Source organism: Atractosteus spatula, chromosome 8 (assembly GCF_055471065.1).
Source record: "Atractosteus spatula isolate fAtrSpa1 chromosome 8, fAtrSpa1.hap1, whole genome shotgun sequence".
Classification (NCBI taxonomy): domain Eukaryota; kingdom Metazoa; phylum Chordata; class Actinopteri; order Semionotiformes; family Lepisosteidae; genus Atractosteus; species Atractosteus spatula.
This window is the reverse complement of record NC_142713.1, coordinates 16,017,023-16,138,918: the sequence shown is the minus strand read 5'-3', so window position 1 is coordinate 16,138,918 and position 121,896 is coordinate 16,017,023. Positions and strand designations below refer to the sequence as shown.

The 121,896-nt window shown below is 36.5% G+C and overlaps 1 protein-coding gene across 2 annotated transcripts; it reads left to right on the top strand.

Annotated features, from left to right (window-relative positions):
* The first annotated feature begins 638 nt into the window (after positions 1 to 638).
* Positions 639 to 111,570, top strand: hipk2 (homeodomain interacting protein kinase 2). 2 transcript variants are annotated; one of them, XM_088922979.1, is made up of 15 exons: positions 639 to 982; positions 24,915 to 25,995; positions 75,601 to 75,724; positions 78,049 to 78,168; positions 78,315 to 78,401; positions 82,964 to 83,148; positions 85,054 to 85,216; positions 87,955 to 88,084; positions 91,094 to 91,215; positions 96,366 to 96,508; positions 97,762 to 97,941; positions 99,154 to 99,441; positions 99,788 to 100,035; positions 101,096 to 101,256; positions 104,524 to 111,570. In XM_088922979.1, the coding sequence occupies exons 1-15, from the start codon at positions 964 to 966 to the stop codon at positions 104,983 to 104,985; spliced, it is 3,513 nt and encodes a 1,170-aa protein (XP_088779105.1). In that variant the 5' UTR covers positions 639 to 963; the 3' UTR covers positions 104,986 to 111,570. The 2 variants fall into 2 exon arrangements, with proteins under 2 accessions (XP_088779105.1, XP_088779104.1); XM_088922978.1 differs by having other exon boundaries at positions 87,874 to 88,084.
* Positions 111,571 to 121,896: the final 10,326 nt, after the last annotated feature.

Below are 121,896 nucleotides of genomic sequence, written 5' to 3'. Positions count from 1 at the left end.
TGAGACGTGTTGCTGGTATGTGTAATACTATTACTAATATAGGCACTGTACTATACATGTTTCTTACCTCACGTTTACGATAGGGATTTCTTCATTATACCACATTACGTGCCATATGAAAATATTTTACTGTGTTTAATAGTTAAATGTATTGAAGATCTTGCACTTCGACAGAAAATGTCAATAATTTCAGACATTAAAAACGTAGAACATTTTTACAATTATCATTAATCCAAGATAAAGATTTTGCGTGTTAAGAAAATAATAACCTGAAAACAATTTCTAGTTGTGATCTTTTGCTATATACTTTACATATAAGTTGTCATGAGAACGAAGCCACCCTGCTATTCCCTAGTACTACTACTGTTGATAAGTAATTTGCGTCACATACAGTATTAGACGTCGCTCAGAGCTCTTCACCATTTGTTGCGGAGAAACAAATTATTCTTTTCTAAGGATGGTTTTGTCGTTCATGCATAGAATTTACGATATTACGAATAGTAAATAATTGAATTAAAACTTACATATGCACAAGTTAGATGGTAAAATAATTAAATAAATGACCATGTTTTTTTATTCGTTAGCGGCAATCTATTCGATAGGTATTCGATTATATCCAAACTCCCTCGGCTTTCTCCATTGCAACTTTTGCAGGGACCCCACAGACATGTTGGCCATTAGCTGAAGTAGACCTGCAATTTGGCTCAACTTTTGAGCCAAAAACAAAACTCACGATCCGTGGGGTTTAGTTGCAGAAATCCTACCCTTCTATTTCTACAGAGGACTGGTCCCTAAACCAGAATCTTGGATGAGCATTTCTAATATTTTTCCTTCTGATGAACTGGGCTAGTAATGCAGGAGACAGCGACTCTGACAGTGGCTCAAGATGGCAGATTTTTATTGAGTTCTAAGCTGAAATCTCGCTTCATTTTTTTGCCATGAATAACAGAAGTCCTTGCACCGATGGCCCCTATGTACGAAGGTAAGAAGCTTGAATGCCGCAGCTTTCCTGTCCATTAATGTAACTTTGTGATAATAGATAGAATGCAATTTTTATTAGACCTTTACGAATCTCCTTTGTATACCAGCAGCCAGCTGTATGGTTTCGAAATGTAATTTTAGTGTAAATTGCAAATTGCATTTTTAATGTCAAATGTTTTTCCATATACTTTTTATTTTTTCTGCTTTCAAAAATTATCTGGAAATGATCAGAATAGCAATTAAAGGATAGGTGCTAGATATCATTTACTTTGTGTCAACCTGTCAATCGTGAGTTTTGTGTCATCTATTCAAGAAAATGTACTGATAGTTCTTAAAATTCTTGCATAATTTCACTTCATAACCTATTCCAAGTCACATCATGAGGATTTTGGCTACAGAGAATTGAACATTGCAACTGTAATCTTACACAATTAATCTTTACCGACTATAGATATATCCTAAATTCATGCGGTTCACACAGGAACGCACTATTTTTGTCTATTTGTAAAGCAAAACATAAAGGCTCGAGGAATAAAAATGGTTTTGTATTGCATTATCATTGTTGTAACGAATCTAGTTGTGATAGACTCATCTTAAATCATGAATATGTATTTAAGATGGTTAATATTACTGTTAATAGTGCACCAGTGGACCATGGCCAAAGGAATGACATGTTTTAGAAATAATACCGTATCGAAATTAGTGTTGCGTCAATCACATAAAAATGTAATAGAGATTTTTAATATTTTTCGATAGTTATTTTGTTTTTGTGTACCATGTATACTCACGAAGCAGGATCATGAGAGATTTTATTTTAGATGCAATACTATGGTTTATTGGTATGTGCATAACAAAGAAATTCGTTGGATTAACCCAGATAAATTATTTAAATTTTTCATCTACTGGCGTAGTTTCCACAACATTAAGCATACCTGTAAGATGAACCAAAACAGCAGAATACATTTGATATGAGTAATAGTGAGAAAAATGTGAAGTCCCATTATATGACTGAATGGGCCAAAAATCCATTGCTAGAATTGTCTGGATTGTATGGTGATACAATGCTACTCTACTTGTTACCGTTTGCTCCCTCTGCTGGACAGTTTAAATTCCACATATCAATTCTAGTTTATGATTATTAGTCTTAAATGTTTAATATTGGTAGGTTGAAATATACAGCTTAAGTATTCAATAAATGTTCAGCTATATATATATATATTCAGCTATAACATATATTTTTCATATGCACTCTTCATATTTTAAAATATTTTTCACTTAATTCGTTGACCTGAATGTTCAATTATGTTGATTTTGAGGAGAACTGGAGTTTTCTGGACAAATGACCAGACTGGTAAGGTTACAAAAAGTGCTGAAATGTAATTGTACATTTTAAATTTAAGTGTATAGTCTAATCTTTTCTAATACAGTGTAAGATGTAAAAGCACCCTGTACCAAAACATTTTTGTAAGTTTAAACAATATTTTTTAAAATGTGCTAGTTTTTAGCAATAACCCTTTTAGGTTTTTAAGCACTTACTCAGTTGGTAGTTGTGACATTCTAGAGATATGCATACTATGTATGAATGCATGGTCTGAAACATACTGTAAGTATTGGTACTTCCTGCCTCAACTCTGTTGCTTCACCTGAAAATGTACCAATCTTTAGGATAATTTGGTGTTCAGAAAACCAAAAAATACTGTTGTTTACTATTTTTTATACAATTGAAATGAATTAATTTTTGAATATTTTCATGAACAAAGGGTTTACCATTGTATGTTGAACATATAGGCCTAGTTTGTTATAGTAACTGGTGAATTTATTAAATGTTTCTGTTTTTTGCTTATTGCTTAATTCCTAATGGTTTAAACCCTCACAGGCCCGTGACTCATAATTGCCTAAAGTGATAGTTCCTTAGAAACTGAGAATTTGTACATCTTAACTCTTTTTGTCTCGTGCTGACAAATTAATTCTTGACTTGCTGAGTTTCCTAAACCTTTTAATTGTGAGTTTCCCAATGTCTAAATCAAAAAACCAAAGGCATTTTGGTTATTTTAATTGCTTCCCTGTAGGCCAAGTCCTGAGATGAGCGTTTAGAGTTTGTATTCCTCAGTGATTGGGCATTCTTTTTAAGCATAATAGCATTTTCTTTTGAGCAGTTTCTGTGGTTCTCTGAAAATCAAGTTAACAAAAATGGGAAACTTAGGAGAACATCACTGAACATCTATAGTCTGATGATGATACATTTCTTCTCTTCATCTTATAATGTGCTCAAGCAGATCTTACAGAAGTTTGAGCCACAGTTTGTTTTAATAGGAGCATTTCATTCTTGTGTTAGAGACTCCTACTGGCATTGTAGATGGTTACATTTTTTATTAGAGTAGTTGGGGATACATTCTTTGTGAAACAATGCAAGAAATAGTACTATATCTTTCATCTTCTAAGATATTATTTTTAATATATCCACACTATATGTCTTAAATTTCCCAGAGGATATATGTATGTTTTTCAAATGCATATGGTGTTAAAATAATTATCCCAAATATAATACTTTTGGAAGTTAATTTTAATTTGCAAGGTCTAGCTAAACCACAAAAGCCTGTGCATCAGGTGCATGCACAGTGCAGAGCAGGAAGATATGCTCAACTAAGAGCCTGCTATGTTAAACGTAAATCTTCTTTTGCACCATAGTAAAACCTAGAACCTGGTATTAATGTGGCTTATTCTCTGATTTGAAAATGTGTTTGCTTGTAGAATTAGTTGATACATTTGTTTTGTATTTTTAGAGAAAATAATATACCTGTATGTGTTTATTTAAGAAAATATTAGTGCTGTGATAGCATATCTTAAACATTTTTTAAATGCTGTGTTGGTACATTTAGATAGAAAGTTGTTGGCCATATTCAAACCACAGAGAATGTATTCTCTTTATTTCTGTGTGTATAGGAGAACAAAAATGTGCCAGTATGGGATGAGAGTTACATTGGATTTTAGTATACAGCAAAATAATTGACTGATTGCGAATTAGGATTTTAAGCACCACAGGGGTTGGTTGACTTTGGACACTCTGGGTCTCAGTGCAAATAAGAAGTGTGTTGCTTTGACAGTGTGAGTTTCAGGGGAAAGCATACATGAGTCCTAATTTTCCCATGTTGGTACAAGCTTTATTTTGGTGTATCCCAGTAATTGGTGATCCCAAATGGGATTGGGGTGGTAATTTGAAGTCTTTTCTAAGGACACCTCACTGAAAAGTAGTGAGAATTGTATTTAGCAACATTCTGTTTCTAGTGCTCGGTAATCGTTATTGGAATTAATTACTTGTCATTACCATTAGCTGTAATTGCATTGTAAGTAAGTATATTTCTGCTGTACACACAGTGCCGCAAGCTGTATTAATTTCTGGTCGGCATGGAACAAGGCCTTTGTGATGTCAAAAATGACAAATTGATCAGTATTTTTGACTGAAATCATATTATGAAGACAGATGGTTTAATACAGAACTCATTTATTACCCAGATGGGATTTTTTTCTCAGACCTTATACTTTAACCCAAAGTTTATTAACATATATGCTACTAAAGCACAGGTGGTACTGCTACTGTGACATTGGGATTCTGAGCTAGTTTTCATAGCATTGTTCTGTAATAGTCTACCAATCTTAGCTGTGTTGGGTTAGGATTTTGGCTTTGCTAGCATTTTGAGACTTGCCAGTTAGAAACCTTTCTGGACATACACCCTCCAATTAATGGCTCAGCATTTACAGTACAAGCACAGGTTTCTTATAATTTAACAGGCTGTTTAAACGTGTAGTAGGCTTCAAATTGTGTAACAACCTTAAGTACTGCATTTCAATAAGAAAATGAAGATGCGTATATTTTTTGCTGTGTGTATTTGTATGTACGTGTTTGTGTGGGGTAGGTGAGGAATAAGGAGTAGGAAGGGAGTAGGTTCTTTTTATAGTGTATGGAAGGAGTTTCATTACGCATTCCAAGAGAGTTCAGCTCTGCAGCCACAGCCCTCGGGTACTCCCCCCCCCCTTTATATTTTACTCACAAGTTTGCATGTTTGCATAATGAACATTTTTTTGCTCACGTGCCTCAAGGCGTATAAAGCCAATGATGTTGTAAGGCCAGATATTTTTAAGGTGTCAAGCTGGTCTGAGTTGCAGTAATGACAGTAATTTGCTTTATGCTGGTATAAGACTCATTTTCCTAAATAATAACACATTATGAGACCTTTTACCTATATTTTGGGAAAGGAAGGAAGTATTTTTGAAGTTTCCTTTGTATTATTTTCCTTGTTCTACTATTGTTCTTAATGCCTCCTTGACTTACCCAGTGAGAAGATAATAGTATCTGGAAATGAGATGGATATTTTAAGTTAGCTTAAAAAGTTTGTATTCTATTTTCTGTGATAGCAGTTTGTGAAAGTGTCCTGCAATAACATTAGAAAGAAATATTTTTAAATAGCTTATTTATTTTTGGTAGGCATTATGTACAGTCATTTTATATTTTTTTCAAGATATAGAATCTGCCTTAATATAACATACAGAGTGAATAAATGCTTTTTTGCCTTCTGGGGTTTATAGGTCTTAAAGTCCCATTCCAGGCTCTCACCTCCTGCATGCATTTCTGTATTAAAACATTATGTAACTTTGTCATTATTCTTTAGTTTTGTTTACTCACATACAGTGCAGTCTGTAAGTGTTTGGAAAATGACATAATTTGTGATGTTTTGGCTCTGTACTCCAGCACATTGGATTTGAAATGCAACAATGACTATGAGGTTAAAGTGCAGAATGTCAGCTTTGATTTATGTCTATATTGGGTGAACCGTATAGGAATCAGCCCTTTTTATATATAGTCCCCCCATTTCAGGGGACCAAAAAGTAATTGGACACATAAACATAATCTTAAATAAAATTGTCATGTTTAGTACTTGGTTGCAAATCCTTTGCAATCGATAACAGCCTGAAGTCTGCGACCCATAGACATCACCAGATGCTGGGTATCTTCCCTGTTAAAGCAGCCATTTTCAGTTCCTGCTTGTTTTAAGGGCTTTTTGCCTTCAGTCTTGTCTTCAGTAAGTGAAATTCATGCTCAATGGGATTCAGGTCGGGTGATTGACTTGGCCGATCAAAAACATTCCACTTTTTGGCCCTGAAAAACTCCACAGTTGCTTTAGCAGTATGTTTGGGGTTGTTGTCCTGCTGCAAGGTGAAGCGCAGTCCAGTGAGTTTTTTGAGACATTTGGTTGGATCTGAGCAGATAAGATGCTTCTGTACACTTCAGAATTCATCCTGCTGCTGCCATCTGTAGTCACATCATCAATAAAGACAAGTGAGCCAGTTCAACTGGCAGCCATACATGCCCAAGCCATGATACTACCTTCACCATGTTTTACAGATGAGTGATATTCTTTGGATCGTGAGCAGTTCCTTTTTTTCTCCACACTTTCCTCTTTCCATCACTCTGGGGGCAGGTGAATCTTCATTTCATCTGTCCATAAGGCTTTGTCCCAGAACTCTAGGGGCTTTTTAATGTACTTTTTAGCAAACTGTAACCAGGCCTTTTTGTGGCCTTTCTTATCAGTGGTTTGCATCTTGTGGTGAACCCACTGAGATTATGCTGGTGTATTCCTCTCTTTATAGTAGTCTATGACACATCTATGCCTACATCCTGGAAAGTGTTCCTGATCTGTTCAACAGTTGAAAAGGGGTTTTTCTTCAAGATTGAAAGTATTCTTCGGTCATCCACTACTGTGGTCTCCTGTGGTCTACCAGGTCATTTGCTATTGCTAAGCTCACCAGTGCATTCGTGCTTCTTAACAATGTACTAGACAGTTGATTTTGATACACCTTATGTTTTGGCCATGTCTCTGATTGATTTATTCTGATTTTTCAGCCTCATGGTGGCCCGCTTTACTGGCTTTGACACTTCTTTGATCCTCATGTTGAGAGACAACAGCAACAGACTCCAGATGCAAATGCCACACATCTAGAAATGTTAGCTCTCTTGTGCATGAACTAACAATGCAATGACACACAGCTGGCCAAGAAACAACTGAGCGGGTGACCTAGATGTTCCTAGAATTAAAAAAGTCACAGCTGGCAACAAAGCATTTTCTTATAGATCTCCCCAATTATGGAATAGCCTCCCCAAAGATGTGCAGGATTCAGACACACTCTCAGTCTTCAAATCTAGGCTAAAAACATATTTGTTCAGTCAAGCTTTCAGATAAATACTTAGGAATAGCAATTGAAGGAAACCAACTGAACATTCCGGGTACTGTTGGGCATTACCATACATGATTGTACTTTTCCCACCATGTAATAGAATAGCTCTCATATGTGTTAATTCTAATTTAACACGGTGCCAGCCAGAGGAGGATAGGCTCTCCCGTTCAAGCCTTGGTTCCTCTATAGGTTTCTTCCTGCCTTAGTCTATGGAGTTCTTCCTTGGCACTGTCGGCTTTGGCTTGCTCACTCGGGGTTTAGGCCCAGAAATCTGTAAAGCTGCTTTGTGACAATGTCCATTGTAAAAAGCGCTATACAAATAAAACTGAACTGAGCAGCCAATTGTCCAATTACATATGGTCCCCCTTAAATGGGGGGACTATGCATAAAAAGGTTCTGTGATTCCTATATGGGTCACCCAATATAGACCTAAATACTGTCAAATTAAAGGGGACATTCTGCACTTTAGCCTCAAAGTCATTGTTTCATTTCAAATCCAATGTGCTGGAGTACAGAGCCAAAACAACAAAAATGTTGTCACTGTCCAAATACTTATGGACTGCACTGTAGATGCATATTTTTATAACAGGAGGATTTGCAGGAGACTCATACAGGATAACCCTCAAGCAGGTGTATCTGATTGCAATATATGATATTTATTGGTGTCACATACTTATAGACGTCTAGCAATTTCATTTTGTCTTTGCCTCTTCTGCTTGTTAGTTAGTCTTTGCTTTGTAACATTAATTGTTATTGAATTCAGGTGGATGAGCACGGCCTTCTTTGTGTGATATGCATTACAGCCAGCTTATAGAAATCCTGGGGTCTGTTGGATTTGATTAATGAGTAGGAGACCATGATGCCACCATCAAAAACAACACTCTTTCTGCAATGCTACTGTAGTTACAGTAGTACAGTGTGTTGTCAGTGTCTGGCTTTATCGATCTGTCCAAATAAAAGCTTAGCCACGCAAATTGTCCAATGGCAATAGCATCTCATAACCTTAACTGAAAGGTTGATGTTTCCGTGAGGGCAGTCCAAGTCCATTTAACCCTAGCTGAGGACAACCTACAAAGTGTAATCCTGCTTTGGAAAATAGGTGGAGAGAGGATGGAGCTTAATATGTTGTTTGTATCACTGAAAATGAAGTAACCCCCCTCCCCTGAAGTTGACAGGGATCCTGTCAATCAGATAATTTTTGTTTTGTTTTGACGATGTTTCAGGATTCACAACCTTGTATATTATATGTATTGTAACAATTGAAAGATAATGAAACACATCAAAACTGCATTACTGTTTCCTGACCTTATGTAATTAGCATAACTATTAGAAAAAAATAAACCAAAATATAAAAAAACCCATAAAAATCATACAGGAGTCACAGGAGTCATGTGAACCTTGATTTCTGCATCTTTTATGGCCATGGTTGTTTTTCTGTCTTTTTCTTACTAGATGTAATAGATATTTAGAATTGCCCTTATCTGCTTTGACAATTTTACAGTTCCACGTTTGCTAAAAAGCAGGGGTTTCTATCCCTACTCCTGGAGAGACCAAGTCCTGCAGGTCTTATAGGTAACCATTAAATAAAAAGCTGACTTGTTACAATTAGAGATAGTTTGGAAATCTGAATATCCTTCCTCTCTGAAGGACCAGAGTTTCACTATCTACTTAATCAATATGTTAGTGTTCTCAGTTTTTAAACAGACGTGACTTAGGATGACCTACAGAACCACTGCCACTGCCATATAGAATTATTTTAAATTCTTTACTGAAAAAACATGAATACAGCAACATTTTGAGAACCTGTGCCAGGACTTTGGTGAGACCCTGTTAATTGTGGGGGATATATTGTATATGGTACGTGTTCTCAATATGGAAGGTACAGTAAATCCAGTAACATTATGCATGGATCAGTGCTTCTGACAAATATTGAATAAAGGATATCATTAATTACAGATTGTTTGAATTGGGGAAAAGAACAGCTTAAGCTGTATTTACTCATGTTGTGGAATTTCATTTGAAGTCTGGTTTTACTATATTATTTCCAACTGTTAAAATGATTTTTCTTTATAATAAAGGGATATTGATTATACTGTATTTCTGGGGCATAGTGCACTTTTAAGTGGCTTCTTCTTCTGAATGTGTTTTTTTAATGGTAGTGCAGACTCTTGAATGGGGATTTTAAACACAATGCTCATCCATTAGTAATGCTCACGAGGAGTTCACTTAGTACTGTTACCTTTTCTTGTTTCAAATGTGTCATAGAAACCTTCAAACCCGCTCTTGCCTCCTATGTATTTAATGGTGGATTGCAAAAACGCCCCTCTAAATTCATATTTTGGTTTATTGCTCTCAGACTAAACTAAAACATATTTTAAGACTAAAATACATTCACACTCATTTGAACAGATTGTGGATGTATTATTTTCATATTTATTCTTAACTGATCTGTTGAAAAGCTCATTTCCAAAACTTTATTATATCTCTTTTGTTTAGATTTTCTTTTCACTTTGTGTTTATTCTTTCACAACACATATTCATCCGCTACAGTACATGAAACACTTGAGTTTAATTAGCTTTTTTTGCAAGTTGGTACTGTATGTTGCATACAAATAATGATCCTAACCTGATCATGTAAATGATATCAATTTATATTGTTTGACCACTTTATATATACAAATCAAATATATAATTGTTTCTGTGAAATGCTTTTAAGCAAGTGTAGTGTTTAACTTGGTGCAACTGAAAAATAGTTACTTTAGGTACCATCTGTATCAAATCACCTGATGCATTATTGTTGCAAATCAGCCAATGAATTATCTTCAATGCCAATAAGGATATTTCACTATAATCCACAAAACCACATAGCCTGTATTACTTTTATTTTTATGATATTGTCATTATCAGTGCATCAATTTAGTTTAAAATTAGGCATTTCCTCAGCCTGCAAATTTATAGATTTATAGATTAAGAACAATTGTTATATTTATTAAACGTATTATATTATATTTATTTATTAAACATAATATTAAACCATTATGTACTTTGAGTTATTTATTTCAAACTGCGTGCAGTGGCAACATTTCGTTTGTCTTGTACAGCAGGAATTGAAAGTAGAACAACAGCATGGTAAGCTTGATCAGAGAAATGTATACCATCTGGAGTTGTCTTTGAAGATAAGAAGGCATTTTTGTGTTCAGATCTGTTTGCAAGAATTGTTATTGAAAGAAATAGTTCACAGGTGTGTTCTTACAGGGCAGGAAACAGATGGGAGTGTTTCAAGGCTCTGTAAGCTGAAATGACTCTTTCCTTAAAAACAAGATGTTTTACCTGTTCCAGAGTGTATTGTGTGTATGTTTTTTCAATGTTCAAGAAAAACATTATCCAGTGTACACAAATACACAGTGAGACCATGAAAATCAATCAAGGGTGTCCAGCATGTTCTTTTTAAAAACTGGTTGTGCAAGACAAATTTAGAAAGGCATTTGAGAGAGTAAAGGAATTTCGTATAAATAAAGAGTTGCCTTGAGGATTTGACTCATATATGGAAATGGGTACACTTTGGTGAATTTCAAACAGGATAGTTTGTTAGTCTTTGACATGAGCTCTGTTTTAGGAGCATCCTCTCAGACCAGCTATCAGTGCCTGTTTTGGTTTGGCAGGCACACTCTGATATGAGAAGACAAGTTTCAGTCCTAGCTCTGCTGCTTTGCAGTTTTCTGCAGTAGTGGGGGTGACATAGTGCTACTAAATTAAACCTTATGAAAACCATGCCACACTGCTGTACAAAAAAGTGCTGAGAAGACTATAAAATGCTAATGTCTTCTCTGTACCTCTGACGCTTTTTGTAATGGTTCTTTATTGTTGTTGGCATTTCAGAGCCAAAGCACAAATGTGGTTAATCTCTTCTCTGTTTCTGTCCATTCTCAGTTCACCACATGTTACAGAAGGTTTAATTACACACCTTTTACAGTAAAGGCATTTTAATTTTTTAAATTTACACAAGAAATGCAATGCACGGGTAGGGATCTAATCTAGTTAATGTTTTTTCAAGACTTCTGAACAGCCACCGAGCTGAGCAACAGCGCCTTTAGGTCTGTAGGTTGGTCTGTTCAATACATATCAAATTCCTTATGTTGACTGGAGGCATGCTTGTAAAGGAATTATAGTGAGAAGATAAGTGGCAGAGCAGCTTTCCAGTTTGCTTGCATTGCTGATAATAATATCTCATTCCTTTGTAAGACTATTGCTAATATAAGACTAGTTAGCCTTGGCTCTCATTTTTATTGGAGGTTATAAGAAATGGTGTTATTGTCATTTATTTGTATTGTACTAGAACACACAGGCAGCTGCATGTGGTCTACTGCTGGCTAATTTTATTCAGGCCAATGGCTTAGCCATTGCTTTACAAGAATAATAAAAACATAATTACTCTAAAGGAAAATATTTTTCAAAATAATATATAAAGTTCGGTTCTTTCTTCTTCCTTTTGGAAATCTTTAAAATTGATTTTTATACTGATAAACTATTATAGTCCTTAAAACTATAATAGTTTGAACAAACAGAATTGTTGTGTACTTAAAACTATTTTAAACAATGACACCATTATGGATGTCAGTAAAGGACATTGGAGTCACAGATAAAAAAACATTCAGATAAAACAAAATGCCATTATAATCTTTAGTATTAACATAAAAATGTCCAAAAGGTTTAGAAATTGTATTTTCAACGGATACTTATTTAAGGAAAATAAATTAAGGCACACATACAAAATAAAAATTGTTATATACAGTTGCTATTATGTACAGTACTTTGCTAATTACTAGTGTGAAACTGTTAGTCTAACTGGCAGTATACAATGTACAAAACCTAACAAAGGAAAGAACAGTAGGAGCTAACTTTGATGTTTATATGTATATGCAGTGTATAGTGTGTGGGCTTCTGTTCATTCATATGCATGCTATCGATGGTTGTATTACTCTTGCTCAGTGCCAGATCTTTGCTTTCTTAGTCCATTAACTAGGAAACAGAGCAGTTAGCACTGTACCATAGTACTGTTTGAATAAGATCAAATAAAGGAATTTAATGCAGCTTATTTTATTGATAATTATGTTGATTTTTTCCTTTGAAGGACTGGCATCCAAGAAACCTACATTATAAGAGAGTTACTATTATTTAACAAAGTTTGGTTGGTATGTGAGATTATCTCTTTGTGCTGGGAGAGTTGCATTGTAGTTATATTGTGATGTAGTGCTCCCCCTTGTTTAGGATTAAAGGGTCTGTTCATCCCTCTTGCTTATTCTGTTCAGGAGCCCAGCTTATCAGCATTCGCCAGTGGTGCCATACTGCACACCGGCTTTTCTGAGACGAGTTGTGATTGCCAAAGCTGATTTGGTTGCATAAAGCTAAAAAATATGTTAGCACTTCAGCCTTTAAATTTGATTAAACTGACAGTTGTGTGTTAAAAAGGTGAGCTTGCAATTTGTTAAAAAATAGATGAAGAGCATACAAATGGTTGCTCTTGTAGCTTGTTTGGGTTCTGGTAGCTAATTGATTTGAGGATTTTTTCAACCATTTTTGAAAGAAGAGGAGGTGCCATTTTAAACTACGTGGGTGGTAGCTTGTTCCAGACTCATGCAATCCTTTGTGTAAAAATACATGCCTCTTGTCCTAAGTTTTAAATTCACTTCCCTGTAGTTTCAGCTTACCCTGTACTTCATGTTTTAGTGTGGGTTTTGAAAAGGTTCATTGGGTTGATTTTCTCCATCCTTTGAGGATTTTCAATACTTGCTCTGCTCAAATTTTTTTTTCTTTGGTCATTAAGGCATTCCTTTAAGCCTAAGAATGTGTTTCGTCGCTCTTTTCTGGACTCAGCTGCAATATCTTTATTGTTATGTTACTTTATAATGTGGTTTTCATTGCTTCCTTACATTGTCTAGATCTAACAGATGTGAATGATTTTGTAAATGATTTGTCAACATAAATGGTATTTAATATACAGTCTGATTTTAGGGAAATTAATGAAACACCCTGAGTATTGTGTTTTAATCAGTCTCTCATTTTGATTGTGAAGTTTAAACCAGCCTATGCTGAATGCGTTTTGAAGTGTTTTTTATTGTAATTTTCTTACTCTAATTGTTGTTGTTGGTTAGTCCTGGCTCCCATGATAAAACACTGTGTGATGTTTGTGAAAAATAGGAACAGTAAATTTTGTTAGACTACAGTTGCTCGTCTGTCCCATTCTCGGGAAAATGTAGACCTCCTGTTCCTGACCTTTCACGGATGGCAGGTACAGAGACATGGCTGGCTGAAAATAAAAGGGCTTCAGAGTCCAGAGGCACTACGGCATAATTTAGTTATAACGCACTGGGGGGAAGAAGAAGATGGAATAGATTGAATAGCTTTGATGGTCAAATCTTTCTGTAAAGATATTGGTTATTTGGAGTGTGTCATCACATTAATCAGTGGCCTGGACTACCTTCAGCTGAACCATCAGCGTTTTTGCCTGCTAGCTGAGAGGTCAAGGGGTTCTGCCTTTCTCACATTTTAGAATGGATCATTAACATAACTGCTGGTCACGGCTTGCTGACTGTTCCTAAAACAGAGCTGAAGCACTTTGCAAGCCGTACTAATTCAAAACATGGAGTGTTCTGATAAAATGGACACAAACGCGTGGATGTATGATTACAGAGCTGTTTTCTTCTGAGTTTCTGTGTGTTCTGTACGTGGAACCGATGTCTTGCAGTGAAATTCTCGTCGATTGCTTAACGAGTCTGTGAATTACATTACTTTCATCAAGCGTAAAGAATGTTTTTTTTGGCCAAGTTGTTTATCTTTGGTCAGAAAATAAGGAAGACCGTGACCTGGCAAGTGTCCATTCATTTGATATGTGATAGTTTTATTGCTTTTTTTATTGGGTCAAAAACAAAGCAGATGCATAATGGCTAGGTGCAAAAATAAGAAAACAGGGCTTCTATGAATTCAAAAGCATACAAAACAAATTCTGCCTTTTAAATGTATCTTTGAATACAGTACTAGTCTGTAAATACTTTGACTGGAAGTTGTTTTTTGTTGTTGTTATTGCGTTAGCAGTGGATTAATTTATTTCTGAAGTAATGGATGCACCTTTTCTCTGTCCTGTCTTGCTTGTATGGTGATGATTGATGTGTGGAAACCACAGATAGCAGTCTTAGATCAGACCAGCCCCTGGCATCTTTCTTTCATACTCCTTCGTTACAAAGCCCATACAGATTGTCAGGGCAGCTACCCCTGACTTTTCTTTGAACATGTCCACTTCAGTTCAGGTTTGGATCGTGCTCTCTCTAGGGGTTCATCTTTAGTTCATGGTCATAATGTATAAGTTATTTTCTGTTATAAGCTGCAAACATTTGGGGAATTGTGTGCAAAGAAAAAAATATCTGGGCAAAGGGTTTCTGTGTGCTGAGATTCAGGATTAATTACATATGGGCTCACTAGTCCTTGGTGATTGCATCTTGGCTGCTTTGTGTTCTGAGAAAGACAACACAGTTGATGTTTCTCAGTGCTTCAGAAGGGCTGAGAAAAGGACAGCGTCTGGCCTTTGATTTATATGAAAGGATATATGTGTCCTTTGATAGTACAGGGTCGTTATTTTTAGTTGACTTAATTTGGACTGTGAGGGAGCTGCATGAGGAAATGATCACAGAAAGATAGTTAAGCTTCAAGAACTGTATTTCGGGTCTGAATATCTACCTTTCAGCCACCACTCCTTAATATATCCTTGATATGTGGGCAATTTTGTACTGCAGATGTCTGGTTTATAAATTTCTATTAATATACATACATTGTGCTATGTAGGTAAATCGCCACAGTAGCTCTGAGCATGAAATAGTATATACGGATGGCTCTGCTCTCACTTTTGGGCCTTGTATATGTATGTAGCAAGAGAGATAGCATGTTGACAATATTTTGTTTGTTTCTATTGTGCTCGGGGGTCACTAATTCTGTCTCAATTAGAGGGGCTGTGGTCATCCATGTACAGGTTTTCCCTGAGAACTGACACATTTTGGGATGACCTGTACAGAATGGGAGCCCTGAAATATGACCCAGATCCAAGACGACAATGTTAAGGACACCCACATCTTTACTAGCTAAGAGTTTGTACTGATTGTGGTATAATGGGACTAAGCCACTTCCTAATTCTCATTTAAAAAGTAAATCCTAAATAATAATCTTTGAATAAATCCAGGATTTACTATCATCAGACATGTACAGTGGCTTTCAACAAAATCAGACCCTTCTTGATATCTCTGGTATTATTTTTTGTTAAAATACAAAATGATGCATACAATTTTTTCAATTTAATATTTTATTCAAAGCTCAAACTGAATATTTCTAAGGGCAACATACATTATATTAAATTATAGCAAAAGCTAAAGAGAAAAAAGTAAAGTCTTGCAAGTCTTGTTGGGTAAGTACCAACTTTGCACGGTGACTTGGTGCAGTTGTTGTCCATGCTTTTTGGCAGAACAGCCAAGCTCTCTCCAGGTTAATATAACTACAAAATATACCTTTTTTTAGTCAAAATAAAATGTAGAAGGCTGTTTTATGTCTGCCTTATCTAAAAGGTTTGCCACATCTTGAATATGTTACTAATTCAGGAGTATGTACCATTCAGGAGATGTGTGGTTAATTTATTTGTGTTATTGTATATAGCATCTTTTTTTCTTTTTTGAACACAAATACAGCACATTTTCCAATGCTAGTTGTCTCAAGTTTTACTTTGCTCTCTGGCTGTACTATGTTAGGAGAGAAGGCTTTAGTCCAATAACTGGCCTTCAAAATAGCAGGTAGACATTAAGTAATGGTTTAACTGCATGAAAAAAGTAACCTCTCTTAACAACTGTGGGAAACCCTGAGTATACAGTATTATATGGCACTTGAAATTTACTTGTGCTCTGGTCCTTCAACAATCCGCAGACATACTTGTTGGTTAATTGACTTCTGGGAAAACTGGCCCTGTTGCGAGTGTGTACAGTATGTGTCTGTGTGCGCCCTGCGACTGCTGTCTCATCCAGGGTGTTCTCTGCCTTGCACCTATTGCTTGGGGGGAAAGGCTCTGAGACCCCGCAGCCCTAAATTGGTTAAAGTTATTAGAAAATGGATGGATATCTGTTTAGGTGGTTTTTTTTTACAACAACAGTCACTTCATCTTCTAAATATTCATACCTAACAGGCTAAGCACTGTAGCTCAATTAAAAGTTCAAGGGCGGCTGTTCTAACTTTTTCCACTCTGCGTCAGCTTACACACTAGCCTGATTGAAATGCTTTATATGGTGAGCAGTTTTGGTCAGGAATATGTAAGTGCTCTATATTACAGTAACTGCATTAATGACATTTACCTGCTGCAGCCTGCAAACAGGCACATTTTCTTTGCTAATTGGCTTATGGCAAGCTTATCAAAGTCATTTTCATTGCAGAATGAAACTTCCCCCATTTAGTATTGTGCACTAGGCACAGTCACAGTACTGCTGAGTACTACCTGGATCAGTAGAATTTAACATTTACATTTAACTTCTGTTCATGTTTTGATAAATTTAAATGCAAATCTAGTCATAGGAAGCAGTAATATCTTGTGGTTGTCTGTGCGTTGCGTTTCAGTACTGTGGTACCAATGATCAGTTTGTGCATTATTGTTCTGTCTTTAAACACCTGTTTTGTTTTCTTTTTTGATGGAGGCAATAAAGTGCTTCCTTTTTGAGGCAGTGCACTTTAAAGGCTTTTTACCGACTTTATCATGTTCAGTGTCATTGTGTCATTCATACGGTTTTAGCGTCTGAACATGATAAATACATACATCGCTAAAACGTCTTTTGAAGTGTAAAGCAGGTGAAACAAAATGTTTTGAAGAAAAGGAGAGACTTTGCTTTTCACATTACAAATGTGTACAAGCACACTGAAAGCTTTTTGGGTCTTTATTAATATGTGATGGTCACCAACATTTTTAAATTATGCAATAGCGTAATTTACAACATTTGGTAATGCACTTTGTCTGAACGTGATCTAAAACCTTGACCATTTTTCTAATGTTGGGTTAATGTTCAATGGGAGATAAATGTTTAAAATATTTGTCATGCATACAGTGAATATGTCAGTTCCAGTAATATGCATTTTCCCATTACATTTCAAGTGTTTACCTCACTATGTAGAAATCCCAGGTTTTTCTTTTGTCATTTGCTTTCTAATTCATTTGCAGTTGCAGTTTGTTGTCAATGTAGATTATCCGGGGCATTATACAACAATAACTAAAACAGGTTTCTGTCCTCTTTTAATACGTTGTTACACATTATGAGAGGAAGAAAGGATATTAGTCAACTTTGTCAAATATTACTTATATTGGTAACTAAATTTCTTAAGAGTGTTTAAAATTGCAAAAAATACAGTTAGAACAAAGACATCCTGGCTCTAAAGTTACATGCCTGGTTAATAGTACAAAGTTAACTAATTAATAGAAGGTGTAAAATGTATTCACATTGTATTCTTGAGAGGAAATTACAGATTTCACAAGCTAATAGAGTACTCCTTCTTTCTTTTTCATAACAGCATGCATTTCTTTGTTCCATTTTAACCCCGAGTTCAATCTAAATGTGAGATATAGCACTTATTTCCTTAGGCCAGTTTTTCATTTGAAGACGTATTCCAGGTAGCATAATCTTCCTTATCTCTTTCAATATAGTTTTTTGCAGTATGTGTAAGGTGGTGTTTCGGCATGATGCTTGCACAGAATTTCCTTGTAGCTGCTACATACAGCTTTTATACTGTACAGATTGAATGTTATTGAACTTTTATTTTTGCTTGTAATGTCTGGCGAGGTTTGACATGCCACCAAAATCCTCAGACTGTCCCCTTCAGTAACACCTGTTGTCTGAAAGAAAGGTTTGATCTTGTTGTGATTAAGAGGCTGCTTAATTGTTGAGACATTAAGGAAATCCTGTTGCCAGTATGTTCTTAATTAATACTTTGCAACCATGCTCCCGTGTATGTTGTTTGCCTTGGAGTACACTTCTTCAGGTTTTATTGTTCACACTGTGTGCCTTTGTGGTTTTTGCATACCGTATTACTGAACTCTTTTGATGTATTGTGAACTACTGCAGTGAATGGTAAACATGCTGCTCTATTTAAACATAACATTTCAGGCACAGTTATGCTTTAAAACAGAATAGGTAGGTATTTATAATATCATTAAACAATGTATAGTCATTTTTTAAAATTTAAATTAATCTGCCTTGAAATTGTAATGTTAACATTCTGAAAGGTGGGACAGGTTCTCTTATATGGAAACTTAATTAAAATCTGATAACACCATATAAAACTCAAGAAGACTCTTTTACACTTAGAGTGAAATCATTTTGAGTTTTCAACTATTTTCAAATGTGTGAAATACGTTTGAAATTGAATGTGGGATTCAAAACTATGAATCCACTCTGTCATAAAGTTGCACATCATATCCAGTTAATAAATAGCACTATCTTAAGGAAATACATTTCTACATGAAGGAGAAACTCAAGATTCTCAAAATAATAATGTAAACTGAACCTTTTTGTTGTGGAACTGTTCATTTTATATAAAGTTTAAAAATCTGGGATACTATATCTTAAAGTTTTTGTTTGTAAAAAGGATAGCTCGAACAGACGCTGTTGTTACCAGCCTATAAAAGCATTTATGTAGTGTGTAATTAGCAATTAGCAACTAGCACTCCAAGCTCAGTAAATAAATGGCATCATAAAAAAACAATGAAAAAATAACAATTAAAAGAACAATGTTTTAGATTGTTTAAATTGAAAATACTTACAAGTTTTACAAAAAGCTACTTTTACCCTTTGGTAATTGTGCTTTGAAAAAAGTAAACCACTGCACAAAAACCATAAACTACTCTGTAGTAGACAGTGGTAGTGAACCTCATTTTCTGGAAATGTATGATTCGTCTACTAGAAATAAGATGAGGTGGAAAATGTAAAACTCAGAGGTATTCAGTAGCTGCCCCGGGGCTGCAAAGAAGAGGGACTGCTCAGCCCTGCTCATGAGGACTAGATTGCCATGTTGGTTTCATGAATTTTGTTCTGTTCATTGTGTGACTACTCCTTATAAGTTGTAACTGGGATGCAAATCAAATGCTTAGCAAAAACACAAAAATGTACAATTGGTCATTCTTGGTAAAGGAGAACAGTAACCAAAACCCGGTGTTCACACAACATTCAGTGTCTTTTCAGTACAGTTATTCAGACACCTCTGTCCAGACATAACAACTCTACACTTAAAAGCAGTTATTTCACAGCTTACTTGTTTCTTGTGAGGTTTAGATGATCAATTATCTTTTACTTTGTAAAAACTGTTACAGTTAATACATCGTCAGGTATGTATAATCATTATTCAGGCTGAACATTCAGGATTCCTAAGTGGAAATAAAATAATTTTAAACAATCAAAGGATAATAAAGAATAAGAAAAATAAAAGTATATTAGGCCATGTGTTACTTACAGTTTTCAGCATTGCATTGCAGTGTTTAACAGTTGTGTCATGTAAATAGTGACATAACCTAGACAGGTAAATAAATAACTTGAAAAAAATCTGATAGTTAAGCATTATTAATCTTTGAGCCAACCCTTGAAATTGAAACAACTGTTTTTTTATTTGTCTTTACTTCAGTGAATTTTAGGTATGGAAGTGCTGACACTGCTTGTCGGAATGCAGTGACCCATTGGCAATTTTCTCCACTTGTACGGGTGTTTTGGTAGCTGTTTCCTTGACAGTGATGTTGCTGCCATGTAACTTCAGTGTATGTTCATTGTATCTTCAGAAATGAAGTCTGGAAAGGAGCACAATTTGCCTAGACCCCGGAACATGTCTTGAGCATATTTTTTTTAGCAGTTATTAAAGTTATGCCAGAATACATGTCCTTTTTTGACAGGATAAGTGAACACCTTCTGAAATGTGATTGGTGAGTGATGCATTACCAAAATGTAGTGGAATAAATCCTCTTCTCTACACGTTGCAGATGATTCATGCTAGTGTGAAAAAGTCTTGAGATGAGAAAGACGTTTAAAGTTGCCCTTTATCTGTCTGAAACTGAAATCTTCAGATGTAATGTTTTTAATAGATTGTTTCAATGATTCTCCAATGCATCATAATTTCATAGCCCTTTTAAAATGTTGGTATTCTGCTGATTATTAATCCATCATCTTAATTTAAATGCTGCAGTAAGTGAGTAGCATTATCACTTTCCCTGCCATTACAAAGTGAGCACCTTATCTGACCAAAGGAATATTTTGAACAAGTCTGGAAAAATTAGTAGAATTAATTCCCACAGGTACAGTATGTCAGATCTTATTTTTTCATTTTGAATATTATTTAAGAAAATGTATTTTTAATTTAATATTTAAATCTAATTGGTTTGGAGGTTTGGAGGTTGCTTGCTTATAGATTACTAACACCAAGCATCTTTTTATGGTGTTAAAAATTCCACTGCACTCTGGATACAATTTAGCACCTGATGTGTGTAGCTGTCATGAAAATTAAGCCTGATTTAACAATCATCTGCATTTCCTGTTTCCTATTGCCAATTACCTTACACATCAATTCAGTACTTGGCCAGAGACAGTGGTGCCTTTCTGCAGATTTGATATGCTTTAAAAATAGCACTGATCAGATATCTCTTCAGAAAACAGATTGTTGCAGTTCCATTTTGATTTGTGCGACAAGACTGCAAAAGCCAGCAAGCAAGTGCAAGCAGCAAATCATGAACAGTTCTGACAGATTATTACTATAGTCCTGTTATTTGCATCCATTTGAAAAGAAAAGCAAAATGTTTTTACACGGTGGGATTTCAATACTGAAGATCTTTATTGCCCAGTATAACAGTCATATCAAAGAATAAACAGAGTGTGGTGTTTCTTTTCCTAAAGTAGAACAGCATAGCAACGTGGTTTCTGGAACAGTTATGCAGAACATTTAAAGAAAATAAAGTTCATCAGTGTAAACTCTGGAGTATTCAGTATTTCACTGCAAGCAGTTGTGGTTTAAATGTTATGCATATTAGAAAACTTATGCATAATACAAGGCAATTACTGAACTATATACAGTGTATATCTTAATAAATTATATTACTACTATGGCAGTTAGCATTCCTGTCTCTCAGCTTTTCAGTCCTGTTGTTCTCCAGCATGTTCACATGGGTTTTCAGCTAGGTGCTCTGGTTTTAATATGACTGAAAATATTTTTTTGCAAGAAAAATTGTATTTAATAAATACGTTGACTATAATTAATATTGGTGCTGTTTTTAATGCTGTTTTAGCTTTCACTTCTGTTCATGTATTTTCTTAAAGTGCTTAGAAATTAGACAAGTAAAAAATACAATAAAATATGCCAATATATAAACCTCCAACATAAACATATGCCATTTTAGACAGGTTTATTGAAACTACAAAAATTGACTAAACCTCCACTGAGAAATAGATCCCTATTATGTGAAAAATGCATCCATTTGGAACAGTTATGCAACAGTTGGTAAATTTTGGGCCCTTGGAGACAATGTTGTGCACTCTTATAGAATATATAGAATTATAAAAAACATGTATGTGTCCCAAAATGACAAGGTATCTGGAACACAGAATCCTGTGTTAGTTCAAGCTCTGTTGGTGAGGCTTGCCTCAGAGCAATGCTGGGGGATTGGTTTCATTGTCAATGAAAGGACTATTATCCATTCTAGTCCAAAGACGAGTGATATGTATGTAATAAGAGATGGCATGTTGACCCTTTTACTGAATTAAGAAAACATTTATTTTGTGTTTTGGAAATTTGTTTGAAAAAAAATTGTTAAAAGTCACTGTCCCTTGAGTGTCTTGTGACATGTATTGTGCAGCCATGTTCTGATGGTTCATGTGTTGCTTGCTTAAAGGAAATTGTTGACTTTGTTCCTTAGGAAGAGTGAGTGCTTTCAGTTTTATGGTCAATAATCCATCGGTGTTCAAACTGCATTTGTTTTTCTAGATATCCTTGCTAATGACTTTCCTAGAATGTTATAAACATCTTAAGTTTAAATTATTTTTAGCATATTGTCCCAGCAAAGGAAAATAATAATCCACAGTGACATCAGGCTCTGGTAGCTTAAGTGATTATCACAGCGACTCGCTCCTAGTAGCCCTGTGGCTATTCTTTATGAGGTGCTGAATTATGGCTATGGAAGACAGGTTGTAACTTATTTGAAAAATAGCACAAACACAGCTTGGCTCATAACAGTATGATATGTGGGTACAAGAGAGGGGTGCATAACAGGAGTCCCTCCACTGCCCTCTGTGGTCTTAATCAGCTTGCTTAGCCCTAAAACGGTACAGCAAAATCCAGGAGCATTAAGGTTAAGTCCAGATGAAAGAAAATATAGTGGCATGCATCCATGCTCTACCTTCTGTCCACTGTAGGGCAGTCAGCCAGATAAAGCAATTTAGGAGGAGGCTGGATTTATATTTACTCTAATAACTCTGAAGTACAGTTAATGACGAAGGAATCTGACTGTGCCTCTACTTTTTCCCCATGCCACTGCTCAGCATGTTGTCCATCTTATTCCTTCCATCACCCCATCTCATTAATTAGCTTGGTGTGTCTGAACTGATAAGTATGAATCTTAACCCCTGCCTTTCTGGCATGTGCCAGAGAAAACAGCATTTTCTTTGTGTGTGGCTGAGTAATACTTGATTTATTTTCAGTGTTAAACCAAAAACAAATATTAATTGGGGTAAAATTAATCAGATTCTGCTAAAAGAACAAAAAAGTTGTAGGAAGTGAAAAATTAAACACTTGCAGTAGGTAACAAATCTTACCCAGGAACATATTAATGCAGAGCATTTGTCTGTTCCAAACTCTCTTTCCCATGTGCTCTTTTTTCTTCAGCTTTTTCATGTAATCCTGACCATTAAATGTGTGTTTTTGCAGACTTGAACTTGTTGATTTTTATTATTGTTGTAGCAGTTGTGCTATATGCTGATGATGCACTTGAACAAATCACAGTGTTACTAATGTTTTGTATCTACAGTACAGGTGATGTAAATGGATATTCACACTCTTAGTTTGAATGCTTACAGATAAAATTCCTTTTTCAAAACCTTGTTTTTTTTTCGTTACGCAGTTAATTAATCAATGTAGGCTATCAGATATAAACTTTCAAGATCAAGCCTATGTATTTCTACAAATTTCTGTCTAACTGAAACTCAGCTGCAGGTGGTTTTTGTTCATTTCTAGGAGTGTTCAAAATGGTTCCTTTTGGAAAAATCCCCCACATCTTGAGGTGCATGAAAAGGATGAGTGCTTTGTGTTTACTTTTGAGGAAGGATTCTGACTCTTCTAAAGCAGTGTTTTATTAAGAATACTGATTTAGTTATGATTTACTGAATACTGATTTAGGCTTGCAGGAGCATTTTTAAGCTGCCATATTTTACAAAGTTCAGGGGTTTATTGTTTTTTTGTTTGTGTCTGTTTTCTTTGGTTTCCAAGATAACATCTTAGAAATCCAACCTAATAGTGCTTTTTCTGTAAAGATAACAAGCAACATTCTATAGTTGGGGATGCACAAGAGACCTCTTTTGTTCATTAGGTCTTTGTAATCATTCCTGAGAGGTCACATAACTACACATAAGCCTCCTTAGTAGTACATTTGCATTCTTTTCTTACAAGGTTGTATTTTTATCTGCCAAAATGTGCTTCCTGTTCTCTCTGTATCACCTGTACAGAGAACATAAGTTGTGTTTCATGTGTGCTTAAAATTGTTGCAGTTTGCGGTCCCTAGTGGGCTTTTGGAAGTATTCACAATACAATGCAAAGGCTCCTTTTATGTTCTTATAATATAGATGTTAAACGCCACAAACACTTAACTTCCTACCTGTAGCCACCCACTCACTTTCAGTCTGCTTTTCCCATGTAGAAGTGTAGTGAGATACAAACACATCAGAGCAAGATACTTCTCAGCCCTGTCCCACCACCCTTTAAGGTGTAGTAGAATAATACTCACATTTATGTGTTCCATTTTGCATGGTCATCCTGCAGCTTTTAATTTTTAGTTTTCTTTATCAGAGAATTAAGTAGTCCTGGAGAGCTGCAGGCTAACTCACAGAAGTGCTCTATGAGTATTTGGAAATGTGTATTTATAAAATGATGCAAAAATACCTTTGGAACCCTTTAAATGCAATACAGCATTTTGTTAGTGCATGTTTCTTATTTTTATCTTCTTTTTCCATCTGTAGTTATTTATAGTTGATACAGAAATATGAAGGTTAGATGTTTTGCTAACACAGGCAGTCTTATAAGAAATGTTTACATATCAGTAAGCCTTTATTGGGAAGAAAACTGGTTTCAGTTTTCTTTCATTTTCTTCAGTTTTCTGTTTGAATTACATTCAAATTCAGAGACTGCCAGCTGCTTTCCTATGTTGTAAATTAAAATAATTGAGATTTAAATATTCTCATGGGTCTTAAAAGTAAACACTTCATATATCAGTACATGATGACTAAATGAATAATGCATCGTATTTCAGTTTGAAACGATAACCTCATAACCTCAGGCAATGCCTGGACTGTTTGCACTGTTGTAAACGTTATGTTCCAATTTAAGAAAACAAGTGAAGTGTACTGTTGTGTTTCATGTCTCACATTTCTGCTTCACTTTATGTTTCTTCTCAGGTATGGCCTCGCAAGTGCAGGTATTCTCCCCTCACACACTCCAGTCAAGTGCCTTCTTTAGTGTGAAGAAACTGAAGGTGGAGCCAAGTTCTAACTGGGATATGACAGGGTATGGCACACATAGCAAAGTCTACAGCCAGAGCAGTAAGAATATACAAGCCACTCAGGTGGCTGTCAACGCCTCCCTCCAAGTAGCCAACTCTACTCTTCCTTACGAGCAAGCGGTCATCTTCCCAGCTAGTACCGGGCACATAGTGGTCACCTCAGCCAGCAGTACTTCTGGAGCAGCGGGGCAGTTGTTAGGAGCTGGCCACAACCTGACCCGTCGCAGCACAGTGAGCTTGCTGGATACCTACCAGAAATGTGGGCTTAAGCGCAAGAGCGAGGAGATTGAGAACAACAGCAGCGTCCAGATCATTGAAGAGCATCCACCAATGATTCAGAACACAGCCAGCGGGGCCACTGTCGCTACGGCCACCACCTCCACAGCAACTTCCAAGAACAGTGGCTCCAACAGTGAGGGGGATTACCAGCTGGTACAACATGAGGTACTCTGCTCCATGACAAACACCTATGAAGTCCTGGAATTTTTGGGCCGGGGCACCTTTGGGCAGGTGGTAAAATGCTGGAAAAGAGGCACCAACGAGATTGTGGCCATCAAGATTCTGAAGAACCACCCATCCTATGCCCGGCAGGGCCAGATTGAAGTCAGCATCCTAGCCAGGCTGAGCACTGAAAGCGCCGATGATTACAACTTTGTCCGAGCTTATGAGTGTTTCCAGCACAAAAACCACACATGCCTGGTCTTTGAGATGCTGGAGCAGAACCTCTACGACTTTCTCAAGCAAAACAAGTTCAGCCCTTTGCCACTCAAGTACATTCGACCCATCTTGCAGCAGGTGGCCACCGCTCTTATGAAGCTCAAGAGTCTTGGGCTCATCCATGCAGACCTCAAGCCTGAGAATATTATGCTGGTGGACCCAGCTAGGCAGCCTTACAGAGTCAAGGTGATAGACTTCGGGTCAGCAAGCCACGTCTCGAAAGCTGTGTGTTCCACATACCTGCAGTCCAGATACTACAGGTAGGGTCTCATGGGATTTTATATTAAGCACCATTGTAGCAGATGTGTATCTGTCAACTGTTTCAACATGAGTTTGGTAGTTGTACATTTGAATTTCTACTTACTGTATATATAGCTTTCCAGTATTCATAAAATAATGGCTTTAAATTCATTAGGTGAAATAAAAATGTGCCATAAATAAGTGGCAAAGCAAAATATTTAAGGAGCATAACAAATTGTACAAGTAAGGAGATAATGTGGCCTGTTTGGCTTGGTGGGTAGTTTATTTTTCATCCAGGTATCTCATCCTGTGATTATTTCAATTACCCCCTTTGTTAATAAAGGATATGGGGATTCCTACCCTTGTAAATTATATTTATAAAGTATTTTATTATTTATATTATAAAATATTTTATGAAAAGACAGCATTGAGTGAGCTTTTCTTCTTTCACATACATCATGTTTAAATTCTATCAATGCAATTTTAGAAACTAAAGCATTTTTCTAATATTTTGCTGAAGGACAGAGGTTAGAAACATTTCAGAATATTGCCATTGGGATTCAAATGAATAAGGTACATCATGCACATACTCAGGGCTTTGGCCCTTTTAAGTGCAGGGTCAGGACCACCAATTCCAGTTCTTCAGTACCAATTCCCAAATCCATTTTCTTGTTTATAGTCAAAGTGGGAATTGAACATGCTAGACTGGAATAGACTCCAACCCTGGTAGGTGATGATTAACACTTTTTTAAAAGAATTTGCTTACATTGTTTTATATGATTAGGGTTCAATATATTGTTTTTTTAACTGTGAAGTTGGTGATCACTGTCCTCATTTGTGTGTGAAAACCAAGTGTGCTTTTCCTTCCCATGAAAGTGCTGTAAAATACAAACCTTTGCTTTGTTGAACTTGCTAAGAAATCAGCTATTTCTTGTGTTTAATATGCTGAAACAGCCATACAGTATGTGTTCTGCTTTGAAGATTAAAGAGAACGTGTTTATTATGTTTTACAATATGGAAAAGTTCTGGGAAGAAAACATCTGGGAAATATGTACTATAAAGGAATTTGTTTAGAATAATTTAAGAAAAAGTGTTTCTTGATTTTTATAAAAGACAGCTAAAAACACCTTCATTGAACATAGCCAGGGGTTAGTTCAGGCCTGTCCCTGTAACTGGTTTCAGTTTCCTAGGGGACATAAATTAAAGGTTGAGTAGACTTCTTGTGTAATGTGTGCCTGTAATCTACACTGAACATTTTAGATAAATGAATTGTTGGTATGGATTTTTTTTTATATTAAGATCAACGTGGTTATAGTGAAAGTGTCTGATTTGCTTGTTCCATATTTTTGGATGTGAGCATCTGTTTGAAAACGTATCGTAACCTAGTACTGCGTAAACATTTTTAGTTCATTTTTTAAACCTACAGTACTTGTGTTTGCTGCAGATACTGAAATGTGGTATATGTAGAAAGCATAACAAGACTATTTGTACTTGGTTGTTGTTGCTGATCAGTTGTTTTGCTTGATTTATACATACAGTAACAGAATGCATGCAGGTATTTTTGAATTAATGGTTAATTTAAAATTCCCTTCCAAGTTTCTCACAGTTCACAGTGAATACCAATGCGCCCTGGCAGGCAAACTGGTCTCTACTCTAAATAGCATGATCTTCTGTAACTGGGGAGGTGCACTAATCTCTGAATTGGGCCAGCAAAAAATAATGCACAATGTATTGGGAACATACAGTACACCTTTCAAAATTTTTTTCCTTATAATACTTCAGCTCTACTACAAAAATACTGAAATTCACTAGAAATAATTCCCTAATATCAAGGGCGTATAGGAAATCATCCTGGAATGGATTTATATTTTTGTAAATGTAAAGTTTTGCATTGTTACAAATAGGGGGTTAACAAATATAACATTTGAGTGGGGTAATAAGTAAGATAAATAATCATAACCCTCAAATTTTAAAGGATATGCCAAGAATATATCCCAGTGGTTGGTATCATTAGAGGTACCTGTGTTCTTTGCTTTGTGACACAGCTCTGGCAAAAGAGAAATGAGATGCAAATAAAATATTTATTGAAAATAGCAATAACATAAACTTAACAACACATAAAATTCAAATTACAAGCTACCCCAATTTCAAACATCTCAGAGGCCTACGTTCTGACCACTCAGATAAACCCTCACTGCTAACCCAGTAGTCAGAAATCCTATATAATGCTTAACAGGCCAACAGGTTAACGTACATCCTAAATAAAACAGATTACAACCCAAAAGCTAAATGTCCCTTTCTTTAAATTAGGATGCTCCAAAGTGAATGGGAATCTATCTTCCTATTCTCGAAATGTGTCACTAACTAGGAGAGAACATTTTCGCCTGGGGATTCCTTATAAATGAAATACGAATTTCCTGAAATAACAGCATGCTCTCTTAGAAAAGGTTTAAATGCTTAGCTAGAATCTGTATTTAAGGCTGATTTGGACAAGCTCCTTTCACTTGGCATGCCTTTTGTCCTCTCCCCTCTCTGTCTCCTTCTGTTCTGCTTCTGCCTACATACCTCTCTTTTTAGCCCAGGTTTCTGGACTGCTGATGACTTTGATTAACTAGAGTAATTCCCCAGAAGGTCTCATTTGACCTTTGACTCTCAGACCACCAAACCTAAGTTAACACATTGTCTACTATCCATTGATAGTTGGAAATGTTGACTTTTATTACCATTTTGACTTCCTTAACAGTATCTAGAACAAAAACAGGAACGTTTTTTTTTAAAAGACCCCAGTTGTTACAAGTGAAATTATTTGGAATTACTCCAAATGTCAAGAAGCCGCTGCAATAAATGGATAGTTGTCATGTACAATAACTAGGTATAGTTTTTAAAGCAGTGAGTCAAGTTTTACCACAGTCGTTTCTTGAAACTTGTCACCTTGATATCTTCACCTTTAATGGTAGGGGATTTTTAAAAAAAACTGGCTGATTTTTAATGTTAACATTTTTGTGTTGTGTATGTTTTTGTACTTCATTGAACTGATAAGAAAAACTTATTTTTTTACTAAAGTAGTATTTATATTTTAGTTAATTACATTTAGATACTCTAAAGAACATGCAATACACCATTTGGAGCAAATCAAGCACATCCTACCTGGGACTAGAATACTAATTCCTTCAATAGGGATCCCATAACAATTTCTGTTTAAAAAGGTACCCACTTCATCCAGTACTGCTGGCCGATTGAAAAACAAGCAGGTGTTTATATTGCAGAATATAGAATTTGCAATTAAATTCACTTTATCTGAGACATTATATTAAGAACACAAACTGTTCTATTTCCAGGGGACATTTTTTAAAAATAGTAATAAGATTTTTCTAGTTCTGAAACAGTGAGGATTACTACACAAAACTGCACTGTTTTTGTCCTCTATTGCACAAATCTCTTACAGCTGCAATACAGTTTGCAGATGTGTGTTAGTAAAAATATTGTATTTTTCAGACTAGAGTGACAGCATTTTCTGACTTTTAAAATTACAATAAGAACTCAAAGTAATGTTCACTGTAATGTAGTAAACGGTATCTGTTCTGTGTTGCATGTTCAAATAAAAACACCTCACAAGCATAAGAGACAAATCATCAAATTTGCCAGTACTATATAGCAATGTGTTACAATAGGACACTGTTTCTTAGAAAACAAATAGCTTTTTTATCACAGTTAAATCATGAACTGATGTATTTTCATGTGAGTAATGCACTTTCTGCTGTGATTAAAACACATTATGCACTTTGATAATTACAGGCCTTAAAAATAACCTGTGCATATAAAACCACTTGTTAACAACTGAGACAACTGTTGGCTACCTGAAATAAAATATAAAACATGTGCTATCAGAACAACACTAGCTGATCAAGGCTCTCAGATTGCATTTGCAATTTGTTTTGTTTGGTATTATTATAAAATTGTCTCACCAGTTGGCTTCCGTAACACAATATAGTGCTTGCATTACCATTTGCCTTGCCTTACCATAATGAACATAACAATCAGCGAGATTTAAAACATTACATTTTCTACTGCTTGACTGCCTTCTACATGCTCAAATCTCTTTAGAAATGAGTCACACCTGTAAAACCCGTGAGACTTTCAACTGATTTGGTAGCTTAATAGGTAAGTCATAGACGCTGGGTGTTTGAAGTTCTCAAGTTTGAACAGAAGGATATTTGTGGGGGGGGGTTGGTGGATAAATGCACATTTTCGAAATATAAATAATTCTTTAAATAAAATATATGAACTGCATATTCTGTTTCATTTTGTTGACATACATTGTAAAAGTAGTGATGGTAGCTTGTAAAGTCTACTGTTTCAAAATAAGTGCACAGCAAAAAACAATGCAGTGCCATTTTTCCATGACATTTTTAAATGGATTGTACACATTGCAGTAAGTATACTTTTTTGTACTGGTATTTTGTCTCACAGATGTTCAGGAAAATGAATTTGAAAGTCCTGTTAGTTTCAGTTTTTCAAACCAATCACACGTTTATAAAATGTGTTACAGAAGGAAAAAGTAGAAAGTACAGAATTTCCCCCCTGGTTGGTGACTTATTGCTCTTATTTTATGACAGATATTGGCATTATTCTTTCAAATTTTGAGCTATTCAATTTATCTTTGGTAGGGCCTACAAATGCAGGGAATTATCCGTTGTGGTACAGAGTGACTGCAGTTCCTTCTCATTTTAGTAACTTGGTGCCTGGACTACCAGCTCTCTTGATAGGCTTTTTTGTAAAGCGTCAGCCTTTCTGAATCTACTGTGTAACCTGAGCGCCTTTTCCATCTGAGTTAATTGCTGTAGGCTGTAATATGGGGCTGACTGTTAAGTGGAATTTGTTATGCATTTTCTTCGTGGCTTGGACTCTTAATTCCATAACATCCCATGACTTCTGATTTTACAGCAAAGGAGAGAGAGAACCAATTAGCACCCATCACCATTGGTTTAGAGTATCTTCCCCTCTTAGAGATGAGGATTTACAGTATCATCCTTTGAGCAATGCTAATTTTAGAACGATTATAAACTCCATGGTAACTTAACAAGTCTAGGAATTCCTTACTCAATGACAGGAATTTTATTTCATTAAACACTCTATCAATTTTGTTTTGCAACCATAGCATTTTGGTTTTTTTTTGTTAACTTTTGGTAGAGCCTATAGAGCCTAGCCTATGTGGTAGAGTGTAATTCTGCCAAATAGTCACATCGAGAGATTCCGAGATTCTATACTTCTGGCATGGATGCTGTGCCTGAGAGAACCATAATGATGGTATAACTTTCATGTAAAAGCGACATTGTTTGGTAAATAGTGTGCTATTGTCTGTCTGTGTCTGTCTGTAGGTGACTTTGTAGATCTCTCTCATACATTAAGAAGAATATGATGCTAATGTTGTGTGCTGCACTGCAGAGCTTTATTATTCCAACACCATTGAACTTTTGCAGTAAACTGGAAACGCAGCTTGTTGCCTGTGTGATTTTTTTCAGATAATTAATTCTAAATGACTGTTTCTTAGATCTCTGTTGATAAATGTATTCAGTATTTCAGTCTGCTGCCCGAGTTTTGCTACTATTTTAATTGAAAATTACAGCTCATTGGATTTAAAAAGAAATATGTTGAACCCTTGAGCTTTTTCATTATTGGAAAAATGACTTCTAAGAATAGTAGGGATTTTTTACTGAAGAAATAATAAAAAGTAAATGTACTATAATTGAATTACATTTTCTGAGCTACAGTTTTTATTTCAAATCAAGTGTCAGGTGTGATTTTGGACTTCTCATTCATCATTAAATCCAACATTTTTTGCACATAACATTTATTCTTAAAGTGAGAAAATGAAAACCTAAAAATCAGTATCTTAAATGGTTCAGCAAATAAATTAGAAAAAATACAAGGGAAAAGAGAGCTCTTTATAAAATGTTTAAAAAAGAGATAAGAAAATTTGATTGGCATATGGCAATGGAGGCCTATCATGTCCACCTGGGGTCCAGCACTAAGGGGTGAGCTGATGTTACTGTAATAACCGGCCACATCTCCACTCTCCTGTGAATGCCTGTTACCATGGACGCATAATCAGACAGAAAGCCCGATCACCTGTGCACCATTATCAGGCCCCTCAGCCTTAGATGGTGCAGTCTACTTAAAGCCAGGTCACACTTCACTCGGCACTCTGGAATAAGAGTTGTTTGAAAATCTGTTTCTGAGCCCTGTTCTTGAGCTCCTATGTTCCCATGTTCCTGGTTCCCTGGTTGGTACCTTAGTTCTTGAGTTCCTGAATTTCCGAGCTGATGTCTCCTGTTCCTGTGTTCCCTTGTAAATGAGCTGTCCCTTGTTTGGATTCCCGGCCTGCACTATCTAGACCTCCTCTTGATTTCCCCCTATGCCCGTGGCTTCCTTGCTGTTTTCTTGGTTTGGACCTTTCCTATTCCCATCACTAAGCTTTACGTATTTCCTCCTGGTGCTTTGGACAGTTCTCAGTTTGATTTTTCTGGCTTTGAACCCCATCTGCATGACTGCAACGCTTAGCAGCACCCTACCTGCTCACGGGCTCTTCACTCAGCGTACATAGTGTTCAGCCCAGGCCCGTGTGTGCACAGCACTGCTCCACTATTCCAGGGAGCGTGCAGCTCTGCCTACTCAGCCCCAGCTCCGCTCACGCCTTGGTCCTGGTTTGCTTAATATCCCCTGCCCGCTGTGATGTTCGCCTCCTGCTTGGGTTTCTGTCCCGACATAGGTCCGCCTCTCCCTTCCACCGGACCGGCAGACGTAACAAGGCTAAAATAAATAGTAATTACTTCCAGTACTGTAACAGCAAAAGAGCCAGCATGTGTGAAGTGAAATATATGTGGGATATAAATGGGAACCCTCTAGACAATGAAAGGGAAATGTCTGATGTTCTAAACATGTAGGCCTATTTCACCCAGGTCTTCATTAAGGAAGAAGTCAACAACATGCCTGAGGCAGCAAAAAGACCAAGTTCTGTAGTAAAGAGTGTTTGAACAGAAGAGGCAAACTGACTTGTTTCTTTCAATAAGTAATAAGAGTGATGATACACATGTAGCATAGAATATATTGTATTTGGATTTTCAGAAGGTTTTTGATAAAATTGCAGGTGGTAGACATTTAAGGAACCAGATGTGTTTGGATTGAGAATTAGTTATTCAACAGAAAACACAGGTTACAGTAAGGGGGTGAATATGTAAATAGAGGTGATGTAATTAGTGGAATACCCCTGGTCTCTGTACTATTAACACTCCTTTTTGTGTATGATTTAGATTTTGATGTAGTAAACTACTCAAATTTGCAGATGATTCCAGATTAGGAGGGTTAGTAAATGCCACTTTTGTCATGTGTTACACTTAAATTTTAATATACAGTATGCATAATGTACCCTTTATTTTTACAAAGTACTTCCAGTTTCTGTAATTAGGATGTTCTATTACTGTATGTTATATTAAATAATGGAAAATGTATTTAATGTTCAGGTTATTAATACAAAAATGTTCAAATGGTAGGTGAGGCAATAAGGTTATTAAAAGGGTATAAAAGTAAGTTGCTTTGAATAAAAGTAACAACCAAGTAAATTTATAATAATATTAGAAAGGAGCTTACACTAACAATGAAAATTGAGCATAATCAACATCCAGTTAAAACAATTCTGCATTTACTTGCCGATTTAGTAGATATATCCTTCAAGAAGAGATACAAAAGAAACATTTTTTAAAATCACTAAACCATTGCAATGTTTTTTTTTTTATTAAAGGTATTGTTTAACATTTGTAGTGAAATCACTGACTGAGGTAATGCTTATTAAATTTGGTTTGTTTTTATTGTAGGCTTTTCTGCTGTGGAAAATAAAAGCATTCCCAGCACTACTGTAAATGTGACTAAATGGAGCTGGAGCCCCACCAGGAGAGATCCATTATTTGACTTTCTCTAGTCTATACCCGCATTACCAAATATCTTTGTTTCTCATTTTACAGATTTCTATCAACAGCTATGAACTCTGACATTGAATCCGGGTATTTTCTGATGTGCTATGTATGGTAGAGTTGAAACTGATTTCTGTCTAAGACATGGAAGTAAGTAATACTTTCTTCTCAAAGGTTCCTTCTCTAAGGGTATACGAATGCAGAAACAAAATGTCATATGAACATTGTGGTGATAAGAGAATCCATTGCAAAATGGCAAGTCTTCAACCAACCAGAACTCACATGCATTAATTATGTGCTGTAGCTTTTTAGTTACTTAAAAAATGGAGATGTCTGTGCTTGGTTGAAATCTGATAAAGAATTCTTTCAGAAACGTAGGTTAGGCTTGTAAGTATTTTCTGTTGCTCTCTCTGGTCATCTATCTCCAATATTAATATGGCTTGTAAAGTTTAAATGTGGTCAGGATTATTCTTTTTGAACAGAGCTCTGTATGTCAGAAGAGATGTGTTAATTAATACAAAAATGTTCATCTAAAAGTTCATAAACTTTTTTTTATACTGTACTTGGAGACAGACAATTTTATACAGATTCTTTTTGTCTTAGTGGGTTTATTTAATCTATTTTAGGAGAATATTGAAAAGTATTCAAGACATACAGTATGAGTTCTGACATCTGTTACTTTTTAATAGATCTATAACTGCGTATCTAGCTGGGCACAAGAAAGCTTCATCTACAAAGCAGACTTTGCTCTGAGAAATAGAGGGAGTAATTTCCAGCTCTAAGTATTGCTTGTGTCTTTGTGATGCAGAAAACAGTCTGTGGTTTTAGAGGTTCTTAGCCTATCTGAAAATGTCTCGTATTTAATTAGATTTGAAATCTTTCCGCCCTTAAATTAGAAAATTAACAATTTGTTTACATCATTGGTTGTCAATATTGTTCATTTATTTTATATTATTTTAATTTTGGAAACAAACAAAACATACTGTAAGTTGACAAAGCTGAAACTTCTACTCCTGCAGCTGTGATGTAGTTTAGCAGAAATAAATGATGCAGTTCAATGAATTAGTCAAAATTTTGCTTAATGTATCATTTTGTAGATGTGGGTTGTTTAATAGATAAAAAATCAAGGTTTCCGCATGAATATTAGATTCTTGTAGCGAGTGTGTAATTTTAAAGTCATTAATTACCTGTGAAAAAACTTATTTTCTTTTATGGGAAGCTCTGAAGTTCCAGGAAATCTACGTTGAATCCTTCTGAATCATTAAAGTATTTTTAATGTATGTACTGTGGTTACCATTGGTTGTTTTTCCTCAAACACACATGGGTGTATTACCGTGGTAATGTGTTTCGTAATCTGTCCAGGGAATTTTATTACTACGTATAGAGTTTCATTTCTGGCAAGCATTTTAATGCATTCATGTGCAGGTCTTGCTAGCAAATCTTGGATTTATGATTATTTTGCTTACACTGCCGTATCAGTTTGATGAAATGGCAGTAATGAGTAAATGAAACACACTAGGTGATTGATGGGCATAGACACAATTAAGATACATTTTCAAACTTTGGTAGACACTACCAGGAAGTTAGAAAATTAGTGAGTGTGATTGTTGATTTACCAGCAAACAGTTCTTCAGCTCCTCTATTTCTCCTACTGTTTTCAAATATAATCATAAAAAGTCCAAAATCCTAAGCTGTTTTATTGCAGGTTACAATCACAATCTCTCTTTTGGCAACATAAAGGAATAAATTACAGTATAAAGGAGACTATGAAGGCTGTGAAATTTATAAAATGATGTTTGTCTATACATTAGTAATCACATTATCGTATTGTTTTATTAATATGCATGTACATACAGTTTGTGCACAGTAAAATGGAAACCCTAATATAAAGACACTTAACAGGCCATTGTGCCACCAGTCGTGGTCAGTATGGCACATACAGTATGATTCATGGCATACTGTTCAGATCTGGTGACTGAGAAAACTGTGTCATAAAGATAACACCAATGTCATGCTCATCAAGCCACTAGACAACTACACATGCTGCCATCCTGGAAGACAAAAATCCCTTCTTGGTAAAACTGGAACTGAAATTTGCTGTCAGTTGTGCTTGCCTGCTTTGCCTTGCATTTTGATCCTGGAGTATGTGCTTGCACCCATTGATGCCCTTTGCTTATTACACCCAGGTGTTTCTTACAGAGTTCCATGTTAACATCACCTTAGACAAACTTTCCAAATGTGCCCCAATATTTGAACCACTTACAACTTTACTGAGATCTTCTAGCTATGCTAGCCATAGTTATAGGCAATCAGGCCAGTTCAGCATTTCATACAGTACATGAACTATGTATCTATGTACTGTACATTATGAAAATATTTTTCTGTTTTTGTTATGCTTCAAAAAGAATACCAGTGAAATGAAAGGCTATAGTTCTTCTATTACAAAGTTTAAGCAAACGTTTAGCTTTGTAGTCTCCAATAAAATCAGCAGTTGTGAGGATAGCAGTGTTTTCTTCATTGAACATGATGAGTGTTGCGTTCTAGCTACAGTATCTTCATTGGTGTAATCAGTGTAGTATTTAACACCCACACTGCTGCCAAAATTTAAAAATTAAAAAATAAAAAAAAGATAAAAAATCAGTTCCAGAAAGGCATATTTGCTAGAACATCATGACATAATTAATTCTCTTGCATCAGTACTGGACAGTAAATGATTTTGAAGTATAGTTGATTATTAACAAACTAAATTGTGCTTTTGCATATTGTTCAAAACTATAACATCACCAAAATGTGTCCTGTGCTATAGAACATATAGTACACTGTGAATCTGTGATAATCCTCCTAAAAAGTAAACTGTAACATCACTAACAAGAATAATAAATGAAAATTTTGCACACAGTGCTATTACATAAATTTATAATCTTAGAAAAGTGTTCTGTGTTTCATTTCTATTGTCTTGTTTGGCTCTTGTGTGCGTTTGTGTGAGTGTTGACCATTGAGGTACAAGTGATTATTAATGTTAAGCCAAGCAAATCATGAAGTTTTCTTTTAGAAATTTAAATGTTATTCTTTTTTCATTAGTTAGATTTGAAACAAAGACAAAAGCCAGTTTGGTTAACAGCATGCCTTAATATGACTAATTCAAAATCAATCTGAAAAAATATTTAACACTTGCATGTCTTCAAGTGTTGTATTTTATTAATAGTTCTGCTCATATAAATTAGAAAGCCACAGTAAGTCTTCATGTGACATTTTTTGTGTCCTATGTAATTGATTCATTGTTACTGCCTGATGTGTTAGACTTAAAAATGACTACTAATAAAACCTTATGTTATGCAAACTGTACTAAAATGACAATTTGCAATTATAGTACTGTTGTTCAATCAATCAGGGAGTGTGTGTGTATTAAACAATGCTTGTATTTGTATTTTGTGCATATTATGTGCTACCCACACACTCATGGCTTGTGCATAGTGACAATATTGATTTTAGAAAGGTTAATAAATCAGTTAACAGATCAGTCCTGTGTTGTTAAAGGACATGGTTAAAGGGATGGTGTTACAGGAACTACAGTATGGACACTGTGAGTTGTAATGTTTTAACATATAAGGGAAAGTGGTACTGTACTGCATGATATGCTGTCTGGGATTCTGACAACACAATAAGTAAAAAAATAGACGTTTCTCAGTAAATCTTACATACTGTTCCAACCTTTCTAGTATGAATGTGAGGATCAGACTTTTTTTCTTGTTAATCTTAAATGTCACGCTGTTTGTTTTGTGCTGTAGCTTCAAAGCGGGATTATGTTACTCTCAGATTATGGCATACAGTTCCAAATTTGTACAGCAGCTCACACAGAAACAGTAAAGATTAAGTTATTAGACTGCATCACACTTAAGTGGTTTCCTGAAAAAAAAAATCTTCATTGAGATCTGCGAGGAAATGCAGAGAAACATACGGTATCAGAAACACTGTTGTTTGATGCTCTTGTGTATCTTTGAACCAACAGATGGGCTTCCTGTCCACAATGAAGACGGAGCACAGAATATATTTCTAGTCATTAAGAAAATGAAGCTGTTGTTATCTTAATATTATACATATTTGTATTGTAGCCTATGGTACATTTTATCCCCTACAGCTACAGAAGTCTCTGTCCTATGTACAATACTGGGATGGGGTTTACTGGTATAATGTTGAAGCAGAATGTAAACTTATTAAATTAAAGATGGTCGTTATATTATTTTCAAGTATACCAACAAACATTTTGCTGTCTGGAATGTTTCATTCTCTGCTTTGATGTCCTCAAACTATTAATAACAATATGTTACTACAAGATTGTGTTTGTCTCCTTGTTGTGAGCACATGTAACATGTCTTATCAGAATTATACAAAATTGTGAGATACAAAATATGTTATATTAATACACTGTTACTAGGTGTGGGCAAGCATGACCTAGAGAGGTTGATATAGAAAATATAACTTCAAAGCACCAGATTCAGAAGTTGAAGCTATTTTAAATATGTTTTTCTCATTTATTTTTAGCAACGTTTTGTGATCTTTAATACAGTATATTCTCTCCAAAGTTATCATTGACGTCCGTATATTTCGTAAATGTCTAGACTAGTGCAGTGAAGAGAATAAACTGACAGAAGGACAGTGGACATATTTCTAAGGGATTAATTTTTTTGCTAAACTTAATATTGAAATTGTGCAGGCTCCATATGCCCATACCATTCTGTACTGTCCGTCTACCTTATTTTCATGTTTGTTTTTTCCTTGATAGATCTGATGTTTTCTGTTTCATCTTTTGGGATGGCCATTCAGCCATTTCTGGCTCTGCACATCTTGCAGTGGTCCCTATGAAACCTTGAGCAGTGTTTCCGGTTGAATTTAGAGATCTTATTTTTATTATGGAATGTATGGATGTCATATACTGTATGTCATGTTTTTTTAATGCCATTTAAGTTTGCCTTGGACACAAAGTAATCATTAGGTAAATTTTAAAACTGCTTGCAATTCACTTAGGAGGAGAGGGATTTTGTTTTGTATACTGAAAGATTACTCTGGTGGAACTTCCACTTGGCCTGCTTGACAGTATACCAAGGGATACTCATGTGGCTGGGAATCCAAATATTTTCCAAAATGACGCAGATTTGAGACTGGAGACAAAACATTGTGGGCAGTCCTTAACTTTTACAGCACTCGGTAGTGCAACACTTTCCCGCAGTGAGGGTAATGAGAAATAACCCCTGAAAATCAGAGCTGGCCTGCATCGTTCTGTGGGGTTTCCATAGCAACATGCATGCACGCATGCTGCAGCTGACAAAGAGCTGGCTGAATAGAAGATGTGGCGTGAATGAGAAAAGAGCAGAGTCTGAGAAGAAAGAAAGGATCACTGGGCCTTTATTAGAAAGCACTATTGAAGGGCAGAACACAATTAAATAATTAAACAGCTTTAATTTAACTATTCTGTTGTTTATAATCTTCACTGATTTGATGTGTTAAGCATAAGAAGGAACTGACAGTTCATCAGCTAAACAGTTTTGGTTGACCTCTCTTCCATTGTTTCAGTAGCAGCTGAAGTTTATACTGTTTTCTCACGTTTTGTTCTTTTAACATAAAGTTTCAAGTTAGCTCAGGCTGAAATGTTGGCTTCTCTACAGGTGGGTAATGATAGCCCTTGCAATAATCCTAGTCATCGTTCTTCTTTGCCCAAAAATGAAGGCACTGTCTTAGATGAAGGAAAGCTATAAATTATGGTGTTAAATAGTGTTTAATCTGAAAGTGGAAAGAAATCCCTTTGAAACAAAATGTCCGAATTCAGCAATGTGACAGTAAGAATACTGTATGTCACAGAATGAGAGATAGAAAAGAGAAGCTTTTTGGAAATAAAAAAGAACGGTTACAGATTTTTGATGTACTAGGTAGTCAGAGTGCGTAAAGTTTACCACTGATGTTCTGGCCTGTTATGAGCTTGAAATAAGCCCTTGTTGAGAAGGCTGCTTCTGTTGTACACTGAAGTCTGGCTTACCTAAAGTGGCTGTTTAAACAGAAACACAACTTACATCAGAACCTTTTGTTTTGTTATTTTATTAACCTTGAGGTGGACAGAGGTGGAAATACTTGTCATCTGCATTTGTTTTTTTTTAGGCTTCTGCAGTCAGTAATGAGTGAGTGTACTCAGTTAATACTGTATAAATGAGCATGAGTTGCATTACCTAATACTGTTGAGGGCAGAATGCTGCAGGCTATTCATAGCCTAGTCTGTTTGTTTCTGCTTTTTGTGTTAAGAGGCACTTTGATTTATGGACTCAGCCTGTTCATCCAAGCTTATTATATACATCCTTTGTTGTGTGTAGCATGTAAAAGTGGATTCCAAGGGCAACACCTGAAGGGCTTAAGAATCCAGCAAAAACTATCAGTTTTTGTAAAATAATGTTTTTGATGAAGACAACCATAGGAAAAGTAAATCTGAAATAGTTCAAGTAGGTAGCTGCGTCAGCATGCATCGGCTGCAAAGGAACAAATAAAAGGTTTATTCCATGCTGAAAAGAGGAGATAAGAAACAATGTTTCGGCTGTGGCATCTTCTTTGAGCCCGAAGAAGGCTCCACAGCTGAAACGTTGTGTTTCTATTCTTCTCTTTTCAGCATGGAAAAAAAGTAAATCTGTTCTTAGTTTTTTTGGTTTAATTAAAAAAAGATTGGAAACAATGAAAATGCTTTCTCTTTGCTATATCAGCAGCCTGTGTACAGAGAGTTAAAAAGTTGCTGCAGTGTGGCCATTTTAGAATGTTTTGCAATAACGAATAAGATTTATTGTTGTACTGTAGCTCTTGTTGTCCTTGTTTGTGTGTTACTGGAAAATCACATTTTAGCCAGGAGCTTTTTGAACAAACACTGAGCCACATTGACGTTAATGAGAGTTAACCAAACTAAACTTGGGCCCAATAACTTCCGTTTTGTGACATGTGTAGGCTGTGCATACTTTCAGAATGAGATATGATGTGATTGGCTGTGAAGCAATGAATATGGTAGAGAAAATTAGAACGGGAACATTACAATTAGAAAATTACATCCATCAGCAGTCACAAAGTTTAAAAGGGAGAGAATTATTTTTTGTATGTCTTCAATACAGGTGCAGTACAACAATTAAAGTGGCCTAAATTGTAGCTTCTGTTTTGATCCCACACACTCCACCCACCCCTTCAGCACCTGATCTTCTAGTATTCTCAGGTACTTCAAAGGTATTCTAGTAGGTTATACAGTGTTCTGCGTTAGACAGACTTAGTAGTTCTAATTGGATGCAATCTTTGGAAAGTGGAGTTATTTAGCAGGTGGGAATGATTAAATGAGAAGTCCAAATAACTGGCAGCAAAACAAGCTTCCGAAGTGACCTGTGCAGCTTGCATGGTGTGGTATTTCTTTTCAGTCTGTTGTGATATTTTTTAAGTCTATACCAAAGTGGTGGAATCCAGTTAAACCACCACTCCAGTTAAAATGTACATGCAGTCTTGTTTGTTTTTAAAGACTTTAAGCCAATGTAGTTTTTTATATTTTGACCATGCATTGAACTTTCAAGCCAGAGAACGATGAAAGGTTTCTTGCAATCCACTTGTCCCATACAAGTGCTTTGTTCTGGAGAGTTCATTATCCTCAGAACAGATTGCACACCTGCGGTGTCCCCTGTGCAGGGAGACTGGCATGTGAAGGTTTAGCTGGAGCCAAGAACATCTATGGGAATCACAGTGCAGAGGTTCAGGGAGTAAAACATTGAGCTATAATTGAAACTGTTCCAGCATTTGTCCAGGTAGCTAGCCTGTTACAAGATATATTTGAAAATTATAATAAACAAAATAAAAGCAAACTGTTCACACACAAATCACACACAACTCAGAACATACTCATCCCCTTTTGACCATGATTTAATATTTATTTCTTATTCCAGCATTAGTGGTATGTGATGACTTCCAGCACCCAAGTCTGTGCCTGTGCGTTTAGTACTAAAACAAGTCATCAATGTTTGAATTTGAAATAGGCCAAAGAGCCATAGAGGCTATTAAAATAATGACTTTCTCCTTTTAAACTAAGATTGCTTCTTTGCTTCTCATGTTTGGCTATATACACAGACAAACAGTGCAGTACACTATGCTTTTTCACGTGTTTTCTCACTGTTGTTGAATTGTGTACAATACTTTTAGCTTACTCAAAACACAAAGTAAAGCAAATTCAAACTACACATTCCATTTTTGTATGGTTTGGCTCTCACACTATATTTTTAGAAGCTAATAAAATGGTTTTCAGAAATGAATAATGGTACATGGTCTAAAATAGTTATGACCTTTAGCTCAATAATCTTTCATCACATAAGATTTCATTGTAAGCTATTTCTGTTGAAACAGTGTAGTATAGTAGCTGTTTTTAGACGTATCTATGGTATTGTATCAAACGTCTAGAAAACCATTTGAGACCTAAAAGGCTTTTTGCTGTATGTGTTTATAAAATAAAATGTTTCAAAAGCTGGCATAGCATCTGGATTTTCTTTGTGATCCTGGTTGTAGTGTCTGTGTCCTAATGATTCCCGCCAAAAAAATGTTTGAAAAATTACCATTTTACCTTTTGTAAAACTGACCTCCTCATCAATGAGGACTGCCTGTATCCTCAGGGTATCATGCAAATATGGCTTTATTGGGAACCAGCTATTACTAAATGTGTCCTGCACTTTTCATGCATCCTAAGCAAAACCTGAGAAAAATTGCACTGTATAACAGCTGTTCTGAACTGCTTGTCCTAAATTTCCTTGTCTGAGGAGAGACTGAATCAGAGATTTACTTTAAATAAGTAAATCAGTCCCATAAGACTTCAAAATAAAAAAAAAGCTTCCCTGATATTTTAGTGGAGAGAGATGAAGTGTAATATTTAAAAGAAACCAAAAAAAAAATTCTGCTTAAGTCTTAGTTTCCTAAAAAATATACATATGGTGTCTAAAACCACAGTTAAGAATTAAATCTTCCTCTTATGGCACTGAATAGAGATGTTGTGCCTGGTTCATGGCTGGACCACCCTTCCTTCTGGTCAAGATCAAGGATAAACTGCTGCTCATGCCATATGTGGAAGTAAGATAACATTTTATACATTCAATTTCACATAACTAGAACATTTAGTAATACTTCTGTCGTGCAGTACCTGTGTAAATTATTGCATACACACTGTACATATGAGCACACTTATAACTGCAAATGTGTGTATACTCTGTATAGCACACCCAACATAAAACTTACAGCTTAAAGTCCAAAGCAATTTTCTTTTTTAAAAAGTACATGTATAGGTTAAGAAGGGATTTGGGAGCCATTTGTCTAATGAGCTTGAGCTGAGCACAGAGCCAGCTGTGGTGACTGATCAGATTTCAGGGCGGCAGCAGAACACATATACTGACAATCCATGCACAAAGAGACAGGCTGTGGAGTAGAGAGACATTCTGAGTGAGCATTTAGGTTAAACAGACTGCATACAGTGTCTGTTAATGCCTAGGAGGGGATTTAGCAGACAGCAGGGTCTGGCAGTGGAGCTCAGAAAGGTAAATTTCAGAGCGTGCCGTCTTCCCTATGGACTGTAAAAGAGTCCTTTGCCGGAGATTAGAGGGTAAAGAAAGGACGTCAGTTATTCGCAGACAGTCTCGCAGTGAAGATGAACATTGGCAACCCTGCTGTCTGGGTATACTTGTCTTCAAATAAATACAGTGTTCATGTCTGAACTCCTTAAACCCAGGCTGGGTAAAAATAAATAGAATGCTGCACCAGAAAGGAAGTTGTAGGCAGTGCAGAAGCTTTGACAGCCTTAGACAACATTGACCTTCATGCACCCACTCCACAGTTCACAGTAAATTATAATTGTAGTGATATTCAATCTTTAATCGCTGTAATCACATGGCATATTGACTGTGATGCAACAAATTTATTACTACCACTTTTTTACAGCACATGTGCATGTTGGCTCCATCATGAACTAGTATGCAGAAACTATCCATTGATTCTATGCAATGTGTGAGAGTAAAATGACGTTTCTTACATACTTCAAAAGGTCAAAAATGTTTTGACTTAAAACGTTTATGACTTTGAAAGTTGTTAAAATATAAAACCCTCTTCTGTCTTCATCGCTTTCTCTCTTCCCCTCCTCTACATTTCCAATTGCTTAACAACAAATGCTGATGCATAGTGTACCTGTCTCATGCTCTGTTTTCCAGTGCTCTCATGGTTGTATACTATTGTAAAAATAAATCACTGTTTTGATAAAATAACACATAAGAACTAACAGTAACTAATATTGCAGACAAAATAAGTTGCGATAGTGTTTTCTAGATGTCTTCCTCCTAAACCCTTAATTCTTGAACCACAGGTTATTTTAATGTGAGTTTTCTATAACAGGTTTTGTCAGGAGCACAGCAATCACATTCTAGTTAAACTCAGTGTATCTGCATTCTTGTGTGGTTTCTTTATATTGTACCATATAGAGTACAGTATTGGAAACCCCAAAGTCTGAAATTAATTGCATACACACCTTAGTCCAATCACAATGCTATGGTAAGAACTTTCCTTGTTTCCTCAAAACTGCACGTAAAGACATAATTCAATAACATTGAACATTTCCATATACAGTAACTTATTTCTGTATCCAGAAGAGCCCTGTTGTTTTCTACGGGATGGGAGACAGTATTTCTGATGTAACAATGTTGGTAGATCAGTGGAGGCACTGCTGCCTTTGGAACAAAATTTCCAAAAGCCAATGTCTTAGTTTGGTGACCGGGGGCATCGTAGGAAGTGCTGTCCTTTGGACAGGACTTTAAACTGAGATGGTCACTATGTGGTCATTAAAGATCCAGTAGGATTATTCATATTCACAAAGCTTGTCATCAGGCTCCAGGACCTGGGACTGAACACTTCCCTTTGTAACTGGATCCTGGACTTCTTGATGGAACGTCCGCAGGTGGTGAGGATGGGCACCAACACATCCTCTACCCTGACTCTAAACACTGGAGCCCCCCAAGGCTGTGTGCTTAGCCCTGTCCTCTACTCCTTATTTACCCATGATTGTGTCACCAGGCATAACTCAAACTCCATCATTTAGTCTGCGGACGTTACAACAGTCATCATCCTGATCACAGATGGTGAAGAGTCTGCGTACAGGGAGGAGGTTGAAACCCTGGCAGCATGGTGCCAGGAGAACAACCTCTCTCTGAACATCAGTAAGACTAAGGAGATGATTGTGGACTATAGGAAACACCAGGGAGGATATCACACACCTATTTATTTCAATGGGACTGCAGTGGAGAGGGTCAGCAGTTTTAAGTTCCTGGGAGTTAACATCTCAGAGGACTTAACCTGGACACACCACACAACACCATGGTCAAAACAGCACGGCAGCACCTATTCTTTCTCCACGGGCTAAAGACATTTGCCATGTCATCACATATCCAGGCCAACGTCTACAGGTGCACTATTGAGAGCATCCTGACTGGTTGCATCACCGCCTGGTATGGGAACTGTTCCATCTAGGATCGCAAGTACTGCAGAGGGTGGTGAAGTCAGTGCAGCTCATTACTGGCTGTGAGCTACCAAACATCCAGGATATCTACTCAGCTAGATGTCTTAAGAAGTCCAGGTCCATTCTCAAGGACTCCAGTCATCCCAGTCACAAACTGTTTTCCCTCCTACCGTCCAGTAAACAGTACAGAAGCATTCGGTCAAAGTCCAACAGATTATGGAACAGCTTCTACCTTCAGGCAATAAGACTGCTAAATAGCGAACCTGCAGCTCCCTTAGCAAATCACTTGTAATGGCTACATGGACATACAGTTTTCACTGCATACTGCACTACTTGGACATAATATGTTGCATACACCATGGACACATAGCAGCTCTATTCATATTGAGTATTGTCTGAGTTTATTTTATTCAATTTCTATTGTACTATTATGTATTATTATGTAACCTTCTTTTGTAACTTTTTGTGATTTTTACCCCTCCCGGTGAGCTCGTAGAAAAGACATTTCATTGCCAGCAACTACTGCTGCATGCTGTATTTTTGTGCATTTGATAAATAAACTTTGATTTGATTTGATATTCATAAGGCGTGTGAATGTTAGAAGTGTTAAAACTGGTGTCTTTGCTAAGTTCAATACCTGCTTAAATCGATATGAATTGGTCAAATAATTTCTGCCCCTAATCTGCTATGTAGTGATTAACTGTTATCATGCATCACCCAAGTGCATGGAGCACTTCAGTTGTGGATGAAGTAGGTTGCCTACTATGTGTGAAAATACTTTTTTAAAGTGTGAAAAGTGCTACAGTATATAAATCCAATCAATTATATATGCATTCCTAATTGCTTTTCTTTTTCCTAAAGCCTCAAGCTGGAATTTTGTGAGGTGTTGTTCAGTGTTCCATTTCTGGCTTTTTTGCTTCCCTCCTGCAGAACTATCTAAAGTACACTTCTAACATAGCACACCTGGCACACTGATAGTCAGGTTTATGTGTGAGCAAGACAATAGACTGTAGCCTTATGGTTGATAAGTAAGTAAGCTCCAGTAAGCCCTTTATTTGACACTAAATGTACAGGGTACAGCCCTATAACTAATTAACTGCTTGGGAATTCCCTGTAACCTTTTTCAGAAGCATTTCCTTGAAAGTCAGTTTAGAATAAGCTAGCATTACAAAGCAAAGCACAATGTGTGATTCATAACTTTACTATCGAGTTTCTGTAACAGAAATGTTATATAATGTATTGTAGTTTCACTTACGTAAAATTTGAACTTTGTGTGCTGGTCTTGTTTGGCTTCTGCTGCGCTCCTATAGACATTACTGCTTGATGTTTGTAATGTAACTTGAATTTGTTTCAGAGGTGTAGCGTAATTTTACAAATATATCCAAGAAATGACTGACTTAAATTTCCCCCTAGAACGGCTGCTTTAGTTTGCATACTGCAGTGCATGCACATTACATAGTTAATACAGAGCTGTAAACGTTTCACCTCTGCATTTCAGTCCTTGGGTGTGATGTTTTGTGACGTACTATAAGGGGGCTACAGTTTAAAATACAGTTTAGAAGCTGAACTGACGGCTAATCTTTCTCTTAGGCAAGAAATAAGAAAATAAAAATCTAAAATATAGGTTATGTAGATTTAAACAAAATGTGCACAGATGTGCAAGGTATGGATTGATTAAGTAAAAACTTGATCTATGCACAAACAATTGTAATATTGTTGTCACTATACTAGTCAGCCATTGCATCTTAGCATGTCTCTCTCAATTTAGTATTTAATCTGCTCTCTGTTTAAATATATTGAACCTGTTTCCAAGGTGATTTTATTCTGCTGAAAGGACTGTTGATTGAAGTTTTTAATTAGTGACGTAAACATTAGTGGCACAAGCCTTAGAAATACATATGGTTCCTTCATCGGCTGATGTGAAAATGACAAGTCAAGAGGCATGTTTTTCAGCACTTCTTCATGATGTTAATGAGTGCTTTTTTCCTGACTGTTTTCATTGTGCTCTAAAAAGCACATCAGATGCATTGGGGGAAATATGTTTTTGTTATCAAGGACAGCAGTCTTTGGGGCTGATCTCACAAAAAACAAAAAAGTTAGAGAATCAGACATTGTGTGTTTTAATTCACATAACTTTAATAAGGTAATGTCTTCTTTTCAGTTCCTGTTTTTAAAGCTAATTAGATCTCAATTAGTCCAGAATGAAGCAGGTGTTAATTTTTAATTTTAATACATTTTATAGTGCCTGTTAATATGCATATTTACAATTCTCTAGTGGAGACATTTGTATAAGTCATATACTGTACAATAGTCATAGAAAAGGAAATCCACATCAACACTGACACCTTCTATCTGTAATGCTGATTTGTATTATTTCTCGGAAATGGAGGTAATACAGCAGAAAAGAGTGAGTCGTATTACACATAATAGATTAATGGGATATTTTAACAGCTTTCTTTGGCAGTATTATTTTGTACTATTATTTTGCACACTTTTTCTAAAGTAGAAAATATATTTTTTTACTTTAGTTTTGTGTACACAGTATTTTTAATTTAGTTTGTCATATTTTATGTTATTTACATAATGACACTGTTTGCCCTCTATTTCTTGCATTTGTGCCCGACTTTGTATGAATTTGTGTATTATTGTACCTCAGGATTTTTTTTTAACAACTAAGAACTCTGTACGTCAAAAGGAAGAGCACATGCACATCGATCGCCTGAATACATCACCTATTTCTTTAGCCTTTCAGGTGGCTGAAAGATGTGTGAAGCTCATGTTACTTGCTACTTGCTTGAAATGATTGTACAGTAAGTATTTTGAAGATTTTGTTTTGTGTCCTCTTATCATTTCAAGCCCCGTAGCATGCAAAATGTACAGTTAATGTATGTCGTTTGGCAGTCAATCTGAATTACATAAAAGGCCCTGTGAAAGTAATACACTCGGTACAAAACTGTCAGAATACAGTCAAGGTGTTGTGTTGTCTTTGTTTCTGTTTTAAAAGGAATCTTCAGCCAGAAAAGTGTTAGTGGTTTCCTGGTTTAAAAAAACACAGAATGACTCCTGGTCTATATTTCAAAGGATATGGATAAGAATTCTGTAATGATCTTCCATCTCCCACAAGGACGAAAACATTTTTTTTCGTTAACTAACTGTAACTGTCATGGAAAGTTTTTGGGAGTTCTTTGGTCACATACCAGATATAAAAACACCACTCTCTGTTGTGATGGCATACTAAATCAACATCATAATTTTTGCTGATGTTTTGATTTTTAAAGGGTAAAGAGAGAAAGTTTTTCATCCTAATGGACGGAGTAAAGCTGCTAAAACAACAAACATTCTTATCAGACACATGGAAACTGTACTGTATGCTGCTTTGGAGGATCATAACCCCTATTTGAAAATGATTAATATTGTTGTTTCTCATGGTCTAACTGGAAGGCAGCTGTTTGCCTTATTTCTTACATCTCTTGAAATTTGTCTCTCATGGTAGCTCATTATAGAGTCAATTTACATCTTACCACTTTCAGTGAGAAGGCTTTAGGTCTGTGTGAAAACATTCTTATTCACCTTAATATAAATATGTAAAGTAGATAGTTCTTATATAAGTGGGCAGGCATAACCTTTACAAGAATAATGGATGGCTTGCCTTTCTTTTACTTATAAATATACACTATCTAGTGTTTTAGATTCTTTAAAATGTTATTAATTATTTAGAGTTCAACGTTAATCTTAAATATAACTAAAGACTCATTTTATGATCTGGTCTTATTTTTGTAAAAGTTTTACCAGACTTTTGTGTTTTGTGGAACTGTGTTATATATAACTTGTACTAATTATTTTCATTGCTGTTATTTCTGATGCATGTACTGTATTGTGCAATTTTGCAATGGTTGCTTTTGAAAACACTTTACAAATCAAAAGTGGTTTAATTATAACTGTCAATACTTGTATTGTTCCAAATGTGTTATGTGCCACAGTAGGGGAATTAAATGGAGTTCCAGGACGCACTTTCAGTTGTGTATATTAATGTGGAATGCATGTTCTACCTATAATTTTCATTTGGTTTGAGGAGAGCTCAGAAGGCTAGAGATCATGTTATTTCATTCCTGTTGTTCGGGGACATCTCACTTAACAGATAATCTAGCAGAGCTAGCATTTCTTCTGATAGCTGGGCAAATCATAGCGTACACGATAAGAATGTTAAAATACAGCAATTAAAAATGGAGCAAAAGGAGAGATGCATCAGAGTGTTTCTTGGCACAGACATACTTAGTTTAAGCCATTGATCATGGGCCTCCTAATCTGTTTTATTCTTTTGGTGAATGGGTAGTCGGATCTGTGAATGCAAACCAAACAACTGCAACACAGACGCTCATTCTGCTTAGCCTGTGGAGTTTCTTGTTGCTTAGTTTGGACTGTCACATCTGGTGATACTCTAATCAAATTTGGTCCTCTCAGCACTTTATAGTCAGGCTCTGACAATTTTAATTTTTAAAAACCGAGTTTGTTGCACTTCATTTGTTTTAATATAAAATTCATTTTTGTTCTTCACTACCAGTTATGCTGTTTTCTGCAAAGTGGAAATCATTTTTTTGAGTTTGGAAAAAACCAAGAAATTTTACTGAGGCTTTTTGGCTGTTGTCAGCTGTTTTTACAAGGACAGAGATGATTGTATCCAGTATATAATGCTCCATAGTATACTTAAATGAAAGAAAGGAGTAAAAGAATAATAATGAAATAAGCAGAGGAAGTGCTTGCTGTGTTCCCCTGCTTTGGCCAGTGCCACAACCTGCCTGGAGGGAACAGCTGGTTGAATTTTTGAGAGGGAAATAGACAGCTGTTATTCTGGAACTGTGTGGTTCAGAAGGCAGGGTCCTCTTTTGCTCATATCCTGTCCCCTCTGCAGGACTCCCACTTCCAGCCTTTGTACCCAGGCCAAGATATGCCTTGCTGGTTTATCACACTCAATTATATACTGTAACTGAAAGCCAAATGAAAGAAGCTCACCATCCACCCCCACCTCCTCTTGGTCTCATCAACTCCTGGAGTTAAACTCATCTCACTCATACTTAATTTGCAGTAAAACATAGAGAAGACAAAACATTTCCCCTCTATTAAAATGTGTTGATAAAATTTTACATTTAAACCAGAGGGTTCTGTGCCACATTACATCACACAAATATATACTCTGCTTTTCCTCCAATGAAGATATCAGAAGTCACTTCCTCCATTGCTGGCTTTCATTCACAGAGTTTAAGTCTCATTTGGTGTTGCGTAGTTGTCTTAAAACGCTCGCTTTTATTGTTGCTCATGCAATTTCCATTTTTTCCCCTGGGACATCTTATTGCTAATCAGATCAGTATTTTACCTGCACTATATTCTTGATATAAATCATTTATTGAAAGAGTACAAATCCAGGCACCTGCAAAGTACAGATCCTGTAGTCGCCTAATCTCATAATCTGTAATCAGTTTATTTTGTTTAATTAGTTAATTGTTAGGCTTAGAATCAAATAAGTTCTCCAAATAACTTGATGGTTCACTTTGCGTAGAAGGACGAAGAGAGTTTGAACAAGGGAAATCTGCAACTTCAAAGTGTTGGCACATTCACATTCACTTAAATGGAAAGGTGTCATTTGAAGTGGAGATAAACTCACTGGGCTGATGGCACATTTCCTGTACCTTTCCATGTTCACCAGTATGTTGCCTTGTATACACCCACTAGCAGGGCACCCAAGAGCAAGTGAGTCACCAGCACCTACAGGAATCCGTATCGAACTTAACATTTGCATTAACTAGTATACTAGAATATTTTTATATTGCTGAAGGTCGCTTTATGAGTGAAAATGTGGTCTGTATTGTTGTCTCATTTCTTTGGTAGCAAACAATATCCCAATATTGGAATATTCCAATATTCAGATTAAAATTATTTGTGGTTCCATGCTTTCAGTTACATTCCTTAAGTCATTTTTCTCTTCTATGCAATTTATTCATTTTCTAGTCATGTATGTATTGGAGCAACATACTAGCCTAAATATACAGCACAGTGATTAATATACAGAGTGGAAAGAGGCCTTCTCTATGTATGAATATTGAATGGTCTAGTTAACCATCTTCATACTCATCTTTTCTCACTTCTTCAAACATGTCATGTTTCATTTGTTAACTGGTCTCTATTTCCTTGCTGCTTAATTTTGTGTTTTATATGTTGATTACCTGACACCACAAAATCACACCTCTTTACTTGCTTGCTGTATCTTGGGCATAGTGTTAGTGTCACAAACAGTGCTACCTTTTTGAATTCCTTTTGTATTGTCGCTTCTGATCAGCTTGCTCTCTGCTTAGAGTTAGGATCAGCTTGCTCAAAAACAGCAGGGTTTAAACAAGGCATTGTTTAATAGAGCTAGCACTCAGCCCTATTGATGTTGTTATAATTTTATTTAACCAAAGGATTTACGTACCTTCCCTCCACAAAGGATTTAACTCTTCCTCCAAGTTTTTTTTTGTTTGTCAAACTTAAATGTGATTACTAATAATATAGTTGGGCATGAGAAGCCTGAATATTTAATTCTGAGAACTGTGATCCTAGTCTCCACTACCACCATGAAATGTTCTTAAATCTTTTCAGAACACCTCATAAAAGTGCAGTGGGCCTTATTTGTAATGCCTTTATCTCCATGGTGTACAGTATGCCTGTTTTACTTTGTAATAAGAAAATGAATATAATATAATGATTGTAATATACAGTATCATGAGATTTTTAGGGTGCTATTTTAAGAGTCTCTGGAGGTTGTTTAGCCAGTTCTGAAATATTAGGCCTTTTTGGTTTTGTTGTACAGTAGTGTCCTACTGTAGTGACAGTGTTGTCAAATGCCTTTTACTTTGAGACTGTGTTTATGGTTCTTTACAACCTGTTGATTCAACATTGCCCCATCCTTTTAAAACACTGCCTGCGGAACTGTGTAACTCCTGCTGTTTCTCTCCACAGCAAGCGTTTTGTTTCTGTTGCACTTTACTTATTGCTTTACTTATTTAATCTCTAGATGAGAAACTGTGCAAAGCACCAGGGAGGCTTGTGTGTGGTGATTCAGGTTTCTGTGCAGCCGCCCTATTGGTTTTTCTGTGATGTCAGCATAACTGCGGGTGCCCAGGTGCAGCTCAGTTCGTTACCTGTTGCCGTTGAACTCTGATCTGAATTGCAGTGGCTTCTACAGTCACAACATCAAGAGCCCATCATATTTCTTTGTCTTTCTCAAGACCTCTGCCTGTTAATAAACAGTTAATAAAGTTAGCATGTGCTGTGGTTGTTAATTTCATCATGCACAACGGAGATGGTGAACCAGTGCTAAAATGTCAAGGTTTTTTTATTATTTGTAATGGTAGAGTAACAAATATTTTCTTCAATATATATATACTCCCAAGCCTCAACCTCCCAACCCTTATTCCCTCTTTTTTGTTCTGGCCAATTATGCACTTTTAATTCCCTCATGGACCTCTGATCAGAAACCTCATCTATAACGTAATAATAATAATTGCTTACACTTATATATTTATTTTCTGGACACTCCACTCAAAGAGCTTTACTGGTAATGGGGACTCCCCTCCACCACCACCTATGTGCAGCATCAACCTGGATGATGCGACGGCAGCCATAGTGCATCAGAACGCTCACCACACACCAGCTTTTAGTGGGGAGGAGAGCAGAGTAATGAAGCCAATTTATAGATGGGGATAATTAGTAGGCCATGATTGGTAAGGGCCAATGGGAAAGTTTGCCAGGATGCCGGGGTTACACTCCTACTCTTTTTGAGAAACACCCTGGGATTTTTAATTACCACAGAGAGTCGGGACCTCGGTTTTACGTCTCATCCGAAGGACGGTGCCTGTTTACAGTATAGTGTCCCCGTCACTATACTATGCCATTAGGACCCACATGGACCGCAGAGTGAGCGCCCCCTGCTGGCCTCACTAAGACCTCTTCCAGCAGCAACCTTAGTTTTTCCCCAGGAGGTCTCCCATCCAGGTACTGACAAGGCTCACACTTGCTTTGCTTCTGTGGGTTACCAGTTGTGAGTTGCAGGGTGATATGGCTGCTGGAAGTAAAAACAGGTGTTTGCCATTCAGCTCTGGGCTAGCAAATTGTTCTGTCCTGACCAGTCAGTAGCATTGGCTGGACATGAAACAGTAGCCATTATTTGTTGAGCCATTTAGGTGCCTTCTACAGTAAAGATTCCATCTATCTCTGAATTATTCTGCACACTGTAATTAAGATCTGAAAAGGTTAGTCCTACAAACATTACACACTGACTTGGTGCAGTTTTTGCACAGTCTTCTTGGTAGATTTGCATGCTTGCTTGCGGATTGCTTGTGGACAAGTCTTTGATAAGGTACATTTTCACCCCAGCGTTAAGTTATTAGCAGACTATAACAAATGTTCCTCTAGTATTTGCCTGTGCTTTTCTCCGTCCATTTTTCCTTAAAAGGACATATTGACAGATACCAGTCAACTAATTGTGTGTCTTGTTAAGCTAAATTAATTTAGGTTTACCACAGTTTGAATACTTTTGGAATTACGACTTTTCAATTTTTTATATGGTCTAATTTTGTTTTCTTTGAATGTGGAGTAGGTTGTATACAGTATATAACTAATATCAATTACTACTTCAAAGTGTCATTGTGCTTTAAAGCAACAAAATATGAAAAATGTGTAAGGGACTGAATACTTTTGAAATATATACCTGTATATATACACACATTGAAGTGATTATATGGAATGAAGGAGTTTGTCTATACATTTTAGCAGATTCCTATTATTCCTGCTGGCCTCTCAAGTGGCAGTGATCTGGAGAAGGCAGTCTGTATTTGAATTGATTCAGTTACATTTGCATTTGGCTCAGGCTGTACCCTCAGTGTGCCTGTGGCAGCAATGGAGCCCCAGCTGGGAGGATTAGCAAATAATGAAAACCTATTTGTCTTGTCTCATTTTAAATGTTAATAATCAGGCTTTTTATATAAAGCACTAAAGCTGTCGGTCTGTGGTCATTTCAGTTACAGAACAGGTGTAACGGAAATACAGTGCCTGACAGGATTTTTTAATGCACTGTAACCTGAGGGCTAAGAAAACTTTTTTCACAGAGAATGTTTTTACCTTTTTGAGGACTTCTGTTTTTTAGCTAAGATGATTAATACTTTCGATAAGTATTTCTGTAAAATGCTTATTGTATACAGTATAATGATTGCTCAATTTAAAATTAACTTTTCCCAGAGTTATGTTTTTTGGCATATATTATCTGAATTCATAGAAGGATGTACATTAAGCTGTCTTAAATTATTTTAAAATATGTTGTTCACTAATATACTCACTTGTCTCTTGGGCCCACCCAAAGACACCTAGCTGTATATGGGATTATGGAACAGAGTTCTTCTGTCCATTTGTAGTCCCGCATTTCAGGATTACACCACTGTGAAAATATGTAGTCTTTAAATTAAAAAATATATACTGCATATATGAATATGTCCTGCTTTGGTTAAGTAGTCCTCGAAATCTCCTGAGACTTATTCCTGACTAAGAAACAGACCATGAAAGATACTGAGCTCTTTTAAGGGCTTCTATTTTAAGTCCTGTAGGTCACCATGAGGTTCTGAAGACTCAGAAAAAAATTAATTGTGACCAGTAAAGCAGGTGACATGTTACATTAAGGAATTTACAGATAATTTTGGACAAAAATCTGAATGTCCTTCAGACCTTGAGTACGGATGTTATCTTAATGGAACAAATTACTTGATTAATAGAAAAATAAATTACTTCTTTTTTTCCAAATTTAAAAAGGCAAATTTACAGGACTAGCTGGGACTAGGGTTCTTGTCTCTACTACCATCACCAGTCTTGAGTTTCTGTACTATCAAAGAACAGGAGTTTCAGTATGAGTCAGCACAAGCTTAGAATTTTTTTCCCCAAGACTATTGGATAGAGAGAAGTAGGGATATTTAATTAATAATCCAAAGAAACAAGCTTTTTAAACGAAAGACAGTTATACAGCTACACTTATATTCTGTAACATTTTTTCTTATTCAGCAAGAATGACAGCAAAAAATAGGCATGTATGTATTTGCTCAGACTGGATCTTTTTGTCCTGTTATTTTAAGTCATTGTCACTAGTATGTAACCTGTGTTGTTGATGATGAGCATTATTATCTTAAAGCTTGTAAGGGAGTAAGAGTACAGACAGGGAAAATGTTTGTCACAGGGAATTTGATTACTGACATCAGCTACAAGGCAGACACTTAATGGGCTGCCTCAGACAGAAGGTCTGTCAAGATTTATTAGCCAACATAAATGAAATTCTCTCTGTACAGTGTTTTTCAAACAAAAATAAAAAAATCAGGAAAGCCTAAGAAACATAAGAATATAATAAGGACAGGGAGCTTGCATCTGTGGTGCTGTTTGTCCCTTGGGTGAAATCTTGCTTTACAAGTACTCCACATTTAACTATCAGATGCCTTTTTACCACATCCTCCCGTATCTCCCTATGATAGGTTCTGTTTTGTTATTATGTGTTTCTTTTTTGTTTTATATCTTGAATGATTTCAGTGGTAGTTTTAGGATTGCATTATCTAGTAGGTATTTCCTCAGCAATATTCACAAATAGCTTCAGAGTCTCATGCCACATTAATTCTTAGCGTGGTGTAGAAAACTCTTGCAGTAGTCTATTTAGCATAAACCTTAACAATCATTAAATGTTATGCGTGATTTTACTCTAGTCATGAGTGATAGAAGCACTTGTGGCAGCACTTACTGGTCTTTGTTTTTTTTAGATACTGCTAGGGTTTACCTGCTTTGCACATTTGGTTGGTGATCATTGATGGACTGGTATCTTTTGGTGAGACTTGAAATTTAAATGTAGATGCACAAGTCCTGATCAGGACTTTGATCAGGTCACTCAGGATCATTAACGTTTTTCATGTCAAACCACTGCTGTGGTTTGTAACATTGTCCTGCTAAAATGTCAGTTGTTCACCCCAGTTTTAGATTCATGGATGATTCAAGTAGGGTTTTCCCTAGGGTTTTTCTGTATTTATCTCAGTCATCACTCCCCATAACATGATGCTATCACCACCCTGCTTGAAAGCTGGGATGGTACTGAGTGGGTGCTATGCTATGGTAGGCTTGAAGCACATGTAATGTTTTGCATTTACATCAGAACCCTCAATTTTTGTCTTGCCTGAGCAAAAAGCCTTCTGCTACATGTCGATAGTATCTCATACTAGATCTAAATTGAGGATTTTTGGAATCCTAATTATATTTCCCATTTTTTTAAATATACAGTGCAGTTCATACGTATTTGGACAGTGACACAATTTTTGTTGTTTTGGCTCTGTAGTCGAGCATATTGGGATTGAAATGAAACAATGTCTATGAGGTTAAAGTGCAGAATGTCAGCTTTAATTTGAGGGTATTTACATCTATATTGGGTGAACCATATAGGAATCACAGCCCTTTTTATACATAGTGCCTCCATTTCATGGGACCAAAAGTAATTGGATACATTAACATAATCTTAAATACAATTTGGCATGTTTGCAAATCCTTTGCAGTTGATGACTGCCTGAAGTCTGTGACCCATAGACATCACCAGACGCTGGGTATCTTTCCTGGTGATGCTCTGAAAGGCCTGTAATTCAGCCATTTTCAGTTCCTGCTTGTTTCGGGGGCTTTTTGCTTTCAGTCTTGTCTTCAGTTAGTGAAATGCATGCTCAATGGGATTCAGGTCGGGTGATTGACTTGGCCAGTCAAAAACAATCCACTTTTTGGTCCTAAAAAACTCCATAGTTGCTTTAGCAGTATGTTTGGGGTCATTGTCCTGCTGCAAGGGGTGAAGTGCCGTCCAATGAGTTTTTTTAGATATTTGGTTGGATCTGAGCAGATAAGATGCTTCTGTACACTTCAGAATTCATCCTGTTGCTGCCATCTGCAGTCACATCATCAATAAAGACAAGTGAGCCAGTTCCTCTGGCAGCCATACATGCCCAAGCCATGACACTACCTCCACCATGTTTCACAGATGAGGTGGTATGCTTTGGATCATGAGCAGTTCCATTCTGTCTCCATACTTTTCTCTTTCCATCACTCTGGTACAGGTTAATCTTCATCTCATGTGTCCGTAAGGCTTTGTCCAAGAACTCTACACGCTTTTTTATGTACATTTTAGCAAACTGTAACTAGGCCTTTTTGTGGCCTTTCTTATCAGTGGTTTGCATCTTGTGGTTAACCCTCTGAGATTATGCTGGTGTATTCCTCTCTTTATAGTAGTCTTTGACACATCTATGCCTACATCCTGAAGAGTGTTCCTGATCTGTTCAACAGTTGAAAAGGGGTTTTTCTACAAGATTGAAAGTATTCTTCGGTCATCCACTATTGTGATCTTCCGTGGCCTACCAGGTCGTTTGGTATTGCTAAGCTCACCAGTGTGTTCTTGCTTCTTAACTATGTACCAAACAGTTGATTTTGACACACCTAATGTTTTGGCCATGTCTCTGATTGATTTATCTGGATTTTTCAGCCTCATGATGGCCCGCTTTACTGGCATTGACACTTCTTTGATCCTCATGTTGAGAGACAACAGCAACAGACTCCAGATGCAAATGCCACATCTAGAATCAACTAGAGACCTTTTGTTAGCTCTATTGTGCATGAACTAACGATGCAACAACACACAGCTGGCCAAGAAACAACTGAGCAGCCAATTGTCCAATTACTTTTGGTCCCCTAAAATGGGAGGACTATATGTAAAAAGGGTTGTGATTCATATATGGTTCACCCAATATAGACATAAATACCCTTGAATTAAAGCTGACATTCTGCACTTTAACCTCAAAGTCATTGTTTCATTTCAAATCCAATGTGCTGGAGTACAGAGCCAAAACAACAAAAATTGTGTCACTGTCCAAATACTTACGGATCGCACTGTACTTGCCAATTGGGAAGAAAAGATGGTGCCGTGGTCATCATTGTTGCTTTGCAGGGCAAGCTTGTATGTTACAGTTATTTTATTAAGTCCACCTGATTTGGAACCACCTATTGTGCATTTTTCACATCACAGCTACAAACCAAATACAAACCTAAGAATGAAGAAGCATAAGCAGCCCTCTTACACTATGACCCACTCATCTTTGAGCCACTCATTGTTTAACACATTAATAGGGCTGTTCCTCCAAAGTTTTACTGTCCACAAAAGGCTTTCACTCATAAGCAGATATAGAATCGGCATAGTATAGCAGCAGTGCCTTTCCTTCAAAGGTGGAGCATGTACCCTGAATGTGCTATGCTGTACAGTGTCTCCCACATGATACTGCCAGGCCACTGCTTTGGCCTGTTCTTATGTGTTTCTGCACAACAGCCTCAGTGGCACAGAGAGAGCACTGCACTCCAAACTCTTGGGTTTTTTTGGGACACTGCTTGTAAATGAAATATCAAAATCCACCCTGACTGACTGATGCACTGTTTGGGGTTGCTTCATTTCAGTGATGATTATTATTGTAGTTAGGGTTATTCCTGATATTATAGTTATTACTATATCTAGGAGATTGCTGTCTGTGAAATGTAAAAAAACAGAATAGTAGTTTTGTTATATCAAATACATTTTCTTGTACTAAGCTACAGTAGACTTTTTTAACAAGTGCCCTTTGAAGCATCCAGATATGCTACAAATTTTAACATTGTCACATTTTCACTTACACATTTTCATGAGCAGAAAAGTTTTTAAATTATACTTGTAACACTAATGGTACATATTATTATTAGTTAACTTGAAATCTAAGTAATGTAAGAGCTGAAAAATATGAATTATCATATCATATATTGATAGGCAATTGTTAATAATAATTAACAATTAAATAATGCAGCATTCAGGGTAAAGGATCCTCCATTTTGGGGGGACAGAAGACATGTGTTCAATCCAAGGGCGACCCTTGATTATCAGACCCAGTGAGTTCTGCTTACTTTTGGGAAGCCAAGTCTCTGCTGTGATGGTTGCTGCCGGTCTTTCATGGAGTCTCTTCCTGTCCTTTTCATTTTTGCAAACATTAGATGTGAAAAGAGAGAGCAAGGACAAGTGCACCATCGATCTTGAATTGTCGGGCCTTTTATTTTAATGTGACTATTCAATTAGTCATGTTGTGACCCTCTGTGCTAATGTGATTCCAGTTGTGCAGGTGGAAATGAAATGTATAATTGATAAGATCAGTAGTGCACGAGAGAGAAAAAATATAATTATGGAATTGAAAAATGAGGCAAGTAAAGCTGCCCCCTCTGTTTGGTTAGTGTGGCTAATGTGCATCTTTGATAGATGGTCGTCTTTGTTTTCTGCAAAACTGTTTGTGAGCCCAGTAGAAAACACAAAGAAATTGGTCTATGTAACATAACTGAGGAACTACAGGAGGTCCGGATAGTAGGGAAGATCTTAAGAGTGCTGTCTTTGTGTGAAAATGTCTATTTTTTTGCTTTAAAACAGTATAAATCTATCATTTATAAGCTGATGTTTTGGGGTGAAATGAAAAGCTGAATGCTTTATAGAACACCCATCAGATTTGGTACATTGTATTGATAATGCTGATAATGCAAATTGTTACTGTTTTACTGTGTTTAGGCAGGTTTGTTCTGTTGCTGCCAATGCAGAAATGAAACCCATTTCAATGTTGACACTAAACATTGAAATAAGGAACAGACTTAAGTCCCTGCAGGGAGGTGTGATGAATGATTCTTTGTTATTGTTACTACTGTTCCACTGAAAGTGGATTTTTATTTAAAATATTTCTGATTGCATTTCACAAGCTTGATAGGAGCAGCATTGAGAAGTGGCTGGGGTTCAGGATTGTAATTGGAAGGAGTATGGTTTGAGGCCTCAGCTGTGGGCACTGTTGTTCTACATTTGAGCATGGTAACTCACCTCATTTGATCCTCTATATCTAGCTGTACAAATACAGATTTTACTTTACAAATATGTAATAATAACATAACTCTCACCACACATCACCTGTCATTGGGGGAGGAGAATAGAGCAGTGAAGCCAGTTCATAGATGGGGGATATTTAGGAGACCATGATTGGTAAAGGCCAGGGGGAAATTTGGCCTGACCACAATTTGTAATGACCACAAAGAGTCTGGACCTCAGTTTTATGTCTCATACAAAGGATGGAACCTTTTTTTTATCATACTGGAGCATTAGGATCCACACAGATCATAGGGCAAGCGCTTCCTACTGGTCCCATTTATAGCTCCTCCAGCAGCAACCTTAGCTTTCCCAGGAGCTCTCCCATTCAAGTACTGGCTCACACCTGATTAGCTTGTTGGGTTTCCTGTTGTGAGTTGCAGGGTGATATGGACAACCCTGCAGTTTAGCAACCCATCCAGTACCCTTGTTTAATTAAAATGCTGCAGAAACTAGAATACAATTTGGCTAGATGAGCCTCTACTTTAATTTATAAAACCAAAAGCAGTTTTTAAAACTAACTTTATTTATTTTTTCACAATATTGATGTGTAAGAATGGTAATGTTTGAATTTCAACAAATCTTCAAAGACTAACTTTTTGAAATGAAGCTTTCATTGAGAAGATAAAGGGAGTTATTGTACAATGAATTTATAAATGCAGTGTCTCCCAGGTTTTGTTTTTTGTAGTGCTTTCTCAACATCAAATCCTACACCATAAAATCCAATTTACCTACAATATTTATGCAGGGGAGTGAATTTCAGCTCTAAGATTCCAGTTATTGTATGTCTACCCTAAAGCAGGATTTCACTTAAAATAGTTTTAGTCTTATCTTTAATATAACCCAAACCGCTAAGGCAACTATGATATATACGGTATATATTGTTTTGTAACAATTCATTTGTGACAATTAATGATTAATCTGTTAATCATTAAAGACACATTGAAAAAGACAATCTGTCACAAACAGAATGTAAAGATCAACAATTTTATGCTGCTATAAATCACTACACCTATTTTTTATTAAATACTTTTGATCTGTCTTTTTATATCCTTGTTCTCCTTGTTCAACCCTAGTCTTGGAGAACCTGTCAATTAAGTTTTATACTGTAAGTCCTGACTAAATCAAACATCCTGGAACAATTTAATTTTGACTGATTTAATTCAGTTATTCAGTTGTTAAAATAAATAATTTAATGACCTTTTGGAATCAAAATATTAGTATCCTTTGGATTGGAGTTCCATTAATTCAGAAGTTTACTTGCTTAATTCATGGACTGGATTTAATAACTGGATTGAAGGTCTCCAGACCAGAGGAGCCTCAATCTAACCAGTGGCTGAAGAACCCTGGATTAGATCACTGTTTTAAATAATACTTTAAGCTAAGACATTGACCTTTTTATTCTTAAGGTCTTCAAGTCTTCAGAACACAATTAATGTCACATGCTAGGCTATATATCAATATATATTTAATCTAGTATATCAAAAGCTAAAAAACGGTATTCCAAATGAATCAAGAATTCACTCAGGAAAAATACAACGGAACAGAAAGCACTTTAAAAAATGCTTAAAGAATCTAGTTAAAGAAAAGAAGTCCAGTGAATTGCAAGCACAAACAAAATTACAACAAAACAAGCAAAAATGGATATTATGCCAAGAAAAAAATTTGAATAGATTTTTACATTGGGTAAAATTTAAAAGAAAGTTAGAAGTTCTTTATGTAACACAACATCAAAAAACCATTAAGAATGACGTAAAATACTTCCGGAACAATAATGGGAAGTGACAGAAGTGGCTTATGTACTAAATGTGCATTTCACTCAGGTGTTCACCAAAGAAGAAATGAACAACATATTTTTTAGCTTTTGATTTACGTCTCGAGAATGTGGCTTAGATATTTAAAAAGGTATATAATTAAAATTGTAGAACTTAATATATGATTAAAAGTGTGGAACGTAAGGGGTGTTATTAAAAACAACAGTTACAAATGCACAAATGAGGCCTCATTTAGAATATTGTGTACAATTGTGGTCACCACATTATGGAAAAATATTGCTGTTCTGGAACCTGTCCAGAGATGAGCAACCAGACACATGCTGGGGCTTCAGGGAATGTCCTACTCTGACTGGCAAATCCTCAAAGTCATTGAAAATTAGCTCTATGGGCTTTTTCAGATTCGTCAGTGAAACACAAATCGAGGAAAAGAAATATAAACTATGTGAAAGTGCATTTAAAACATGGAAAATGAGGCACAATGTAGCTAGCCATAATGTTGAAGTTGATACCCTGGTTTATTTCAAGAAATGTCTGGATTAGATTCTTGAATCCTGATAACTACCAAACAAGCTAGAAGTGATAAATGGGTTCCCCTCTCATTTGAGTTTATGCAAAAAAATGTGGAAGCAAAATGATCGTTTAGCTTGGGAAATCCCTGCAATGGGAACACAGAAAAAGTAGATTTGTGGAGTAGTGAAAAAGAAAAAAACAATTGTATCACACATATTTTATATTCATTGCATATTAATTCAAGTGTTGTATAATATATTATTTCAATGGTGCAAACCACTTGACCAGGAAAATAAGGCACATTCTATAGATAAAATTAAATGTAAAAGTTATACAAAAGTATACAAAACACGTATACTAGATTAAACATTTAAATTATGTTCTCTGTGATTAACCTCTAAAGCAGAATTTGAATAATTCAGAAGCAGTGTTTTTTCTTTCACGTTTTTAATATTTATAAGGAAAACTTATAAAGAAAAAACAAACATTGTGAACACTGAGCCTTTTCCTGTTCCCAGTCAAGTATTTTGTGCTTCACAGCAAATTTTGTAGTTTAGCAAATACAAAGGTTTTTTAAGTCTTCATTTACTAACACGTCATTTCAAAGCATGAATATTAAGATTAAATTGACTTAGCAACTGTCTTTACTGAAAAATATATTCAGTAGTAATTTGCCTGAAAGAACAATGGTTATAAAGAAGTCACTGATTCACATAAGTTTCTCTGTTTTTCTGTTCCTGAAACAAAACCACTACCTAAGAAACCATTGAAGGATTTTTTAATTTAGACAGGTGTTACTGCAAATACAAAATTGTATTTTAAATATCAATGTATTGCATGTATTGTGAATATCAATTTCAATTACAGTTCTTGTCTTTTTAATTGATCTCTTTTAGCATTGATTAATATCAACCTCACAGCTATAAGACACCTTCCAGATGAATTAAGTCTTGTTTTTGTTTCTTTTCAACCGATACTTTGCACTGTCCATGTGTCAGAATTACTAAATAATAATTCGCTATATTTCCATAATATTCTTATTTTTAAGTATCCATTTTTATAGAAATAAAATTCATCCACCCCTGAAGTGTAGAATGCACCTTGGTTATGTGCCACAATAATTACACACCTGAAGATGTAGAAAAGTGAGAAAGTTCTTCACCAATTGAATTACAGTTAAAGTTAAATTTGAGTAAAGGAAAAATATAAACAGGCCAGATTGAACAAGCCCTAAATTGAATTTAGCAGGACACTGCAACAAACTCCTTAATGATTCAAGTAGTCAGGGCCTCCATTTAACATTGCATCAAAATGAAAGCATCACCTATTTTTTATTCCTTTATTGTATCAGGTAAACGTTTATTCAACATGAGCCTTGTGGTCAGTGTTTTAATAAAAATTCCAATATTTAGACAAACCTTATTGCACATGGATCAATTTAAGTACATACTGCTGTGGTCACAATACAGTGTGCTATACTAGATAGCTCGATGAAAAACTAGCTGATAGAATAAGTGTGTCTGGATACCAGTTAACTGCACATTCCTGAGCTATCTGTAATCTGCATGCGTGAACAATCCAAAGCCATCCTGTTAGATGTTTTTTGCCTCTAATGTGTTTTCCAGAGGCTGTGTCATTAAAGAAAGGACTGCATCTCCTTTCCTTGCTGCCTGAGCCAGGAGATCACAAGGCCTGTAAATAGAACAGGGCTTTCAGAACACTGCAGCGTCAACAGGACAGGGTTAGATAAACAGTCTCCATAATGGCTTGTTCATGGTTTGAAAGCAGGAGGGAGATAGTCTGGGTGTTGGTCTGTGAGGAAGGACGCATTCTTTTTTCAGGAGGAAACATTCCTCTTACTTGTGTATAGTTCCTGCCTGCATATTGAAACTGAATGAACCTTAGAGAGAATGTGAAGATTCCAAGCCTGTTTTTGACATTTTACTTATACTAATATGACAGAGCCCTGTTACATCCATAAAAGCACACCAAGTGTCGTTTTAACACAAGATTTCCATGTCAATTGTATAAATTCAACGTTCTGTGATCAAACTAAATAGATGGTAATTTGTTACTTTAGTTGTTTTCCTTGCCAGTACTACTCCCAATAATGTTGCACGTAAAGTTTCTATCAGCTGCAGCAGAATGCTTTTCCCCAAATATATTACTTTTTCCCTAAAGTATTTGCTACTGTATGTGTGTCCATTGATTTCTTTATTTCTGCTCTGTAAGACAGGCATCCTCCCTAATGCTGCCAATGGCGATGGTTCCTGTTAGTTGTAGCATATATACTACCATATATATTTAGGGCCTCACGTGCAATTTATCTACTGTAGTTGTGAAATAAAATATCTGAGATGTTATGAAGAAAATTCAACAGAAAAATAATACCTCTGATACTGATATTTCAATCTCCTGGCTTTTTAACTCTGTCAGGACCCAAAAAGTTTTGTGGATACCAAACTGTGTTGATAAATATATTCTGTGATATGCTTACCTTTGTAATCCCTCCATAACCCGGCACCTTCACGGTCCAGTCTGAAATAAACTGTAGGAGCAATTGAATCAGTGCATCAGTACCGTCTGAAAGTTGCTGTTTACATTTATATATTTGAATTCTAAAGGTACAGAAGTTATTAAAGGGTGATAAAGAGTGTAATAATTAAAGGCACATAAATATCTGAATGTCAACCCTGGAACCACTTCAGCATCAGTTGGTTGAAAACATTTTGCATTTGTAAATTTGCATGTGCAGTTTTATTTCAAGAGCAGCTGGTAAGCAGTGCTTTTATATAAATCTGTCATGTGGACTTCAGTGGAGCATTGTATGGCAAAACCAAGGGCAGTGGGATCAAGTGTTGGCATCTGGAGTTTTCCATGTTAGTATTACAGGGAGATAGTGACCTTTAATCAGGCTGAACTTTCTAATTAATTTTGATTGGTAAAGTATAACCTGGACAAACTTTTAAAGCTCCTTATTACTGACATCAGGCTCTACATAAGTTTCAGCACTGAATATTAAAATGCCAGTACTGTGAATGTCCAAAACAGAGTGTTCAAAATTAGTGTTCTCATTGAATAATGGCTGACCTAATTGTCCATGTAAATTGCAAGTGTGTGTCAGGAGGAGGGCAGAAGTTCATGTCCATTTTTATTGATGTTCCTACTTTTCAAGTATTGTAATGAAGCTTTAAAATGAAAGGCTCCAGACTCTGCAGAAATGTGGTTTCCAAGGCAGTGAGGCTGTGAGACGTCAGTGTTTCTGAAACGAGGAGTCATGCAGCAGGCTGAATTGGCGCGGAGGGCTTCCTTAAAGAAAACAGTAAATAATATTTGCACACTGCTAGGGCTTATGATTCAAAAATGCAAATAGGGCTTCTCAATTTAAATCCTAATTGGCTTTCAGTAGGAAATACAGATAATGTCTCCTGATACGCATGCAAATCGAAGGCTTCTGGGCCACATTCTATTGTTAATCAAGCTTCTTACAGCCACAACTCTCCAGGGAATGTTACAGTGGGGGTGGAGAAGTATGTGAAAGCCTTATTTCTTGTAGAATAAAGTTACTACAGATATTATACAAAATTATTATTTTAATTATAAAGACTGGATAATTCTCTGTGCTGTTAGGTGGAAGAACACTGTTAACAGCGTGTTTGCAGACATTGTATTCTCTGCATAAAACACCACATAGACCTGTTTATTATATTGCTATGAGCCGATTCTCATTTGAAAATCAAATGACCTGTGTTTAAAAGCTCTGCTTTTAGTATAGAACACAGATCTTGACACTGATGCAGTACTCCAATAAGAGCCCGGTTGCTCAAGGAGAATTGCGCCAACCTTGGCGTCCCACTCAGTACAGTATGTTCTGCAGCTGCCAATCCTCTTTACGCAGGAAGCTGTGTTTTTTTGACAGTTTCAGATAAATGACCAAGCTTGTGTGCTGCTGCAAGAGGAGTAAAGCGCTCTGTCAAAGATAGACCTCTGGGTGCTCAGCCCACACTCTATCTCGGTTTCTGTGCCTGCAGATAACCTGAATCTAATGTGGCTGGGCACTCCCCTGCACATGCTGTACCACCCACATGTTTACTGTTCCCCAGGGTACAGCATCTGCAACTTGCTGAGCTTGGACTGTTTATTGTGTTGGGAAACCCTCCCACGCGGCATCTCCTTTGCTGCAGCTCCAATAAAAAAATGTGCTGACTGTAGTGAGAGCCCTTCTCTCCGTACTGCACTGTTATGGGTCTTGAGAACCTGACTCTGTATTCACCACTGTAAACTCCCAGCTGAAGTGCAGAGTTCTTTTCTGCATTCAATCTTTTTTTCGTTCTTTAAGCACATTTCTGCAAACATTGTTCAAGTATCTTGAAACACATACTTTTAGAACAATTACAGTAGATTCCTGTTGTTACAGCTAATTATTTCATAGAGGCTGTAATGAAGACCTGTGTCAGTGTCTTCAGAGTAACAAACAAAGTTAGTGTCAGAGTCACCATGCACTCGCCGCCGCATTCCAATGTGCACTGTTCACCGCAATTAATCAATTATCGTTCATGCGTGAATTAGTCAAATTAAATTAAAAAGATAAGTTTGCCCGGTACAAGGTTTTACCGTGCATTTTGAATGGCTGCATCTGTACCGTCTAGAACTGTTACCCCCTACCTCTCATTCCCGCATCTCTGGAATCTGTACGGGGCACCACTATTTTTTCTAAATTAGACCTCTGCGGCGCCTATAATCTGATCCTCATCCGCGAGGGCGATGAGTGGAAAATGGCTTTTATACCACGCACAGCCATAACGTATATCAGGTTACAAATATCTCATCAACGCCCCCGTCGTATTTCAGAGTTTTATTAATGACGTTTTCAGGGATGTTCTGCATAAATTTCTTCTGGTTTATCTGGATGACATTTTAGTTTTCTCTCGCAACCCTCAGGAGCACATCACCCATGTTCGTGAAGTCCTTCGTCTTCTCATCCAGAACAAGCTTTATGCTAAATTGGAAAAATGCATTTTTCATGTTATGTACTCTCTCCTGCCGGAGTGGAGATGGATTCCTCCAAGACGACGACCATCACAGACTGGCCAGCCGCAGAAAACTGAAACAGGGTCAGCGCTTCCTGGGCTTCGCTAACTTCTACCGTTGGTTTATCTGGAATTTCAGCTCTGTGGTCACCCCCATTACTGCCCTCACTCGTAAGGGTCCTAGCCAGGGAAAGTGGAACCCCGAGGCAGACAAGGCTTTCCTACACCTTAAATGGCTTTTCACCTCAACCCCACTTCTCCGTCACCCTGACCCTTCCCTCCCCTTCGTTCTTGAAGTAGATGCCTCCGGTCTTGGCATGGATGCTGTTCTGTCTCAACACCATGGGGATAGAGGTATCTTGCACCCATTTGCCTTTTTGTCTAGAAGACTGTGCCCTGTGGAAATCAATTAGGATGTTGGGGACAGGGAGCTTCTCGCCATCAAGCTTGCCCTGGAGGAATGGAGGCACTAGACACTAGAGGGGGCCCAGCATCCTTTCACCATTCTCACCAATCACAAGAACCTGGCTTATATCCAGTCGGCCAACCAACTTAATCCCCGCCAAGCCCGCTGGTCTTTATTTTTCTCTAGGTTCCGTTTCTTCATCACCTACACCCCGGGTTCCAAGAACATCAAGGCCGACGCTCTCTCCCATCTCCACGACCCACCCGAGTCTGACTACCCTCCTGAACCCATTATCCCGCCTGACAAGATCATCGCGGTTATCCGTTGGGGTATCGAGGATCAGGTTAGGTGTGCCTTGAAGGACCAGCCCCTACCCTCCCTCTGGTGTCCTCTGGACAGGCTCTTTGTCATCGACGCCCTCCGTTCTGCTGTCTTACAGTGGGGCCACGATTCCCGCTTTGCCGGACATCCTGGAATTAATCGAACCCTTGAATTTGTTTCCAGGGACTTTTGGTGGCCTTCCCTGAAGGATGATGTTACGCAGTATGTGAGGGCATGTCCTGTATGCGCCCAGATCAAGTCTCTTCATTTGAAGAAGGCTGGACTCCTCCAACCTCTCCCTGTCCCCGAACGTCCCAGGTCTCACCTCTCTGTTGACTTTCTCACTGACCTTCCCAGAAGTCAGGGCAACACTATCATAGTGGTAATTATTGATAATTTTTCCAAATCTGCTCATTTCCAACTTGGAGGTCACTTCTGTATCACAATACATCTCTACTCTGCAGAAGATTTGGAAACACGCTAGGGTCACCCTCTTGAGGACTGCTCACTGACATAAGACCATGGCTGAGCACTGCCGACGACCCTTCTCTTGGCTAAGGAGAGGACAATTTGTTTGGCTCTCCACTAAGAACTTCCAACTATGGCAACCCTCCCACAAATTGGGGCCCCGTTTTATTGGCCCATTCCGGATCCTCTCCCACATAACTCCTGTCATGTATCGTCACTCCCTGCCCCCGACCCTCAGAATCCACCCCACCTTTCACATTTCCCTCATCAAACCTTACTATAGATCTCCTCTCTCCAGACGGCAGCCATCTCCTCCTCCCCCTCATCTTATTGATTCATCCAGCATCTTGTACAAGCTCCTTGTACACATTATTTTAAATGTGGTCTTACATGTTCATTGGACAGATACTGTACATTGACCCTTTATTCAATTTCTATTATTTTAATGTTATTATAACATTCTGTTGGCTTCAAAAGGCTTCAGGATTTTAAGGATTTGTCAACATAAACTTATTTTTTTTCTTCCAGCACAGTGTTTCATGTTTTGTATTGTTTTTGTAACCTGCATTTAATATTCTGCACTTGTCAGCATTAAACATGATCTGGCAGTTGGTCCAGTCTTGAGTTCAATCTAAATCTTTATCATATCTTATCTGCACTATTTTCAAGCCATAAACTAGTTCTCAAAACATATACAAATAATCTAGTTCTCATATCAAATACATTCAATCTTAAACTGCCTGCAGTTTAGGAATTAATGTTTAATGAGCAGATTTGTCAAAACCTTCCTGAAAGTCTACAGTAAATATACCATATTTTATGCTGTGTTTGTATCCATTACTAATGTTTCCCATTTAAAGAACTCACATTGAACTGACTCAGAGTTAGTTAAGCAAAACCCATCTTTTTATAACCAATTTTGTTTGTCCCCTAGGCTGTTATTTTCATATAGACCATTCTGTTGTTATAATAATAATAATAATAATAATAATAATAATAATAATAATAATAATAATATTGCTTTCAAAATCTTACATATAATAGACCTAAGACTTATTGGTTTGATTACTTGGTATATTTTGTTACATTTATATGAATGTGTATTTGTGACCTTCCATTCATGGACACTGTCATGAAATGTCTTTGGAAGAGTTTTGTTAATGTCGTATTATATCACATCTGTTGTTGCTTTAAGTAAAATGAATAGAATAGCATTGGCACAGTAAATTGATCTTCTAGTGCTGGAATCTCTGCCTCTTCTATGCTAATACTATTTAATATAAAGTTTTGTCCTTCCTTGTCCTGTACAGGTGTGATAGATCACATCTAAATGAGATGGGAATTTGACGTCTTGGCACAAAGATTCACTGAGAAATTAAAAAACTTTTAAACTAGAATGCAGAACCCAAACAGATATAAAGGGAAGATCCATAAGGCGTAAAGTCAAACTCAGGACCAAAGGGATCAAAGAACCAGGTCATTAAGTTCATAAATTCTACCTAAATGCTAGGAAAACTAGGAACAAAATGCAGGATGTGCAGTAGCACACTAGCAAATAAGTGGATATGCACTGTAGCAGAGAGACTGGAAAATTGGAGGGGGGTGCCAGCACTATAAGTCAAAAAGACTTTTCAGACGTAGGAATTTAGCCTAGAATATCAAGTGTTTCAGAATCTATATGGGTCAGACTTAAAACATTCAAAAGATATGGTGTTAGGAGAATGTACAGACTGCAAAAATTCAAATATTAATTATAATTCATAATACAGCCTTAAACTGTCCTCACAACTTGGAAAAACCAATAGGAATGTCATCATGCACATACTTAAATGGTAGTTAATAACTGATTTCTTACCTAGTTTGTCCAGACATTTGGAAGTGCCTGTACAGATCTCGTCTTTTCAAACACTTGAAGTGCAGCACAGGTTTATCCCAAGAATTGGGGAAATAAGCCTGTTTAATAAATCAATTAGGAACAATATAAGGAGAAAGTACTTTTTTAAATTGTTGAAAATCTTTATCCAGTTGCAAAAAAGGAATTATAATGAATTTAAGCACAAGTAAAATGTAGACATGAGCCTAAAAGAGAGAAAGCAATATTGCATGTAAAAATGTAAAACATTTTTGCTGTATTTAAACAAGAAATCAACAGTAAAGAATGAAGTTAAGTACTGTATATGTCCCGGTGTAGCCCAGTGTTGGTAGTTCTTGAGATCACCTCTTAAGAAGGTTAAGGTTGTCTTTCAATTTAGATTTTTCACAGCCACAGGAACTGAATTAAGAGATCATTTTTGCTAGTTACACTATGTCACTTTGCACAACTGTTGGATCTTGAATTTGTAAATTCCACCCTCCACGATGATGTTTGTAGCTTAAAGTAGCACATTAGCATTTTACTCAAATCAGTGTAGCAAGCTATCTGCATCAATAACCATGTAAAACATGGCAAAACAGGAAGTGTGCAGCAAACAGAAATGACTGCACTAAAAATTAAAGTCTGCAAACAATAAGTCTCACACAGGTGCACAGATCACACATTATCAGTATCTCCGGATGAATTTCTGGATACTCACACTGTGAAGCTAGAGAAGAGAGGAAGCAGCAACTATCAGTTAAAAAAAGTTGCCTAAAGAAGCTACCTAAATGTATAATGTTACTTTTTGAGCATGAAATCTATTTCTGAGCATTAAATCTGTTACTGTTTTTCACAATACTGATGGTAGTCACTTATATGATTAAAATGTTGGGATTTGCACACGAATACACTATGCGCTTTAATTCTCCCTACTCCAGTCTTGCCATGTATTGTCCAGAAAAGTATTTGAAAAGGGATGCGAGAATGTATTTTTAGGTCTTGTAGTACATTATTCGTATATTTGTTATAGATGTTGCCATCACCAGTACAACTAGTGAAGTGGTTTAAAGTCAAAAGTCATTATTTAATGTTGTGAATGTTGTCCCAAAAACCTTTTACCCTGTTTAATCTGTGTATATCTGACTTGTTTTCAGATTGTTATTAATAAAACAAATATACTGCAGAATGAGAAATGAGAGTTCTAATATTTTAAGCAGTCTGGTTTTAGGGCAGATTCATGAAGTTAGTGGAATGTGCCATTTACTCAGATTTTTCCTTATTGAGCTGACAGTGGATCCTGGGTCCATTTAGCTCAGCGAGGGCCTTGTTTAATAACCTGAAATACTGTTTTACAGCTTATTCAGTACTGTTTTTTCTGACATCTTATCAATTTCTGCCATAAAATACCAGGTGGATTCATGACTTAAATTCCCGTTCTGGGAAAGGGGATTTCAGATTAACTTTAATTTTCAAAGTTAGGGTGAAGATTGTTCCAAGACTAATTTGTGTGGTTTTGTTTGCATCACATAATTGGTTCCACATTTGCCTACTGCAGTCAGTATTGTCAAATGCAGTTCCTGTTGAGATGCTTTACCTCATGGGAAAGTTCAACAAGCTTAGACTTCGTGCAAATTTATTAGTTATGTACTTTTCCATAGATTGTCTGAGTCTTAATTATGGAGCTGCTATTGAAAATTTATAATGAGATCAAAGTCTTATGTCAGCACTTGAGTTAATATAAAAGTGTGATGTAAGGCTAACATTAAAAATATTATTGTTCAATAAAAGAACCAGAAACCATATTAGTGGATTGGACTTTATGGAGCACCAGAATTCTTGGTCTGTATAAACTTATTTCATCTGTTGTGGTTTTAAAGTAAAACAAAGTTCCAGGAGATGCTATTGGATTTTGAAAGCTTGTAACTGAGACAAACTGGTAACCCTTTTGATGTCATGTTGTTGTGGATATTTATCTGGAATATATCATAAGCACTACGACAAGTCAGCAAGCTACAGTACAGCAAAGTGAAAAATCGAAAAACTTACTTAAAGCTGCCCCCCCCCCCCCCCATGCAGTCAGTTAATATTTTAATACTGTACCTCTACAATTCATTATGGCTAATTCTCCACCACCTTTGGACACCAGGAAAATATGTGTCAAGTTGGTTGATGATCATTTATGGACAGCAGTTTTCAAGGTTTGCCACAGCCTTTATATTTAATTCACGTCATGGCTTTAACTGGGCCACTTGAAGACATTCGCTTTCTTGTTAAGCCACTCCAGTGTAGCTTCAGCTTTGAAAAGAAGGTCATTGTCCTGCTAAAAGGTGAATTTTCATCCCAGTTTTATATCTTTAGCAGACTGAAGCATATATGCATAAATGATTTGCCTATACTTTACTTCATCTATCATATTCTCAAGCTTCCCAGTCCCTGCTAACTAGAAAGAGCCCTATCCCATAATGCTGCCACTATCATGCTTAACACCAGGGATGGTGTTGACTGTGAAACATACTGTACATGACTAAACATCCTTTAGAGTTCTAAAGGAGGCTGACAGCATTATGTAGTGCACACCCCCTCCACTGTGAATTTGCACTTCTCCCAGCTGGGAGATGTCTCTCTGCCCCAAGGTGTAACAGGAATAGACAAAGGAATTTTTGTTATCCCCTCTGCAGTTTCATTCTAAATAATTTAATTATTTTATCTCCTGAAATTCTCCTGAACTGTTAGTTGATGATATTCGCTTTTGTTGTATTGTTTTGTTCGGCATAATTTTGCTGCAAAACAAATTTTCTCCAGAGGATAATAAAGCTTCAGTTGAATTGAATGAAATTGAATTAATAATGCACTATGTTGGGCCAAATGTAATGCTTTGTATTTAGACTACAAAGTTCCAATTTTATCTCATATGACCGCAAAACCTTTTGCCAAATTTACTTAGTGCTTAAAATGCTTAAATGCTTTGTTGCAAACTCTATGTGGAATTTGAGATGGGAATGCCAATCTACCATGGAGGCCAACAATGTGGAATGACTGGGATATTGTTGACTCAACATTTTAGCCCATCTCATTTACTTTTTCAAAGTTGCTATTGGCCTCATGGTGGCATCTCTAAGCAGCTGCTCTTTTTGGAGGCACAGCCTGATCTACGCAGTATCTGGTTGGTATGATACACCTTCCACTCCTTAACAATCTACTTCACTATAGCCAGTATCTTTCATTTTGTATATCATTCTCCTGATGTGTACCTTTTAAGAGTTTTAACTCTTTAACTTTAACTTTTCCTAAATTATTTTTGTACCTCCTTGGTTTTCATGGTTGAAACTTTGCTTGAAATTCACTACATGACTGAAGGACCTTACAGGGACAGTTATATTTTATCTGAAATCGTGTTCACCACTATTATTGGACAGAGGACATTCAGCTGATTGTGTGATGTGTCAATGAAATTTGGGCATCTAAACTCATTTAGGTTGACCATAGCAATGCAGGTGAATACTTATGCAGTTCAATAAAATGGAACGTCATTGGAAAAGGGAGAAAATGTTTGTAAGTCACCGTATATTCATTATGAGCACTAGCAATTTACCCAAAACCCCCACCTTTTTATCTGCAGCTTTATTTGGTTGAGACTTAACCAACATACATTTGGCAGGGTACAGTCTTTGATTCATATTGCTCAGAATCTTCAAAAAGCTGATGATAACAACTCACGTTAAATTATACATGAGCAGCCAAGTTTTGTAACAGCTAATTGTCACATTTACTAGTCAGGTTGAATAGACTCATTTTAATGAGTTTCTCATCTTTTGTATCTTCTTTTTGTATCATAAAATAACAAGATTAAAAAGGTTTTGAGTACTTTGAAAAAACAAGTAGATTTGAAATCTGAGTGTTGGTATGTGTGGGGGGTGGGTACTTCATGATGCTGAGAAATCCTACAGTTTATGTAATTTAAGATTTGACAACAGCAAGAGCCAGGACCTTAATCAGAACACTGAGATAAAATTTGTTGAAGAGCAAACAATCCTTTCATTGCATCTTCTCCAACATAATTCCAACCAAAACCAAATTGAAACCCCTTTCCTGCACTTTTCATTATTTTCCTAAACAGAAGTAATCACTGATGAACCAGTTCTTCACTGACATGCAGTGAAAGCTGCAATGTGTGTAGTATAAGAGGGTCAGCAGACGTGAAAGCAGGACCAGATTAATGAGCACAAATGACATTTTCTTACCCCATGTAACAGTAGGCACACCTCCCCTTCAGTAAAATCATGTAGTGAATGTAAAAAATATTTAACTGCACAAAGCAATGTAGAGTTGATGCGGAGTTAATCCAGTTAAAGCAAAACCTAAAAACACAGAATCTGCATTGTTTTCACTTTGTTTCTGTAAGTAGTCTTTAATTAGATTAATTATTTCATCTTGAAATGCTCCTTAACCAAGCATTTCATTTCAAACAATTCATCCCACATTTACAGGTTTTAAAATCATTGGGATGATTAATTTTGACATATAGTTTTTGCTATTTTAAGGTATACTTGTTGAAAACATCTAAGTAAATGAATGACTCAATGATGAACATATTTAATTGTGCGATATTCATCTTACATACTGTATATTATTATATTGGATTACTGTTGGCTTTGAGATAAAATTAATGTTGAAAACCCAACATAACACAGTTGGCTGCTCTGAGATTTCATGCTTCCCCACACACACGCTGAGTAAACATGGGATTTCTGTCTTCTCTATGCAGAGCTCCAGAGATTATCCTTGGCCTACCATTCTGTGAAGCGATCGATATGTGGTCACTAGGATGTGTCATCGCAGAACTGTTTCTAGGATGGCCATTATACCCTGGGGCATCGGAGTATGATCAAGTAAGTTTTTAAAATACGTTGTGTTGGTTTTTTTGTGAACACATTTCTATTTCCATTTTTTGTGTTTCAGAAACATAACCATAGCAAGTCAATACAAGAACAAAACTTTCCTCCACCCCACAAAATTCCGTTATCTCCAGTGGTACCCCACCAACGAAGAAATCACAGAAAATAACATCAATTTCTTATAACATTATATTTGGTTTAAAGGCTTGTACTTAATCTATGGTTAAAAAAGAGGTGAAAATCAACAAGTTATCACCCAGTTAATAATTACTAATGATAAAGTAATACTTATAGGGTTTGGACAAAATAATAGAAACACCTAATGAAAAAGGAATTTTGAAATAACTAAATCGCAGTTTGAAACTTCTACAGATGTTTCTGCTATAAAAGACACTTTAATATTTAAGTTTCTAAAGCAACATGAGAAATATAACAGATTTTGAAAGAGGTTAAATAGTTTGTGCCCAAACTGCAGGTCTGTCAGTCACAGAAACAGCACAATTATTTAATGTGTAAAAGGGAACAATGTCAAAAATCATGGTAGAATATACCAAACAAGGAAAAACAGCATTTGGAAAGAGGAACAATGGTCACAAGATGAAGCTGACCTTCACAGAAAGATGGACACTTTAACAGGATAGCAGCTGAAAACCACAAAACAACGACCTACACTGACAGCCTCACAACTGAATCTACACTTCTGTGACCCTGGTTGAAAAGCTGTACAGTATGTCATTAACTTCACAAAGCTGATATTTATGGCAGGGCTGCCATTTGGAAAGTGCTTGTAACCAAGGCCAGTACACAGCAACGCATAACCTGGTGTAATGATTACAAAACCTGGACTTTTGAGCAGTAGACGAAAATACAGTAAACCCAGGAGGGACAAACAGGAGGGAAGGGCTGTCCAACATTGGCAAAAGTCAGTAAAATCACAATGTTTTTTTTCAGCTCAAAAACATGCTGTTATTTGAGAAAAACATGTACTATGTACTGTATCTGCTTGCAGGATCTTTTCACTTGTTTTTGTAACAGTTGCAATTGCAATAAACAGTTAATAAAAAGTGTTCCTGTTCCTTCTTATCATATATATAATATACAATATTTTCATAAAATAATTTCATGTTTCGTAAATAAACTGTAAAAAAAATTGCTGAAGGTGTTGTTCACTTTTATTTTTCTTGAATTTGAACATTAAACTACATAAATAAAAACAGACGGAAAAGCCATTTTCAGTGTACTTTGGTGGTTTCTTTGTCTTATTACTTACTCCCTTATAGCACACTGCAACTTGCCAAATACTACTTCTAACCAAAGTTATATTAAGTGATATTTGTTCACCCATTTTGGATCAAAAAATAAATAAGAGAGGCTAAATGCTTAAAAATGTATTAGGTTAGGTTACATCCTAAGAAGATGTGTATGTAATACTTTCCTATCCCAAAAATAGTATATGATTGTCTGCTTGGAATTGTTGTGATTGTGGATTAAACAGAATTCCAATCGCATTTGGTGTCAAATAAGAATGTTTTTTGCTTTTGTGAAATTATTCTTATATACTTAAACAAGTTCTAGTGACCCCTTTTATAATTGTAAAATTTTCCAGTTAGTTTTTTATAGTGATTTGTTCCATATCAGAGTAATCTTTCTGATGTATGCAGACTTATTTTTTAAAAGCAAGAACTACGTAGGCTATTGGAAATCTTATGAGATTAAGGATATGAAAAGCTTTGAAAATGGTGAATCGTGTAGTTTATATTCCCATCCTTTTAATATTTGAAAACTTTCTATATAAGTTGTTAGGTTATGATCAACAAGGAGTTAAGTTTGAGTTGGCACATGAGACTACACATTGTCTTCCTGCTTTCAAGAAATACAATTTGTATGTGAATTCATTCTGTTGGGAAACATTCTGATGTTTTTCAAGGCAAGGAAGGAAAATCCAAAGGTTGCAAGTAGTAAGAGAATCTTTGACACAGAAACACAGTTAGTGTTAGTGTTTCCTTGATATCATAATCCATAATAAAAAATTTGTAATTTTTTCTCATGAAACTAGGTACATTATTAAATGTTATAAGTGATCATTAACAAATACTGAGTGACTCCCTCCTGCCACAAAGAAACAGCAAAATAATAATATTGCTTGAATAAACCTGCACAGCAAACCATGTTTCTGTTTCAAAAGTTTTAAAGGAAAACTTTTTGTTTTCTTTTCCTGAACTTGTCGTGAGTCGTAAGACAGGAAATTCTCAGGATGGTTGAATCCTGATGCATTCATCTTCGTGTTTCCACCTGTGTTTGGTCTTCTTGCTCCACAGATTCGGTACATTTCTCAGACGCAGGGGTTGCCAGCAGAGTACTTGTTAAGTGCGGGGACAAAGACGACGAGGTTCTTTAACAGAGACCCAGACTCGGCATACCCTCTTTGGAGACTTAAGGTGAGGGCGGAGCACTCTTAAATTTTCCCCCACAACATAAGAACTTTAAGAAAAAAAGGAGATGTTTAAAAAATACTGTGCAAAAAATGTGATATGTTTAATATTGTAAGAATGAGATGCAACAAATATTCTCTTTGATCCTGTAGACACCAGAAGACCATGAGGGAGAGACGGGGATCAAGTCGAAGGAGGCGCGGAAGTACATTTTTAACTGTTTGGATGATATGGCGCAGGTATGCATCCACAGGAATCTGGCCCCTTAAAAGAGGAAACATTTTTGTTGTTCCCTGTACTCTTTGACAGTGTGAAAGAATTGAACACTGGAATTCATATCTATTTCATGAAAACCCCCCAAATTATACTGAAATGCCATATTTTGATTTCAAAGACATTTAGCTCTAATACTGTATGCCCTTTCAGAAATGTAACCCATGCTGGGAGTTGTTTACATACAAAATAGCCAATCCAGAAAAATGGATTGCATTAAAGCAACGTTTATTTTTAATTGTAAGTCTGCTACACTCATAATGAGTGATATGACTTGTAGTTTTCTGAAGGTAAGCTGAAGGTAAGGGTTGTAGTCATAGCTACCTGGAATAGTGCATAGCAGCAGCTTTAAACAATGCAATTCTGCATTCTCTGACAAAAAGACACATTGTTTGCATGAGGTATCGAGCTTTCTCATCTCCTCAGAGTTGGGTTAAGTCTGAATTTTTAAATGTTGCCTTGATGACATTTTTTTCTTTTTCTTGTAGTATTTACTCTGTGGATGAGAGTACTCTCTGTACTCTAGGTTAAATATTTTTTGTGGGCTTTATTGTCTAATAAAGAAACTCCTTTTGTATTTATTAGTTTGAATGTTAAACATTTATGCACAAGATTATGTTTCCTAAAACCAAACAAGGTGTTTACAAGGTGTTTATAGAAATGTAGGAGATGACTCACAGCCCTCAGTTCTGTAAAAGCCCAGTTTGCACGCAGATATGTTTGCACTAAGCCTCAGAAAGATTCTCTCCTTCATTATTTTCATTTCTGACATTATAAGATGGAATCAAGGTGAAAGCAGGTTTTTCCTTATAAGTGATATGTAATGTTATGACCAGACTACACACCTACATAGAGTAACTGTTTTAATTTAGTCCACTTTGAACATTGTTTGGACATTTAACCTTTTAAGTACACACCCTACATAATACAGTACTGTATGTGCTTCAAATCAAATCAAAATCAAATCAAAGTTTATTTATCAAATGCACAACAATACGGCGTGCAGCAGTAGTTGCTGGCAATATTGCTGCTTCTAATATTAACAGAACATTTCTAAGATTTTTGCTCAAATCCTCTTCCCTTCACCTTTTGTTTAATGAATATTGAATAGCTCTCATTGAAAACAAAATCAAGTCTTATTCTGGAACATATTTCTGGAGCAAATATTTGGTGTTAATATGCAGCTTTACAAGCTGTGATCCTTGGTTTTGAAAACAGTTTTCCTGACTTTTGGGAGATCAGTTGGTTTACTGTCACTGCTGTTCTCATATGACTACTGATGAACAGCATTGCTGTCTTAACTTGCAAACAGATCAGGAATCTCACTTTATAGTTTCCGATTCAGATGTATCACTCGGGTGTGTTGAAATATGTGTTTGTCTGAAACCGTGATTCCCTCCCTACTGAGGGGTCTGAAGCGTTACTTCAGAACTAAGACAGCTAATTAAACCCACATCCAGTTTTGAATAGGTCTACAAGGACAATCTAAAAAGATGTTTTTAGCACTTCTTCAGTGCTTTGGGAGCTACATCTGAGGCTTGAGTTTAAAGGAATTAGTTTAGATGGATTTTATGGATGCCATTCATACAGTAAGTGCAAAAACACAAACCACAAGATTTTTAATGAGAGAATACTTAATCAAAAAGGCATCAGTGGAAAAAGCATTTTCTTCTACAATATTGTGTAAAATATAACCATTAAACTATGGAATTTAAAAATCTGGTGGAGGGCATCTTTCATGTTACAAGAGTGCTGAAATAATTAAAAATAGTGCTGGTACAATATGCAGACAAGTCAGAAATGAAGAAAGTAAAGATCAACAGTAATTGCCACAGGATGTTACAGTAGATTCTAAAAAGATATTATTGATCCTCCATGTGGTTCTCATTACTGAAAGGCATTCTTAGCTATAGCAGTGGACATGTGATGCTGAACCAAGATGATTATAGATTTATAGCAAGTCTTACTTAGTTTTATCTATGAACTTATCTATCTCTGTTGTCATGGAGAAAGACACATGTAGGTAATGCTTTATTTCACTGTTGCTGCATAATCTGTTCATCACTGATACACAATATGTTATAATCAAATGCATAATGTATTGTAAGTACATGTGCAAATGTCATAATGTGTACACAAGAGGTCATGACATCTCTTTTTAGCATAATTTATAGCACTTGGTACAATGCAATGCTAAAACAAAAGTCCTGACCTCAAGCTCTTTTATTCATCATATTGTGTGGTATTCAATGGTATTCATTGTTCTTTTAGTTTTTCCATAGTTATAGAATTACTTTTCCACATTTTAAAAAATAAAATCTATTTTATGAAATTGGCTGAGACATCAAGAGAAAACCAATTGCTCCTTTGTTGAAACTTAACATGTTTTTAGTTTTTTTAGTTTTTTAATCATCAGTTACATTATCTTTCATTCATACACTACATGCTAGCTTTGACTTAGCCTGAATTTTATCAGTTTTGCTCACCACTAAAAACCCCATACCAGCGCAGATGAGATAAGTGTGTCTCTTAAAAATGCACAGTCATTATCTGCTTCTTTTTAGACTGATGAGCCCCAATTTCAACACCCGGTGGTGGTGGTTGATAGCGTTCATAGGTTGATATGGTACAGTAGTTTATTGCCACTGTCTGGGGAATCCTGATCACAGCTGAACCTATCCTCCAGGCAGGGGCCTTTACTGATTGAGATGCAGGGACACCCTGGATATATAGATCTGAATTAGAGTAATTATAGACTATCTGACCATTTTTCCAAAGTTTTTTCTTATATTATAGTATACCCCACAGAAATAGATGGCAAACTCTAAAGCACCTCTTTAAGAGGAGTTTCAGAGTGTATGTGATTGGTACCTTTTACATCTGTCTATTGTTTTTTCATTAAATGGAAGTTGTCCTATATTTATACATGTTGTAAGGCATAAAATTAGTAAGGTTCCCAAATTCCAAGTCATTTTCTAGTTTGTGAGTAAAGATAAAATAATGATTGAGCAGTATTCAAAATCCTCCTATGTTAAATTTTTTCCAGAGCTTATTCTTCACCACTTAAATAATACACAGATTTATCAATGTTTTCTGTTTTTTATAGCATTTGTATCACATTTTTACATCTCTTTAAATGCCAATATATTCAAGGTAATTGTAATCAATATGCAAATAATATGCAATTAATCAATATGCAAAAAAATATTTGATTTATAATTAAAAACTTTGAGTCTGAGTTTAGAACATAAAAGGACCTGTAGCGAGATGGGGTTTATCTAAACGGGTGTTGCACACCTAGCATAGTGCAGCCACACCAGTGCCTGACTCACATGGCTCTTCAGGGCTGATTCATCAAAAGGTAAGGTTCAAAGCCATCAAGTAAGCCAGGTCTCTTGTGTTGTACAAAAAAGAACAAGAATGAAAATGATATTTAACTCCTGTGCTACTGCAGTAGCAGTGCTGTCAAAGAAATGCTTGAGTCGGACAATAAGCAAACTTTGGCTTGGGTCTTATTGCTGTATAGCCTGTACTGTTTTGGTTTTGCAAATATAGTCTTACAGTATACTGTATAGTGTCATGTGTTTAGAATCCTGACGTAAACTATGGATTTATAGTATACGCATACTATATATATATCTTAATTATTTAATTATGCAAATTACACATCTTACATATTTTATTTTTGTACAAATAATCTCTGGTAATAAATGAGACAGATGTATGTATGGTACAGATTACACTCCTCTTGTCTGAAAAATGACTCAGTATCTTAATTTGTAATAAGCTACATCTTGGTTAGAAATATTAGTATTTATATGCATCGCTAAATGTAGAACTGTATTGATGAGAGTAAATGCAACAGATATTAACCTGTTTTTGATGATAACAGAAAAGAAGAAAATGAAGTTTTGATAATGTCTGGGGTTGGTGGATTAGGGTATTAACCTTTATCACATAGTAACAAGTAATGTATGGATTTTCAAATGTCATAAAAGGGAACATCAGCCCCAGTTTCTCTGACTGGTAATAAATCTCTGTAACAAAATAAATTCAGTGACAGTATATAAGTATTTAACACATTTCGAATTAAGCACTAAGTCTTGAGCATTCTGAAAGTACTGTAAATTGCCATGTTGTTGCAAACCCCTGGACTTGCCACAAAATTCCCACGAATATTGACGTGATGCAGCCCCTTCCTGCTCACTAGTCACTGTAATAATTGATGTAATGCAAGTTACGAGCAAATAAGTACAAGTTGTGTAGCAGACATTTCACCACGGAAATGTTCCAATGTAATCTGCATTCAAAGTTAACAAGTAACAGCTGATTCTTTCTAACCCTGAAATAGTGTTGTCCTTTAATGTTTACAGTTATCATCTTTTAAGCATGATAATAGAAAATGTTTTAAAATCTAAAGGCTTGCACCTCTCATGCTCTGTGTATGAGATCTATATGGTTTTACTAGGGAAAAGAGCAGGTTCCTAAATTGGAATTCCCTCATGGTTCCATTCTTTTTACTTCACAGGTGAACATGACAACGGATTTGGAGGGAAGTGACATGTTGGCAGAGAAAGCAGACCGGCGGGAGTTTATAGACCTGTTAAAGAAAATGCTGACGATTGACGCAGATAAAAGGATAACCCCCATTGAAACTCTGAACCATCCCTTTGTCACAATGACACATCTCCTTGATTTTCCTCATAGTACACAGTACGTTTTGATGGGGGTGGGGGGTAGAAACTGAAATGTATTCTTTGAAGAAAGCTTTTTATAGCAAAAGGTAGTTCATACAGTACCTATCAACCTACATTTCTAGACAATTTTGTATTCACTAAAATGGGTTCCTACTGTATATTATCCATTCATTTTCTAACGACTTCATCCAATAAAGGGATTGGGGAGCTGGAGTCTATCCTTGCGGGCAAGGGGGTGAGGCAGGATACCCCCTGGACAGGATGTCAGTCCATCAAAAGACATTCAGAGACACAAACAAAAACACACTCACACCAGGGCCAACTCCCCCAGAAGACAATTAGTGTACAAGTATGATTTTGAATTTTGGGAGGAAACCAGAGCAGCAGGAGGAAACCCACATAAACTTGGGGCGACCACCACTCCACACCGCAGGTCCAGATTTGAGCTCAGGGTTTTCAGTGCTGTAAGGCAGCTATCTACTATCTCTCTGTTTTGTATCTTATTTACAAAACTCTTCTAGTTCTGTCAAGTTCCTTGGGGACAGGTGATGGAGAGCAATCTTCAAATCATGCCACAAATGTTCGGTAGGATTAAGGTCAAGGCCCTGACTGAGCCACACAAGGACATTTATCTTCTTGTTCCTTAACCACTCCAGTGTATCTTTGGCTATGTGCTTTGAGTTGTTGTCATGCTGAAATGTGAGCTCCCATCCTAGATTTAGCTTTCCTGCTGCAGGTTTTCCTCCAGGACTTTTCTGTATTTTGCTCCATTTATTTTCCCTTCTGTACTGCCAAGTTCTCCTATCTCTGCCAAGGAGAAACATCCCTGTAACATGATGTTGCCATGACCCTGCATCAATGTAGGGATGGTGTTCTTTGGGTGTGTTGGGTCTGCGTCAAATATAGTGCTTTGCATTTCAGGCCAAAAGGTTCCATTTTTCTTTCTTCAGACCACAATTTTTTTACCTCATGGATACAGATTTGAATTGTTTCTTCAAATGGGATTTAAGCTGGGCTTTTGAGTGCTTGTGATATTGTTATCACATACAGTACACCCTTTGACCAGTCATGGCCAAGTCTCCAGGTCTTTCAAAGTTGCCTTTGTCCTCTTGGTAGCCTCTCTGATCTGTTTCCTTCTTGCTCAGTCTTCCTAAATCAGGAACAGCCTCAACTGGACAGGGTCTTAGTGGTATCATACACCTTTCACTTCTTAATAATTGTCTTGGCTGTGTTCCAAGAGGTAGTCAAGTCCTCTGAATTTCTTTATACCCATTCCCTGATCTCTGCTTTCGACAACTTTGTCACAGAGTTCAGGTGCTCGGAGCTTTGTAATACACTACCCAGCAGAGTTACAGGAACTGCTGAACTTATCCTGAAATTGCATGAATCACTACAATTTAATAAAAGTTGAGGCCAATTAATTTGTGTGATTTTGAACATGATTGTAATTCTAGTTTAGGATTGATTTTGTAAAGCAGGTGGACATTTATCCATGCAAGCTATGTCAGTTTTTATTTGTAATTATTTTTTTAGAAATGTCTAGCATAATATTTTGCTTGGAAGTTATAGAGTAACAAGTGTAGATAAATGAAAAAAGAAATTAATTCTAGACTATTAGGCAACAAAATGTGAAAAATGTAAAAGGGATTGGTGACTTTCTATAGCGACTATGTTGTTTCATCTCATTGTACCTTACTTCTTTTATAACTATTAAGTTTATTATTGCTCTTATGTAATTATGTGAATTATCTATTATTAACAATTTTCTCTAAAGGTTTATAATTTAAGAAGACCTTGAACAAAGACCAGACTTCAAGATAATTGTTTTTAGTTTAAATATCTGGTGTTTTGATGTGTTAGCTTTACTGTACATGCTTTGATGCTTATTCTTACCATGTTTTTTCTTCTTATCCTTCTGCAGTGTCAAGTCTTGTTTTCACAACATGGAAATCTGCAAGCGCAGGGTTAACATGTACGACACTGTTAACCAGAGCAAGACTCCATTCATTACACATGTTGCCCCCAGCACGTCCACCAACTTGACCATGACATTCAACAACCAGCTTAACACTGTACACAACCAGGTAAGATGATCACAACTCTGAGCAAGCAAATTTATTTTGAATTTTTGGTATAAGATGACTTGTATTCCAGTGAAGTTAACAGCACAGAGTCTAGTGATACAATTCAGAAACTTGAAAACTGCTAGGTTTTTTACAACCAGCAACACAAACGTCCTCTCAAATTTTCAATATGTTAAAGTTATAAAAAAGCTTAATTACAATGTGTGTTTTAACTGTTTATGTATCCACTGGTTTTAGTGCTATTTTATTTCAGTAGACAAGTTTGCATTGATTAATATTTCTTGTCATTGGCAGAAAAGGCTGTTTTAGTAGTTTCCTCATTTCTGTAGATTAACTGTAGATTAATATCCATGGTCAAAGGTAGATATCTTGCATACAGATATTGATTTGGTGTAATATTAGCACATCCCACTGACTTTATTAATTTTTTGTAAGCTGATTTGAAGATTGTTTTCTAGTTTAATCATCAAGGTGAAGAAAGCACTTTGCAAATGTTCTGTACTGTAAAGGCCTCTGACCAGACCTCTGTAATGTTAATGTAATGGTACAGGTTGAAAATCCTTTATCCAAAATTCCAAAATCCGAAAACCTCCAAAATCCGGAACTTTCCATCTCACAGTGATGTCATCGATGACGTACTGTCTCCCTCAAGTTTCTCGGACCTGATGTAGTTGTAATGTCTGGGGCTGCATTTATCTTCAAGTTTGTAAGCAGTGATCATCATGTTTTGTTCTGTTTTTTTGTACAGTAAGAACAAAACGTTATTTTTACGTGAGATCTGAATTTCACCTCCATGTATGAGTGAAACTTGACTAGCGTCATTACTTGTACTGTACATTACTTTAAAAATAAAATGCTGACTTTTTTCAGTTTTCATTTTATTTACCTGTAATCATATTCAATGCTTTGTTTTTATACCTTACATAAAACTTAATGCCTGTATAGTAAAAAATAAAATACAAATGGTGTACCTGTACTGTAACCTTTTAATCAAATCATGACATCGTAGGTGGAGACTGATATCTTACCTTTTTGATGGTATTATGTTTAAAAAATAATTAAAAAATTATATAAAACTACATTCAGGGTATATGTATAAGCTATATTATGAAATGTAAATGGATATGGTGTTTAGCCTTGGTCCTATCCCCAAGTTGTCCCATTTTATAGATGCAAATATGAAAATATTCCAAAATCCGAAAAAATCCGGAATCCGCAACACTTTCATTCCCAGGAATTTCGGATAAGGGATTCTCAACCTGTACTATGTATCACAATCCTTTTCAAAATTTATATTTTGTAAGTTATTTATTTTGCTTAGTTTGTGAAAGAATAAAACATTGTCTAGTTAATTTGCTTGCAGCTCAAAATAAGTCTCCCTCGGTGTTTGGCCAGTATTGAGAAAAGTAAAAATGAAGAATTTGAGTGTTTCCTTTATAGACTCTTAATGAAAATGATGCAATTATCAGAATATTTACAGAAGTATTACTTAGCTGAAGATGAAAAACACCATATTGTTTGAGGAAGGGGCTCAAGCAATAACATGTTTTTTTACATTGTTTATTTCAATAACCCATTTCTCTGGAAGCCAACCAGGTCCTGAACCTCCCATTTCAATATGCTTGTTATTGATGCAAACTGTGTTAATCAATGGTAATTGATGGAATGAGTGCTGTGTCCTTACCACTCATTTTAAGAATAAGGTCTGTGCACTTTTTTTACTGAGACTAAAATAATCAGAATTGTTGAGCAAAACCTTGTGGCAATATACTGTAGGTACCTTTCAAAAATCACCTGTTTTAGTTCTTTTAAGCACCCAACAGAAAAATCGCTCCTTCAATCTGCAGGATGACTCCAGAGACTTTGCACAACTGGCTGGTTTCACACTATTTGTCACATGTAATGAAATATTGCTGTGATAATGCAAGGCAGAAAGGTAAAAAATAGGAAACAAAAAGTCACTGTTATTACTGGTTCCACATTCATTAATGATCTTTGGCTTGTGAAGTTGTTCTAACAAAAACATTTTCCTGTGACAGTAAATTGACAGTAAATAAAAATGAAGTTTCTTTTCCAAAACCAGGTGCTGTTTGCAGTTTAAATACTGTATAAGTGTAATAATAGATATGTTATTTGAGGATATGTTAATACATCATAAAGGTCCAAGTGTTTATATATATATATTTCATTATCCTGTGGAATTTATGACTTGGTTTTCATGTTATTCAATTTAAACCCATCTTTGTCCATTTTTTGTTGGTTTGTGTTAAGTTGGTTCACCTGTAATATATCTAATGCATTACAAAATAGAAATATGTCAGTAACAAAGCTCCTAAAATAGATCATTTGTAAATGATCTTCACTGTTCAACATTAGAACTTCATTTTAATAATAATAATAACCGAAGTATAAAGGTGGAGTTGGAAATAATTATAGTAATGGGTTAAATGTACAGTACCTTAGAAAAATTGAATGTTGAAGTAATTAGTGACACAGATGCTTTTAAACTTAAGCAAACAGGCCTAATGTTTCTTTTACCATTTTTAGTTAATTTAGTATCTTTTCTTTTCACTTGAGTTCTTTTTTTTCATTTTCCCCTACTCATTATTATACCATCAACCCCTTCGTATTTATGTTCAATCCCATCATTCCTTTAGGGTCCCGCCTCCACCAGTGCCACCCTTTCCCTTGCCAATCCTGATGTCTCCATACTAAACTACCAATCTGCACTCTACCAGCCCTCCGCAGCGTCCATGGCTGCCGTGGCCCAACGCAGCATGCCTCTGCAGCCCGGGGCCCCGCAGCTCTGCGCCGCCCGGCCTGACCCCTTCCAGCAGGCCCTCATTGTGTGCCCACCCGGATTCCAAGGTAACCTACCCGCTGGAAGTCAGGAGTTCATCCTGCTTGGGGCACTGCTTTGTGACTCGGTCACATCTGTGGATATGAGTCGTGTCCACAGATAGTTGCAGTCTCTGTTCCACAAGCTGGGATTCTGTCAGAAAACTGCTGCTGTTGGAGTGCAACTGTAGACATTTCCGTTCACAATTTACATATTCAGTTTAATTTAAAAAAATAATTTAATTCACATTTATTTTCACAAATAATAGTTTAAAACTTTTCTTATAAATAAGAACATAAGAGTGAACACAAACAAGAGGCAGGCTTTCTTTGAGTAAATAATCTAAAAAAATAAAACGAAATGAACATATTTTTAATATATGAGCAGTTTCTTAAGCTTCAGCCTGACACCATATTATATACAGAAGTCCATCAGATGAAGTATTTTTTATTGCTATCTGTGCTAAAATCAATCATAACTACACATACTTGTCTTCAATAATCAGGTGTCAGGCTTTTACCAGTGATGAGAGGTCCTATTGGGTCGATATTGAGTATTATCTTTCCCTGCTGTGTCTTGACTTCTTTGTTAACTTAACTCTCATGCACTGTGATATAGTGATCTAGCATTGATTTCACACCATCCAGAAACCACTGAGGTAAGAGCACTGTCACCTGCTGAGAGCACAACTAGAGCATAAGGGTTTTTTAAATGTAGAGCTGAACATGAGAAGTGTGAAACGGCACTTGTTTTCTATAATTTTATAGAGTTCACTTTGGCATTTATTATTTTTTAATGAGAAATACAAAATCAAGATTTTATTGCATTGCTTCCATTTCAGGTAGTTTAGTTATGAAAGCAGTGTGGTCAGCACTAGTAATGTAAAATAGTTCCTGAGAATCTGTGATTCTATGATCATAGGCAATTTATTGGCTCTGGAGTGAAGAAGCACAAAAATCCTCTGACACCAGAGATACTCAGAGCTTGTTTTTACTTTGTGCTCAGAGACCACCCAGGCTTGTGTTGGTTTGTTTGATGCTGCTAGGGCAGGTGGATACTTCTCACTCCACAGTTTCATTGAAATAAATGGCTGACCACCAGGAAGCCTTCAATATACAGTATACGCACCCAGGAAAAGCTTGAAGTGCCCTGTGAATAATCAAGATATTCAAAGGACAATTACTCATTTCATGTGGTGGATATTCACTCTGGCAAAAACTGTCACAATGAATGGGGTTTTTCATTAATGTATATATATCTTCTCAGTAGAATAAAGAAACATTTTCTTCAGAACTGAATAACTATTTTCCTGTTTCACACAATTAGAAGCAAACCTATTTTTTTTATACTGGACTTACTGTACATGGTGTGGGTAGCTAAAATGAGGTTTTACCACACTGGTTTAGAGCAGTAATTGGTGGTTAAAAGAAGTTTTCATGTCTTTGTTGGATGATTTCTAGGATATAAAGATTTATTTTTCAAAAGCTTGACCTTAAAGTCAAGGTGGCAGTTATAGTACAGTACATAATGAGATAAGTACGTTGACAGCATATTTACTTTTGCAATTAGGAAAAAAAACATTAATCTATATTTTTATTTGATGTACAGTATTTATAACTTTATTTAACACTAATTCATCTTAAGCAGCAGTGAAGACTCCAGATGTACTGTATTAACTGATTTCAAACATCATAATGCAACAATTAAAATCTGTAGCTGTAACAGCTACTTGTATTTACAATCTAATGTAGCTGTTTTTGTCTTACAGCTTCTTACCTGTATGTCAGCAAAGTATGACAGTATGACACTGAGTATGACGGTGACAAATGATCTGTTACTGTAAATAAAGACATTTTTGTTGTGATCTGCTTTGAAAAATACTTTTAAAATAAAATAAAAGTTGTTAATGCTTTTGAGTTGCATGAGTACATGGGGCCAGTAGCAAAGCCTATATATTTTAGATGTGTAGGTGTCTAGGTTTTGAAATGTTTAACCTGTTTTTTGGTGGGATTAACTTCAGTTTGGAGGAAGAGTGAATGGTTAGTCCTGGTGAGAAGATTTACCAGGTGATTGTGAGAAACATAAGGGAGAGTGAAAAAACATTTTCTGGATTTGTTTTAACTTGACTCTCAATATTACGGTTGTAAGAAAAAAAGTAACACTTTATTTTAAGCGTTGTAAATCATGCTTTGAAAGTGCAGCGCATGATTTGTACCCCTTAAATCATAAACATTTGTTTGCACTGACATTAATGGAATATTTCTAAATATCTAGTGTCTTAGTGGCACTAATTATGACACACCTGTTAATGCTCTTTTCATATATGGTGAGCTATAATGAATTCATACATATGTTGAAACAGATCATAAATATAGTTACAATAATATACAAGTTATTTATTTTATAGGTAATTGCAGAACTGTTAATTTTGTTCATCATCACCTAAAGAGGATATAGAAAAATGTTAATTTGTTGCTTTCTTTCTATTGGCAACCCCTGTTGTCTCAGATTACATTTTGGAGCTGTGGCGGTCTGGAACATCTACCCGTCCACGTTGTTGAGGCCGATATCGTGAAACAGCTGGATGAAATCCTCCAATCAGTTAGCTATCAACTACTAAATGAACTAGATGGGCTGAATGGCCTCCTCTTGTTTTTTTATGCTCTTTTAATTGAGTGCTTGCTATAAATTTTAGTCTGATTTAAAGTGCTTTGACTTTTAACACGTCCCCAATTAATTTGAGTTGTCTTATATTTGTTGTGTTGTGTGAAAAGGATTTGAATATCTCATTGTGGACTCAAATACCAATTATATCAAGTTGAATCTTTGTTTAATTGAAAAAAAAAATATTTTACCAAAGAGACATTTCCATGCAATCATCAAGCCACTGAAATGAGAAATGTTTTCGTCCCCCCCTTTTCTAGTTCCTCTGACTGTTTTTTGTTGTACCTACTGTACAGTGCACAGTTTATTATTTTGTGAGGCTGAAATGGAATTTGTTTTTTATGACATATCACTTCTCTTTTTTCATGCCACAGGACTACAGGCCTCTCCCTCAAAGCATCCTGGTTACTCAGTGCGGATGGACAACGCTGTTCCCATAGTTACCCAGGCCCCCGGTGCCCAGCCCTTGCAGATTCAGCCAGGCCTACTAACACAGGTAAGCAGCTCAAGCAGTCTCAATGGTATCATGTCTCCTAAAAATTCTGTGTGTACTGTTAGCTTAAGCCTTAACACTGTTTTTATTGTTGTCCAAAAACTAGGGCAGTGAAACCTTGGAACTTTCAGCATCAAAATGCACCATACTTAAGTTAAAACCTAAGTTAGGAAGCATCGTTAAATATTTAGATTTGTATGTTTTTTTCAATCTTGAAGAACATTAAGCTCTTTGGAATTCTGTATCCTTGTGTCAGAGCTCAGAAACATGGCACATGAAGACTGAACTCATATTAGGTTTGTTCCTCTGTGGGGAGTGTTCCTGTTTCTCATTTCATGCCTTATCTGCCAGGCTAAATCATAACTTCTAGATCTACTCACCCCAGGCCATAGCACACATGTTTTGCTCTGTGGAGAGAAACATGGAGGGCAGTCAAGTATGCATTTCTTTTTTTTACAATGATGAGAGTACTTGTGCTGCCATTCATAATTATTTTTGTTATGTACACTAAGCATGGACAGATGTCCAAATTTATCAGGACTAATCTTTATACAGTAAGTGCCTTTCTTTGTTTTCTGTGAGTAAAACCTTATTATAGACTATTACAGATAAGGGGTGTGGTGTGATTAATAAAAAATGCTATCAGCTATTGCTCAACTGAAATTTGAAATGTTTGCCTTTCCCCCTTTAAATGGCTATAATTTGTTAAATATTGATGGAAAGCAGTTGTAAAATATTTGGACGTGATAAAATATTGCAGTATTTTAGCACTAATTTGAGTATTTTTCCTTGCTTCATATGCTTACATTTTTTAATTCTGAAGTCTCAATTATCATATTCCACAACAATAATACCCAGTAATCTAAATGGGAGCAGCAGCCTTTGTCCCTACTGATTCAGTCAATGATTTATCAGTTAATGGCACTGAGATATTTAATTCTGTTAGTTCCTCTTGTTTTAATTCATTTTTGAGGTTTGTTCTCTGAGTTGCCATTTATGATTTGTCCCACACTTCCAGTAGAACAGGATTCCCTCTCTAACTGTGGATTTGCCAGCCTTGGAAGTCACTCATACATGGTTTCCATGTTGAGTACCTGCCGTGAGGAAACCCTTGCACATACTGTACATGGTTCCACCTGTGAAAACCTAAAAAAGCGTGCAGCTTTTCCACCAAATAAAGTCTCCCTCACTCACCACATGTCTTTTCTCCTAGTTAAGCATTCAGTTTTAATATTTTTCACATACATCTGTGCCCATGAGCTCAGTGCTCTTTTACATGTACTCAGGTATTTCAGTGTTTTAAGTCTCAGGATTCAAGGTAACTAACATTATGGTTTACTTTTATTTTTTATTACTTTCTTGTGTTGAATTATAATTCATATTATTACTGTTTATTTGTAATTTTTAAGGGAGAAATCTCAAATTATGATGAGTGTTACATAGACTGTGGGAGCCTAACCCCCTATTTCCTATTGAAGTATTTACCAACCACAGTTGGTAACTCCTCAGTTGGTGAAGGAAACCATACTATGGTTCCAACATTGTGACAAAGAATCAATGTCAACTATCTAATAACCCGTCGGGTCACAGGGTTTGTGTATATAAGTTACAGTTGTTTGGAATTCTGCATTTTGTATTGGTCAAAAAAAAGTAAAGTAATTGTTGAGGTATTAAAATCAGTAGTTGCCAATTATTTTGCTGTAACCAACGAAACTGCTAGCACTTGGTTGGCCACAGGCGTGTCTGAGAGCTGAGAGAGCCCTGGCTGACTAATCCTACTCTGCCTTCGGCAGCACTCAGTCAATTGCATGCCACCATTTGCAGAAATTGTGGTCACAGTCAGCTAGCAATATAACCCAGGCTTGAACATATGATCCGAGAGCTCAACCTGGACCTGAGTAAGCGCCTTTATTGGTTGAGCTAATTAGAAGGCTGGTACATCATTACCAGAGATAACACATACGACAAGCACAGGGGTCTTTCCTTTGTGGTGAGACAAAGAGTCTTTGCACGTAACCAGGGCATGCTTAGAATCACAGTGGCAGAAGATTCCTGAGAAAGTGTAGACCCAGCATTATAAATCAGAATTTATTATTTATTATTTAATTTATTATTTCTTTCTCAGCAAAATCAGTATGCATTCCAAAAGATGGCATTTTCACATCCATGAAAACAAACAGAGACAAAACACATTTACTATCTTTATTTCTTTTCTTAAGTTTCTGTTTTATTAATGCACATTCTTTTATATAAAAATGTAATTAATGAACGAAAAAACAGGGCAGAAAGTCTTCTTTCTAGACCTCTAAATGTTCTGTAGGTGTTATACATTGAATGGAGCCCATCCTTAAAACCATCAGCTGTAAAAGACCTTGACTCCCTCTTATCTGGTTCATCTCTCTGACATTCCTCACTGAGGGGCTTCATTCCCAGCCATTCCCACTGCTGTTCTCATATAAGTGATAAGTAGTTGTTGTGAATTTGGGTGGGGGGCACATGATGACTGTCCCTTTATCTGGATCAGGAATACAGAAAAGGGGACAACAATTGAAACAGGGCTATGTGATATGCTGTTTGGGGGAAATTGTGTTTTGAAAAAAAAATCATCAACTTAGGGTATAATCCTCAGTTTTTACAGGTTAGTACTATTAACTACCAAAAAGCCTAGATGGACCAAATGGTCTTCTTGTTTGTACTGTAACTGTTCCTGTGTTCTTATATTGCTTTTGTAGAACACCATTATGAAGTACAAAGTATAACCTGTATGACATACTGTATTCTTATATCAGTTTTGTCGAAATCTTACTTGTTTCTACAATTTTTCTCTCTTCCCCTCTTTGTTTGCTCCTTCTCAACCAATTGAATCATTAATGTTAACAGGGAACTTAATTCAATCTCAGTCCAGGCTTAGGAAGTTGACACGGGTCTTGGCCTATTTGTCAGCAGGCAAAACTAGAAGTCAGGCTTAGGGGGGATATATAAGTAGTTCCATGTTTTGTACAAAACCTGTTTTGTATTTAAAGATACTTTTTGTAAACATCTTCTTTTTGTATGAAATTTTGGCTCAGAAAAATACGATCACTTTATTGGCCATATACAATTTCTTGTATTAGGAATTTGTCTTTCCGCGTACCCCAACTTGCTCTCCAGGAGACATACAGACAGGGAGAGAAGCTTGGGGTCAGAGTGCAGGGTCAGACATTTATACGGCGCCATATACTGCCACAATAAATACACACAGGAGCCTTTAATTCACTGGACAGAAAATTGGATAAAAATTAGTGATGTAAAAAATTGTAGTCTAAAAATACAACAAAACAGCTACTTTACCTGGAATAGCATATTCTCTCCAGTTCTCTTTTATTGTGTACCAAATTGCATTAAAAAAGCAGCAAAAGCTATTTTAATATTTGCAGAAATGGAAAATATGTCTTAGCATTCCACATATTGCTGTGACACATACCCATGCATTAAACTTTAGTCCTGCTGTTTATTTACCTCATGTGAAAACTGGATTTTTAAAAATAGATGTGGTCATTATATACTGAGCATCAAACTTATTGCTTACAACTGTTTGTCAGAAAATCACAAAGTTTTTTGATTGACATCTTAATCAACAGACTAGTCATATATAAATTTTGATTAACATTGATTGTCAGTAGGGTTGACCAGAGGCACAGGCTAGGCGCACATAAGGCCGGTGTTAGAAGCTATACAATCAGTACATCTGTGACGCTTGCTTTGCACCAGGGTGAAAATGATGTCTTAAGGGATTTTCTCCCATTCCTCTCATAACATCTGAACAAGACATGCTTGTCTCTGAGCCCTAGATTCCACATCATATCAGCTCATCCTATAACTGTTCTGTGGTGCTCAAGTCTAAAGCATAACTATAACATTTTTATCTGACAAAAAAGCATTGTACTGTACATGAGCAGCGTGAGAAAGTGAGTTGTCCTGGAATGTTGTCATGTCATGAGGAGCCCACAAGTAAATTCCCAGGACTTAATCAGGATATTGCCTTTGAGTCAGGCATCCAAAAATCACTACAGGCAATATTCTGTCAAGGTCAATGTCAGGTGAGAGTATCACACTTAACCTTAAATGATCAGTTAATCAAATTGCCTAAATCATTTATACAATACTATATACAAAATCTATATGATTTATTTTTAAAAAACATACATGCATAGAGTGTATAGAGTATGTAGAGTTATTTCGATACTCAGTAAATGAAAAGTGATTTGTTTTTATTTTTTAGAAAGGGGCAGATGAAATTTCATGGCTTCTAATGCAACCAAACTTATTTTATATTGTTGCAAAGTACCTATGCAGTGTAACTACTATGGATACAGAAAACAATAAACTTGGCCGTTTTCTTTGAGCCTCTGAATGTTTTGTCTTCAAATTTCCTAATTAGCACCATTTAGAGGACACACAATTTAAGGACCATTCGACATTGTTAACATTTTCAAAATATGTCACCATACAGTAAGTCATTATATTTCCAGTACATTTTGTACTTTAAATACTAAGAAAGTTTTCAGAAGGAATTATCACCATCAATTTTGTTCTCAACTTTTACTGAGTGTCCTTCCAGATGCCTTAGCTACTCCTCGCATAAAAGGTAGGATTAGTGTCTATGCAGACCTGTAAAATGTCTGTAAATTATAATCATTACCTTACAGAATTATTTGAACCAGTTAAGGTCATTAAGTCAGGATTCTTATCCTGAGGTATACAGTTTACAGAGATTTCTCTACAATCATTCCAGGGTGGTCCCAAAAAATAGAGAAATGGTTTATTCTCATTAACATTTTTTGTATTTCAGTATTTATGTGACGTTATTCACTTTATTTCTGCTGTCATTTATTGAGGTGAAATTTCTTATGTCTCTTTACTATAGCTTTTGAAGTTGCAGCTTAGTGGCATTTTTAATAACTGTATATACCATTCCAGTTAAGTGCTATCTAGTTCCACATTGTTTGGAGAAAGTCGGTGAAAACATGTAGTGCAGATAAGGAAGGTTCATGCTGAATATTTGAGCTGGGATCGGGGTCCCCTTTTTAGAGAATACCTGACACAGGCTGAGAACAGTAGGGCATCATTCCCTAGGCCTGACATTTTTTCTTGCTCTGTCCCTGTGACTGCAGCAAGCTTGGCCTACTGGGACTCAGCAGATCCTGCTCCCCTCAGCCTGGCAGCAGTTGACAGGAGTGGCAGCACACACCTCAGTACAGCATGCAGCTGTCATCCCTGAGACCATGGCAGGCACTCAGCAACTGGCAGACTGGAGGTGAGTCGTACTGGTGATTAGACATTTTCATTCAAACTTGTGTAGACTAATCGAAAGCTTCTTACCTGCCTATCAAAAAACAGTACACAAGAACACACATTGGTTCACTACTCTTTACCTTATGTCTTTGCCACAAAACTGAGAACAGTAGGCACTTTTTTACCAAAAGGGTGTAGGTATATGGAACCTGATATCTTGGCTTCTTTAAAGAAATTCCTGAATAAGATCCTTGGATCTATTAGCTACTAACTACCATTCTAGATGGGTCAAATGTATTGTATTGCATTTGTGGGTTACTGTTATGAAGCAGAAAATGTAACCTGTATGGCATCAGTTTTGACTCTGACATCAGGTTTGTTGGAAGCTGACTTTCATAAAGCATTAGATCATTTATATAATGACTAAAACATAGATATTGAAAAGCATTGTGCCTTTCAATTAATAATCATAATATTTTTTTGTCCATGGAATATAACATTTTATGTTTCATTTTACCAAATAGGTGTTAGAATTTTACAAGACTTCATCTTGGTAAAGACTGTGGAAGCCATGTGGGCCCCTAAAAACAGTTCTAAAGTCTTCTGCCTGACAGACAAAGGCATTTAGGTGGCCTTGTAAAAAAGATTTAAGTTCATGCACAATTACAGGCAGCTCTAGAATGTGCTGCAGTGCATTGCACTGTCTTCTCTGTCTCCACCAAAGGGGACGAGACAGACCTGTCTCTGGGGAGAAAGGGAGGCTTGGAGAAGTTACAGCAGAGTATCGGTGTATTTGAATTTAGAGAGCGACATTGTCCTGAGAGGACCGTTTACACAAGTGTCGCACTTCCTCTGCAGAGCTTCTTTAATACAGCTTTATCATTTTTTTCCCTCTGGTTCTGCTGCCACCTAATGGCCAATGTGTATTTTGTTTGGTAAATTTGTTTTCTGCGCGAGACAAAAACACAGCATTTTGTTCCGGATTTGAGTCCTAATATATATATTTAATCACATTTTTATAAACAACTAGAAATCTAGCCTGAAAAGCAGCAAATATACTTTCCATGGTAAGCTCTTAAGATTGTCTAGGAAACAGTTTGCAAAGTTTGTATGTACGGTAATGTGTGTAAAGTGATGTTATGTATTTTAGGTGCAGAAAGTGGTCTTAATTAAAAATGGTTAATGTTGAAAAATTGTATTTAAGGGGTGATTTTAGAAACAAATGAGCATTATTTTAAAGTTTCCTGATATATGATCTCTCTGTTGTTCATTCAGAAACTCACATACCCATGGCAGCCATTATAACCCCATTATGCAGCAACCAGCCTTATTAGCTGGTCATGTGACCCTCCCCTCAACGCAGCCTTTGAATGTTGGAGTCGCCCATGTGATGAGACAACAGCCAACCAGCAGCACCTCTTCCAAAAAGAACAAACAACATCAGCTTTCAGCAAGGTATTTTCACCCTGTCTCAGCTTTGGCAGTTGAGTGCCATTGGGGTTGAATGTGCTCTAGACAGCTAGAATTCAATTGGCTTTCATAAGAATATCAATTTTTGAGACCTGCCCTGTCCTGAAACATACAGTAACATCAGTGAGAGGCACGTCTCTCCTCCAATTAGTACTTACTCTCCTGCACACTGTTGTGGGGCTTCCGCTATATAAAAAAGAATAATTACACTGCCAGTTGAGCATGTTGGAGGACTGTGTCTGTAGGTAATTATTTTCCACATAAACTACAAGAATTGTAGCTAATGCGTCAAACTGATAAGCAATTGGCAATTCCAAAGTGGGTGAGTATAAAATAGAAATTTAGATTCAATTTCTTTTTTTTAAAGGGAAAACCTAAAGGGAAACCACAGTACCAATTTCTCTAGCCGGTTCTTAAATCTTGGTAGCACAATAAATTAATGGGTGGTACAGAAACATTTTACAAATTTCAAATTAAGCACAAAATCATGAACTTTGTGAAAGTATTGTGTAAGTATTGTACTGTAAGTTGCCATGTTGTTGCAAACCCCTGGTCTCACCACAGGCAAGAGCGAGAGTTCCCTCAAATTGCAACGTGATGCAGCCCCTTCCTGCGCTCTAGTCACTCTAATGACTAATGTCAAGCGATGTATGGGTGAATTAAGTACAGGTTATGCAACAGACATTTTACCACAGAAACTTTCCAACAAGATCTGCATGCAGAGTTGCCATTTATCAACAAAACTATCTTGATTTCGAGAGCAGTATTTTTTAAGGGATTAAAATAGAAGAGTTCACAAGCCTGCTCGTTTACAATGTAATAAGGCTGCTTCACGTCACCAGAAATTTTGAATGGCAAAATATGGCGCTGCGCATGCCTGAAAATGTAGTCTGTGTTGTGACGTAAATTGGAGGTTTTACTAGTTACTTTGGAACGTTTTACATTTAATGTGTTTTAATTTAATGCACTTACCAGTGGTGATTGTCACCTCGAAATATAAAAATAACGTTGTTATCCCTGTTAAAGAATTATTATGACAAAAACATGGGTAGGGACAGCACTGCAATTACTCCTTGAAATGTAACTAAGACTATTTATTTACTTGAGGTCATGGGAATCTGCTAAGCACAACTAGAATTAAGTGAGGTTTAAATCATTATTTTATCAAACTGTTGTGGTCTCGCTGTGTCCCCTCAGGAACATGTCGGCGTACGATGTGTCGTCTTCACAGGCAGTTGGCTCTCCACAGCGCTCAAAGCGAGTGAAGGAGAATACGCCGCCCCGCTGCGCCATCGTCCAGACCGGTTCCTCAAACTGCACTGCATCTGTGGCGTGCAGCTGGGGTGAGCCAGCATCCAGCACCACACGAGACCACCACCAGAGACAGACCATCGTCATCCCGGACACACCGAGCCCTGCTGTCAGTGTTATCACTATCAGCAGTGACACTGACGAGGAAGAAGACCAGAAGCAGGCCGCTACCAGGTGAGATATCACAAAAAAGTACAAGGTCCCTGAGGATATTTCCTTGTAAAAGCTCAGAAAACAGTATTATAGTAATCTTGGGATGCTACTTTTTCTTGTGGTATCTGAGGAGAACATCACTAACATCTTCACTTTCCAAAGTGCAGAAAAAACAAAAACAAAAAGAATACCAACTGTGCCATTTTTGGAAGTAGCTAGAAATGACCTGTTAAAGTACATTAACATATTATGTTAACTTTCTAGTGTCACACTGGTGATACATGACTTATGAATATGAACTATGAAGATTGCAATCAAATTTGAAAGAAATTAAGAACTGAGATAGTATGTGCTCCTGTCTTTGCAGCACAATGTCCAAACAGAGGAAGAATGTCATTAGCTGTGTCACAGTGCATGATTCCCCGGACTCCGACTCCTCCAGTAACAACAGCCCCTATGCTGTAGAGCACCGCTCTGGCCTTGCCAATGGGAATGCTTTTGACTCAAAGGGAACACTGGACAACCACTGCAATGGCAACCCTCGCACCATAATCATACCACCACTCAAAACCCAGTCAAGTGAAGTTCTGACTGAATGTGAACGGCTTGTACCAGGTACTGCATTTTATCTGTGTTGTCATGTTTGCAGTTCCTATGAGTTCGTGTAATTTATTTTTCACGGGGAAGATGTTTACCTAGGAAAATTAATGTCATGTCAATATACAGGTTTTGCACAAAATAATGGAAACACACAGAAATATATGAATATTTATTAATAAGGAGTTGAGCTACCCTTTGCCTTCAGAAAAGCTTCAGTCCTTCTTAGAATACTGTTATACAAGTTTTGAACTATATCTATTAGAATATTGAAACATTCTTCAACAAGGAAAGCTTTCAGTTCTTCGAGATATGAAGGAGGTAGAAATCTACTCCACACTCTACTGTATGTTCCATACCCAATCTGACCCACTGACTCCTATGAGATGCCTGCCCATACCATAACATCATCATGTGTAACAGTTGGTAACACGTAGTGTGGGTTGAAAGCTTTCTTTGGCTTTCTAAACATAAACCCTTCCAGTATATGCACTTAAGGAGTAAACGACCAGTCATCCAACCATATCATTTTATTCTGCTGCGCCAAAGTCCAGGTTTAATGCTGATTATGCAAGATTATGCATTGCTGTGCATTGATCTTGGTTATATGTGGTTTCAGAATGGCAGCCCTATTATAAATATCAGCTTTGTGAAGTACACGCCATCCAATTTCTGTTGAGATAATTTTTGACTCCATTGCTTTGTGGTTTGACAGTAAATACCCTATTAAGTGTCAGTCTATCCCAGTCAATAAGCTTTGACTTGCAAACACTGTTCTTCTTACCTGAATTACCAATTATTTGACCTCTTTCAAAATGTGTTAGATCTTTTATAACGGAAACATATTGGTGATCAGTATTGAAATTATATGAAACACGCATAGAATCCTTTTTAATTGCAATTTAGTTACTACAAAATATGAGTCCTTTTTCATTAGATGTTTCCATTATTTCGTCCACCTGTTTATTAAAGTCTGTGTAAGGCTTGTCTTAAATATTTGCAATGGGAAAATTATATACAAATTAATTCTCCTTTTTTGAGAATTCCCTTTTAAAAGAGTGGTTCTCATCTGTTTCAGACACAAGTGTTCATCAGTCTTCATCATACAAATCCAAAACATCCAGCACAGTGGTTCCTGCCAACAGTCACTCCTCAGGGAGCTCGGCTGGGGGCGTCACCTATAGGCAGCAGAGAACCGGGACACATTCTTTCCAGCAACAGCCTCTGAACCTCAGCCAGGTATGGACAAACACACACAACCACATACTTCACAACCACAGTGGCACAAGCTACTTATAACCATCCCACGGTAAATTGGCGGCAACATTTCCGTTTCCAGTAGAGGTGTTTACTGCATGAAAGCATAAACATAAACTTACAGTGTAATTGCTAGACAAATCCAAATTTAATTATCCTTTTTATTTTCTATAATACCATCCATCCACCCCTTTTATAACTGCTTTATCCACTATATCCACTACTCACTCGCAGGAGAGCCGGTGCATATCCTGGCAAGCAATGGACAGAAGTCCACTGCAAGGCACATACAGATAGACACACACAAATTCACACTAGGGCCAATTTCCTCAGAAGCCAGTTAACCTACTGGGAGGAAATCAGAGTAAAACCAGAGGAAACCCGCACAAACATGTTGAGAATATATAAACTCTACACAGATAGCATCCCAGATCTGGAATTGAACATATGGCCCCAGATAACCTGGAAAACAGGTTACTAGGTACTGCCAGTTTATCTTGGGTGAATAATAGCAATTGTGATTTCTTTCAGTTGCTGCACATACTGCATTGTTTTGCACTGTGGCAAAAATAAACTTGAAATTGAAATTCTGTGTCCCTTAGGACCTGTGCCCTCTCTAGATGTGTTATAAACATTAGAAAGAGAAGCTTGCTCTGTTAAAATCTGGGTCCTTCATTATATGGATTTATAAAGATCAAACATATGGCCCTCAGTTTGGATCATAGTAAAATGGGCATTATAATTATGTTAGAGAAGAAAATAAAAGTAAAGAATGTTGTGTGGTCCAGGAGAAGTGAAGAAGTTATGTTTCTTCATAAAATCAAAAGCTGACATGCTTGATTTGCATGACTTACCAAAGTGTAATAGTAAAGGTAATAGAAGTGAATTTATTTGAGTGGGGAGCTGCAAATTGATAAGTAAATGTTAATTTCACCATGAAAACTTTATTATGTCAAATTAAAGCCAGCAAATTTATATATACTATTCATTTTTATTATAACGTCAATTTAAATAACTATAACATGCCTTTTGCCAGTTCTTTCCCAGTTAAAAACACTAAAACTATGCAGAATATGAAACCTGCTGAATCGCTTTTCACTTTTCATCACAGGTGTTTTGTTAATTTTAACAGATCTGTGGTCTAGAAATTTGCTCCGTGATACTCATTACCTTAAGCACACAATTTATCAAACTACGAAAACTATTGTATAATTATCCCATGTATAGTTATAATCATTAATATAATTATTTAATTAAATTATTATTAGATTATCCTGTTTATAATCATAATTGATATAATTAATTACTGTACTTATTATTTGAATTAGTATAATTATCATAATTTATAATTGTGATAATTATCCCATTTAATTTTATATGGTAGTTAAAACATAACTGTTCCACATGTAAAATGTAGAAAAATTCAAAACTTGTACAGTGGCATGTTGCATCTGAATTTAAGGCTATGCAAATGTATTTCAAGTACTCACCTTTATCAGTGCTTTTTTATTTTCTTTTGCTTTTGTAACAATGTACTGACAACATATGATGTGAAATTAAAAGGGATGCAGGAAGAAGAGCCCGTGATATAGAGAAAATTCATAAACCAAATGCTCATATAGCAGGGGGTCATATATTTCCCTGGTATATTTGCCTCAATATACATCTCCTGGCACTCATGTCATTGAGATATTTTGGATACTACATAAAACACTAGTATAAAATTATAATAATGCTACATATATAATAATATACTATTATAAATACATTATACTATTTAATGATATTTTGATGATACATCATATGTACAGTATGACCCAAATGAAGTACATTTAAACCAAATCTGGCCTAAAATACATATACAAATGACTTTGACTCCCAGCTCTAGATAATCTTTTGATAGTAGGTATTTTAATTCTATGACACATGTAACAGTAAAGGTTAACTTGAAACAATTATTTGTCTCTGCCAAGACCTTCTGTATTCGTGCAAGAATATAAATGAGAGTCTGCTGTGGTGTGCACCACTCAACAGACAGCATTAACAGGATGCATGATGGCATCTCTGAGATAATAAACCATTTAGGATGAGTGTATAATCCATCCATCTAATTCAGGGTCAGGGGGGTGTCAGAGCCTATGCCGGCAAACAATGTGTGCAATTTAGGATACACCCTAGGCCTAGACAGGATGCCAGTCCATCACAGGGCTCACACAGATACACACGCAGCAGAGCCAGAATCCAATTACCTCCAATCTTTGGGCTGTGGAAGGAAACCAGAGCACCCAGCAAAAAGCCCATTTGAACAAGGGGAGAACATACAAACTCCACATAGATAGCACTTCAGGTCCAGAATTGAACCTAGGGCCCCAGATTTGCAAGCCAGCAATGCTAACCATTGGGCCACCCATGGGTGTATATTTCACTCACAAAATACATTATGTAACAGTTAAAGACAGTTGTTATTCATACCTCTTTTTATGTGGATGTTTTAAATTCATCCTTTTTAATTTCATTGGTAAAACTTATTCAAAACACCAGTATATATTGTTTTAATAAAAAAACGTATATATATGCTTACATTATTCCCTTGAAAGTGTTAAGAAAAAACTTCTTCACACCTGTGTTTATTTTTTCTTATTTTTTTAGTATGAACTGCACATTCCTTTCCAATTCACCACACTGATGCAGTTCACCCCTCTTTACTGTTATAGGCTTATTCTGTGAATGTAAAAGTCTGTCCTGGTGCTTGAGCATTACTAATTGTAATTACTCCACACCTTAGAATATGTTGGCAATATACAGGAATAATACAGGTGACAGTTGCACAGGTCTCTTTTGGGGCACATGGTTTCCTATCAATATACAGATACATGAATTTATCATAATTTCATCCAGGTTAAAAAAAGGCCAATGATTTATTTTGAGCAGGTATAATTTTGTGCAGCTTTTGTTGATCAAGCTGAGACGAAACCCGGTGCATTTTCATGCGTGTACAAGCACATAATACTCATAAAGAGTATGTGACTTCATAGAAGACAAGGTCAGATTTTTGGTACAAAAATATTTTACTGACATACTTTGTCTACACAATCAATGGACTACGGTGATCATTCTTGGTATTTCCACAAACATCATCAATTTGCTAATCAGCACCGCTCATTTATATAGGCAGCAGACAGCATCACTAAGGAAAGCAAGATGATCCAAAGTATGCCTCTTTCAGCTTTTTTTCAATCTCCCTCACAGGCGCAGCAGCATGTGGCAGCAGAGAGGAATGGGGGCCACCGCAGGCAGCAGGCCTACATCACCCCAACTATAGCACAGGCACCTTACTCCTTCCCGCACAACAGTCCTTCGCACACTGCTGTTCACCCGCACCTAGCTGCGGCCGCCCACCTTCCTGGACAACCACACCTGTACACTTATACCACGCCCACAGCTCTGGGCTCCACAGGCACCGTTGCTCACCTAGTGGCCTCGCAGGGCTCAGCACGCCATGCGGTGCAGCACACAGCCTACCCTGCTGGGATCGTCCACCAGGTCCCTGTCAGCATGGGCCACCGTGTGCTTCCTTCTCCCACCATCCACCACAGCCAGTACCAGGCACAGTTCGCCCACCAGACCTACATTAGCGCCTCGCCAGCTTCCACTGTCTACACTGGATATCCACTGAGTCCCACCAAGGTGAACCAGTACCCTTACCTCTGAAAACACTGGAGCCACACCAACGCTGCTTTAGAAAGAGAACTGAAAAAAGAAACATGCAATCCAATTAAGATGACATGTTAAACTTGAAGAAAAAAGAAAACTCCTCTCTGAATAAAGAGGGGGTAGGATTTTAGGATTATTTCTTTTAAAAGGATCTTTAAAAGGGCCAGTGCTTTTATTTTTTTCCCAGGTTTAAAAAAATCCTTGAAGGCAATTTTTTTTGTTTTATTTGTTTGGGCAGCCTGGCCTTTGTCAAGGCCTATGGGAAAGGTGGCTATTTTTATTTTTCCCCTTTCTTTTTTCTTAATCCAATATGACTTTTGAAGACAGAGGTCATGCACTGTCCATGTGACCTCTAGTGAGATGGGGATGAGGCGAAAAGGATACCTGCTGCTCTTCAAAGAAAAACAATGGCCTTGAACTGTCTTAACCATTTCCAAATTGTAAGTTGGGTGGAATCACCCGTGTTCTGACAGATGACTGGATGAGTTTTTCTGAAAAGAATATATATACTTTATAAATAATTTATAGCTTTTATTTTCTTTTAGGAAAACTTTCTTTTCTGATTTTATTACCTTCAAGGTAGGAATTTTAGCTGGGCCCCTTTAGAATGTAGCAGTATGCACCCTTTTTTGTGAAGAACTTCTCTGAAACCAATAGATTTTGTTTCTATTCTTTAAATGTGATTGCACAAAGTGATTATGATAACATAGGCATGTACAACGTGATCGTCTAGGTGTGTGTGTGCGCTAACGTCGCCTTGTGTGTGGTCTATCCTTTGCACCTTTGTGCAACTTTAAATACTCATAGTCTTAGGTTTTGACATTGTTTCCTCGTAGTGCCTTACAGATTTACAGACACAGTTTAAAGTTTACTTCGCTGGAACTTACAGAACCAACAGGGGCTAGTTTGAAAGCCAGTTCATAGCTTGTTATTGTCCTTGTTATAACAACCCTGTTTCAACTTCCAGGTGTAAGCTAAGCATCATATTAATATATATATATTAACATATATATTTGCATATTCATACACAAAATCATGAACTGCATGATTTACAAAAGTTATCCTGATGTGTTTTTGTATATTATCTCACCATGCTGGTATCTAAATAAGTTTTTGAGAAGAACTGCGTTTGGTACTGAACCAAAGTTATCAATGTATAAGAATAACCAGCGTTTTATTCTTTACTTCTGTTGAACGTAGTGACTTGCTTGCGGTTCTGTATACCATGTGTGTATATAACCTGTAGGGTTCTGTCACTGTGGTACCAATACTGGAACAATCTAACTGCTTTGAGAAGTACATCCTACAATAGACTGAAGGATAAATCTGCAGATGGCACAGAAAATGGAAGTATTTTAATGTACTACAAAGTAATGATGTAATGAAAATACTATATCACCTCTTAAATATGGAATGGTCTATTTAAAAAATAATGTTTTCAGTCATTTCAGCTACCACAGGGATTAACTTGAAATCCAACATATAAAATGAAATATGATAAACAAAACATTAAATTAAAAACATGAACATAGGATAGTTCTAATAGGGAGGCCTGTATAAAAAATACTGGTACTTAAAATAATGCTTGCCTGAAGTGTTTTTTGCTTGGTGGTAGTCATCAAGGTATTTCCTCACTGAATACATTTAAAATAATTTAAAAAACTGGCAAAAATAAGGTTAAAATAGGCAATGTTACATTATACATGCATACCCACAAGCAATTATGCTTATTAAGCTATTTTTGTGGTAGCTCTGTATGTAAGATTTTGAAACAGGATAATATTTCATCCATATAAAACTATGATGTACATTTTATTAAATCTAAATTAATTCTGTTGTAATAGATGTGAATAGACTTTTTATTGAATAAGTCTAAATGTAATTTGTGAAAAATAAACTGAACAACGCAAAAAAAATGATAGAGTTCTAAATACGCTCCAGTGTTTGACAAAAGAAAAGAAATAAGAGGCTGACCTGATACTGTACCTTTCCGGAACCTCTCAGTGGGAGTGAAATAGAATATTTCTGGGGGATTTGTGGGATCAGGGGTCTGATGTTAATTGAGACGGGGCAGAGGGAGAGGCTGAGTAATAAGATGGCTTGATCAGTTGAGGAATTGAGAAGGACAAAGTGAAATTTTGCATCTTTATGGGACTTAAGTATTGCAAGTTGGGAAAGAGTATGTTGGAACATAAAACCATCATGGTACTACAAGATACAAATTGTGTGGGGTGCTACTTGAATGCATATGGTACTCTGAAAGCAGTCTGGGTTAGTTTTATAAAGGTTTTTCTTACTGCTTCTGCAGTTTCTTGGTGATGTTAACTAAAAAATAGAACAGTGCTTTAGCATACACCTGGAATTGTTGTTTTTGTTTTAATTGTTAGTACAGTGATTAGCTATTTCAATCTTGTGTATGTTTAATGACATGTAAAAGGGATAGCTACATTTTGTGAATTGATGGTTCAAAGCTTGTTGTACTTTCTGCTTAATTTCAAATTAAGCTTTATTTTAACCAGTGTTTCAGGCTTTATTTTTTCCTGAACTGGGCACATATTAGCAGCTGATTCAACACAGTGATGGTATTCATGTTGGAGACTGTGAGTTTGCGTGTGTTACCCATTTTGTCTTTCATACCACTTTGCTGAAACGTATTAGTAGGTTTGAGAATTGAAAAGGATTGGGGATTTTTTGGTACCATTGTGTTTTACATTGTTGCAGTGATCCTATTCAGTGTATTAACAGCATGAGCTTTGATTTTCTTTTAAACACATTTAAAATATTATTTGTAATCAACAGTTGATTTAAAATTAACTGTCCTAAAGAGGGATATATTTATCAGTTGTGTAGAGCTGCTGTAAAAAGTGTTCCAGTATCATGAAAAACAGAAAAAGTCCCATGAGACTGTGTAAGGTAGGTAAAAGAGACAAAGTTGAGTGCACTGAACCCAGGTTTTATGCCTTTAACATTATCCCCACACCCAAAGAACAATTAAAATTGATTAGAAGTGATTTACAGCCTTTCTTGATTTTTATACAATTTCACATTTTGCAGCACCAGTTAAATCTTTTTGCAATGATTCCTGGGTCTCATGCAATCAAAAACTACTGTATCATAAAGTGTATTGTTAGGTAGGCCATTTGGTTTTACGTTGTGGAAACAGCCCGGTTTAAGCACACAGTCGAGAAAGATCCTGTTTTGTATGAATCCTACCTAGAGAGAATCATCTTTCAAACATTCCACTCAGATGATGCACCTGTCCGCTGCACAGTTTGCCTCCCAGCCGGGGAAACAGTGTGGCCTATTTAAGGCTTTTTTTCCCACCAAAGAAATGATAAACTATTAGATTATATTTACCCTCACTACCTGGAATTAACCGGCAATAATATCTTAACTTGTCTGTTTCTGTGTTCTGAATAATTGCTTTGTATTACATGTCACACAACAGCAAAATAAATAAAATACTGTACTTGCCAACTATTCTCCCAACAGGTGTTTGTGAGATATGTATGTATCCACACACCAAACAGAAAATGGGGATGCCACAATATAGTTTCACAAAACACACCATCTTTTGTGGGGAAATTGTATACCTTCTTTATTTTCAGCATTCTTTTCACTTCAAGAATGTGATTTTCAGACGTTCAGCCTTTATTTCATTCACGCTATGAAGTCCCAGAACCTATGTTTTTTTTTACTGAAATTTAAATTGTTTTGGATTTTTAGCATTTAAACCCAAACCTTAAAAATCTCTTGTGTTTTTGCTTATTTTTCTAAGTATGCAGGACAAATGTATTTTCCTGCATTGTTTTTAAGGCTTTAAAAATGTGTGGTAATCATAGCGTTTCATCAGTAATAGATATTTTACATAACTCCCAACATTAGTGCCATAGCAGTTAACTATAGGAAAGATCTTAATAAAATGTTAATAATGAATGCAATGAAAGCATTTCAATTTTGTTACTAACAGTGTGATTGTAAATAGAAAAAAATACAAAAATGTTCTCTTTCATTATTAGGGGCCAGTAATGGAAATGCTTTCTTCTCTTATGAAAAAAAGAGTGTAGGTCTTTGTTACTACTGCTGTGTGCTATTGAATAAATGTTCCATTATAAATGCAATACCATCCCAGAGGCAAAGGCAATACTAACAATAATTCATAGCTTGTCTTCATATTTTGGTGATAGTGTGACATCTCTACATTTTCCAAAAGAGAAGATGTGTAAAGAAGATTGTGTTTTTTTTAATATATTCTTCTGTACTTTCTGAAATACTTTCGTTGTGTGGTGTGCAAGCTATGAGCAGCCCTTTAACCCTACACCATTTAACCTTGTTTTTGTTAAGTGCTAAAGCAAAAGATCTGAAACAGTCAATTTATTTTTTAGTACTGAAAATGTTTTCATTATTGTGTTTTGTTCAATGTACCATATGCAGTAATGATTGCAATTTACAGTAACATAGAATTTGTATCTCATGCAGTATTGTAACTGCCCAAACGTGCTAACAAAAAATTAAATTACCTTCTCTATGTGAACCATATCTGTGAAAGAAATTTCTTAAGGAAAAAGATAACAGCAGCCCTCAATTGATTAATTATATATACTGCATGAAAATGTCCCACTTTACTCTCAAAGCTTTAAGGAGTGATAAAAATTATAGTGATGTTTAGTGTTGCCATTTTGTAAAGCCTAGTAAATTTACAGCCGTCTAGACTAGAACCAAACAAAACGTATAGCTTCAAACATTACCACTGCATAAAACCTTCAGATTTAAAAAAATATCAGTTTTGCTATTTATTTTGTTTTATATTAACTACATACCAGAAAGCTTTGTGTACAAGATCCACTTGGTTTTCTGAGGCAGAATCATTGAAAGTGACCCTTCAAAATGTTTTTAACTGCTTAAAAAAGCATCCTGTTGTGATGACGAGCCACCTATACAGAAAGCAGAATTATAACTTCAAAGCACATTCTCCTCTTCAGGCTGTGGGTTTGGCAAGTATAGTTCTTGTAGGCAGTGAGGTACAGTAATTAAGATGTTTGACATTAGAGGTCCTTTCAAACCAGTACTTAGACATTCTGAAACACTTCTGAAGGCATGAGTGTACGTGTGTGTGTGTTTGGATTTCAAGTGATGCTTGTTTCGTTTACTGATTTTTTTTGTTTTGGGAGGGAGAGGGGAGCACGGATTTGGGGTTTGATGCCATCCTTTTATCTCTGGACATACAAAGCCAAATGTTGTAATTTGGCCATTTTTACACATTTCTTAAGAGAACCAAAAAATTATGAATAAACATCAAAATGCAAAGAGGTTTTGCTGAGGTGCACTGTGTTCATAGCTTCTTATCTTTTTGAATGAGTGGGATGTGATTTTACTTGTTCTCCCAGTGTTCTTAGCAGTCAGAACTTCAGTGTTGAGTAAAAGCAAAAGAAAAACTTGATTTAAAAGTCAACTCAGTGATGAATCCTTGAGCTTTGCTTTGTCTTCTGCAATGGCTTTTTGTGGCATTTAATGGGTACTTGCACTTCTTGTTATCCAAAGGTATGTCAGCATCCCAGTATGTCACAGGGATACCCAGTGACACCCAAAGGTATGTCATTGGGTATCCCTGATGGCAAATACTCTCTTCTGTGAAAAATGTCAGGCTGTGGTCTAGCTGTTCACAGTCACTGCTAGTACTATATTAACATTCAGACTTCGTCATTCCTGAGGTCATAAAGAAAAATGAAACTGATAAAGTTCGTCTTTTCATTACCCATCAACCAGTCCTGCTGTTCTGTTCATCTCCAGTAAACCTTTAGTCAATAAACCACACACACAAAAAAAGAATAAAATATTTTTCTATAAACGCCTCTCAGCCTAAGAATGCATCAAACCCTGACTGTGTTTGTGTCCATTACTGTATGGTTTCTGTATGAAGTGTTATTTCTTGTTTATCTTTGTGAAATCTATTGTGTGCAGCAGTATTTTCCTGTATAATTCTTTCGCTGTGTTGTCCTTCTTACATTTTTGGGTTTTTTTTTTGGTGGGGGGGGTGAAGAAGTGTAATGTCTCTTTTATCAGTTTGATGATGTAGAAATATATGTATCCTATTCCTTAGTCTCATATTATAAGTATGTTATGAGAATGGATATTTTACTGGCTTATAGAATGTTTGAAAATAATAATAAATTAAATTCTTAACCAGTTGAGTACTTGCTACTAAAGGCTTGTGTTACCATTAAGACATTGTGTGCTTCTCTTAATAATCATTTTCGTTGTAGAAAAATGGAGTGAATTTATATTAGTCTTCAAACTAATAATAGCATTGTAAATTTACAGAAGATTTTAACTGAAAATTCGTTATAGAAGAATATAGTTCTTTTAATTGTTATATTTACTAACTGTAGGGTGAGAAGGGGCTCCCGTTGTGGTGAACTATGTTATAGCTTGTTATTCACTGTTACTTTTGATCATTTTTTCGGTCTCCAAGGTGAATCGAGTTATTAATCAGAATTTGTATGCTCACATATGCATATTGTATATGTGTAGAAATGTAATCACACTTTGTCTTGGATTTACATTAAACTGTTTTAAGTCACAGTACCTGTCTCTTGTCTTATTTGTGATTGTTGTAAATGTTCAGTGTCTGCAGTGCGTGTGTCTGAGAAAATCAGTGTAGCATGTGGTACAGGATTACTGTTGGTACAGTACTAACACAGTGCTGAGAAAATGTTTGTGAACCCCAAAGATAAATATAGAAGTAGGGCTGGGCGATATGGCCAAAAACATTATCACGATAAAAATGTTCATATCAGTCGATATCGATAATTATCACGATAAATGTCAAATCATTATTTCTTTCAAGTTTAAAGGCAGATTTTTTCTCCTGAGTGAAGGTTGAAGAAACCAGACAGTTAATTGGTAAATTAAACAACTCTTTATTTTAAGAACACAACAAACACTTGCCAAACAGCAGAAACATTAAACAAATCTGAGGTAGAGAGTATTCAAGTCTTTTTTATGTCATGAGTAAAATTTACAAAATAAATATCTTAATAGAAAAATTAAATACTGCGGTGTGATAAAACACACATAGAAGATGGCTCAGACTGCAAAGTTTAAAGTGCTCTGTTTTATGTCTGATCGTAAAAAGCCAAAATATCTCCAAATTACCGAAGTTGAATGACCTTTTCTGTCGACGATGTCATCGTCCTTCGAGCTGGTCGTTGGCAGCACTACATTTGCTTCAGTGTCGCTCTTTTCTCCACTCTAACTACAGTCCTGTCAGCCACCACCGTGTGGGTAAACAACACCACGTTCGCTGCCCGGTCTGCAACACGCACGCACACTCGCGCAGTATTTTGTGCGCATGCAGCATAAACATATATATCAAACATTTATCGAACTTTTGTTAAAATTATATCGAGGAAAATTATATCGCGATAATTATCGTTATCGAATTATCGCCCAGCACTATATAGAAGCTTCATTGTGTTATTATTATACCCTTCTTGAATCAAAATCAGCCTTTATGTTCATATCCAATATGTTTTATAGTAACCAACTCTATGTCTCTTGAAACAAAATGATCTATGAATTAAACGATAAACTAAGGTGCTGAATAATTAAGGTAGTGAAAAGTTCACCTGAGAAGTGAAAAGTTAGCGAACCATGGCCGGTCCTAGCTTTTTGGTGGCTGTAGGCAAGATCTTGGAAAAGGGCCCCCCCAGATCACGATTTGTGTATACACTGCTATTATTAGCTCCCAAAACAACCTCATTTTACTATTTAGAACAATTAAATAAGTGAATTATATAAATAGAAAAGGTATTAGCAGCTTTGAAGAACACATAATAAGTTACAAACAAGAAAAACAAATTTTACACGGATAACGTACTGTATTTTAGCATTGAAAGTCATAAATAGGAACATTAATAACAATGAATAACTATAAACAGGATCTCTGTTACTTCAAAATTATAGCAAATCATAACTTACAAATTACTACATTAAGACCTTTGTAGAAAGGAATTATAGAAATAAATATGTAATTAAGAAATAAGTGTACTCAATAACAATGGAGATGAAATCAGAAAGTCTGAGCAGATGGGAAAATTTGATAAAAAACATTCAAGAAATCAATTTGCCTGGATTTCGGGAGGCAAAATCATCCATTACATCTTCATGTGATAGAAGTCAAACCACTGTGCGACTGATGCTCATGATGGCAGTCCACTGAGACAGTCATGTGCCATGGCTGACCTCAGGCATGTTTCAATCAACGAGCTCTGAAAAGCTCCTTTCTGCTCCTGCCGCTGTCACTGGGAGAGTGACTGCACCCTGAAGAACTACAGGTTGGTTTTATAAAACCCCAAATGCGTTTTTAATGCCGTAATGATTAAGTATAATTGCTGAACAGTCTTTTGTACTGCACATTTGCTTTCATGCTTTTGTTTGGCTGGGCAGTGCCCATTTATAGCCAGGTGACCTACATGATATGTATACAATTGCTTGAAAAGTGTTAATTGCTTGTAAAACACCTCCAGTAGTATACTGTACATGTCTAGCTTTAAAATGTGGCTTGTTTACCATTTACTAGTGACATGGATCTGACAGACTCACAACCAAATTGATTTAACTCTGTTTTGAGATTGCTTATACTGCTTTTCTTTTCTGTGCTTCGGAAACATGTCATTTTGATTGGTCAGTTTTTGATCGGGCTTCCTCCATTAGGATAATCCACAGCAGCAACAGAAAGATGCTATAGTGAATTCTTTGCTCAAATTTGAATGTGGCAATTAAAATGTGTTTTACATTGAGGGGGACTCCGGCGGCCTCAGGGCCCTAGGCAGTTGCCTAGTTTGTCTATGCCAGGGCCGGCACAATAAATGTACCTTTTTTCATTTATATCTAAACTATTGTAACCATTAACTCACTCATAGATATGGGGTAGTGTTACTCTCTGTTGACAGCACACAATAAGGGTTTCTCAAACCAAGAACCTTTATAAACATCAATGAAATGCAGCATTCATAACATATTTTGCACATAAGAAAGGCTACAAATGTGAAGAGGATATTCTTCCAATCTGTCCTTTTTGGTAGCTAGTAGTTAATTGATTCAAGGAAGTCTTACTGTTTCTTGAAAGAACCCAGGGGATTAGCTTGTTCCATACTCCCACAATCCTTCCATGTAATTTCCACTTGTGCCCTCTGTGCCCTTGTGTTTCATTGTTCATTCTGAATAATTCCACAGGGTTGACATTGTCAATGCTTTTGAGGATGATAAAAAAAAAACTTCTAGCAGGTCCCCTTGTAGTCATAGTCTGTTCAGTACTAAAAAAGGTTCAGTCCCTTCAGCCTGTCAGCGTAGGACATTCTCTCAAGCCCTAGAATATTCTGTTTGTGGTTGCTCTTCTCTGGACAGATTCCAGAGTAGCAATATCTTTTATATAATGTGGTGGTCAAAATTGTACACAATATCCCAAAAGAATTATATTATATCAATCCTAGCAGACAACTAGCACAAGGCAGAATACACCATGGATGGGACGCCAGTCCATTGCAGGGCACACCAACAGACACAAACACACTCACACTTGGGCAGTTTTCACAGAAGCCAATTAACCCACTCCTGTCCTTGGACTGTGGGAGGAAACTAGCACTTACACAAACATGGGGAGAACATATTGTACAAGGCCCATGCAGATAGCGCCTGAGTCTAAAACTTATATTGTATTAGCACTGACATTGTTGTAAACATTTATGTCATATATTAATTTTTTTTTTCAGTTGCAAACATTCCAGGTTTTGTGGGGATTTGTAAAATTGTGAATCATGTTAAAATGTTAATATAAAATTCAGTATGATACATGTCACATCGGTAGTTCTCACAGTGGTGTATATTCCGCCGCAGGCAAATTACTCAAAGGCACTGGATGAACTACACTCTCACCTTAACAGACACGGGAATACACATCCTGAGGGGGCATTCATCATAGCGGGTGATTTCAACGGTGCGAACTTGAAGAAAACAATGCCTAATCTACATCAACACATCGACTGCCCGACACGCGGAACAAACACGTTGGACAATGTTTAATCTCCCTTCCGGGATGGTTACAAAGCCCTCCCCCGACCACCTTTCGGCAAATCCGATCACACCTCCATTCAGTTACTTCCCGTTTACAAGCAGAAGCTTAAACGGGAGAGGCCAGCGTTAAGAACCATTCAACGTTGGTCGGATGAATCGGATTTTATACTAAATAACTGTTTTTCTATCACTGACTGGCAGATCTTCCGCAAAGCTGCCGAAAATAATATCAATTTGTATACAGACTATGTTACTGGCTACATCAGTAAATGTATTGAAGACGTGGTTCCCAGGATTACTGTTCGCACATACCCAAATCAGAAACCGTGGGTAAATGGCGAGATATGCGCCAAACTGAAAGCTAGGACAGCTGCTTTCAATTCTGGCGATATGGATAAATACAAAAAATCCAGATACGACCTCAGGAAAGCTATCAAAATAGCTAAATATAACTACAGAGTTAAATTATCACGGCTGCAACACACGGACCATGCGGAGTGGTATACGCACCATTACAGACTACAAAACGCAACCCAGCTATATCGCACAACAGTCTGCCTCTCTTCCTGATGAGCTAAATTCATTCTATGCTCGGTTTGAGGTCAGCAATGCAGATCCAGTCAGGAAGATTCCAGAAATCCAAGACGGAAACCCACTGATCATATCCAGAGCGGATGTGTGTAAAGTTTTTAAAAAGACCAATCCACGCAAGGCTCCTGGCCCTGATGCTATCCCTGGCCGTGTTCTGAAGGCATGTGTAGACCAGCTGGCAGATGTCTTCTCGGACATTTTCAGTCTCTCTCTAGCTCAGTCTATAGTTCCTTCCTGCTTTAAGAAAACCACCATTGTCCCTGTTCCTAAAAAACCCAGAGTCAGCTGCCTAAATGACTACCGCCCTGTTGCACTCACATCAGTTATCATGAAGTACTTCGAGCGGTTGGTCAAAGCATACATCACCTCCTCACTGTCTGACACCCTAGACCCACTGCAATTTGCGTATCGCCAGAACAGGTCAACAGAAGATGCTATTGCTACTGCCCTCCATACTTCCCTCTCACACCTGGATAAGAAAGGAATATACAGTATGTGAGAATGCTGTTTGTTGATTACAGCTCAGCATTCAATACCATAGTGCCCTCAAAGCTTGTCATCAAGCGCCAGGACCTGGGACTGAACACCTCCCTCTGTAATTGGATCCTGGACTGCTTGATGGAACGTCCGCAGGTGGTGAAGGTGGGCACCAACATATCCTCTACCTTGACTCTAAACACTGGAGCCCCCCAAGGCCGTGTGCTTAGTCCTGTCCTCTACTCCTTATTTACCCATGACTGTGTCACCAGGCATAACTCAAGCTCCATCATTAAGTTTACGGACGATACAACAGTCATTGGCCTGATCACAGATGGTGAGGAGTCTGCATACAGGGAGGAGGTTGAAACCCTGGCAGCATGGTGCCAGGAGAACAACCTCTCTCTTAACATCAGTAAGACAAAGGATGATTGTGGACTATAGGAAACATCAGGGAGGAGACCACACACCTATTTACATCAATGGGACTGCAGTGGAGAGGGTCAGCAGTTTAAAGTTCCTGGGAGTTAACATCTCAGAGGACTTAACCTGGACCCACCACACCAACATCGTGGTCAAGGCAGCATGGCAGCGCCTGTTCTTTCTCCTCAGGCTAAAGAAGTTCGGCATGCCGTCACGTATCCAGGCCAACTTCTACGGGTGCACTATTGAGAGCATCCTGACTGGTTGCATCACTGCCTGGTATGGGAACTGCTCTACCCGGGATTGCATAGTACTGCAGAGGGTGGTGAAGTCAGCGCAGCTCATTACCGGCTGTGAGCTACCAAACATCCAGGATATCTACTCAGCTAGATGTCTGAAGAAGACCAGGTCCATTCTCAAGAAACCCAGTCATCCCAGTCACAAACTGTTTTCCCTCCTACCGTCCGGTAAACGGTACCAAAACATTCGGTCCAAGTCCAACAGACTACGGAACAGCTTCTACCTCCAGGCAATAAGACTGCTAAATAGCCAACCTGCAGCTCCTTTAGCAAATCACCTGTAATGGCTACATGGACACACACTTTTCACTGTATTCAGTATAACTGCACTACATGTATATATTGCATACACCATGGACACAAAACAGCTCTACTCATATTGAGTTTTATTCAATTTAAAAAAATGTATGTATGTATTTGTGATTTTTGTTTTTTTGTGATTTTTGTGATTCTTGTGATCTTTGTGAGCTCGCAGAAAAAGACGTTTCAATGCCAGCAACTACTGTTGCACACCGTATTGATAAATAAACTTTGATTTGACTTTGATTTGATTTTTGATTTGATTTTGTCCTTTTTAATAAGTAGTCTTGCTGTATTTTTATAGAGCCTAAGCATAAAATTAATAGAAAACATATGAAAGAATGTAACTTTAAAAGTTTTTCATGTCAAATTGAGGTTCTTTTTGATAGTTGCAATTTAGATAAGGTAAGATAACCTTATTAGCCACATACAATTTCTGCATTATGAATTAATCTTTTCACATACCGCAGCTTGCTCTCCATGTGACACACAGATAGGGAGAGAAGCTTGGTGTCAGAGCACAGGGTCAGCCATTGTACAGCATCCCTGGAACAGCTGGGGTTAAGGGCCTTGCTCAGGGGCCCAACGGAGTAGGATTCCCCTGCCAGCCATGGGATTTGAACTGGCTACCTTCCAGCCACTGGCACAGATACTTAGCCACAGAACTACTACTCTGCTCCTTTAGTTTGTGGTTTTAAATTCAAATATGCTACAGTTGTTCTATGCCTAAATACAAGCTATAAGTACTGAGAATTACAATATACTGTACAGTACACTGATACACCCTAATTGGTAAAACCAATTAAAAGTATTTTACACTAGGAAGAAAGGTGTACAGAGTTTTGTACTGGATTGTATTTTGTGATTTTCACCACTAGGTGTTGCAAAGTACTTTTTACAATTGAACACTATGTTGAAGCCTCACAATGTCTTATAGCTGCTGAGGTATAACGTACTGTAGTTAACACCATATATTTATAGCTGAGAAAACTGGTTTGTGCAAATTCCTCAATTCAGGCCCCTGAAGAAACAAACAATAAAACTTGTCATTCTTTTGAGTTTCTTTATTTTTTTCTCCAATGTCAGTGTCCTCTCCTGTAAGAGTCCTGTCTTTACTCATTTCTTAACCTTAGTTTCACAATTAATTGTTTACACTTGTATAGCACTTTTCTGGACACTCCACTCAAAGCGCTTTTTTAATAAAAATACCAAAAGTATATTAGTAATATCATCAGGAGTGGTTATCCAGTGAAACTCGTTATGGTATAGTATGTGACAAACATTTCTGAATGTCTTATGTACCTAATTAATTCAAAGTATTGTTGAGTATTATTTTTACTGGTCACAGGGTCCACAGCTGGAAGCTAAGATTCTTAACTTAAAGGATAGAAACCTTTGGAAGTGCTTCCAGATGACTAGTTTAAGACCTGTCTAGTCAAGCATTCCTTAGCTACTTGATGGGTGGTTTTAGGCTTCTCTACAACTGGCTAAATGGTTAGGTCATCCTTAAAGACAGAGGTGCACACTAAGCTGGTCTTTGGTATGATCTCGTGATCTAATGTTCCCACAGAGTAAAAATATCATAACTTCACAGACTATATGTACATCACAGACTATATATACAGTATATTGACTTCCCTAACTGGCTGTAGCATATTTTATCACCCTAATTGAGAGTTAATAATTTCTAATGCTTCCTTTGAATTGCAGTTATTTTCAGTTTGATTTTCTATTAAATATCTGCATTGTAGTTTACGTATTTAGGAGATACCTTATAAAAATGAATGTGATGTAGAATACTTCACATCGAGTTAAATCTAATACCTTTTCTTAGAAAAAGAATGGCTATTAGAATTGTCCAGCCTATAATTGAACAATAATTATATAATAAATTAATTGTATCTTTTATTTTATAAAATATTTAATTGTATAAATTGTATATTTGTATAAATTTATACAATGTATTGTATAAATTGTATATTATAAAATAATATATAATTACAATTTTAATATTATAATACAGTCATTGCTTTGCAAAAGTATTCAGTTTTAATATTTTGTTGCTTAAAAGCTTACAATCACAACATCTTGAAGTAGGAATTCGTATAGTATTTGTTATACAGCATATGCATCCAAGCCCAATCAACACTAAAAAAGAAATAATTACTTTAAATAAAAATGATTGCATTAGTATTTATATCCTTTGCCGTGGCAAACCGAAAGTAATTTAGGTACACACAATTATCTTAAATGAGCCACGCAAACAGTTGAGTGGCTTCTGTGTTCAATAATAGTGATCCATGGAAATGGAAATAAAATGTGCATTTCATGGTATTGAGCATTATTTTTGGTGCAGACATAACACAACACGTCTCCTATAGACCCTTAGACTAGGGGACTCCTATAATTCCCTATAGACTATAGATGCCTACAGTCAAGCAGGGAGGAAACAGCATCAAGCTATGGAGATGGTTCCCCTCAACAGGGCTACAAAAGCTTGTTACAACTGATGAAAAATGGATGGAGCAATGCTCAGGCAAATACTAGAGAAAACCTGTTTAAGTCTTCTTAAGGTTTCTAAAGATTCAAAACTGTATGAAAATTTGCCCTGCTGGAGGACAATGATTTAAAGCACAAGGTCAAAGTTACACTGGAGCAGCTAAAAATAAGAAAATGAATGTCCTTCAATGCTATTCGGAATCTGTGGAAAGGTTTGAAAACTACTGTCCATATGCAATCTCCAAACAACTTGAGAGAGCTTGAGAAAGTTTGCAAAGAGTGGTGAAAAATGCACCAAGCCAGTGTGCAAAGTTGCTAGAGACTTACTCAGTAAGACTTATGGTTGTAGGTTATGTTTAAACCCAGAAAAACATTTTGAAATTTTTAAGATTAACAGCTCAATTTCATAAATACTCTGGAAGGTCTTATGAATATTGGAAGTGTAACATAATCTAAGTATATCAAACATTGTGTGCACATATGCTCTCTTTTTATCTTATATTTGCTGAATATCTACTAGGCTTATTTTCAAATTTATACAGTATACCCTCTGTCTAAGTCTAAGGCTCTATACTGTAAGCAGTAAATGCTACACTTAAGAATGTTTAATTTGCATTGTTTCTAGTTCCACATACAGTACCATTTATGGCTTCCCGGATTTGTGAAAACTTATTTTTCAATTTGCTTAATAGTCTATTTGCTCCATGAGATAAAGCTTTATTAGTCTCCTTTAAAAACTAATGATGTAGTTTATCAAATTAGTTGATCAAATTCTGGTTTTAAATATACAAGAAAAGTACAGTTACTTGCGAAATACGTGTTGTTTTTAATAATAATAATAATTACTTATGCTTATATAGTGCTTTTCTGGACACTCCACTTTAGCACTTTACAGGTAATGGGGATTCCCTCCACCACCACCAATGTGCAGCTTCCACCTGGACTATGCGATGGCAGCTATAGTGCACCAGAACACTAACCACAATATCAGTGGGGAGGAGAGAAGAGTAATGACCAATTCAAGATGGGGATTATAAGGAGGCCATGATTGGTAAGAGCCAATGGGAAATTTGACCAGGACACCGAGGGGTTACACCCCTACTCTTTTCTAGAAGAACCCTGGGATTTTTAATGACCACCGAGAGTCAAGACCTCGGCTTTACGTCTCATCCAATGGAAGGCGCCTGTTTACAGTATAGTGTCCCCGTCACCATACATGGGCATTAGGACCCACATGGACCACAGGGTGAGCGCCCCCTGCTGGCCCCACATTTTACCCGCATTAATCCTATAAACCAGGAAAATTGTAGTCAGAAACATCAGTAATGCCAATTGAACAAGAGACCACTGATTTTATATTGCTTTTGAAGAAAAGAAAGCAAGATAGAGTGTTTTTATTATCCCCAAGAAGGGGGGATCTAGTTGTTTTATACAGTAGCATCAGTGGTGGTGTATATAAGGACAGAAACAAAAAATGACAGGAACAACAATTATACATACATATTTACATAGAAGGTCAAGTGTTAAGTAACGGTATGGCTACAGGTATGAATGAGAGATTGAATCTGTTGGTTTCAGAGTTGGAAAGTTGGTATCTGCGTTCTGATGGGAGTAACTGGAAGTTATTGAACAAGGGGTGTAAAGGATCATCGCAAATTAATTTTGCTTTACACAAAACACATAAATGATGGAGGAGGGGCTGAAAGACCAGCACCAATGATCTTCTGGCATATTTTCACAAGGCTGCCCACTTTCTTCTTGCTTCTCAGATTCAGGTTGCCAAACCAGCAGATCAGGGTGAAAGTTAGAACGGATTCAAGGAAGGACCAGAAGAACAAAATCAACAATGAATCATCGACCTTAAAATACTTTTTCCTTAAGAAAAAAAATACTGTTGACCTTTTCTGAGGATCAGGTCAGTATTGGCTTCAAAATTAAGCTTGGAGTCCAGATCAGTTCCCAAGTACTTTGTATTGTTCCACTAAATCCACTGAATCTCCCCCGATGTACAGTAGGTTGGGTGGGAGTGTGGACCCACCTGGGTGGGTGTTTTTCCTGAAGTCAATTACCATTGGACACATTAAGCTTGAGGAAGTTTTGTTCACACCAGGTGGCAAACTCATCAACGATCAGTCCGTGGCTCCACTCATTTGGTTGTAGCAGGCTAACAATGACCGAGTCATCAAATTAGATTATGTGTCTTGAGTGGTGACAGTTCTTGCAATCTTTTGTGTATAGGACTCTT

Bases quoted from the DNA above. Each gene is read 5' to 3' on its own strand.
- hipk2 (XM_088922978.1), top strand. The intron at 85,217-87,873 runs GTAAGATGATCA...TCATTCCTTTAG, and splicing joins TTAACACTGTACACAACCAG to GGTCCCGCCTCCACCAGTGC. The intron at 96,509-97,761 runs GTGAGTCGTACT...TTGTTCATTCAG, and splicing joins CAGCAACTGGCAGACTGGAG to AAACTCACATACCCATGGCA.